Source organism: Saccostrea echinata, unplaced genomic scaffold, assembly GCF_033153115.1.
Source record: "Saccostrea echinata isolate AGI-Se365-2 ecotype Australia unplaced genomic scaffold, CSIRO_AGI_Sech_v1 ptg000016l, whole genome shotgun sequence".
Taxonomy (NCBI): domain Eukaryota; kingdom Metazoa; phylum Mollusca; class Bivalvia; order Ostreida; family Ostreidae; genus Saccostrea; species Saccostrea echinata.
The window spans coordinates 5,742,046-5,886,224 of record NW_026889765.1 but is presented as its reverse complement, the minus strand read 5'-3'; the positions used below and the strand labels follow the sequence as shown (position 1 = coordinate 5,886,224).

At 33.1% G+C, this 144,179-nt stretch overlaps 5 protein-coding genes and 1 pseudogene across 5 annotated transcripts; 3 read left to right on the top strand and 3 right to left on the bottom strand.

Moving 5' to 3' along the window:
• Nucleotides 1-16,037: 16,037 nt before the first annotated feature.
• LOC133188764 (uncharacterized) lies at nucleotides 16,038-17,289 on the bottom strand (annotated as a pseudogene).
• Nucleotides 17,290-29,297: 12,008 nt separating this feature from the next.
• Nucleotides 29,298-39,624, top strand: LOC133188378 (endonuclease 8-like 3). The gene is made up of 10 exons (XM_061323767.1): nucleotides 29,298-29,396; nucleotides 31,450-31,571; nucleotides 32,212-32,355; nucleotides 32,971-33,148; nucleotides 33,381-33,416; nucleotides 33,936-34,010; nucleotides 34,416-34,582; nucleotides 35,057-35,241; nucleotides 36,600-37,129; nucleotides 39,405-39,624. Exons 1-10 carry the CDS (start codon nucleotides 29,298-29,300, stop codon nucleotides 39,561-39,563), a joined length of 1,695 nt encoding a protein of 564 aa, XP_061179751.1. The 3' UTR covers nucleotides 39,564-39,624.
• A 7,990-nt stretch (nucleotides 39,625-47,614) lies between these two features.
• On the bottom strand, nucleotides 47,615-51,019 carry LOC133188763 (serine-rich adhesin for platelets-like). The gene is made up of 2 exons (XM_061324250.1): nucleotides 48,316-51,019; nucleotides 47,615-48,003 (listed from the first exon to the last, which is right to left on the bottom strand). The coding sequence occupies exons 1-2, from the start codon at nucleotides 51,017-51,019 to the stop codon at nucleotides 47,615-47,617; spliced, it is 3,093 nt and encodes a 1,030-aa protein (XP_061180234.1).
• A 42,175-nt stretch (nucleotides 51,020-93,194) lies between these two features.
• LOC133188761 (uncharacterized) lies at nucleotides 93,195-111,446 on the top strand. Its single transcript, XM_061324249.1, has 14 exons — nucleotides 93,195-93,456; nucleotides 96,904-97,004; nucleotides 98,854-98,999; nucleotides 99,285-99,497; nucleotides 100,549-100,658; nucleotides 101,544-101,686; nucleotides 101,960-102,130; nucleotides 103,338-103,465; nucleotides 103,679-103,821; nucleotides 106,894-106,964; nucleotides 109,804-109,945; nucleotides 110,201-110,485; nucleotides 110,572-110,781; nucleotides 111,202-111,446. Exons 1-14 carry the CDS (start codon nucleotides 93,195-93,197, stop codon nucleotides 111,444-111,446), a joined length of 2,370 nt encoding a protein of 789 aa, XP_061180233.1.
• A 10,906-nt stretch (nucleotides 111,447-122,352) lies between these two features.
• Nucleotides 122,353-136,110, bottom strand: LOC133188377 (uncharacterized). The gene is made up of 13 exons (XM_061323765.1): nucleotides 136,062-136,110; nucleotides 131,051-131,233; nucleotides 129,875-130,091; nucleotides 129,360-129,631; nucleotides 129,088-129,228; nucleotides 128,602-128,823; nucleotides 127,864-127,979; nucleotides 127,454-127,595; nucleotides 126,861-126,975; nucleotides 125,673-126,582; nucleotides 124,695-125,025; nucleotides 124,162-124,401; nucleotides 122,353-122,534 (listed from the first exon to the last, which is right to left on the bottom strand). Exons 2-13 carry the CDS (start codon nucleotides 131,231-131,233, stop codon nucleotides 122,370-122,372), a joined length of 3,054 nt encoding a protein of 1,017 aa, XP_061179749.1. The 5' UTR covers nucleotides 136,062-136,110; the 3' UTR covers nucleotides 122,353-122,369.
• A 371-nt stretch (nucleotides 136,111-136,481) lies between these two features.
• LOC133188852 (glutathione S-transferase P-like) lies at nucleotides 136,482-141,382 on the top strand. The gene is made up of 5 exons (XM_061324335.1): nucleotides 136,482-136,612; nucleotides 137,224-137,413; nucleotides 138,224-138,358; nucleotides 139,989-140,142; nucleotides 141,022-141,382. Exons 2-5 carry the CDS (start codon nucleotides 137,224-137,226, stop codon nucleotides 141,236-141,238), a joined length of 696 nt encoding a protein of 231 aa, XP_061180319.1. The 5' UTR covers nucleotides 136,482-136,612; the 3' UTR covers nucleotides 141,239-141,382.
• The last annotated feature ends 2,797 nt before the right edge of the window (nucleotides 141,383-144,179 follow it).

Sequence of the window (144,179 nt, the reverse complement as noted above, 5' to 3'; positions counted from 1 at the left end):
AGCATTAAGGAGTACCATTCTGGAGATATGAGGTCGTTAATTTGATGCATTTCTCTATTTTAAACAGAAAAGAAAAGGCCTCAAAATGACCAATCTCAAGTGGTGTTATTTTCCTTAAGAAAGTAGTGTCCACAGCCATCGCCCAATTTTATTTTCGGATATGTTGTGTAAAATTCTTTGAAAACTCACATATCTCAAAATCTTTGTAAGCGATGCCGGTGGACAATTTCATCTGAGAGAAAATCGGTGTCTTCTGCAACTTTTCAAGAAAATACAGGAAAATGCACAAGTTTATGAGGTCACAATTAACATTTAAAAAGTCATGTGAGAAAAATAAACATGATTTGTAGGATCTTTCTGCATGTAATTTCAATGATTCAGAAGGCATGAGTTTTATTTTTTTTACATCACTTTCAATTTTAAGAAAAACACAGGGCAAGATTTGTATTGAAACCGTACCTTGTTCTTTGTAGTATATATCAAAGTATATATATAAAAACCTCGTTATCTCGAACTCGATGGGACAGATAAAAAACTTCGAGATATCCGACGGTTCGAGATATCGAGAGTAAAATACTCAAGAAAAACGTGGTTAGGACTTCCAAATCACTTCGACATATCCATCGCATTCAAGATATTCGTGTTTGTGATACCGAAGTTCAACTATGTATATATATTTCTTTTTATCCAGATTCTCTCATCATGAAAATTTACCTTGAGTATGTTGTGTAAAGATACGCCTGGATCTATTCTCTCTCTCTCTCTCTCTCTCTCTCTCTCTCTCTCTCTCTCTCTCTCTCTCTCTCTCTCTCTCTCTCTGCCGGGTCTAGCACAGGTAAAATACGATTCTATTTAGACATGTTAAGATTTTTCACCTGGGGAAATTGAAGAATTTATTTATTTATTTCATTTCAGGCATTATGGATATAAGATACATGGTCCTGGTTTTGATTGTCTTCTATGCCTTCTATGACTATTCAAATTGTGAAACCTTAGGAGTTATCCATGGGATACCACCGGTTCTCCTTCCTCGATTTCTTTCTGTAGCCAGGTCCTTGAAGACACTGAACAGTAAAAACAAGTGGACATTATACAGATATTTGAAATGGCGATCAATGTATGGGAAATGAAAAGAAATAAAAAAAAAATATATTTTTACATTCATTTGTTTTATACTGCTGTTTTTATACTAATGTGATGTTTATCTTCAACATAGTGCAGGTCCATGCATTTAAGATAAAACAAAATAAAAAGTTTCCTGTAAAATGTTGATACTTAGTTGACAGTTGGAAGAAGTGAAAAGAACTTGTAAAACCTAGTAAAATTTCAAGAAAAGAAATCTACCGCAAGCCCCCACCCCCAGCCCACTAAGCATTGATTTTTCACACAAAACATTGTTTTAGTAGATTTATTTGAAGTGTTACGAAAACCATTGACCTCAATTTCGTAGGTAAAACTGTACAGGTAATGAGAAAAATAATTTTCGCGTATAGCTCAAAACTTAGGCGAATAAACGATAAACTTTCGATCGCGTTAAAACGCGAATATATATATATTTGATTTCCAATGAATTGAGGTTAGATATGTTTTTATCTCAGAGCCATGCTGAGGGGATAAAAACACACAACGAGTTGTTAAATGGATTAAAAAAAAAAAAAACTAACCATAAACCATTTTAGACTCTATTTCATGTTTTATACTGTTTTATAGGTTAAATCCACAATATTTGACTTGATCAAATCAACGCAAAACTATTGTGACGTCACAACCTTGAATATGAAAGTGATCTTTTTTAGCTATATCCACTGATAAAAGGATTAAACATAAGATAAATAGATTTTTTACCTACGAAAAATCCTTGACTTAATTATATAAGAAGCAAAGAAAGTGCACCTACATTGTAAGTCAAAGTAAAATAAAAACATGTTTTAACCCAAAAAGGTGTTACAATGTTAAAAAATGGATATTATTTCTTTTTTATTAATATATTATAAAATATATGTTTACAAATGTTCTCTGTGTGTTGTTTTTCTTATAGACTTTTTTCAATGGATACACTAAGAATAAGTTAAACTTGAGCTTGCACTTGGTTGTTTTGGTTGGGATGGGGTATTCCTGTCCACTCTCCATAAGTAACAGCACCTGTGACTGTCTTGACATGAGCTGCCCCTTAATTTTTATTGCACAATCCAAACCCCATTGCAAACAATTAACACTTCGCGATTTTGATACACGTTATCATCTTAAAAACATGCAACATCAGATCTTATCCGTCTTACCGATCTGTCAATCAAAGAGAGAGTAATTCTTATCCGACCGCCATGTTATTTTTCTATAGATGTTAAGAAATGGAGACATTAGAAAAAGTAATTATATATGAGATGTTACTTGTGATGTACATACATTTTTCTGTGTATAAAATAAAAACAATATTTATCAAAAGACAAAACTTCATTAAAAATAAATCAAAATATATGACGTATACCTATTGATTCTAGATTTGGGGTAAACTCAATAAAAGCACAACTTGCCCTAATTACTGAGATATTGCTTAAAAAAGTAATAGTCACATGTAGTAAACTTTAGTTTACTTTAAAATGAAACATCGCCTTTATTAAATTTACTTGTTATTGAAAATACGTGTAATTTAGAGTTTTCAATTAAATTGTATAAATGTTATTTTCAAACCTGCTAATATTCATTGCTTCGCACTACCCCTAGCATGCTTAGGGGAGTATCAGTGAATAAAGTGAATTGGACTTTTATGGAGTTCACCCCAAGTGACTGCTTCGGATTTCTTCGCATGACCATGTTGCATGTATAGTGGTAAACTGGGGTTTTATTGTGTGAAAACTACTATAGAGAAACTCTTTGATTTTATACCATATGTACCTTACATTGACTTCGGTATACATGCCAAGTTTAGGTAAAATCTACCGTCTGGTTATTTTTTAGGGACCATCTCAAAATACAGGTACATTTACTATAGGATTATATAGGAAAATACCATTTTTTCGCACTTCGGACCAAATTATACAAATGCTACTATAGACTTTTTGCTCAAATTATATTATTTGATGGGTAATACTATATTGTACATTTTGTGCAAGAAACATAAAATTCTACCTTCTGGTTTTCAGAGGGGGCATCTCAAAATGTCAAAATTCATGATATTTTCCTGTTTTTATGGAGTACAACAAAACATGACAGATACCACAGGTTTACATAAAAAATAATAAAAAAATATTGTTAGATTCTCAGTTTCCTATGTTTAAAATTTCAAGAGTATGTATTTTATACTTTTTATTTTATGGCATAATTAATGACCCCGCTTAAAGAACTTCGGTTATTCATGACGTCAAAAACACACTATTACGACGTCTATCCACACATCATTTGAAAAATCGTTTTAAAAAATCGGTTATTTAAAAAATAATTAGATTTTTTAACCTGAGATTTCATAAATTTGTTAATTTTATAAATTATGTAAAATAGTTGCTTTAAAAGAGTAAATACGCTTTATTTTACTATGCTGCGCGAAGTATTGCGCAATGAAAACCTCAGTCGGTCCCCTTAAATCGAGATCAACTTCTTTAGCTCAAGTCAGGTTCGAAAGTCAAGCAAATATTATTTGCAATTGCGGGAAATCTGAGTTACGAAACATCAATATTGAATCAAAACAAATCGTCGTGTACAGTGCAGAACCGTGTGAAATCTGATTGCATTCCGAATGGTTGAGGGCCCAGATTGTAAACGTAATGGAGAGAAAATAAAATCCAAACTAATAAACCAGGCAGTAAAATCGGTGTATGGAAATGTTGTGGACAGGATAAAACTTCTAAGTATAATAATATATTGTGAATTAAGAATATACAATGATTCTATCAATGTAACTTACATGTCAAAAGTCTCTAGCTACATGTAGTTAGCTTGAATTAAGTAGCTTGATAAAGGTATAAAAAATATATTTAAAAAATTTCAGTACTTTTTTTTAATTGTTTATAAGAAATAAACAAAAAGTTGCAAGTACTTGATTAAATCGTACTGTGGACTATTATACAGCAATCCAAATACATCTTAAAACTTTGCTGCATTTAAATTGTGGTTACCTGGTAACTGCATACCTTGGGTGTGGTGAGGCATGGTTAAGTATCATTACCTGTACTTCACATTGTGCTGAATTATTCTGTTGTCCAACTTTATAAATTCATTCAAGAAGTAACTGTATGGTCACATATATACTTCACATTGTGCTGAATTATTCTGTTGTCCACCTTTATAAATTCATTCAAGGAGTAACTGTATGGTCACATATATACTTCACATTGTGCTGAATTATTCTGTTGTCCACCTTTATAAATTCATTCAAGGAGTAACTGTATGGTCACATATAGCCCCAAATTTTAATAACTATGTGTGCAAAGTCTCCCTAGGAGACACAATATACATTTTATTTTTTAATTTCAAACAATAAGACTGACACATTACTATTTCTCATACCAATGATGCAGTATCATTCTCTTACTGCTTATAGTTATGTGCATGAAGAGTACATATACCTGTACATTTTATAGATGCATTTTTATGCATTATCGATCGAGCTACAGACAACGTCAAGTCTTTGCTGTAACAAGAATTAAAACTTCAGAACAATTTTCTTGTATTGATTTACCACACTGTGTCATCTGTAATTCGAATCTGTTTTTGTACTTGGAAATAAAGGGAGAAACAAGCTAGACCACATCGTTTCAAGCTACTGTCCGGAGTCCGCATATATCTCTCTTCTTCCCGTGGCTGCTTGATCACAGAAAGACTTGTAATCTAGAATATTTACGACTCTATATTGTGACGTCATGTTCAGCCAATGACAATTTTTGTTTCCATCGCAATTGAAATCAACAATTGGCATCAACAGTATACAAGAAATGTTTCGTATACTGTGATTGGGTATTGAAATGTCGCGTCAAAGTTCATTATCCGACTATGCTTTACTCGACATTGGTCAATATTTTAATGAGCTACAAAATATTCTTTTCTCATTCTACCACGGCCAGAATGGGAGAGGATCGTATACTTTGACTGTGGTTTGCGACGATGCATACTCAAAGAAAATCAGCATTGGTTTTATATATTATATCATACACTGCATTAATATAATGTCCAAAATATGTTTATGACAATTAACTCACACTGGTAATGGTAGATGGTTACAAGTTTTGTAGACTATAACTTTTGGCTTCTGTGTGTGCCCAACAATATCTTATTGATAGAACATAAATAGATCTACTGCAGTGTTTAACTTGTACAGTATTTTAAGTAAAGCTTCAGGGTCAGCAAAAAATGACTTTGGGAAAGTTCAATCTTATACAGTCAAGTTTTTTATTGGGGTGACACATGTATAAAGAAGTGATGCTGAATTCAATGAATTGCACATGATATAGATTACCTGCAAATTTACACTATGTTTCATGCAACACATAATGTAAAAATGATAAATATATACAAATAGATAATTTTTCAGTTGTATCTAATCTCGGCGGACAATCGGCTCGGGTAGATATTTCGCTTTGATGTCTTCATCAAAATATCATTCAATAAGCACTAGAAGATCTATTCAATCATTAGATCTACAATAACCTTTAAGTATCTGGTGAATGCAAACATTGACCCATTACATAAATCTTTATGAATATATTTAAATTAGATTCCTTTCAGATAGAACCAAAATCTAACAGGAGACTAAGAGAGAACCAACATCATAGTTTTGATTTAAAATGTTGTTTTATGCAAATAATCATTTATCAATATTAAGATAATTTAAACCATTACATATTTTCGGATAAAAGACCAGTTTACAAATTGTACTCTTTATATCTTGTAACCCGTCAAGTTTTCCAACTTTTCTACTCAAGATCATTTTCTCAATATTTTAAGTTATTTTTTGGGTTAATTCATTCCATATAAACTATCCACTTTCAGTTATTTATAATAAATCTCTTTAAATTATCTCCGTCTGGCATTTAAGTGCACACAGATTTATGTGATCTTATTATAAACAAAATGGGTTATACATATCTTTTCTACGCTGCTGAGAATTGCATCTTAGGCTTTTAAGATCGTCAATCTTCCATGATAACAATTGATTTGTCTGTTGTCTGTTTTTTTTTTGTTTTTTTTTTTTCATGTGATTCGATGTCATTCTTCTGTTCTGTTTCCAACATGGTGCAAGTTAAAAAAAATGAGATTTTAATTCTATGTGTATGACCATTTTTTAAAAAATAAAACATCATACGATTTTCATTGACAGTGTTGTTTTGAAAAATATGAGAATTGAACCTGACAGGTGCTGTTGTGACAAAAGTATATTAAAACGATGCAATTATGCTAATAATCTAAAGGTAAAATAGATGTCAAGATTTACAAATTGTTATTATAAGACACTTTTTATTACATAATCATTAGTGCAAAAATAGCTGCAGATCTGTAGCGCTGGTGTGAAAAAACGGGAATGGACGACCAGAGAGCTACAGTGCCACCCATTGAAAAAATGTGTATTTATTGCACACAAAACAGTCCGTTGTTTATTATTATTATTATTAATCCGTATATATCATAATATTACTAATCGCGTGATCCTAAATAACATATTCTTTTACTATACTTCCACAACAAATTTAAGTGTACGTACAAGTCATTTACATATACAAAGCGCTTTGCCACCCAAAAATGGTAGTATAAATAGGTGAAAATTTATTTATTTATTTATTTTTATTTATTTAATTACCAGTATTTATTTATTTTATAAGGAATATAGTGCTTGAAATTCAGTTGGCTGCTATCTTCGAGACTTTTACATTATTCTGCTGTGTGTCGATACTCTTTATGATCTTATTATTTTACCTTTAATCAAGTTAAACCAGAAGTGTTATTTATTTTTTATCCTTCCGAAAATTGCAAAATTTTGTACATTGTAGACAATCAATCCATGTATATAACAGTGTAAAAATCCCTGTTTTTGTCAACTGATTAAACATGTTAAAGGCAAAGGACTTTGAAGGATAATTAAACTCTCAATAAAGTACAAGTATACATAGGTCTGACATGCATGTACTACATGACAAATAAGCTTCTTATAATCTAAGTATAAGATGGCTAGCAACAAAGACTGTATATGATATAGACGGATGGAGTTGTGTATTAAGCAGCAATTGTGCAAGTCTTGCATACCTTCCAATGGATACGTGATATAACTCTGTCATAATAATGCTCTTTTTTGTGATCAGGGTCCTTAGAGACAATTCATCTCTTTCAGATGTCATGACTTTAATGTAATTTATGTATAAATGATCTAAGTTGTCCATGAAATGACCACTGTCTATGCAATGAAATGAAGTGCGTTTCAAACATTGAAACATATATGTACGAGAGTTGACCCAAATGGAACATCAAAAATGGTTTAAAATCGTTCATAATTTAACATTAATTATCCACAACACTCGACATATTAATATCCTATCTATTTTAATGTTTTTCTGAAAATTTCATTCGATTATATAAAATACTTTTTTAAAAATATTTAGATAAACATGATAAACACAATGTTATTTTTTTGTGTATCGCCGTATGGCAAGAATGTTATCGACGTCGTTATGACGTTACTTACCGGCACTCTTTTTACTAATAACTTCATACGTGCTTCTTTTCATTAATCTTTTCTGTCATTTTGCAAGAAACTCCCTGTTTAAGTTGTGGTATTAAAATCATTTGAACTTTGTCCAAATGTTATTAATTTCGTTCCTTTTAGCGTAAATCTTATAAATTTCGTGTCCAAGAGAAACGTTATTTATAATGTTGGTACATTCTTGCCATGCAGTTATGGTCGAGGCCCAACGTTGTTTATTTTAAAATTCTATAAAGTATTGCATATATCTGAATGAATGTTTAGGGCAAAAGTCAAGATAGGAATTAAGAGTTATCAGTGTAGAAAATTCTGTTGAAAATTTACGAATATTAAAGATTTTATAGCAGTTGTGACATTATTTTTGGTTCAATATATATATATATATATATATAAAGTATACATGTATATAATGCACAATAAGGATTCGAGTCCTATATACTAATTCAATTAGACAACACATGAAAGTGATTAGTACCACTTCATTTAAAAGGCATTCAATACTATTTTAGATACTCTAGCATCCTCCTTCTTAAGGGGGCCGACTGGGGTTTTCATTGCGCAATACTTCGCACAACATAGTAAAATAATTACTCTTTTAAAGCAACTATTTTTACATAATTTATTTAAAAAAAACAAATTTAGCAAATCTGAGGTTAAAAAAATCTAATTACATTTTTAAATTAGTATTTTTTTTAACGATTTTTCAAAGGATGGGTAGATAGACGTCGTAATAGTGTGTTTTTGACGTCATGAATAACCGAAGTTCTTTAAGCGGGGTCATTAATTATGCCATAAAATAAAAAAGTATAAAATATATGCTCTTGAAATTTTAAACATAGAAAATTGAGAATATAGCAATCATTGTAATTATTTTTTATGTAAATCTGTGGTATCTGTCATGTTTTGTTGTACTCCATAAAAACCGGAAAATATCATGAATTTTGACATTTTGAGATGCTCTCTTTGGAAACCAGAAGGTAGAATTTTGTTTTTCTTGCACAAAATGTACAATATTACGGGTAAATGTACAATTACCTACAAATAATAAAATTTGAGCAAAAAGTCTATTGTAGCATTTGTATAATTTGCTCCTAAGTGCGAAAAAATGGTATTTTCCTATATACGCAGCACAGTTAAGGCTGCAATAAGTAGGCGGGGCCTAATTTATGCGGGAAATGCTTACTATGACATCACACAAAAATATAAGTTCTTCAAATTACCACAAAATGAAATGGTTTGCTATTTTAAACTGTTGGATAGCTTTAAACTACATCAATAGTAACTAGTGCATAAATTTTTGTCGTTGGTTAAATTCCACACAGCAATATATAAACCATTCACTGATCGCAATGCACTTGTCAATGTGACGTCATATCGTAAAATTTGACGCAGTTTGTATACAGTGAGAGGCGGATCAAGTTATATTTTATGCAATGAAAATTGTATTTTGTAATTAATTTAAATATTATTTGCAGATATATAACAGGCCATTAACTTGGATGCGATGTCTATTTTATGATTTTATTCATATATTTCCCGTACATTCCCTAGACAAGCGATACTGCCGTATATTTGTATGCAGATTCAATAAAGGGCAATAGAATGGTCGTAATAAATCGATACATTGCAAGGGCATACCCTCAATGAATTATGACAAGCTTTTACACATAAACTCAAGAAGTATGAAGATATTTGAAAAGTGCTGCGAACCTCTTGAAATCTTGCAAATGAATTAAATATATCTATATTTAATGTGCTTGACCAGCAAAATATTCAACATACGGTCGAACAAATGTAAACTTAGCAATTAATAGCAGAATCTATATAGGTTCGCAGCACTTTTTACAAACTACAGAGAGTGTTGAAAATAATTATATATTAAACTTAGATTTTTAACTTGGTTATGCCCTTGCAATATTGGAATTTATAGATGACCTCAATACTTCAGGTATATTTGCTAAAATCACGTGACTGCATCATCACGTGACGGTCTAAATAAGAAATCTAATCGTCCTCAACATGTAGTTTTCAACCACATTGCATTTGTCCGATAAAAGTAAAGTCCTAAAAAGAATCGCCCATCCTTGTAAAGAGTGTATTTTCTGTGTAAAGAATTCGCCGATATTTCCATTTGGCACCTTAACTGTACTGCGTAATCCTACAGTAAATGTACCTGTATTTTGAGATGGTCCCTTAAAAAACCAGACGGTAGATTTTCACTAAACTTGGCATGTATACTGAGATCAATGTAAGGTATATATGGTATAAAATTAAAGAATTTCTCTATAGTAGTTTTCACACAATAAAACCCGAGTCGGCTCCCTTAAGTCTACAAATAGAACAAATTACTTATGGATTTGTATTAGCGTTGACATGTCTAAAAAGATCTCAATGTACTGACAGTTTTTAGAAATATTTGAAACTATGCATTTCATTCTCAAAGGAACACATTTGTGCATATAATTGATTGATTGTTTATTGTTACACTTGCCGTTCGAAAATTTTTCACCGTATCGGTGAAGGGCTATAATACTCGGCAGTCGGGGCTATTGAGCATGCAGTTGGGGCTCTTTATCGTGCCGACGCCTGCTGTGACACGGGATCTCGTGATTTTCACTTCTAGTGCCGGGCGCTTGGCGAAGGAACAGTCATTACCTATGTTTACGTCTTAGGTTTGACGCTACGCGACAAACGAGAACCGAATTTGGACCTCCCCTTCACAAAGCGAACGCCCTACCACTAGGCTACCGTGACCGATACACATTTATCTTGAAAATTAGAGCTTTTAGAAAATTCATAAAACAAATACTTGGAACGCTCCCCCTGATCAATTTACACAAACAACTTTCCCCAGATCTTATTTTAATTAACTTTTATTCCAAAAAAAATTATCATGAGGTAATTTTTAGGCCATGATAAGTTATCATATTAATTGAAAAATATAATTTTAATATGTTTGTAGTTTTTCATCCGAGTTACTTCCGAAATTCAATTTTGCAGCATATATTTGCTTTCATGATTTTACTTGCTGAGAGAACTTTCTTGTGCATGGTACAAAGAAGCTTAACACATGTATTTAGAAATTCTGCGAACAACTTATAAACCATGGAATTATGTATAAGGCCAAATAAAAAAAAAATATGTGTGGTTCCGGTTACCCGACCGTTCCTATTTTATACCCCCGACCCTAAACTTTTTTCCGGCAATTTTCATTTTTTCCGGAATTTACCCAGCTTTCCGTCATCGGCTCCGGTATTAGTTTTAGTTTCAGCAATGGCGGCCTCCATGCACAATATCGTTTCAACACTTAGTGCAAGTGTTCAATTGATAGTTTTAAATCTAAAGCAAGTTAGCATAGCGCAGAAGCATTCCTTTTTTCCAGCACCATGTTTTTTTTTGTTTTTTTTGTTTTTTTTGCTTGCCAAAATTAAATAAAATATACGTTCACAGACAGCTGGCCAGGTAATATGCCTTTGGGAGTTAGGGCATGAGAAAACATCATTTGATTGCATTGATTACGCAAGAAATAGCCCAATGTGTAAGATAGATTAACTTGTAAATTATGAAATAATTTAAGTCAGGCCAGGGTCGTTTCTTTTAAACCAAAAGTAGAACAAAAAACAGTTGATGAGGAAAAGTGAAAAACAAGACAGCTGATTTTACCTGAATAAAGTCAACTCACATAGTACCAAATGAATATATATTTGAGAAATGAGCTTGGAAGTATAAAGTCTTCAATGAGGCAAAAATTTTTCATTGTAAGAATTTAACATTTTCACAATATTAAATATATTTCCTCTGACAGCTCTCTAGCAGTACTCTATGCCCGTTTTCTAGTTTATCATTCAAAATTTATTATTAAAAAAATAAAAATTACTCTGGATAAAAGTCATTAATTTCATTTATAAACATGGATTTAAAAAAAGGATGTTCACCTCAAACTTTTGTTTTCAAAAAGAAATTAATAAGATTATTAGTGTGTTTATTATTTTTCATTTAAAAATATTTGTTTCATATTCATAACTAGGGTGTCCCTACCAATGTTGACTTGTATATTATCATGCCACATCTAAACGCCACTTGCGAAGTAGTGATAGGTATTATTTAGAAAAATCTAGAAAAATCAATTTGTTAAAAAAAAAAAAAAAATACCTACCTACCCTAATTTTTTTGGAGATGTAACCGGAACCACACATATTTTTTTGTTTGGCCTAATGTTCACACTGAAGAAAAGGGTAGCATAGTACGTGAGTGCAATTAAAACGCTGCATTAAATGCGACACTGATGTTTTGTGGATCATGCATTGTCATCTCTCTCAGGTGAGATGACACATGACGTTTGAAATCCGGATGTCAAGTCCCAGTGAAAGCTGTCATTGATCAATCAGCAATCCTTGGCTGACTCCGCTATCCTCCATACAAAGTGTGCGAGGTAGGCACAAGCCACCCGAGGAGCTCCGAGTGGCAAATGATAAGCTGGTGGTCTTTTTTTTTTTCGTTTTTTTTTTTTTTTTTGTTTTTTTGTTTTTTTTTTTTTTTTTATTAATACTAATTGTCACATACATGTTTACATGGATTACAACATTATATCATTAATGAATATAATAAACAAATACAAAAAAAATTATAATTGTGACAACTGAGAGAGGAGAGGGAGAGAGAGAAAAAAAGGAGAGAGAGGGGAGGGGTTAAGAAAGGTAAAAAAAAAAAAAAGAGCATGATCAAAGACAAATATCTGTTCATTAAAGTACTGGTAAGAGTATGTCCAAGCCTTGTGCAAAATGTCTTTAAGTGCCTATTCGCAGGGTCTTACATAAGTGAAAGCCAATTTTTCCATTTATTATTAAACTCTTTAATTTGATTACTTTTTGTTGCACTATATTTCATGGTAGATAGTAATGTTTTAACATCTCCACGTAATCCTTGTAATCTCAAAACCTCATTACGACATTTAGTTCTGTATATAAATGATTTAATACATAACAGTATTGTATTTAATTCTTTACTATTGGGTATTGGGTTTCCAAGTATGAATGTACAACTATCTATTGGAAATTCTATATTATGAGCTTCACAAAGAATGGTAAAACTATTTATAAGTTCTTGAACCTTCTGGCATTCCCACATAATATGCAAAATTGTTTCCTCACATGTCTGACAGAAGCTACACAATTTAGTATCTTTCAAACCCATTTTATATAAAATTTTATTTGTAACTAAGATATGTTGATTTATTCTGAATTGTAGCCATTGTAATTTAGAACTTTTTGTACACTGAAAAGGAATTTTGTATAGCATTTCCCATAGGGAATCTTGAATTTCAAAATGTTTACTCCATTTCACTTTTGAGAAAGGTACTACATGTTCTGTATTCAAAATATTATACATAGGTTTTGTTCCTTTTTTAGATAAACAGAATAATTTTAAATAAAAAGATAGAATGGGCTTTGGGTTTGATCTTTCTTTGTTTACTTTTTCTACAGCCATAGCTACTTTTATAACTTTCTGTAGACTCGCATAGGTTAAAAAATTAGTTTCTATATTAAATTTTGCTTGAAGTTTTTCTAACTTTAGAAAAGTTCCCTGTTCATCTAACAAATCTGAAATAAATATTACTTCAATACAGTTTCTTAGGGATTGTTCTGTTCCATCTAGTATAACTAGTGTGTCATCAGCATATTGAGACATTAAGTATTCCTCCTCATCAATTTTAATACCTTTAATTTTTTTGTTATTTTTTATTTTTAAAGCTAAAATTTCTGCACATAGTAAAAATAAATATGGTGAAATTGGATCACCCTGACGACAGCCACGGCCTAGTTTAAAAAAATTTGATAAATGACCTGCTTGATTGATAGCTGATACAATATTACATTGAAACACTGAAATCCATCTTCTTAGAGAAGGCCCAAAATTAAAAAATGTAAGAGCTTTATCAATAAAATTCCATGACACTGTGTCAAAAGCTTTTTCAAAATCAATCATTAACAACAATCCAGGGATATTTCTTTCTTCTGTATAATGCATTAAATCATAAATTAACCTAGTATTTTCACCTATGTATCTTCCGGGTACAAAACCTGTCTGGTCTGCACTTATGATTGTGTTCAAGATATTTTTCATTCGACTTGCTATACAGCCAGAACCTATTTTATAGACAACATTTAGTAAAGATATTGGGCGCCAATTTTTTATAAAAAAATTTACTTTTTCCTTCTTTAGGTATACAAGTGATAATTCCCTGTTTTTGTGTTACAGAAAGCTCTCCTTTTTTTTAACCATAATTTATTGATCTTACTATGAAATTACCTAGCTGTTTCCAAAAAACTTTGAAGAATTCTGTTGTAAAGCCATCGCTTCCAGGACTTTTATCATTTGACATATTTTTCAGAACTAGCAATGCTTCATTCAAAGATATTTCCCCTTCAAGGCTATTCTTTTGCGTATCACTAAGTTTTTCCGCAGAAATATCCCAAGTATGATCACTTAGATCATCATCTATAACCTCAGAATTAGCCTCATAGAGTATTTTATAATATTTTTCAATTTCCAGAAGAATGTCTTTCTGATTTGTTACTTCCGAATCCATTGATTCATCTTTAATCAATTTAGGGATTATTTTATTTGTATAGTGTCTGTTCTCAAGGTTGAGAAAGTAATTAGTAGGTTTTTCTCCTTCATTCATCCATTTTACTCTAGACCTTATAATATTTCCCATAAGTTTGTGGTCTCTTATATTTTCCAATTCCTTTTTCTTATCATTAATTGTTTGGATATTTTTATCATAGTCTTTTTCCAAATTTTCAATTTCAGACATTAGCTGTTTTTCTTTCTCATTGCTTTTTTTCTTTATATAACTAGAAAATGAAATGGTTTTGCCTCTAATTTCCATTAAGAGTGTTTCAAGAAAAAGCTGATCATCTATAGTAAACTGAATTTCTGCAGGTGATATATCTTTGATATATTCTTTAGAATATATAGGTAATGCATAATTTTCTTTTGTTTCCTGAATAACTTTGTTGACTGTTTCAATATACTTAATATCTTGAAGAAGTGAGTTATTAAATTTCCACAAACCTTTTCCATGTGTCAGCTCATTTAATTTAATCTTTAGATATATAGGTGAGTGGTCAGACTTATAACTATTCAAAATTTTACTTTCTTCTACACTATTTAAATAAGAACTTGATATAAGAAAAAAGTCTAATCTTGCTTGTTTACATGGGGAAGGTTTACGCCAAGTATATCTTGTTTCATCAGGATTCATTTCTCTATAAATATCACTGAAATTGTAATCAGAAATGATTTCTAAAACTTTACTTCTTGCCTTTGGATTGTTAATATGAAGATAATTGAAATAATCTTTTTCTGGGTCCAAGACTAAATTAAAATCTCCTACCAAAATAACATCTTGATTTGATAAATCCTTTATAATTTCTGATAGTCTTTCATAATATGAGGGCATATCCTCATTTGGTCCATATATTGTAATTAAGCTCAGACGCTTGTTTTCAATTGTCAAATCTAGAGCCAAAAAATTCCCTGCATCATCAGATATTTTATTATGAACCTTGTGCTCAAAATTATTATTCAAAAATATAGCTACACCTCTTGACTTTGATGAAAATGAATTAAAATATGCCTCATATCCCCATTCATTTCTTATATCATTCTCCATATCACTTGTAAAATGAGTATCTTGTAGACACAGAATATTGCACTGAAATTGCTTAAAATATTGGAGTACATCATTTCTCTTTTTATAATCATGCAGACCCTGACAGTTTGCTGAAACTACTGTAAAACCAGACATGATATATGAAACTGAACTGTTGCAAAACACTTGGACAAACATTCACTTACCATCATTAACTCATAAACATGCAGAATGAGAAACAGAAAAGAAGTTGCTCTAAAGGTAGAAGAGAAGATTGGAGAGGGGTTTAGTAATAAAGACACATGCATCATAGAGTGGTAGATATGGAGTTGTTAGAGATTTGGTCAGAAGGGCAGAGACAATTTATGAAAATAAATCATATCGGATATGCCGCCATGAAAATAAAATAATAAACCAAAAAGAGTGAACATTTAAATTCCGGAAAACTACAAATATATTTTCCAAGTCGGAGATTATTTTTGAATCCGGATTTTTGCATTTCTATTAACAAAGATAAAGATTTTTTAAACACAACTTTCAATATTTTAAAATTTGAAATGAAGACGGCATTAATATTCGTATTCTCTTATGAAAAGAAAAACATATTTACAAAATCATAAAGGCCACATTTCATAAGACGCCTATTATGTCCTTTACTCAGTTGTAAAACTTATGTATTGTCAGATTACCGTGCAAATGTCAAATTTCCATGGAATTAGCGACCTCGTTTATCAGTTGTTCCATGATTGCGAATCTTTGAGGTCCAATATGGGCTTCGCCCATCCATCTTGTAATGACGAAAGCTGCGTTGTGAATTTGATTTTCTCTCATGTATCGCAAAAGTCTGCGCCCTGCCCCATGTTCACAATCATCATGATAATTTTCGTGCACGGTACCATCTTCTGTAGAAAATCTGTAAACTAAGATACGATTATCTGCACTTGCTGCATATGGATCTATTTAAACTTTGCTGTACATATTCTTGACATCCTCCACAGTCTTAACTCGAGCACCGAAAGCCATAAATTCCGAGGCGTCCTTTTTGATTGGGTCCGAGTTTTTTGTTTCAACTGAGTCTAGATGTTCTGTCTCTTCAGGCGTTACCAATAAGGCGTCCGCATTTGATAGAAATGGTACGTCATCTTTATAACTGGAGCCATTGGGCAAGATAATCGGATTCTTTTGAATCTTAACAGTGATGTTTTGGTTGCGCAAAGACTCTGCTGTATCATATACCCTGTTTCGAGCGGATACAATGGGTGCAGGTTGTTGTGTAGTAATAAAGAAGGGTAATGGTTGTTTGGCAATTTTCTTTAGCTTTTGGGCATTAAGAATTGTGTTGATTTTACTACGGTCGGTCAACTTTGCAGTAATGGATACAGGTCGGTCAGAATTGTATTGTGGGCGTGCCCCATTCCTATGAATCCTTACAAAACTAACATCCACCCCTAGAAGTTCTTTAAAAGTTACTGACATTGATGTGGGTAGGTCCTCATTGGGTTCGTAACGATAATTGTGAATAAGGATATTGTCTCGCATAGACCTTGACCTAAGATCCGTAACATCGTGTTCCATAAGGGACATTTTTCTGTCCATTCGAATTACAACTGACCGTAGTAATTCCAGTTCTCTCCGCAGTTGAGTGTTTTCTTGACGTAGCAAAGATATGTCATCATAATTACTCTCGCTTTGGTCTGCAACGTATTTTAATTTTGAAATTACGCTCTGATCACCCTCCCATAGATCATTTCTTATAGCTTCCACAGATGTTTTAATGTCATCAATAGAGCGAGACTGAGAGCTGTCAACAATAGATCGATTCTATAGGTTAGCTCACACTGTTTTTACTGGGAGAACTAGGCGACTTTGTGTTACCTGGATTCTTCTGTGAACACTCCTCAGTCTGTTTTTTAGAACTTGCCCCGGTTTTCCTTCTGGTGTCTGACGGCATTGTAAATGCAGAAATATGCACAAATATCACAAATAACACTCTCCAGACACAAAAGGACACTATAAACCAAGGTACGAATATTAAATCCTTCTAGAAATGCCCTAAATTGACCAAAAACTCTGGAGCTCAGATTAAGCCGCCATACCCTAAGATGTCACGTGACCAGCTGGTGGTCTGATGATGACGCGATTTCTAAATATGGAGATAAAACTAAGAATGAGCTATCTGTCTTATTATCAAACAAGACAGGTCTTCGTAAAGACAAACTGCACAGGAATCATAAAGAGTCAGACAGACAGACAGGACCGCTTGAGTACTGGTGGGTCTTCAAAATACATGTAATCATCTAGGCTATTGCGTAAAATGATCGTCAGTATGAAATGCACTAAACATGGCATCGAATAGATCAGCCAAAGCGTGGATCCAAGAATTTAGAGAAAAACAACATCAACGTGAAAAGATTTACATAAATACTTGCATTAAATTCATAAATGCAACTGATTTGAATTCCTGGCGAAAACTTTACTTTTACGTGTATTTTTGTCATTCGATATCTTGTTACCATTTTTAGAATAAAACAAAATCTTATTCAGCGAATGTATTCTGAGGAACGAAATTTTAAAAATACCAAAAGAAAAAAATATTATAGTAAACTATAGTTAACTATGGTAAATCAAAGTTTCAAAGTTATCACTATAGTAAATCAAAGTTTTCAAAGTGATCACTATAGTGTCATAGTTATCACTATAGTAAATCAAAGTTACTATAGTAAATCAAAGTTTGACCATAGTAAATCAAACTTTTCATAGTGATCACTACAGTATTTCAAAGTTTTCAAAGTGATCACTATAGTATCATAGTGATCACTATGGTAAATCAAAGTTTTCATAGTGATCACTATGGTAAATCAAAGTTTTCAAGATTATCACTAGAGTAAATCAAAGTGTCAAAGTTATCACTATAGTTCACTATAGTTTTCTTAGTGTTAAAGTTATCACTATAGTTAACTATAGTAAGTTATAGTTAACAATAGTATTTTTTGTTAGAGTTAAAAGCACAAGTTAAGGGGAGACATAAATGTCTTTAATTTAAGAAACTTCGGGCATTGGAAGAAAGACCACAAAGAATCACTGTGAGAATTTTCACGCATGTCTGCACTATTTTTTCTTCTTCAAAAAATAAATGTCACAAATACAATATTGTTACCCCTGCGTAAAGGATGCAGTTACCTTTACCTGACTCACATTTTAAGGATTTATCATGATAGCACTTCCAAACATTTTCTTTATGTAATTTTAAATTGCACTGTTTGTTAGTGGCAAAAAAATTCATCAAATCGCCTCTCCTATTCTTGTAATAAAGCCAAAACTATATTATAAAATGATTGATTCCTAGAACAGCTTAAGAATCAGGCTTTGTAAATTGGGACTCTTTTTCAGATAATTTGTAAATTTTAGCTGATAACGTTTAAATTTTGTTACCTACATCTATTTAAATGCATGTGAACGTTATTTTATTGGATAAGCCATGTTTAAAAGAAGGCTTTATGTGCATTGCAGGTTACGCTGATGGCATTTTTTCACACTTCTAGTGCTATATATATATAACTTATCAACAGCGTGTGCATTAATGTATATTATATAAAGCGTTAAAAGTTGAATCTGGACAATAGAAGTTTTTTAATATATGAATTGTGCATTTTCCCATTTATATCCCCAGAGTCTCGATGACCAAGTCACTTAGGAGGATAAGATTAGGAAAAAAATCTTTTGAAATCGATTGAGGGCCGGACTAATTTAAGTTAGCGCTTTAAAACTTCTTGGCAGCTGCCAGAGTAAGCGGCTGTGAAATAAAGTCAAAACAAGGAACGGTAAGGTTTTACCCATGTTCTTGTACAGTTGTATAACGATTGTTCACAAATTTTACGAATACTTCTTAGTGATCAAATTTTTTAGATGTACATTCTACCAAAAATAATATTTCAAGTGAATAAAATATATTTTCAGATAGATTAGATATTGCAGGCCGTGTCATCAGGAGGGTCACCTCTCCCAATTTATTAAAAGATAACCTTTTATTGTTGCATATGTTCACTGAAAGCTTCTTTTGTAAAATGGGTCCAGGTTCCGTTTACCCCGCTAGAGGCATCACTCGAAGCAAAGATTGTGCAACATGTAAGATTGCTTAAAATGGACCTATAAAGGCATTAAAACACCAATAAGCTCCGTTAAATCATGCAAAAAAGGGTTGTTTGGTATTGCCGTAATTGTCTGGTTCTATCGGTTAATAACCTGTATACCTAGAAGAATTGGCATTATTTTTCACAAGGGTAGTTCTTGGATTGAACACATTTTACGCACGCCAGACAATATGTCAGCTTTGGAAATATTACGAAGTCATCCAGCAATTCATATTGGGCGAGACGAAGCCAAAGTAATCCGTATTTAGCAAAGCCGACATGGATTTCCATGACCCCGTATTATTATATGACATATGTTGCACGTGTTCGTTCCGAGTTTTAAACTTTTTTCTGCATACATGGCTTTTAATTCTATAGTATCCAGTCTGAGTCCTCTATTATATAAAGAATTTCTGACCCTTTCTTAACAAATCAAGCAATTGTTTGTCATAAGCGGAAGTAATAATAAAAGATTTTCAGAGATGCATTATTTCGCGAACTATTGAAAGAAATTTTTCCGTACTTCTTTTAAAGTGGAGAATTCACCACTTTTGAGTGACATAGACAAGCAAAATACTATAGTTTCTTTGAAAATTCCATACTTACAATATCTGAAACTCATATTTCCCTAAGGAAGTAGTATTAATAATCCCTTTTTTCAAGTGAAAAGGCATATTATTAATTAATCGAATTAGATTTTCAAGGTTTATATATTCTTATTAGAATTGGTCAGACATACCTCTCTCTCTCTCTCTCAACTGAAAAATGACCCATATATTCTTCATTTAATCATTGTTTTATTCATTTCATGTTGTATATATTCCAAAATAACATTCAAAGCTTTTAAAAGGATTAGTTTTGGATATATATATATATATATATATATATATATATATATATATATATATATATATATATATATATATATATATATATATATATATATATATATATATATTACTTCAATTAAATAGAGCTGTATGTTACAAGGTTGTATAAATCCAACCTATCTACATTTTAGATGCATAATTAATGCTAATTTATTTTAATGCTTATGCTAATATGTATGTACTAACATTTTCACCCGCGTGGCGCAGTGGTTAGAGGGTCTGCTCTAGAGTCGTGGAGTAAGGAGTTGATCCCTATGTCGCGGGTTCGAATCCCACTGTGGGACGTGGAGACCGGTCCTTCGGATGAGACAGAATAAACCGAGGTCCCGTGTTGCAGTAAGTGCTGGCACGAAAAAGATCCCTCACTGCTCAATGGCCGTAAGAGCCGAGTATAGGTCAGAATTTGTAGCTCTCCACCGGCAAGTGATGGCCTCTCCATATGAGTGTAAAATTCTCGAGAGGGATGTTAAACAACAAACAATCAATCAATCATGTCCTAACATTGATTTGACTCACCGGTCTTTGGGATGTTTTAATTTGACTTAAAAAAGGGGGGGGGTATAAAAAAAAAGTATTTTTATACCTCTATGACGAGAACTCAAATTTGATTGGCTTGTTAGAAGGCTTTTAAACTCATTTATGACTCCATAAAGTACCGTTTACAGCAATTATGACCTAGGAATCATTGCACGTGGGGTATAATGACCGGTTAATTATAAATAATGACCGCTAAAAATGACCTGTTAATCTAAATTTCATTCAAATTTTTAAAAAAATATATGCATACAGTGATGTTTGTTCATTTAAAAAATGCCGTTATAAAAATATGTATAGTCTTTTTATGATTCGGAATACGATTGCCCTTAGATGCGTCAAAAATTTTATTGTTTTCATTGAAAAGTTCGATCGTTACAATGTCAAATTCAACGAATGCAGACTCGGCTCTTTTGTACAGCAAAAGTCTGCACCAGATTGTCATTGTACTCGGGAAAGGGGTAATAAATTGTTGTATATTTTTATACACCCTCCCCCAAGTTTTGTCAGTCGATAAAGCAATCCAAAGGACTCAGATTTGATTTTGTTCATAAAAATGTTTAGGATGGAGCATATATACTTTTTTCATTCTTTAGGGCATTGGAATATGACGATTGTAATCAATTATTTTGCACCGGCCCCACCCTGTTGAAAAATATTACCTGGTCACTAATCGGGGCTAAACTGGTCTCAATACAAATGAGTCTTTCTGGCGGATTCATTTCCCATCGGTACATTCCCTTCTATATGTACTTTATTTAGTACAGTGCTAGAACTATCGTCCTTTTTCGTGACCCTGGAATTACCTAATCTTTAGCACAATTATCGATGATTATCTATTTCTATGCATGCAAGAGCTTAAAACTATTGTTGTTTCTTATCCTGTGTATAACATTACATGTAATTCTGCTAATTTTGTTGCAATTTGATTGTGAAATATTTGGCCATTTTCACATTTCTCTGGTGTATATAAATTTGCAGATAAACAGTCTTTGGTCATTTCTTGGAGAGAAGAGTCGTTTGAACCTTGCAGTAACCTGACTTTTATAGGAGTCAGAAGCAAAACCGTGCCACTACGTTCCACCGCAAAGAAAAACCTCTGGTAAGTATAAATGATACATTCTGTGTACTTCTTTTCTACTTTCAAGGTTTTGAATTAAACAAATTTTTCATATCGATTGCTGGAAATAAATAATTTTAAAATAAAATGATGAGAGCTATATACAAATAAATCACAAAAAATGTAAACTTATTCAATAAAATTGATTTTTTTTCTCCCAAATATTGATATAAAGATAAATCAATAAATATTGGAAGAAAAAATAGAAATTTAACAGGATATGTTATTGCACTTTTTAGTTCATTGTCATCTTATTAACACTTATATAATAATTAAAAAGTGCCACCCACGGGAAATTACATGGATCGATCAGTGACATTCATTAATGCAGCTAGTTTTAGCTAACCGAAGATACCTGAAAATGCTAAGTAACATATTTATCTACATGTATTTCTCTTTAAATGTTTGTCTATATTGCTCGTCTATAATAATCTTTTTTCAATTTTCTTCAAACAACTTCGCCGATTTCAACCGAATTTGATACAGAGCATGCATACAAACATGTATACATGTACATTGTATTTAGTATTAGGAAGAATTTTTTGCAGATTTTACAAAATGTCAAATAATAATAAGATATACGATGCATTTTGTCCTCCTCTTTATATCTACATGTATAGATCTTCGATCTCTTACTTTTTTCTTCTTTGTGTGTTTGTTGTTATACTATATGTCCCAAATATATCTTTTCCAATATTGTGTCACATAGCCATTTTTTTTTCTTTTCAGTTGATATCCATCACGCTATGGCGATCTTTTATTGTACCTCAAATACATGTACCACTAATTGGTGGTTTGTACATACTAAATGAACTAGGATTCCCCTCCTAAAGTCTAATGTAGAAGTTCAGATTTGTTTTTAAGGGGGGAAAAGGGCCGTTTATCTAATTATGGGACGATGCATGTTAATTTATAAGAGTTATGAATTAGGTTGGATGATTTAAACCCCCCTTCCCCCCCCCCCAAAAAAAAAAAAATAGGTGGAACTTAAATGAAAGCTTCTTTTGCTTTTTATGATCATGATATAAGGGGCAAATATTAAACATTAATTTAATTTTTAGGGGCTAAAAACTCTTAAAATCTTCTCAGCATCACTGGTACAACATATATGTACCACATATGATAGCAGTCCCGTCTGATATAGATTCAAATGTTCGAATCCAAGGGTGTGGTCACTAGGGGGATCAAAATTTACCTAGGAGTACTTAGGAATTGAATAAAAATCTCTTCTTCTTTTTTTCTTTTGAGCAGCTGTTCTACAGTTAATCCTATCAATTTAAAAGCATCCAAATGTACTGTATTAGAAATTATGGAACATTCCAATGTCATGTAGTATCTTCAAAACATGCCCTTCTGGGCTAGGTTGGGGCTACAGTGTGGGCAAGAAGCTTTTTAAACGATTGATATAATAGGAAAAAATCTTTAAAATCTTTTTCAGAACACAATTGATCATATCAATCTGTTATCATCCCGATACAGTTTAGGTTCAAATCAATCAATTTGTAATATACTCCCCAGATTCAACCAATACTCTGTATATAAATCCAAAGTGTTAAAAATTACAGTCACTTGAGTTGTCTTTTTTTTTTCTCATCAAATATATCTGTAATCCTAATAAATCATTTATCAGGTAGGGGGTTATATGTTTATGTTAAAAAAATAGATAACGTCAAGTGTCCGTGCTTCAGAAAAAAAAACATATTTTTAAATCTATAAACAATTATAAACTCATAAATCAGGAAGGGAACGTGTGAGCGTTTTAGCCCAGGGGACTTTATTTCAAAGATTTTGCAATAAATAAATCATTAACACCACAGTGACAGGATAAAAATCAATGTTAATTTACGGATATGTTGTTGTGTTTAATATTAAATATACTGTATATATCTGAATATCTGTAATAATATCTCTAACAAACTGTGAATCATTTACTTTACTATGATCCTTTTTTCAAGAATTAATTAATTTATAGATTTACCAGGTGTTTGTGTACAGGTGCCAATATTAACTGTAAGTGGGTGTATATCAATCTTTGTACTAACCCCACCTACATGTATTCCTCCTCTAAGGATTATTACGAAAAGATTACAGATAAATAAAACTTTTTGATCAGCTTTTTCGATCTCAGGCTAAGGTTTTCGGGAAAAAGTTATATTTATCTGCGGTGAGTATTTGTTTTTAATCAAATATCTAAAATTAAATGTACTTTAAAAGTCATTGCATTAGCATTTTATTAATTTTTTTTTTCTCAACCATTTTTTTTAATTATCATTATTCTTGTTCGCAACAAAATTTAAATAAAAATATAAATTAATACAATAGATACATGTAATCAAAATGGTATAAAAGAAAAAAATACGTATTGTAATGTAATTTTGATGAATTTAACGCTCTTCTAATTAAAAACTTTATTTTCATACCGTCCCTACAGGAAAGGTTACTTGTATAAGTATAATACATGTAATATAATTGTTTATATATCCCACTAAGTTTTCTTGATATACCTGTATTTTTAAAAACGACTACACTATTCAGAAATCACTCATTACAGTCACACAAATCGATGAAAAAAAATCGCCATCTTATTAATCTAATCAATTAAACTAATGGAAATATATATTTTTTAAATTTATTTATTTATTTTGAAAGTAGTAAAGTCACCAGAATATGGTTAAAAACTAGAATCAGGTGACTCGTATCCATTTCTCCTTGTAGTTTCAAAATAGGCAATTTTACATTTATGTTATATTTGTACATTAAACCCAGGTATACATGTACATTCATCATTTTCATTATTGTTTCATTTGTGCAATTGTATTTAATTGCTGTTATATATTTTAGTAAAAGGAATCAATATTTTAAGCTAAAATAAAAAAAAAAAATTATGCAATAATTAATATATATATATATATATATATATATATATATATATATATATATATATATATATATATATATATATATATATATATATATATATATATATACATATATATATATATATATATATATATATATATATATATATATATATATATATATATATATATATATATATATATATCTTCTTATCGAAATTCTTTCATCATCAATTTACCTTGTATAAATTATATGTTGTATTAAGAATACCCTCTCTCTGTCTCTGTCGGGCCTGGTATAATATACGAGTTCACTTTAGTAAGATAACTTTATCTTAACTTTTAACTTCACTTTAAGATATTCACCCGAGGAAATTGATTTCATTCATTCATTTCAGGAATTATGAATGTGCGATTCGTGATGCTGTTTCTGGTTGTCTTCAATGCCTTTTATGCCAATACAAATTGTGAGACCTCCGGAATTAAAGGAAAAATCAGCGGGATACCATCTTTCCTCCTGCCTCGCTTTCTATCTGTAGCCAGGTCATTAAAGACCCTGAACAATAAAAACAAGTGGACATTGTCCAGATATTTAAAATGGCGGTCAATGTATGGGAAATGAAAAGAAATAAAATTATTTTATGAAAATAAAAAGATTTGTATATTATTTTGTTTTAAACTGCTGGGTTTTTTTTAGACTCATGTGATGTCCATATATCGATCTTCATCACAGTGCACGCATGTATACATGCATTTGAAATTATAACAAAACTAAAACTATCATGTAAAATGTAGTTGATATAATAAAGTTGAGAGATGGAAGGCGTGAAAAGAACTTATAAAGCCTGGTAAAATTTCAAGTTAAGAAATTTGCTGGGTTTTGACACACAGGAAACCCCCGAGCTTGAACTCTTTTTTTTAACACATTACATTATTAGTAGACTTATTTGAATTGTATGCCATAAGAAAAGTCGTTATAAAAATCCAAAACAATCATTCGATACGAAAAATTATCTTAATTTAAAAATAAGAAGCTAAGAAAGTGTACTGAAGCCAAAGTAAAATAGGGGTTATTTCTTAATATGTTATAAAATATATGTTAAATTGTTCTTTGAAGGTTTATTTTTTTTCAGGCGGATTTTTTAATGGATTCACTATGAATAAGTCTAATAAATGTCATCTGTGAAAAAATCCAACAATTTCGCACTTGCTTGTTGGGGGGAGGGGTTGTTCCTGCCAACAAGTAACAGCACCCGTGACTGTCTGGGCATGCGCTGCCCTTTATTTTTAATCGCGCAATCCACACCCTGTTGCAAAGCTTTATATACACTTTCGGTTCAACCTATACGTCATTCTCATAAAAAAAACATGCAAATTTGAACAGATGTAAATCTGATACGGTACCAATTTTGATGCACCAGATGCGCATTTCGACAATTTATGTCTCTTCAGTGATGTTCATGTCGAAATGTTAGAAATCAGAAATATTCAAATAATAATAATAAAAAAAAAACTTTGAAGAGCTTGAAAAGGGGTGTCAAATACTGGAGCCAAATATGTCGAAGGATATGTCGAATTGATCTGACAATCAAAGCGAGAGTTATTCTTACCCGGCCGCCATGTTATGTTGATGATGTTAAGAAATTGAGACATTAAAAAATGTAATTATGTATGTGATATTACACCTGATGTATATACATTTCATTGTTTAAATTTAAAACAATGTTTACAAAAAGACAAATCTTCAATAATAAGAATGAATCAGAATACATGAGGTATTGTGACTAGATTTGGGGGTAAACTGAATAATTTACCCTAATCACTGATACTCTCTGTTTACTGTTGCAAAGAAAGTAATAGCAGTTCTGAGGGGTTGATCCTAATATTTAACAGGTTTTGAATTTTAAAAAAAATCAATAAATTATTCTATTTCACTGTCAATAATTATCAACTTTATGCAGACCTTATTCCATTATATACGGTATTCATTTTATGCAGTTTTATGGATACACCCTCTTCGTGTATTGGTACATGTACCATTCCCTTTTGGTGAGCGGGGGTTACACATTTTTTTTTTTTCAAATTAAATTGAACCCTTATAAGATTCATTTATATTTAGCCCCCCCCCCCCTTAAAAATGTGTTAAACTTAAAAAGGTTATATCCATTAAACTTAACTCAATGAAACACCGTCTTAATAAAGTTGAGTAACTATTGAATCTAATTGAGTTTTTCATTTATAATTTTTATTTCGAACCAGCTAATATTCATTGCTTCGAACTACCCTTAGCATGCTTAGGGGAATATCAGTGAATAATTTAATTTTGTTTGTATTCTAGCCTCTGATTGGTTAATATCCAAAAAGGAACACAAATTATTTCTGTATAACCTGGTTTGGTATGGGGACACACCCCCCTGAGGCCAAAAAAAATAATAGTCTTGATTCCTGCTACCAGCCCGAAAAAAATAGGGTAGGTAGGTAGGAAAATTATTTTATTTTATATTTTTATTTTATTTTTTTTCCGACCACATTTTTTGGATATGAACTAATACAAGATAAAATAAAACATGTCGCAGGTCAATATTGTCTTTTAAAATTAAATTTCATGTCTTTTTATGCAAAACTCAAGTGGTATTTTATGAAAGTTCACATTTAAAACAAGAATTTCATGAAATGCTTGTTTTGTGTTTACACGAAAACCAATTACAGTGATAGAAAGATGAAATTCTGGAAATTCCCGATTTTTTTTCTTCCTAAACTTAAAAAAAACCTTTAGGGTCGGGTGCAAAAAAATAGGGTAGGTCGGGTAGCAGGAAACAAGACTATTATATTTTTTTGGCCTGACAACCAGCTGAATCGTCTGTATCCATGCAATCCTCTCATTTCCAGTCCTCGGGATTCATGGAAAATTCCAGATTTAATAAATGTACCTTTAACTTCAAACAGTAACTTGGATCTTACCACATGTAAACAAAACAACATGGCTGCTAGGACTATGTATCAGTTTTTACCTCCCCTCGCTTCCCATCACTTCCGTTACTAGGGTTGTATTATTGAGCGGCAAATTTGAACTAATAAAAAGCAACGAAATTTTACACCCACAGTTGTTTAATGATTTTAGAATTAAATTATAAGGAATGACTCTAATTCTTGGCCAAATTATTCGAGTATAACCTGGTTTGGGTCAGTTTACGCTGTTTTATAATCCGCGAAGCGGATTATAAAGCGTAAACTGACCCAAACCAGGTTATACTCGAATAATTTGGCCAAGAATTAGTGTCATTCCTAAAATAGTGTGAATTGCGCTTTTATTGAGTTCACCCCAAGTGACTGCTTCGGGTTTCTTCGCATGCCCATGTTACATGTATACCACTATATTTTCATTGTTTTCAGAACTATTTTAAAAAAAATCAGCTATTGGGGTTATACAAAACTACTATAAATAGAACGCATATATCACATCCGTGTACATTACGTCCAATGAACCTATCTCCGTCACCAAGGCCCTCTACAATAGATATCTCAACGTATTATAATTAGAAATTTTTTCCAGTTAAGTTTTTCTCCCTTTATCTTTAACTTATAAACATAGAAAATTAGTTTTGAAGATTTAAAATAGTATTAAATTATCATTTAGGAAAAAGTATCAACAACAGAAAAAAATAACATTAATATAACGTATTTTATATGTAATAACGTCACGCTACGTTATCTCAAAGGTGTAGCGTATTAGGGCAAATTGAGACGAAAAATAAAATATTTTTAGCCGTATTCAATATGGTATGTCACATTAATCTTTTGGCAAAGACCTTCATAAATATGACTGACATGTGAAAATGAGCATATTGATGCACATGTCGGAGGTATCGATGAAATAGCGCATAAAGTGATTACTGATTTCACATAAAATATGATATATACAATAGATCACGTGTACTTGTTATTTATTTTTGACGCATTCTTGAACTTGACTGTAAAAATTTCTCGGCATTTGATTTTAGATTTTCAGCATGTAAAAATGACGTAATAATCGCATTCGTTTATAAACAGCGAGGAGTTTCCCGAAAGTGACGGAGTTAAGGTAGTGACTGAGTTAGGGGGTTTGGCGAAACATGTACACATGTATTTACAATTAAGGTCGAGATCTTCTCAACAGTTGTTGAACTTTTCCTGAAAAGACTTGTGCTTATCGAAATTTCAATTTATTTTTAAATCTTATTAATTGTAAGTAGTAATTGTAATTAGTAAAGTAAAGGGACTCGGTTGTCTATATATTTAAATCGAGATCAACTTCTTCAACTCAAGTCGGGTTCGAGAGTCAAGCAATTATTATTCGCGGGAAAACTGAGTTACGAAACATCAATATTGAATGAAAACAATTTTTTTGTGTACAGTGCATAGCCTTGTTAAATCTGATTGCATTCAGAATGGTTGAGGGCCCAGGCTGTAAACTTAAAGGAGAGAAAATAAAATCCAAACTAATGAACCAGGCAGTAAAATCGGTGTCTGGAAATGCTGTGGACAGGGTAAAACTTTCTATAAATAATGATACATGTATATTGTGAATTAAGAATGTACAATGATTCTATTTCTATCAGTGTAATCAGGTAACTTACATGTTAATGTCATAATCACTTGATTTAATCATAGCTATTTAGTTTGAATTAGTTTGATAATGCTGTAAAAAATATACATGTATTTAGTTCAAAGTTGATAATCTTCACTGCACCAAAGTGCAATTTTTCATGCTGAAAAAAAAATTGCTCATTTAAGAATTAAGTATGATAAAATAGTTAAATCAAACAATTTTGAATAGCTTAATCAAGCCATGTAGGGAAATCAAGAGATTACATACATGTGACAGAACTGAAAAATCACAACTGGAGATTTGAAATTTTTCAGCTGGAGTTTGGGTCTCAAAGCTGGAGATTTTTTATCGACATTTTTTCAAATCGCAAAAGATCATCCAACCCCCAAATTCAGGAAAAAATACCTTCTCCCAGTTTATTCTTTACAAATTTTATTTTATAAAGTTGTTGTTTAGTTTTAAGAAAAATATGATAAAGTTTTTATTCAAATGAAGTGAAATTGAGTATTCAAAATGAAATCAACTCATTTCCTAGTAAATTAATTAAGAGTTAACAGTATCATCAAAACATTGGATAAAATTTTATTTTTGATGTAGTATTGATATATCAAATAGTAAGTGAAGTAAAACATAGCTAGGTTTTATGTTACAAATTCTATGCATGTCAGTAATTTGTTTTTAAATAGAATATGTACAGATGAAAAAAAGTACCCTCTAAAAAAATAAACAAATTAGAGTCAGTTATATTTTAGCAACATCCTGTAGTGTGATCTATTTTTAACTAAAGTGTGACCTACATTATAACTGTATCTTTTAATGACCAAAGCAGCATTAGAAGATGGCAACTTTGTATTTTAGCAACTAATTACAATGTTTTGCATTCAGTAATAAACATCAATGGTCTTTTATCAAGTTGATATATCACCAATTTTTACAACATAATTATACGACCTCATGTTGATTCCTACGAAGCCTACCGCTGTGAAAATTTATTGCACTGGCGTTGTTATCTCAATTTCTTTTCATTCTGAGCAATTATATGAAACACGATCAAAAAAATATATTGCAAATAATATTTAATTTGAAGAGTTTTAAAACACGGAAGATTTAAAAATTAATCGGGAGGGGCAGAAGGGGGGTGAAATATCGGGAGATTTTGTCTCCCGCTGGAAGAATCACATGTATGAGATTATGCCAGACCAAGCTAATTAAAGCCCCAAGTTGGGCATGAAAGCCTGTCCACTTCTCTAAAGAGAATAGCTTAGGCCATGTATTTTACATGCATACTCCAATTTATGAGAAGAAAATCAGCATTGGTCTTGCAGTTTTATATGTTGTACATCATATTAATATAAAGTCCAAAAAATATGCTTATGCCAGCTTACATTGGTAAAATATAGAGAATAATTTATGAGTAGATAGGTACATGTAATAGACTTCTACACATACATGCATAGCATTTGGCTTCTGCATAAACAGCATTATTATATTAAATGAAAATAAACGGATCTACTGCAGTGTTTAATCTGTAGAGTCTTTCAAGAAAAGATCCAGCGTCAGCAAAAATGTAAGGGTAGAATGACTTCGGGAAATTGGAATCTCATACAGTCAAATTTTTTTATGGGGGTGAAACAAATATAAAGAAATGATGTTGAATTCGATAAATTGCACATGCTATAGATTACCTGCAAATTTACACTTTATGTTTCATATGATCATGATGATGTAAGAATATTACATTTATACTGTTACAAATAGATAATTTTTCCTTTGTACCTAATGGCACGTGTACTTGTAGATATTTTGACTAATGCCATCACTGAAATGTCACTCATTAAGCTTTTTAAGAGATGAATCCTGAAATTTTTGTAATCAATTTCATAATCAAGTAATTCTTAATTTTTCTCTGACAATATGTACTGATATAATGTCAAAATTGTCAGATAATTAAATCATTGTTGGTGTTTTTAATTCTGTTTGTTTCTTACCAGGAGAAAAAGCCAAAGAAAGGCATCACAGTCTCACAGTTTGATGTGCTCATAGGAAAAACACTGACTAAAGTTCAGACACTTGGGAAGGAGCTATTTATGTACTTCGGAGATATATGTTTAAGGTACGAAACTTGAAAGACATGAAAAAAAAAATTCTTTCTTTAATAACAAGATAAATGAGAAGGGCTTGGATTATACTTCCTAGTTTGTAAAATTGAGAGCTATAATGTCAAGTTGAATTGAAATTAATTTCAAGTTTTATGAATAGATATAGTTGGTACACTGAAACTTACTGTTTTATGAAGATATTATTGTATGATAGGTCATTGTAATTTGTTTTTCCATCAATATAAATTTTGTTACCCTTCAGAGATTTTCCTCAGTTAAATATGTTATGTTAGAAAGATGGCCCTCTCAACACTACAATGGTCATATTTATAACAACAGTAAAATAACTAGTAAAATTCCAGTCTGAAACATGGGTAATGTAATTTTTACTGCAAATGATCTATGAAATCCTTTAGTCCTTAATGCATTAAAAAAGTAGAATAAATTTGAAATACTGCTGCAATCTTATAACATTGGAGTGAGGAGAATTGAAATCGTACTATTGTCATCTGAACTCATTGTGATTAAAGTGGTTTACAATATTAGCAATATTAGCAGATTTGAAACAAACTCAAAGGAGGATAACTTCTATTTGTTCTGCAATGTACAGTTCTTCCATACTAAGTCATAAGTTATGTCCCTTTTCTTCAACAGGGTTCATTTTCTGATGGCAGGGTCATTCCGAGTAAATGGACAGGCCCTGGACAAAGACTATGGGAAATTGACAGAGACGCCTTCCTTACAGGTGGACTTTTCCACAGACGTACTGACTTTTTACAAGTCTGCAGTACAAATTAGGTGGGAATCAACAACTGATAATATTTAGAAAGAAAATTAATTATGTTATAGTGGCTAAATGGAAAAAATAATGCTGTTAAAAAATAATTACTAGAGTAACATGTAGTATGTGGAATGTTATGATTAATTATAGTTATATTAATTGCTAGTATTTTTTCTGTCATATTAAAATTGAAATACAGTGTGTATCATATTGGAAATGGAAACTTTTTTAAAACAGCAAAAAATGCACATTTGTTGTACAGCAAGTGCAAAGAACTTTTAAGTACAAAGATTATATCACCAAGATGTTATAATTAGAGAAAGTAATACAGTAAAACACGCTTATAGCGAACATGCTTATAACGAATTGACGCTTTCAGCCAAGTGATTTTCATTTCCCATGGATTTAAAATGTATTATGAACTCAACAGGTATAACGAATTTCCCATGAATTTAAAATATATTATGAACTCAACGGATATAACGAATTACATTTATAACTAAGCAAAATCGTCCATCCCTGGCACTTCATTACAAACATGTTTTACTGAACTGTGATCAGATTTAATAACAGCTAAATTATAAATTCATTTATTTCAAAAATATTTTTACGAACTCTAAATCTTTTGACAGAGAGTCAGAGTCCTGTAGCACCAGGTATGATGATCTTCATGACCTTGACATTTGCTCTCCAGTGTTTAACCACCAGAGGGCCGTTACCTTGGTGATGGAGCAATGTGATCGTCAGGTGTGTGATGTACTGCTGGATCAGACGATTCTCCCAGGGGTCGGAAATATCATTAAAAATGAGGTATATTTGATAAAAATGAGTATTTAGGCAGTAGTATTCTTTGAAGGCCCTTATAATTATCTTTGTATTTCCTTAATCTAAAAGGCTGTATTTGAATTCTATTATTTTACACTTTCCAGTTACTTTTAATTCTCTCTTTTAAAATAATAGAAACATCCCAATAATAATAAAAGTTTAAAAGGATCAACTTTCAACATAAAGTTTTATCATTGTTTTTCATTTTACCCCACAGGCTTTATTTGACAGTGGCATCAAACCAAGTTCAAAGGTAAGAAATGACTTCTAAATTTCTACATACAAGGATTTTGTATTTATGTAAGCATTCTTGATTTTATAGTATTCCATGTACTCCCTTGGGTCAGATGAGTTTGCAGGAACTGTATTAACATGCAAAGGAAAAATTCTTAATATTATATTATTAAGTTATTTGTTTTGCATTATTTAGTTTGACGGAGCATTTGATTGATGTACATCCATTGTTCTTAAACCATGAAGTTACTGTGAATATATTACTTTTGGTTGTGTATTCTTTAAGCACCTTAGCTGGAAAGCAGCTTCTGAATTAGTTAAATAAAGTACATCGCTAAATGTCTTGTTTTTAAGTATCTATACTTAGAGTACATCCAAAATATGCAAAATCAAATCTATGCTAACTTGTAGAAAAATCAATTTTGACCCTTTATCGTACACGCTAAATACATGTATAATACATTTATAGCATGTCAGACCTTATAAATTTTGTAACTGACTGTAAAAACTGAGTGTAAAATAGATGTTTTTATTACAGGTCCAGGAACTTTCAAAAGAGCTTATTTCACATCTTGTAAAAATGACAAGAGATTTTTCACTCATTTTTTACAAGGTATGATACATGTGTCTTAGATGTCCATTATCTAGAAAAGATCTTTAACTTTTAAAAAAATTGCATTTTGTAAAAAAAAAAATCATTTAATTAAAACATGAAATGAAAGATTTCAACTTTCGTCTTGCTTTTTTTGATGATATACAGCAAAATAAATGTACATTTAGAGTTAAATATGATAAAAGCAAGGACACAGAATATAAAGAAGCCTTAATGATTTACTATAAATGGTTGTTTTACTAACTGCATTGTGTAGGAGGCATTTTGATCTGTCTGCATGATATCCAGGAAGCAAATTGACACAGATTGTCAAAAATGTGTCAGTTAAAATCAAATTATCATAAATTTCTTGAAGTTTACATTACCTTTTTGATGCATGTATTTAATCAATTTTGTTCAATTTAGTGTAGAAAAACAGGAACCAATTTGAACCAATATATGAAGATATACAACAAACGAAAGTGTTGCCAGTGTGAGGGGAAAGTAACAATAACTCGTACCGGAGAAGACAGTGAAAGAATGACCCACTATTGTCCAAACTGTCAGACAAACACATTGAAGTCAACTGTCAAGTAAGTAATAAGAAGTGCTGAAAAGGTCAGTCATAGAAACCTTTTTATTGTGATCGGTACATTAGAATGAAATTACTTAATCAACTTAATTGGTTTTTGAAGTTATACTGTAGAATCCTCAAAATTTGTAGGGGCTAATTTTTGTGGATTGCTTAAATTTTACAGGTTCGTGAGGACATAATTTCATGTATTTATTCAAACCTACAAAAAGGAAAATGACTTTGAAATCCTAGTATGATTCGTGGAGGATGAAAACTCATATATGGGTCCTTGAACATGTGTCCATGTAAAAGATGTCTCTTTGGGTAGAATCTAGATAGCCATTTAGCAAAACTGAAGTTGAGAATAGCCAAGATTTTATCACTTTTTACATGTTTACAGATTGAAAGATAGCCCTGCATGTCCTAACCTCTTTTATGCCTTCCCATGTTTTTGCAAATGCCCTCTTCTCATGTTTTCATCTACATTTGACAGGATTCATCCATGTAAAAATAGTCTGCTGGGATGGGTTCAGGCAGCCAATCAGAAAGCAGAAGAAGGAAAATCAGCCAATCAGAAACCAGAGGAGGAGTGGACCTGCCAGGTTTGCACACTGATAAACAAAGGGACTCTTCTCAGCTGTGAGGTTTGTCAAGCAGAAAGGAGGTCTAATATTTCTGGTGAGATTTTGACCTGAATGAGTTTCAGTTACTGTTTTTCCGTTTTTTGTTTTTAAATGATATTCATCACACTTTTCAAATAAATTCAACGATGGTCTGTGAATCTTTTCTTCTTTGCAACTTTTGATTATGAAATCATTTTGTCAAAAGCAGGAAAGCTTAACACCTTGTGATTTAGCCTAAAAGGTTTCATGGACATTATTGTTGTATTGCTGTACTGTAGGAAATATGATAAATGTGTACATCTGTAATGATAACTTATATATCTATATTTTATATGTGTATGTATTATAGCCCTTAATTTTTCACTTTATATGACAAGATTTTTGATATTTTTGTACAGTTTTGTTCTCAATTCTTTTTGTTTATAAGTTCTCTTTATCATTCAGTGGATTTAGATTTTTCAATGGTAGAAGCAATAACAAAATATTTCTTCACCAGAATGAAGTATATTATTTCCCATGCAGCTTGTAATATGAGATTTGATTGTTTAGCAAGCGGGGTGAAAATTTCTATACACCCTGCTGGAGCCAGGGGTAAATAATACGACATCACAAGAAATAGCTTCTGTAGCACAAAAAGCAAATAATGTGACATCATGATCAATGCATTGTAGCAAGTAGTAAATCTATCATTAATTTGAAATACCACAGACTTGAAGTGGATAACAAATTTATATAGTAATACATTGGAAATAAATTTGTTATTCAGATCCAATCAAGGGTATACAGGGAATTACCCCATGTTGTATTCTATACACCCTGAAGCCTTTTGCCAAAAGTGTATGGAATACAAACTGGTATAAATCCCAATAGACCCTTGAGTGAACTTGGATAACTAATATTATTTCCTATGAAGGGTGTATGGAATACAATCCGGGTTGAATCCCCATAGACCCTTGATTGAACTTGGATAATTACTATTATTTCCTATGTAGCTTGTAACAAGAGATTTGGTTGGTTGTAAATTTCTGTACACCCAACTTGAGCCAGGGGTAAAAAAAAAACATGATGTCACAATGCATAGTTTCTATACGATAAAAAGCAAATAACATAATGTCATGATGCATTGTAGGACGTAGTAAATCTTATTGATAGCTTGAAACACAGTTGATTGGACTTGTTTACAAAGAATTTATTTGGGTATATAGGAAATAAATTTGTTATCCAGGTCCAATCAAGGGTGTATGGGGATTTACCCTGGGTTGTATTCAATACACCCTTCAGCCTTTGGCCTCGGGGTGTATGGAATAAAACCCCGAGTGAATCCCCGGACACCCTTAAATTGGACAAGGATAACAAATAATGTATAACAATGTTCACTTGAATGTAGGTTTAGATGTTTTTATATTTGAATAGATACTGTAGTGACAGATTTAAAAAGGAAATTATCAACAGATTCTGATGAACAGAGCAAGAAAAGAATAAAAAGAAGGGAGGAAACATGTAGAACAATGACTCTGACCAACAATAAAGTGTGGAATCCTAAGCAACATCAAGAGAGCAAGCACTCTCAAGCACAAAGAAAAGACTCGAACTCCTTTTCCCATCTTGATCCTGTAGCCTCAGAAAAATTAAAAGCAATAAATGGAAGTAAATTGGAGCATTTGCAAACTGTGAAAAATTCTGTATCTGGTAACAAACTTTTTAATGTAAATAGTAATGCAACAGACATTAAAGTTTCAGTTCAACAGAGACCATCATCACAGGCACTGGGATCGGTAACCAGTAAAATCCCAGCAGGTCAGAACACCAGTAAAATCCCTCTTTGTCTAGGTCACAATAAACCATGCTCCATGACACAAACTAGGAAGAAGGGGGATAACTTCCTTCGATGGTTCTTTACATGTGGAGTTTATCCAAGGTCGAAACAGTGCAAGTTCTTTAAGGTAAATTCAAAAATGTTTATCGTTGGAACTGCATGAATTCCTATTTTTATTTAAATTCCATTATTTTTGAGTGTTTATTATTGTCAAGCTTTATTTATTTACTTTTGATTAGTTGAAGGGAATTTAAGAAATTAATAGGCATTCCCAATAAGTAAGCATTTGAAAATAACGTTTTTCAGACAGGTTTATGTGACCCCATCTATTACTTAACTGTCAGTTGAGGTCTCAAAATGGAAGCCGTGCAAAGAATACATGTCAGATTAAATCTACACTAAATGAAAGAGTGAAGAAATTGTTTTGATTAAAATAAAAACTAGTTGGATTACAAAATATTCAACTTGATGAATGAGGCCAGATACAGGAAAGAGAAGAAGGATCAAGCGAAAGAGAGTGATATGAAGATTTTCTTACTCAAATTAAAGAAGCTTTTTGAAAATATTAAACATGAAAAACATAATACTGAACTACTGGAGCCACTGTAGTATGCAAACTACTCTGCTACGTAATACAAGACTGCCTATGTGTTTTCAATTGTTAACTTCCGGAAATATCATTTTAATTCTGAACCGGGTGAAATTGGGACAATTCAAAAAGGTTTCTTGAGTAATGATTACAGTGGCTGCAACGTTATTGTTGACAACTTACACGAACGATCACGTTACACGAACGATTCCGCACGATTAACGCACGATAAAATCTGTTACACGAACGATCCTTCACGCACACGATTCTACACGTTACACGATCTTACACGATTGCTAACGCAAACGCACGATTCTTCACGCAGAATAGTTCAAGTTCTTTAGGAATGGATGTTTTCAAAATGAAATAAGGCTTAATACTTATTGTAGATTTCAAATAATTATTGATATTATTTCATTGACTTTGAAAAATGAAAAAAAAAAATAGAAATGGATATTTCTGGAACTAAATACATATAAAACTTATTAATTATCTTCGATTACAAATAATTATGTACGTAATTCTCCGACTTAAGAAAACTGTTTTATTTTCTCGTTCTATCAGTAGATGTACATGTAGGTGGACCATGAGTTTTGATTGAATTGGATTTCATAATATGCAGAAAGGGATAAGTTTGAAAAAAATGGCATGAAAATGAATTGAATTATAAGTTATTTCCATGTTTCCATTTGTGAATCTCTCAAGTCAACAATTATTTTACAAATCATTTATTTGCAAAAATTATAAAAATAATTAAAAGTAAGCTCCAGAGATAAACACTGATAAACGAAACCCCGACAATCATGTCGCGTACATGTACATTCGCCGACTATATATTTATGTAAGCATTGAGAATTGTTTATTTATTTATTTGTAAAAATATCAATTTTTGATCTATTGATTTTAAAAATATCTTGACCATAATTAGCAGTAAACATAATCAACATCAGAGAAAAAATCTTTAAACATATAAGTACGGTTTATCACAAAAAATCACGCTATTTGACGAGAACACAGTATTGTACGACTTACTATATTGCTTACTTCCAAGCGATAATTAGTTGTTCTGCTTTCAATTATGTAACTCGCGCTTCATTTATTTTATTTGGATTAAAACAAAAACAGACAAGCGAAATGCTTGTATAACAAATAACATTCCGATAAAAACTTACAAAACGAAGTTTACACGTTTCTTAACGCACGATCACGCACGATTAAAACCGCAAACGATTGAGTCTGATACACGCACGATCTCGCACGTTACACGAACGATCACGCACGTTAAACGAACGATTCTACACGATTGGTTTGTCAACAATAACGTTGCAGCCACTGTACTAATTAATCACTTACAGTGTACTAGTAAATGAAAACAGGAAAAAAACATACATTTTTCACATTTTTAAAAAATTTTATGCTAATATTAAATTAATTTTTAAAAAAAAATTAAAAGTTGTTATCAAAGCCCTACAAAAATTTTTCAATGTGCAGTACATGTAATGGAATCTGTAAAATAATGAAGTTTATTATTTGACCCCGTCTTTTATTACTATATCAGTAATTTGATTATCCTTCATTGATTAAAGGGGCATACTGATTCTTACTTGTACATGTTGGTTGGTCTGTCAGTATTTCAGTTGTTAAATCTTTAGACCAGCTGTTGTCTGAGAGGTACATGTATCTTGAGAACACTTTGCCTCACCGATATTTCAAACTTGGTAACTGGCACCCCCCAAAAAAGAGAAAATGATATGTTTCTTGTTTATTCATTATAATGTATTCAAGTTCTCAATGAAGTCAGTTTGTCATTTAGTGGGCTGATGAGAGCTTTCCAATCTGTCCTACCCATGGTAAACCAGCCGCATTCAGAACTGTGTTGAAAGAGGGACCGAACAATGGGAAAAAATTCTTTGCTTGTCCACTTCCGAAACAGAAGCAGTGCGGATTCTTTGAGTGGGCAGAAGGTTTCTAATAACAGAATACTTTGTGTGATAATTGTGACAGCATAAGTATATCGCTTGCCACTTGGTGTATGGATGTGTGCAATAAAATTTTGACTCACATTAATATTGGAATTTGTTTGGGTAAAATTTTTAACTTTTCTGAGCCAAAGGCTCATGGAGCTAATGCTATGGCTATTTGTTCGATGTGTGTCAACTTTCTGGAATATGGGCCATATCTCAAGAACCCCTTTATTAGCTCTTCTGAGCCAAAGGCTCAAAGAGCTAATGCTATGGCCATTTGCGCGGTGTGTGTAAACATTTTAGAATATGGACCATAACTCAAAAACCCATTGGCAAATTATCATCAAAGGACAAGGTAAAGTAAAAGCTGAATATAGCCCCTTATTTGATGTAAAAATGAGAACACAGTTAAAAGTGTTATAGTTTGTAGTTAAGAACTTAAAATGATCCTTGTTTTAAAACCAGCACTAATTTTGATTCAAAGCTTAATTACATGGAGGCCACAAGAGGTTGCAGAGGTAGAACATTTTCCTGAATTTCCTCAATTCTGGTGAAATTTCATCAAATTTGAGAAACTTTTCATTTCCGGAAACATAGAGCACAAGCTTGCCTCTCTGAGATTTTGATACATAAGATGCATCTGATACTAGTGTATGAAATATGTAAATTTGGTAGATAGGCAAGCTTGTGCTCTATGTTTTCTGAAACAATGTGCTATAAAATCGATGAAAATTTGCATAAAAATGAGAAAATTTGGAAATTGACATATTTTCTGACCTTCCTGTGACCTGTGTAACCCATAACTTAGAACCAATACTCATTTTGTGGCAGGGGTAGCAACAGGTTTGATTGATAAACTGTTGCATCATTCTAAAAGACACCCCAAACCAGGGGCCAAAAAGGGGTCTTAGCCTATCTTGTCCTTTGTCACAGGGTATCCACGTCCTTAGGGCTCCTGTTTATACCAAAACTAGGGTTGTGACACTTAAATAAGGGAGATAATTAGGTAAGTAATACCAAAAGTACTGGTTGCTAAAAAATCTTCCTCTTAAGAACCACTTAGATTATCACCAAACTTACATATAAGAATGAGGAAGACTAAAAATTGTTCAAGGCATCACCCTGGGGCAAAGGGTGTGGTCTCAAGGTCACTTCAAAGTTGACCAAAAATTACATTTTATTGAAATGTTGATATTTTGCTTACTATAAGGACTAGGATCATCAAATCTTGTCATTTGATGCATCTAAGGACCTCATATCATATGTTGACTCAAAAGTAGGTCGCAGTGATGTCCTTTTTAAATTTTGCGGTCATTCTTTTTCAAAATGATTTATAGGCATATTTTAAACAATTTAAGGCCTTTGATCATCAAACTTTGTCAGTTGATGCATCTTTGGTCCTCGGAGTACGTCAACTAAAAAAGTAGGTCACTTTGACCTCCTTTTTGAATTTTATGGCTAATCTTTTTCAAAACATTTAAGGTCATTAATTCAAATACTGAGAGGTTTAGAATCATTAAATCTTTTTTTGGGTCATAAAACATATTTATTAAAAGGTATGTCACAGTGACCTACTTTTTGAACTTTGCAGGCAAAGTGTTCAAAGCGTTTTAGAGGTATATTTTGGACATTTTAAGGCCAATGTTCATACAAACTTGTAAGTTGGTGCATCTTGGGTCCTTAAAAAACATCAACTGAAAACTAGATCATTGTGACCTACTTTCGAAATTTTATGGCTATATTTAAGTATTTTGGGTACTATTTGGCTTAGAATCATCAAACTTTGTCAGTTGCTGTATCTTGGGTCCTCAAAGAAGGTCAACTTAAAAGAGTACAAGAACTGAAAAGTAGGTCACCGTGACCTACTTTTGAAATTTTAAGGCTATATTTAAATATTTTTAGGTACTCTTTGGCTTAGAATCCTCAAACTTTGTCAGTTGATGCATCTTGGTTCTTCAGAGTACGTGTACTGAAAAGTAGGTCACTGTGACCTATTTTTCAATTAATGTGGCTATAATTTAATATTCTGGTACTAATTTGCCTAGAATCATCAAACTTTGTCAGTTGTTGCATCGTGGTGTCCTTGCAATTGGAATACGTTGACTGAAAAGTAGGTCACCGTGACCTACTTTTCAATTTATATGGCTATAATTAAATATTTCGGGTACTAGTTGGCTTAGAATCCTCAAACTTTGTCAGTTTATGCATCTTGGGTCCTCAGAGTAAATTGACTGAAAAGTAGATCACCGTGACTTACTTTTGAAATTTTATGGCTATATTCAAATATTCCAGGCAATAATTGGCTTAGAATCATCAAACTTTGTCATTTGTTGCATCTTGGTGTCCTCGAAGTAAGTTGACTAAATGTAGGTCACTGTGACTTACTTTTGAAATTTTATGGTTATAATTAAATATTTTGGGTACTAATGGGCTTAGAATCCTCAAGCTTTGTCAGTTGTTGCATCTTGCGTCCTCGGATTATGTCAACCGAGAAGTAGTGCTAGGTCAACATGACCTACTTTTGAAATTTTATGGCTTTATATAAATATTTCAGGTACTTTTGGGCTTAGAATTATCAAACTTAGTTGATGCATCTTGGGTCCTCAGAGAATGACAAGTGATAAGTAGGTCACTATGACCTACTCTCAGGTACTAACTGGCTTAGAATCATCATGGGTTCTCAGAGTGTTTTATCTAAAATGTTGGTCATGATGACCTACTTTTCGAAATTCAAGGCTTTATAGATAAATTTTACTTGAAGGCTTCAAATAGGTGTGATACTGGTTGTACAATTTATCGGAAGAGCGATTCAATGCCCTTGGGCCTCTTGTCAGTTTTCGTCAAATTTGTCACAGAGTATCCTTAGCTAAGTGCTCTCATTTACATGTATACTAAAAAGAGGAATAAGGGGAGATAATAAGAGAAATAAAACCCAAAGTACTGGTTGCTAAAACATTTTCTTGAGAACCACTGGGTAGATTATCACCAAACTTATGCGTAAGTGACATGTTGACTCTAAACAGGTTGCAGTAACCTACTTTTTGCATTTGCAGGTATTCATTTCAAATTGATTTTGATGCATAAATTAGACATTTTTAGGTCTATGATCCTCAAAATCTTTCAGTTTATGCATCATGGGCCCTTGAAGTGTGTCAACCAAAAGGTAGGCAACTGACCTTCTCTCTGAATTAAATAGCTCACCATTTTCAAAGCAGTTAAAGTCATTTTTATACATAGACGTTAAGAATCATCAGACCTTGTTTAAAGTTGATGCATTTTGGGGCCTTGAAACATATTTATCAAAAAGTAAGTCACAGTGACCTACTTTTTAGCTCACCTGGGCCGAAGACTCAAGTGAACTTATCTGATCAAAATTTATCCGTTGTCGTCGTTGTTGTCAGAAACTTCTTACAATTTCATTTTCTTCTCACTAGACTAGACTCACTAGAACCATAACGCCAAACTTGGCACAGAGTATCCTTTGATAAAGGGGATTCAAATTTGTTCAATTGAAGGGCCACGTACGCATCCTCTTCCAAGCGGAGATAATTAAGGAAAAGTAAAAATAGGGTGGGGTTATTTAAAAATCCTTTCAAGAACTACTGGGCCAGAAAAGATGAAACTTATGTGAAAGCTTCCTAACATTGTGTAGATTCAAATTTGTACAAATCATGAAATTGTGGTACTTTATATATTGACAAGACACTTTAAAATATGATAATGTACCAATTATAACGCAATAAATGTTGAGAATTATACGTTTTCATAACAAACAATTACTCATTGCAGGCGTATTTAATCAGCATGTCAATATCAATAATTTTATTAAAAATATATGTTTTATATTTACTCGAACAACTTAATTATCGATAACAATAATTTTTAATTTTATTTTTACTCAACACAGGTTCTTCAAGCCACCACGTGTGTCGAAAGATAATTCTGACTAAACCTGTCGGTTCATTAAACTTCAATTTGCCTTCCAAACTTTTCAATAATAAACAAACCTTACAGTGTCAATAAAATAAAGTGCTCTTGCTCTTTTCTTATTTCAACAACAGTCCCGCTGGACATGTTATTACTGGTGATGTCAATCTATCTTAAAAGATCTTAAATACATAGAATCCCAATCTTTTAATTGGCGACAGAACTTCATTTCTATTAGATTATGCTAGAAGATCTGAATACTTTGTCATGAATTTAGTATTTTAGAAATATATTAAAGAATCGTGTAAGAAATTTTAAAGCCAATATGCGAACCATCTACCCTTCCGCTTTCCCTAAATTGGAGAAAAGAATTAGAAAGACCTCATGAACAATATGTTCTGGTTTCAGCCAACAAGGCTTGCAACATATTTGTAACAATATCGTCTTTGTTTGCAAGGCTCATCATTATAAATGATTTTAATTCTACGTCTGGAAAATTAAACCAACTTGTACTCACAGTTCACTTTCTAGAGATGAAAATCTTCAAAATCACATTTCAGTGATGACTACTCTATACCTATACTGGAACTTTATAAGAATCCTTACACACGGAGATACAATACCGGGTACAGCAAATACTCTGCCAAGCCTCTTTCTTTACGCCTTACAAAAAATAACTGCTGTAAATTAAAGGAGAAACTTCAGACGTACTGTGCTACAACATATCCTAGAAGAGGTGTAAAATTAAATGGGGCATCTCAGAATTTCCAAAGAACTTTAAGGAAATTTAAAATCGCCAAACTTCCAAAAGTCAGTAGCATCAAAACGTACGACCTTTCTACACTTTATCCAACCATTCCTCGCGATAAACCAAAATAGGCTTTTTGATATCATAGACAACTGCTTCTTTAATAAAATGAATGTCGGAAATTTTAGTATCTTGTGATTGGTCATCAACAGTATCTGTTTCATAATTGGATAATGTACTGACTATAGAAGATAAGGGCCAACTAACAACTTAACTGCATGAAAAACGAGATGACTTTTCTTAATTATGAGGTAATCACATGCATTTGATGTTTACATCTGAAAAGTTATCATTATTTAAACCGAGGAAGGCTACTGACAGATAAGGTGATATTACATGGATATCTACAATCCCGTTTAAAGTCAGCATTTCATAAATTCTACTGTCATTACAATGACCTTGTTAGCAACTGAAACCTATCATTAGGTCTTATTTTGGCTGACGTATTTCATAATAATTGTTAGGCCTTTGATTTTATATTAAATTCGACTTGGATTTTTTAAAATGACAATTTTACAACGCATTTATCAGAATCAGAAAATTTTATTTAAAGTCGGATTTTCAAACAAATAACATACATGTAAGCTCTGTAGAGCTTTTGACCGACATGATTAGTAAGACATGTACATAAAATATATAAATGACAAAGTTCACATTTTTAAACATAGTTAACATTTCAATGGCATTTATACAATGGAATTTCTTGGAAAAAGTTAATTTTTATGTTCTTTGGGTCTTCTCTAAATTTTTACAAATGTTTGCTCGATTCTTCTACATTGCAATACCACAAATTGTTTTGTTTTGAACATATTTTATTGATTAAATCAAAAGGATTGGAAACAAGTTCTGAAATAACTAGTTTCTCTCCTTATATAATACAATATTTCATGCAAAGAAAAATAAATTCAAATGATACAAATAAAATTTAACATTTTAACTAAAAAAGCGATATGTTTCATCAATTAATTTATGAACAGCAGCAAAAATACTGTTATTTATCTGTCAAGGCAAATTTTCATCACCACATAGTAATAGGTTTAAATCAATAGTGATCAATTCAAGCATGAACAAGCGATTGAAAAGAGTATTTCTAGCATTGGAATAATTTTTGCATGCAAAAAAGAAATGGTACACATCTTGGCGTTTTCCGCATGAACACGAAGGATTAATAATAATATTTCATTTATATAAGTCATAGTTTAGTATACATTTATAATGTCTTAATTAGCTTATTATGAATGATATTGGTATATCGCTTTCCATAAGAAAAGTATGATGGTGGATTTTTAAGTTTTCCTACCAAGTTTTTTTTCGGAATGAATTAATTGAGATGGCTTCCCTAACCTCTATTTTTAGTAAATTCCATTGTTTTATAGCATCGGGTACGAAGGAATTCCGAAATAATTCTAATCTGCATCAAGGAACAACATAGTCTTCTTTATTACGAGTATTGTATGTTAATACATGTTTGCGTTTATTGGAGACAATATTGTGCAAATATTCAGATACTCTTCCCGTGTGAATTTTGAACATAGTTATCATTTTTGCAATATATAGCCTGGCTTTTAATGTTTCCCATCCAGTTTCAGAATATAGTGCTTCTCTAGAAACAAAAACAGGAAGTCCTGTTACAATTCTAGCTGCAGTTAGTTGTACTTTTTCAAGCTTTTCAGAATCTTGTTTAGAGCAGCCATCCCAAACAATGGAAGCATATTCAAGCATAGGTCTAATAAATGTAATATACAATTTTGATAGGTTTTTCCTACCGATTTTGAACTTAAGCTTTTTTAAAAGGCCAAGTTTTTTTATAGGCACTGCTTACTACACCATCAATATATTCAGACCAACGAAGGTTTTGTGAGAATAATAAACCCAGATGACGATGAACTGGAACACACTCCAGTCTGTCACCTTTAAAAAATAACTTGGCATAATAGAAATGTCTTTCTTACTGAAAAATACAGCCTTTGTTTTGGATGGATTAAATCTAAGTAGCCAGTTATTTGACCATAGTTCCAAAATATGTAAATCATGATTCAATTTGTATTCAATATCTAATACATTGTATGATGATCGTTGAAGTGAATTGTCATCAGCAAACAATCTACACATTGAGAGCATATTTTCAGCAACATCACACAAATAACGTTTTAAAATTGTGGAGAGGTGACCCAGAGATACATTATTAAATGGTTTGAAAAACGTGTTTAAAAATGAAATATTTTGTGCTAAATGACCCATTTAGCAATATTGCATGACATTAGTTAATTAGCAAATCAAGACACAATATCGGGAAAGTATTTCCCTATCCCATTTTACCCGAAATAACCCGAAAGATCAATAGAATGATAAAATATTACGTGGCGGATCAATGAAATATTGATTTTTAAAGTGCGCCCATATTCCCTCCAAATGCCAATCGTTCTTTGTTGAATTTTCCAAACTGATCTATAAAATCCATGTTCATCATACAGCTTTCGAAATCACATAAATAATCTTAAGTTTTGCTATTAAAGAAAAAAAGTAATAGCTAAATTTAAAACTATTTTATTTATTAAATCGTATAATTATAATTGGCATCTAAAAAAGAAAAGATCCCACTCATAAAACATGTAATTTCAAAATTTGTACCAATACCAAAAAGGTATATCTATGGAATTTAGAGTCACAGTTGGAAACACTGTTAATCATTATTAACTTTAGTATCTTCTGCAAACAGTTTTTTTTTTTTTTTAAATTCATAATATACGGTAACAGTCGACATAATATATTTCCCGACTAAACGATTGCTACAATTATGATTCAAGTTTTTAGAATTTATATCCTACTTGGAGGAACATGATCATTTTGTGTGATATATCTAATTCCTCAAGAAAAAGGTATCATCCCTTCCAGTTCACTCTTGTTTAAATCAGTACGGGTTTCAGCATGAACGAAATATACCTAAACGTACATGTAGCTACCATTTTGCAGGAATCAGCAGGCCGATTAATACGCTCATCATTTGAGGAAATCTGCAATAATGTCGCAACACAAAACTGCTTGATCCGTGTATTGTTCTTTCTCATATTTCATTCACATTTCATCAGTCACATACTGTACTATTTATCAATTTAATTAGAATTTTGTTATCTAGAGTAGATATACCTGTTAAATGAAAGTCAATATGCCGAATACTACATGTATGGTTAAGTTAAATCTTAACCTTGATGTGAATTCTAGATTCATTTTTATAAATCTATCACTCAGATATTTCAAGGCTTCTCGGCAGATATCCAGATTCATCTGGGTTTTTTTCCAGTTAATGAGAATATAAATACATTTTTATGCTGGAGAATCAATCATATCATGTTGCTGAATTCCAGCATTGTGTTTAGGGGCATCTTTGGGCCCTCTATCAGAGCCCATACATCTTCTGTTCTTCTTTCCAGCTTTCTTATTTGGACCGTATTTAATATGACGAATCATAATTGGGATGTCGCTGATCACGAGGATTCCGATGAGAAATGTGATGATGAGTGGTCCAAATATCATTCCCACTGATACGGCGGAAGGGCTTTTATCATAAAAAGATATGCGTTGGCGAAGACGTTGATTTAATATACTTTTATTGACTTTCAACTCCTTTTTCATTTTTTCAATTTTATCTTTGAGCACTTTCTTGTTTGTAATGATGACTTGATTTTTCATGCGCTCGCATGGACAGAAACAACCTTGAAGTAAAGCATTGCAATTAAAAAACATATTGCAAATTGAAAAAAAAAAGATCGATAAACGTTTCATTTTTGTGCAAGTTTCAGAAGTTCTTACTATAATTCTTTTTTAATCTTTATTAAAGTTGCTGACATATCCTACTCATTTTTACATAAAAGTACGACGTTTTACCATAAAATAATTATGTTAAATGCATTTTTGAATAAAATGGTGCAAATAGTGTTACATACACTAGCTGTACGATTTTTAAAATTACTGATAGTAAAAGAGCATTGAACACTTAAAAAGCATTAACATTTAAGAAAGACTACCTTGCCTCACAGAGGAAGCTGTATTTGATACTGCAGATGTAGCTGTTGATACATGTACCATAGAGCTGTGGCTTGATTTATCTATAGTTGTTGGTGTAGATGTTGATAGGGACGATGACACCGATGTAGAGCTGTCGGTTGATGACGATTTATATGTAGTAATTGGCGTAGATGCAGACAAAGACGATGATACCGATGTGGAGCTGTCGGTTGATGATAATTTATGTGTAGTATGTGGTGAAGATGTTGACAACGACGATGATACCGATGTGGAGCTGTCGGTTAATGACCATATATCTGTAGTTGTCGCAGATATTGGCAAGGACGATGATATTGATTTGGATCTGCCGGAAAATGAAAATTCCTCTGTAGTTGTTGGCGTAGATGTAAACAAGGACGATGGCACTGATGTGGAGCTGTCGGTTGATGACAATTTATCTGTAGTTGTTGGTGTAGATGTTGGCATGGGCGATGATATCTTTGTAGAGCTGTCGGTTGATGACAATTTATCGGTAATTGTTGGATTATATCTTATCATGGACGATGATACCATAGTTGTTGGCGTAGATGTAGACAAGAACGATGACACAGATGTGCATCTCTCGGTTGATGACGATTTATCTGCAGTTGTTTGCGAAGATATTAGCAATGACGATGAAACCAATGTGTAGCTGTCGGAAGATGAAAATTTCTCTGTAGTTGTTGGCGTAGATGTAGAAGAGGACGATGATGCCGATGTAGAGCTGTCGGTTGATGACGATTTATCTGCAGTTGTTGGTATAGATGTTGACATGGACCATGATACTGATGTGGAGCTGTCGGTTAATGACGATTTATCTGTTGTTGTTGTCGCAAATATTGGCAAGGACGATGATATTGATATGGAGCTGTCGGTAGATGAATATTTATCTGTTGTTGTTGGTATAGATGTTGGTATGAACGATGATGATAAAGATTTGGAACTGTCGGTTGATGAAGACTTATCTGTAGTTGAAAGTGTTGATATTGGCAAGGAAGATGATACCGATGTGTAGATGTCGGTTGATGACGACTCATCTGTAGGTTGTGGTGTAAATATAGACAAGGACGATGGTACCGATGTGGAGCTTGTGGTTGTTGACAATTTATCTGTATTTGTTGGTGTAGATGTTTGCAAGGACAATGATACCGAGGGGGATCTGTCGGTTGATGACGATTTATTTGTAGTTGTTGGAGTAGATGTAGACAAGGACGATGTTACCGATGTGGAAATCTTGGTTGATGACAATTTATCTGTAGTTGTTGGATGATATCTTGGCATGGACGATGATACCGTAATTGTTGGCGTAGATGTAGACAAGAACAATGACACAGATGTGGAGCTCTCGGTTGATGACGATCTGTCTGTAGTTGTTAGCGTAGATGTAGACAAGGACGATGATACCGATGTGGAGCTTTTGGTTGATAAAAATTTATCTGTAGTTGTTGATGTAAATGTTGGCATAGACGATGATATCGATGTGGAGCTGTCGGTTGATGACAATTTATCTGTAATTGTTGGATTATATCTTAGCATGGACGATGATACCGTAGTTGTTGGCGTAGATTTAGACAAGAACGATGATACAGATGTGGAGCTCTCGGTTGATGACGATTTATCTGCAGCTGTTGGCGTAGATATTGGCAAGGACGATGAATCCAATATGTAGCTGTCGGTTGATGAAGATTTCTCTGTAGTTGTTGGCGTAGATGTTAGCAAGGAGGATGATACCGATGAGGATCTATCGGTTGATGACGTTTTAGCTGTGGTTGTTGGCGTAGATGTCGACAAGGATGACGATACCGATGTAAAGCTGTCGGATGATGACAATTTATCTGTTTCTGTTGTAGATGTTGGCAAAGACGATGATACCGATATGGAACTGTCGGTTGATGACGATTTATCTGTAGTTTTTGGTGTAGATATTGGCAAGGACGATGAAACCAATGTGTAGCTGTCGGTTAATGACAATTTATCTGTAGTTGTTGGTGTAGACGTTGGCTTGGACGATGATACCAATATGGAGCTGTCGGTTGATGGCGATTTATCTTTAGTTGATGATGTAGATGTTTGCATGAACGATGATAAAGATATGGAGCTGTCGGTTGATGAAGACTTATCTCTATTTGAAAGTGTTGACAAAGAAGATGATACCGATGTGTAGATGTCGGTTGATGATGACTCATCTGTAGGTTGTGGTGTAGATGTAGACAAGGACGACGATACCGATGTGGAGCTTGTGGTTGTTGACAATTTATCTGTATTTGTTGGTGTAGATGTTTGCAAAGACGATGATACCGAGGGGGATCTGTCGGTTGATGACGCTTTATCTGTAGTTGTTAGAGTAGAAGTAGACAAGGACGATGATACCGATGTGGAGCTTTTAGTTGATAAAAATGTATCTGTAGTTGTTGGTGTAAATGTTGGCATAGACGATGATATCGATGTGGAGCTGTCGGTTGATGACAATTTATCTGTAATTATTGGATTATATCTTGGCATGGACGATGATGCCGTAGTTGTTGGCGTTGATGTAGACAAGAACGATGACACAGATGTGGAGCTCTCGGTTGGTGACGATTTATCAGCAGTGGTTGGCGTAGATATTGACAAGGACGATGAAACCAATGTGTAGCTGTCGGTTAATGACAATTTATCTGTAGTTGTTGGTGTAGATGTTGGCATGAACGATGATAAAGATTTGGAGCTGTCAGTTGATGAAGACTTATCTGTAGTTGAAAGTGATGATATTGACAAGGAAGATGATACCGATGTGTAGATGTCCGCATGTGAGTTAAGGCTGGGTATAGGCGTTTCTATGCAAATGAGCTAATAAAAACGCATAAGAGGTATACTTATTATTCAGAGAAAATTTGATTTATTTTCTTATGCATACTTAGTACCCAAGATATGTTATAGCCAGTACACATTATGACGTCATATTATGACGTCATTGTTCTTACCTACTTGATGTTATAAAACATATCAAACAAAACAGCTTCGGCGCAAGGGATTACCTTATTTAATTTTACATGAAAATTGTATAATGCTAAGAAGAATATTCTATAGATTAATAAAGCTACTGCACAAATCCTAGGCATTTTCTCATTTGATCGGAATTTGAGGAAACATATACCGGACTGTACATTTTTATCCTGATTCAACTTAAAACTTTTCAAATAGAAATTATACAACTGAGCTGTTGATATCTGTGCAGCAATACTAGCAATCTTTGTGATATTTTGCTTCTAAATATACCTTGTTTCAGTTAAATAAAATAGAGCATGCCTTAGCGCCGAAGCATTTTTGTTGATGTCCATTATAATTTTGTGTAGTAAAGAACAATGACGTCATAATATGACGTCATAATGTGTACTGGCTATCTCATGTCGTGGGTACCAAGTATGTATTAGACAATAAGTTTTAACTTTCCACTTATAATAGATATAGACCTTAGACATTTTAATTAGTTTATTTGCATAGAAATGCCTATACCTAGCCTTAACTCACCTGCGTCGGTTGATGACGATTCATCTGAAGGTTGTGGTGTATATGAAGACAAGGACGATGATACCGATGTGGAGCTTGTGGTTGTTGACAATTTATCTGTATTTGTTGGTGTAGATGTTTGCAAGGACAATGATACCGAGGGGGATCTGTCGGTTGATGACGATTTATCTGTAGTTGTTGGATGATATCTTGGCATGGACGATGATACCGTAATTGTTGGCGTAGATGTAGACAAGAACAATGACACAGATGTGGAGCTCTCGGTTGATGACGATCTGTCTGTAGTTGTTAGCGTAGATGTAGACAAGGACGATGATACCGATGTGGAGCTTTTGGTTGATAAAAATTTATCTGTAGTTGTTGATGTAAATGTTGGCATAGACGATGATATCGATGTGGAGCTGTCGGTTGATGACAATTTATCTGTAATTGTTGGATTATATCTTAGCATGGACGATGATACCGTAGTTGTTGGCGTAGATTTAGACAAGAACGATGATACAGATGTGGAGCTCTCGGTTGATGACGATTTATCTGCAGCTGTTGGCGTAGATATTGGCAAGGACGATGAATCCAATATGTAGCTGTCGGTTGATGAAGATTTCTCTGTAGTTGTTGGCGTAGATGTTAGCAAGGAGGATGATACCGATGAGGATCTATCGGTTGATGACGTTTTAGCTGTGGTTGTTGGCGTAGATGTCGACAAGGATGACGATACCGATGTAAAGCTGTCGGATGATGACAATTTATCTGTTTCTGTTGTAGATGTTGGCAAAGACGATGATACCGATATGGAACTGTCGGTTGATGACGATTTATCTGTAGTTTTTGGTGTAGATATTGGCAAGGACGATGAAACCAATGTGTAGCTGTCGGTTAATGACAATTTATCTGTAGTTGTTGGTGTAGACGTTGGCTTGGACGATGATACCAATATGGAGCTGTCGGTTGATGGCGATTTATCTTTAGTTGATGATGTAGATGTTTGCATGAACGATGATAAAGATATGGAGCTGTCGGTTGATGAAGACTTATCTCTATTTGAAAGTGTTGACAAAGAAGATGATACCGATGTGTAGATGTCGGTTGATGATGACTCATCTGTAGGTTGTGGTGTAGATGTAGACAAGGACGACGATACCGATGTGGAGCTTGTGGTTGTTGACAATTTATCTGTATTTGTTGGTGTAGATGTTTGCAAAGACGATGATACCGAGGGGGATCTGTCGGTTGATGACGCTTTATCTGTAGTTGTTAGAGTAGAAGTAGACAAGGACGATGATACCGATGTGGAGCTTTTAGTTGATAAAAATGTATCTGTAGTTGTTGGTGTAAATGTTGACATAGACGATGATATCGATGTGGAGCTGTCGGTTGATGACAATTTATCTGTAATTGTTGGATTATATCTTGGCATGGACGATGATGCCGTAGTTGTTGGCTTTGATGTAGACAAGAACGATGACACAGATGTGGAGCTCTCGGTTGGTGACGATTTATCAGCAGTGGTTGGCGTAGATATTGACAAGGACGATGAAACCAATGTGTAGCTGTCGGTTAATGACAATTTATCTGTAGTTGTTGGTGTAGATGTTGGCATGAACGATGATAAAGATTTGGAGCTGTCAGTTGATGAAGACTTATCTGTAGTTAAGTGATGATATTGACAAGGAAGATGATACCGATGTGTAGATGTCCGCATGTGAGTTAAGGCTGGGTATAGGCGTTTCTATGCAAATGAGCTAATAAAAACGCATAAGAGGTATACTTATTATTCAGAGAAAATTTGATTTATTTTCTTATGCATACTTAGTACCCAAGACATGTTATAGCCAGTACACATTATGACGTCATATTATGACGTCATTGTTCTTACCTACTTGATGTTATAAAACATATCAAACAAAACAGCTTCGGCGCAAGGGATTACCTTATTTAATTTTACATGAAAATTGTATAATGCTAAGAAGAATATTCTATAGATTAATAAAGCTACTGCACAAATCCTAGGCATTTTCTCATTTGATCGGAATTTGAGGAAACATATACCGGACTGTACATTTTTATCCTGATTCAACTTAAAACTTTTTAAATAGAAATTATACAACTGAGCTGTTGATATCTGTGCAGCAATACTAGCAATCTTTGTGATATTTTGCTTCTAAATATACCTTGTTTCAGTTAAATAAAATAGAGCATGCCCTTGCGCCGAAGCATTTTTGTTGATGTCCATTATAATTTTGTGTAGTAAAGAACAATGACGTCATAATATGACGTCATAATGTGTACTGGCTATCTCATGTCGTGGGTACCAAGTATGTATTAGACAATAAGTTTTAACTTTCCACTTATACATGTAATAGATATAGTCCTTAGACATTTTAATTAGTTTATTTGCATAGAAATGCCTATACCTAGCCTTAACTCACCTGCGTCGGTTGATGACGATTCATCTGAAGGTTGTGGTGTATATGAAGACAAGGACGATGATACCGATGTGGAGCTTGTGGTTGATAAAAATTTATCTGTAGTTGTTGGTGTAAATGTTGACATAGACGATGATATCTTTGTAGAGCTGTCGGTTGATGACAATTTATCTGTAATTGTTGGATTATATCTTAGCATGGACGATGATACCGTAGTTGTTGGCGTAGATCTAGACAAGAACGATGATACAGATGTGGAGCTCTCGGTTGAGGACGATTTATCTGCAGCTGTTGGCGTAGATATTGGCAAGGATGATGAATCCAATATGTAGCTGTCGGTTGATGGCGATTTATCTGTAGTTGATGGTGTAGATGTTTGCATGAACGATGATAAAGATATGGAGCTGTCGGTTGATGAAGACTTATCTCTATTTGAAAGTGTTGACAAAGATGATACCGATGTGTAGATGTCGGTTGATGATGACTCATCTGTAGGTTGTGGTGTAGATGTAGACAAGGACGACGATACCGATGTGGAGCTTGTGGTTGTTGACAATTTATCTGTATTTGTTGGTGTAGATGTTTGCAAAGACGATGATACCGAGGGGGATCTGTCGGTTGATGACGCTTTATCTGTAGTTGTTAGAGTAGAAGTAGACAAGGACGATGATACCGATGTGGAGCTTTTAGTTGATAAAAATGTATCTGTAGTTGTTGGTGTAAATGTTGACATAGACGATGATATCGATGTGGAGCTGTCGGTTGATGACAATTTATCTGTAATTATTGGATTATATCTTGGCATGGACGATGATGCCGTAGTTGTTGGCGTTGATGTAGACAAGAACGATGACACAGATGTGGAGCTCTCGGTTGGTGACGATTTATCAGCAGTGGTTGGCGTAGATATTGACAAGGACGATGAAACCAATGTGTAGCTGTCGGTTAATGACAATTTATCTGTAGTTGTTGGTGTAGATGTTGGCATGAACGATGATAAAGATTTGGAGCTGTCAGTTGATGAAGACTTATCTGTAGTTGAAAGTGATGATATTGACAAGGACGATGATACCGATGTGGAGCTTGTGGTTGTTGACAATTTATCTGTATTTGTTGGTGTAGATGTTTGCAAGGACGATGATGCCGAGGGGGATCTGTCGGTTGATAACGATTTATCTGTAGTTGTTAGAGTAGATGCAGACAAGGTAGATGATGACAATTTATCTGTTTCTGTTGTAGATGTTGGCAAAGACGAAAATATCGATATGGAACTGTCGGTTGATAACGATTTATCTGTAGTTGTTGGTGTAGATGATGGCAAGGACGATGAAACCGATATGGAGCTGTCGGTTGATGACGATTTAGATGTCGATGATCTTTCAGGGTCAGTTGTTGATAGTGATAATGATGTGAAGCTGATGCCTTCAATCGATGTATTTGATGGTTCAGGTTTAATTGTTGGCAGGATTGGTCGTATACAATTTTTCGACGTCGTATCTGTAATGGATAAATGAATTTTGCAAATAAACTCCGAAATGCCTGCACCAGAGTTCATATTTACTCCTCTAAGAATACACTAGGTATGAGGTGATGTCCGTAAACTATATTTAGGTTTCACTTGCATAGTAATTATTGTAAATTTAATTAAAGGTCTACTTTCATTTTCGATAAACAGTCCTGAAATAGCAAAAGAGAGAGTACGGTGATGGTTTCGGTTGGCGGATCTAAGTTACTGGCGATTTTTTATGACACTGACAACAAGCAATCGTTTATTTATTTCATAAAATGTCATTAGTGAGTTATTCGATCAAAACTTGATTTAAGCAATATAAAAGAAATAAGTTGTGATAACTGATTAAAAAGCAAAATGTGCAAATCGTTTTAGTAATTCGCCGATCTTAATCTTGACGGGAATTTCTAGAGCATCATATGACATCGAGTCCGATGTTAAAAAAATAAAACAATGTGATCGTTACTACATAAATATTAAAAGAAAAAACTTTTGTGGGAATGTGCATGGAAATAATGGAAAAGCAATTGATAATACTGTGAGTTGTGAATGTATTTATATATCGAAAGATTATTGGTAGGATGCATTAATAGATTTATCAGTAAAATGTTCATTTTTCGCCACTGAGAGCATAATGGCAACGAACCCGAAGTACATGTTAACGTAGGTCACGAGTTTGCTGACGTCGTTAAAACTGAGTACGCAATTTATATGATTTGGGCGACTTTCTTGTGCACATTTGATTATGACGACACAATGAGTAAGACATTTTTTTTTAACTCTGAAGTTAGCACAGATAGAAAACTTTTTACGATTTTTTAAATGTTCAAAAATCGAAAGCGTTAGAAAGCGTTTATTTATCATCACATTGAGACCACAGCAGTATCACGAAAAGATACAGAGCAACTGAACAAGTGTCAACTGCATTATTATATTTTTTTTCTGTGACGTATTTTAATAAAAAGTTTGTTACACTGATAAACCGTCATTATATAAACAACCGCAGTTACAACTGTTATATCAAAAGTTTAAACTTTATTTTTAAAAAGGAAATTTTAATTATATATCACGTTCAGGTATGAAGCATAAGGCATAAAAATGAAAAAAAAAAAAGATAGAAAAAGATTTAAAAAAAAAAAAAACGATCTCTGAGTTAGAGGTACATGTGTGTTATTTCGCCTGATTAAAAAAGATCGCTGGCAGACTTATGAGGAATTCTTTGCTATAGAAAAAAGGGATATTAATTCGGTAGGAATCTGAGGAGAGGCGTGTGCCCCCATAATATTTTTTCAATGTATATAAATTACTTTAGAAAATCGAGCTAATTTACAGTTGTTACCCTCGATAATAAAGTGTACATGTATTGCCAATACATGAAAATATTATACATATTAGAAAACAGAGCTTATTTGCGGTTGTGCCCCCTCAAGAATGTCTGCTTCAGGTGGGGGGGGGGGGGTCCCACTTTTTTTCTGAGTATAGTAATTTGCTACAGTAATTTTTCCTATAGATGCATGCTGCCCCCCCTCCCCCCCCCCCCCCCCACACACACACACTTTTTGTTGCTGTTATGTCGAGCCTGACAAATCCAGGATTTGGATAGCTTATTAGGTTTTTTTAGGTTGCCTCCACTTACTGAAACCATTGCTACGGGCCTAAACTTGTCTGTATCTGTTAGCTTGTAACCCCCCCCCCCCCCCCGCCCCCCACTCGCACTAAAAGTTGCATCCTTTGTTCCTGTGTATCTTGGTATCTTTAAAAATAAAACGCTCATCAAAGACTAAATTCTTTAAACTATTATAACACCATGTTTTGCATATACTTTGACAATATCGAACGGTGTCGAGAATAAAAAATCGGACGCTCAAAAATGACAAAGTTGGTTGAAAATTTGTGAGTTTTCTTATAAAACATGAGTAGTTCTTGTTTCTTTTTTTATTTACCAACAGAATAGGATTTATTTAGAAAAATGCTGCATGACGACATGTTGTGATACCACAGCGACATCCTGTTAAAAGAGCAGTTGTATGCAGTATTACCAATGTGAAAATTCCGTATAGGGGTCATTTGAAAGCATGCACTTGATATACGTATCACAGGCATCGGAGGCAAATTACATCTAGAATACAAGTATGTTGGGGGTCCAAACTTCGTTGGTCAGTATTGAATTAAGAAAAAGTATATTTGTTAGCTCTTCAGCTGTTGCTCGTGAATATTATTTATTTAGGATTTATATCAAGCAAAATGAAACGGAAATTAGTCTTCTATTGAGGAGAATATGGAACATGTAACATGTATCATTTCAACTCGACAGAGAATAGCTATGTATTTGTTGAAAAAGATTATTTACTATACTCATCCCCTACCACATTTAATTTGCCCCTGAACAGTAGTTGTACCTAACCACTCATCATTTCTCTTCCCTAATGTTTTGGAGATTACCCATTTTCTTACTTGTCAGAAAATTTTGAACTTTTTTTCTAATCTTATTCTCTAATCAATAATCGCCCTCCCCATTCTTGTAAGAAAAAAGTCTCTGAATCCCGTAAGGAGTACTGCTCCTGGAAGTCCCTCCCAGCCTTCTCTCTCTCTCTTAGTTACAGCTTAAACAAGGTGTTTAAGACAAGATACATTGTTACATAACTCATACATCTGTGCTTACTTTAAATACAAATTTTACATTAAATACTAGTATACATTGTATATAAACATATTTTTTTTCTTCTTTTTGTTTTTCTGCACTCTATACCGAACCGTATTCACGACGTCAAGCGTGACGTCGTGGTAGTTTATAGCGTCATTCTCAAAAATGCTACAATTTGCAATGTAAAATCAATTACTTGCATTAAATTACGAGAAAACTAACTCGAAGACATATTAAGTTTTTTTTACATAGATTTATCTGAAATCATCTCTGTGTCAAATGACCAAAAGGGAAACAATTTCGTCTGCACCGTTTAAAAGTTACTGAGGTTTTTTGAAAAGAAATCTTTCTTGAAAACGAGTAAAAAATGACGTTTTCCTTATAGAATTCAATAGAATGACGTCGAAAAAGGTACGACAACGAAAACATGTTTGGGATTTAATAACACAAAAACGATGCAGACGAATTTTATAAATTTTTCAGAGAATGTACAACAAAAGTAGGAAATTCATATACGTAATTTTCATGGTATGTTTTCAAGCAATTTTCAAAGGTCACCAACCCCGCGATCTACGTTAAGAGAAAAAGTCAATTAATAAAAATGGTATTGTTGAAATATAACTAAAGCTGTTAAAAGTTTTTGCTCTCATCAATACATTTCAGGGTTTTTTTTTCTTTCAGAAAACAGTCTGTATCAAATACTACAAAACAAATACAAATAAACACATATTTTTCACAAAAAAAAAATGTGCTGACAAAGTCTATAAAATGTGCATATTCGCTTCCTTTATCATTGATGGAAATGGAATAAGAGCACCCAAAGTACAATATCTATAACATAGTATAACAGCCTATTAACAGGTGTCAAAATAAGTCTCAATTAATAAAATTGTTTTTTTTTCAAGTTTTTACAAACGGGATTGTGGGTGGGGGTGGGGGGGGGGATGGGGGGGGACGTATATCTACTTCTGCTCCGAAACTAACTACGTTATTTTGAACAAAGTGTTTCTTCCTGCTATAATTAAGTCAGTAGAAACTAATACATATATTACTGGAATTGTTCTGTCAGTAGTGGTAAGAATTCATTTCCCCGCGCTTGCGCGGGATTTCGTCTAGTATACATGTATATATAAAGTTGGTAAAATATTTTTATATAATTTTTTTTTTGAGTTTCTTTTTGAATTGATGGTAAGGAACAAATCCCAATTATGTCATTGAAAGATAATTCATAGAAAGTTGCAGAAGGTCCGGGGGGGAGGGGGGGGGGGCTGTCCTCAAGCCTAGACCCTAGGCCTATTCTACTATCAGGAGATTGGACCTTGAACATAATAAACATACGAGGGGTGATCAAAAAGTTTGCGAACTATCTCTATATTTAGAAATGATGTTTGTTCTGTTGCCCAGTTTAAGCAAGCTGGGGAAGAGATGTGTCCTTAGTTGAGAAATTTGTTATGAAAGATCACCAAGTTACAGTCAGAAAAATACATGTAGTTGAATATCTTAACAATAGTATAATTACGGAATCCCTAAAATATCGTTTACTTTAGACTTTCAACATATCAGATATGATAAAAAGAAGGCGCCCATGCTTTATCCACATTGGATTCACGACGCTCCCAAGACAGAGGACAAAGGGTTTTGATGGTCACAATGCTCTTTCTGAGAAAGGATATCCTTATCCACCCATCCTGTTTCCGAGATTTAGCCATTTCTGACATAATGATTGTTCTTGTTTTCAAAAAATAACTTTCGTGGTAAGAATTATAAGACTCAGAAAAATCTTTAAGCTACTGTGAACAGAACGCTACGGAGCATGTCACGTGACCGCCTGGATCACATGATCCGCGCATGGGCAGAACGGTGGCAGATGTGCACTATAATCGAGTGGGGTCTGTCAGCTAACATCCGCAACTGTACTCGGCAGTGCTGGTACCGGACATCCATGACTGTACCTGCTCACTAATATCAAAAACGGAATGTCAGAGCAAGATTTTCCGGATTGTTCAACATATTAAACTATATGTTTTTAATTAAGTATGGATGTTTTTTAATGAAAAATACGAAATGTGTTAATATGGAGGAAAGAAAATTTCTGATTTTAAATAAATCTACTTTATGGAAGGCTGTAATCGCCAAAACGGTAACGATAACTGGCTTAGTGAATATATCGCGGAAAATATATGTAAACTTGACTATGCCTAAATTTTGTATATCTATGACTGTATACCTGTGCCTGATATACACCATCTGCGACTGTACCTGTGCCGTACATACACACTACCACTGACTCAACCCGCGCTTGATTAATAACATCCACGACAAAAAATTCTGTGGATTTTCTCCGATTTAAATTTAGAATGAATTCAATCAAAGCGCAATTAACGCTAATCTTTATATTACCCATGACAGTGATACCGAGACAAACGATGACAGCAGTGATTAGGGAAAGATCCAAAACTTTTACAGCTTTATGTTCAGAGTACAATATGAGCCAGGTCTTTAATTTTTTTTTTTTTTTTTTTTTGGGGGGGGGGGGGGGGGGGGCTGGGGGCATGATTTCAATATCCTACGTGCTCAATAATAATGATGAATTTAAAATGAAACATCCTAGTATAATTATAGAAAATATACGAGTAAACAATAAACAAAGTAAAATAAAAAAGGAAATTAAAATACATATTGAAATTAATTTGTAATCCTTAATTTTATGTTAGAAAGTATAAGTACGTCACAATATTATTAATTTCACCCATTTTATTGATCACGCAAGTGGTGTCAATGAAAAGCACAGGTTTTTTTCCCCATATATATACATTTGTATGTCTTACGATATATACGGGTGGAATGGGCTGATCCACCCGTTTTCAATGAGTTATATATAAACATCTCAAGTGCACCCCAGGAAATAGCCTCCAATGCCCTGAAAAAGAATAGTTCCTGACAAAAAAATTATTTATTTACAAAGTACATAAAATTTACTAGGCACAGGTATCAAAGTTGTAAAAATAAGCTGGAAGACCCCCCCCCCCCCCCCAAAAAAAAATTCTCAAAAGAAATAAAAATTAATTTTATATGCATGGAACAATTAACATCATGACTGGTCGATAACCGTGGCGTGATACCTGAAATATGTAGGGTATGGTATTAAAATAATTGCTCATATTAAAGAAAATTAATGCTATAATTATCGATAACATCCGAAGAAAATATTTGTATAAGTAAATATTCTTATTAGATCCGCCTCTCTAAGATTCTGCAATCAGTTGTCTGGAATCAATCTATAGGGAATATCGGTGAAAAGCGTTAATAGCACCTTTATAAAAACGTAAGGAATTTCTTGGGATGCAACATCAACAACTGTACCTGTCCTGACAACTGTACCGGTGTCTGATTGACAACATCCACGACTGTACCTGTCCAGTACACACACTTTATTCTACATCCATGACTGTGCCTGTGCTTATAAACAACATCCATGACTGTACCTGTCCAGTACACACACTTTATTCTAGATCCATGACTGTGCCTGTGCTTATAAACAACATCCATGACTGTACCTGTCCAGTACACACACTTTATTCTAGATCCATGACTGTACATGTGCCTTATAAACAACATCCACGACTGTACCTGTCCAGTACACACACTTTATTCTACATCCATAACTGTACCTGTGCCTTATAAACAACATCCACGACTGTACCTGTGCATATATACACACTTTATTCTACATCCATAACTGTACCTGTGCCTTATAAACAACATCCACGACTGTACCTGTGCATATATACACACTTTATTCTACATCCATGACTGTACCTGTGCCTTATAAACAACATCCACGACTGTATCTGTCCAGTACACACATCTTACTCTACATCCCTGACTGTACCTGTGCCTTATAAACAACATCAACGACTGTACCTGTCCAGTACACACACTTTATTCTACATCCATGACTGTACCTGTGCCTTATAAACAACATCCACGACTGTACCTGTGCATATATACATACTTTATTCTACATCCATGACTGTACCTGTGCCTTATAAACAACATCCACGACTGTACCTGTCCAGTACACACACTTTATTCTACATCCCTGACTGTACCTGTGCCTTATAAACAACATCCACGACTGTACCTGTCCAGTACACACATCTTACTATACATCCATGACTGTACCTGTGCCTTATAAACAACATCCACGACTGTACCTGTGCATATATACACACTTTATTCTACATCCATAACTGTACCTGTGCCTTATAAACAACATCCACGACTGTACCTGTGCTTATATACACACTTTATTCTACATCCATGACTGTACCTGTGCCTTATAAACAACATCCACGACTGTATCTGTCCAGTACACACATCTTACTCTACATCCATGACTGTACCTGTGCCTTATAAACAACATCAACGACTGTACCTGTCCAGTACACACACTTTATTCTACATCCATGACTGTACCTGTGCCTTATAAACAACATCCACGACTGTACCTGTGCATATATACATACTTTATTCTACATCCATGACTGTACCTGTGCCTTATAAACAACATCCACGACTGTACCTGTCCAGTACACACACTTTATTCTACATCCCTGACTGTACCTGTGCCTTATAAACAACATCCACGACTGTACCTGTCCAGTACACACATCTTACTATACATCCATGACTGTACCTGTGCCTTATAAACAACATCCACGACTGTACCTGTGCAGTATACACATCTTACTCTACATCCATGACTGTACCTGTACCTTATAAACAACATCCCTGACTGTACCTGTGCCTTATAAACAACATCCACGACTGTACCTGTCCAGTACACACACTTTATTCTACATCCATAACTGTACCTGTGCCTTATAAACAACATCCACGACCGTACCTGTGCATATATACACACTTTATTCTACATCCATAACTGTACCTGTGCCTTATAAACAACATCCATGACTGTACCTGTGCATATATACACACTTTATTCTACATCCATGACTGTACCTGTGCCTTATAAACAACATCCACGACTGTACCTGTCCAGTACACACACTTTATTCTACATCCCTGACTGTACCTGTGCCTTATAAACAACATCCACGACTGTACCTGTCCAGTACACACATCTTACTATACATCCATGACTGTACCTGTGCCTTATAAACAACATCCTCGACTGTACCTGTGCAGTACACACACTTTATTCTACATCCATGACTGTACTTTTGCCTTATAAACAACATCCACGACTGTACCTGTCCAGTACACACACTTTATTCTACATCCATGACTGTACCTGTGCCTTATAAACAACATCCACAACTGTACCTGCGTATGACACACACTACATCTATGACTACCTATGCCTTATAATCAAGATTTACACACAATAAACTTCTCAGGGTTTAAGAGGTACGTATTGTATACTGTATTTGGACCATCCTACCATAAAAAACAACAATATTTAAACAATTTTCTTTCACTCACAAATTTTGATCTTTAAGTGTGTACTTGACTCTTGAAATTTGACCATGAAAATCAATTAGAATCAAGTTCGAGACACAATTAATCATCAGTGTACAGGTGGAAAACTCAAATCTATAAGTCAACATATAGCCAATTACTATTATTAATTTTAATTAATTTTAATAAACATTTGTCGTATACGTTTGACGTATAATCAGTTGTAAACTATGATAATAATACCCCTCAACTTTGGGGTTGGCACAGAAGAAGGTATAAAAATGTTTTCATAGTTGAAAACATTTTAGGATGGAATAGTGCATTTTATCGTGTTAACAAAGAAAGACCTATCGAAAATAGTTATTGCAGTACATGTAATACTACATGTATCTACACTTCACAATTCAATGTTTAAATGGCATTCAAAAGAATTAAAAAAAAAAGAAGTCTGTGAGCCAATGCTCACTAGTAATACCCCCGCTTTGACGTGAATGTACACAAGTTCAGTTATGGACAGAGACAAGAATGAACAAGAAGTTGACGTCAGATTCGTACAAAAATGAATCCCACAATATGGCATGCCTAAACAAAGAGTGTGCTAAAATTTCAAGCATCTGCGAAGAGTAGTTGCTGAGAAAACTGTGACGAAAATTTTGTTACGGACAGGCAGACAGACTGACACACAGACAGACGGACAGACAGACAGACACACAAGGGTAAAACAGTATACCCCCCTTTCCTTCGGAGCGGGGGTATAATAATGATGACAATAATAACAATGATGAAACATGACATAAACAGGAGGGGAAAATGAGGAAAAAGTTGGACTTTTTTTCATGTGCTTAAGAGCCCTCTATACACTGCACACTAAAGAGTTCTAATTTTGTGGTACATTTATGCAAATAGAGTAATCTGCCCTTTCAATAAGAACAAGCATTCTGAGAGTATTGCATTAGCAATACTAGTCCCCTACCGGCAAGTGTAATCTGGTTCCCGTTAAAAATTGAAAATGCCATGATTCCGTCAAAAATCAATGAAGCGGAACGAAATGCAAACTTCATCTATAACTCATCAAGGTAAAGTCACATACCAAAAATCAGCTCAATATCTGCAAACGTTTAGAAAAAAATGCGGAAAACCCCGAAAAAATGAAAAGGTCGTAATTCCGTCAAAAAGCACTGAAGCGGAACGAAATGCAAACTTGATCTGTAACTCATCAAGATACACTCACATGCCAAAAATCAGCTCATCAATATCTGCAAGCGTTTAGAAAAAAAGTGCGGAAAACCAAGTTGGACAGACAGACAGACCGACAGACGGACGGACAGACTCAGAGGAAACCTATAGTCCCCTCCGGCTTCACCGGTAGGGGACTAATAAAATAAATTGAAACCGGAGGGGACGATAGGTTTCCTCTGAGTCTGTCCGTCCGTCTGTCTGTCAAACTGTCCGCCTAGCTGTCCCTCTGTCCCACTTGGTTTTCCGCACTTTTTTCTAAACGCTTGCAAATATTAAGCTGATTTTGGTATGTTAGTGTGTTTTGATGAGTTACGGATCAAGTTTTTTTATTTCGTTCTGCTTCATTGATTTTTGAGGGAATTACAATCTTTTTAATTTTTAAGGGTTTTCCACACTTTTTTCCCAAACGTTTGCAGATATTGAGTTGATTTTTGGTATACGAGTGTATCTTGATGAGTCACAGATCAAGTTTGCATTATGTTCCGCTTCAATGATTTTTTGACAGAATTACAGCATTTTCCATTTTTAATGGGAACCAGATTACACTTGCCGGTAGTGGACTAGTATTGTTAATGCAGAAAGCTTGTCTCAATAGCTTTAATACGCATGCTTGAATAAACCATATGATAGCAAGAATGATAGTAAAATTCTGCCACCTATCGCAGAGTTAATTTAGAAAGGTGACATATTGGAATGATTTTTTCATATTCATATACCGAATATTTATGTGAATTTTATCAAAAAACATAACTTACTTGGGAAAACAAAGAGAGATAAGTCTATAATTTTGGTAAAACTTCATCTCTATAGAAATCAACGGAAAATATTTTTACTCCCCCCCCCCCCTTCACTGAAACAACAATTCCTTTTAAAGTATTATGAATTGTTATTTCAGAAATTCAAATTTATACCAATTGTTTCTTGTTTCAGGGGAGTGGGTTGTTGGGGAGGAGGGGGGGGGGGTATGAGGGTATAGAACATATATTTACATACTAAAAGCAGCAAAAATAGTCATTTTATTGCCAATGAATCTAATATGTCAGTTGACTTTTACATAAGTTAAACATACGGAGAGATTTGATGGTTATTTATCCATTTCCATGAGTATTTGAAAATCTGGATCACTTGTTATGTTTAAAACCCGATTTCAATTTATAAAATTGTCTAACCCTTCCCCCTCTTTATGAGAAGAGTTTTAAATGAACAGTTAACTTTTTGACACTGGTTTTAAAATAATTAATCCATTACCTATAAACTCTTCTACAATAATAATAAAACTTGGCAGAAGTTGTGAAGGCGAGGATGGAGTATATCGAAAGAAGGAGTATTTCCTCTTAAAAAAAAAGACTAAATCCCAAGCTTTCTTGCAGGATTATATGATTCAATTTTTTTGACGGAGTGGGGGTTGCATTGGGGGTGGGGGTTCGGGTCACAAACGACAAAAGAACAAACTTTTAGTAGAGCCTTGAGTAACTTTTCTTGGATGTTGTTAATAACGCAAAGATGCAGACATGGAAGTAGAATAAAGTGTGTACTGGACAGGTACAGTCGTGAATGTTGTTTTTAAGGCACAGGTACAGTCAGGGATGTAGAATAAAGTATGTATATATGCACAGGTACAGTCGTGGATGTTGTTTATAAGACACAGGTACAGTCAGGGATGTAGAATAAAGTGTGTGTACTGGACAGGTACAGTCGTGGATGTTGTTTTTAAGGCACAGGTACAGTCATGGATGTAGAATAAAGTATGTATATATGCACAGGTACAGTCGTGGATGTTGTTTATAAGGCACATGTACAGTCATGGATGTAGAATAAAGTGTGTGTACTGGACAGGTACAGTCGTGGATGTTGTTTATAAGGCACAGGTACAGTCAGGGATGTAGAGTAAGATGTGTATACTGCACAGGTACTTTCGTGGATGTTGTTTATAAGGCACAGGTACAGTAATCGATGTAGAATAAAGTGTGTGTACTGGATAGGTACAGTCGTGGATGCTGTTTATAAAGCACAGGTACAGTCATGGATGTAGGATAAAGTGTGTGTACTGGACAGGTACAGTCATGGACGTTGTTTATAAGGCACAGGTACAGTCATGGATGTTGTTTATAAGGTACAGGTACAGTCGTTGATGTTGTTTATAAGGCACAGATACAGTCAGGGATGTTGTTTATAAGGCACAGGTACAGTCATGGATGTAAAATAAAGTGTGTGTACTGGACAGGTACAGTCATGGATGTTGTTTATAAGGCACAGGTACAGTCAGGGATGTTGTTTATAAGGCACAGGTACAGTCAGGGATGTTGTTTATAAGGTACAGGTACAGTCGTGGATGTTGTTTATAAGGCACAGATACAGTCAGGGATGTTGTTTATAAGGCACAGGTACAGTCATGGATGTAAAATAAAGTGTGTGTACTGGACAGGTACAGTCATGGACGTTGTTTATAAGGCACAGGTACAGTCATGGATGTTGTTTATAAGGTACAGGTACAGTCGTGGATGTTGTTTATAAGGCACAGATACAGTCAGGGATGTTGTTTATAAGGCACAGGTACAGTCATGGATGTAAAATAAAGTGTGTGTACTGGACAGGTACAGTCATGGATGTTGTTTATAAGGCACAGGTACAGTCAGGGATGTTGTTTATAAGGCACAGGTACAGTCAGGGATGTTGTTTATAAGGCACAGGTACAGTCAGGGATGTTGTTTATAAGGCATGGGTACAGTCATGGATGTTGTTTATAAGCACTGGTACAGTCATGGATGTAGAATAAAGTGTGTGTACTGGACAGGTACAGTCGTGGATGTTGTCAATCAGGCACCGGTACAGTCATGGTGTAAAATTTCTAGAGTTGTCTGGACAGCACAGCAGAATCTTAGAGAGGTGGATCTAATAAAAATATTTACTTATACAAATATTTTCTTCGGATGTTATCGATAATTATAGGATTAATTTCCTTTAATATGAGCAATTATTTTAATACCATACCCTACATATTCCAGGTATCACACCATGGTTATCGACCAGTCAAGATGTTAATTGTTTCATGCATATGAAATTAATTTTTATTTCTTTTGAGAGTTTTTTTTTGGGGGTGGGGGGGGGGTGGGGGGGGGGGTCTTCCAGCCTATTTTTACAACTTTGTTACCTGTGCCTAGTAAATTTTATGTACTTTGTAAATAAATATTTTTTTTTTTGTCAGGAACTATTCTTTTTCGGGGCATAGGAGGCTACTTCCTGGGGTGCACTTGAGATGTTTATATATAACACATTGAAAACGGGTGGATAAGCCCATTCCACCCGTATATATCGTAAGACATATATTTATGGGAAAAAACCTGTGCTTTTCATTGACACCTCTTGCGTGATCAATGAAATGGGTGAAATTAATAATATTGTGACGTACTTATACTTTCTAACATAAAATTAAGGATTACAATTTAATTCCAATATTTATTTTAATTTCCTTTTTCATTTTACTTTGTTTATTGTTTACTCGTATATTTTCTATAATTATACTAGCATGTTTCATTTTAAATTCATCATTGTTATTGAGCATGTAGGATATTGAAATCATGCCCCCAGCCCCCCCCCCCCCCCCAAAAAAAAAAAAAATTAAAGACCTGGCTCACATTGTACTCTGATCATAAAGCTTTAAATTTAAATCTGTAAAAGTTTTGGATCCTTCCCTAATCACTGCTGACATCGTTTGTCTCGGTATCACTGTCATGGGTAATATAAAGATTAGCGTTAACTGCGCTTTGATTGAATTCAGTCTAAATCTAAATCGGAGAAAATCCACAGAATTTTTTGTTGTGGATGTTATTAATCAAGCGCGGGTTAAGTTAATCAAGCGCGGGTTGAGTCAGTGGTAGTGTGTATGTACGGCACAGGTACAGTCGCAGATGTTGTATTATACAGTCATAGATATACAAAATGTACGCTGTAGTAAATGTTACTTTTTAGAGATAATAGCGATCTATGCAATGGATTTAGGCATAGTCAAGCTTACAAATATATTTTCCGCGATATATTCACTAAGCTAGTTATCGTTACCGTTTTGGCGATTACAGCCTTCCATAAAGTAGATTAATTATTAACACATTTCGTATGTTTCATTAAAAAAACAATCCATACTTAATTAACAACATACAGTTTAATACGTTGAACAATCCGGAAAGTCTTGCTCTGACATTCCGTTTTTGATATTAGTGAGCAGGTACAGTCATGGATGTCCGGTACCAGCATTGCCGAGTACAGTTGCGGATGATAGCTGACAGCCACTGTTGCTATAATCGGAGAGGACTACATTAAGAAAATATAAACTCTGAAACCTAATTTTATTTCTTTTATGGAAGCAATTCTATAAGTTTGCGGACTTTATGATCACCCCTCGTAGAGTTCGTTTTGGGAAGTTAAGGTAAGTAGATTTTTGAACGTAAAACGGTAAAAAAAACTTTGAATGGCCATATTTTTAATAGATGAACTCCCCGTTGAAACATATTTATACGAATATGCCTACGACTAATGTTACTGGTGTAAATGTGTAATTAAAATTACCCTCAAAGCTGGAAGAACATAAAACGGGCAGTTGAGTGTCGCACGATATCATCTCAAAACTTGGTATTCCACTATTATACGATAGGCAGTTAGAAGTTCTGGAATTATCAATTAGGTTTTTCCATTTTTCTCGTCCGAAGCACTGGGTCTCATTTCTGATATTCATGAAGAATCCTTCCAAAACTAAATCATGTACACCGATCCATATCTGTGAACCATTATCGATCCTAAATTAATGAAAAAGAAATCTGAGGTAAGAAAACAAAAATGTAATAGAAAGTCTAATATAAATATAAAAGAAAAAAAAGAAATTCAATAGCCCTTGCAGCAAGTCACACTGCTCTGAAGTCATTGTTAATTTTAACGCAAGATAGATGCTCAGAATGTAATTCCATCTCTGATTCAGTTTAAAAACTAACCTAAATGATTTCTTCAATATATTTTGATAATTGATTATTATATATAAAACCAAAAATAAATACACTAAATGTAAGATTTTATCCACTTGGATCTCAGTTTTATATGAATCGATTTGACAGAGCAATTTGTTCATACTTACGTTTTTTGCACATGTTAATTTGTTTACGAACAGCTTATTACGGCTCATATACATGTATCTGGTCTTTTTTATTTTTTGTATTTGTCAACAAATGTTAACCCCACGGTGTAACGGCTTATTTGATTAAAAATCCTTAAAGTGCATGTAATTCATGTATTGAGTACATATGTAGATACATGTATTAAACTATTAATAAAAATACTGTTTTAACAAATTATCTGAAAAAAGAAAAAAATAGGGTATTCTTGGCGATTTTAAGTATTGTTGCCTTTGGAAAAATTTAAAATATAGATAAAAAAAAAATCCAAGTCATTCAAACTACTTGGATTCTGCAAAAATCCATCCATTATGTGCTATATAAATGTAAGATACCTTCCATTTTATTCCGCACATAAAAACACAAACAATAAGGAGGAAATAACTTAGTACATTTGTGCAGTAGTTTTGATGTCATGAGCACTTGAGCCAAGATGGGGCATACATAAATTCAAGTCTAGATTTAGAGAAAAAATGGTTCAAGAATCTACTATTAGTTAAAAAGTTTAACAAGTTTTGTGAATTTTCTTCTGAGCAGCTACAGCTAGTGCGAATAATAAAATTAATAACCCACGAAAATAAATAATAGCTGCAATTTATAGTATGGCCCTTTAAAGGAACTAAAAAAAAGGGAAAATCATTTTTAATACATTTAGATTTTAAGGTGGAGAACAGCCTTCACTTTGTAATAAATAAATAAACAAACAAACAGACAGACAACAAAACAATAGCATTCATGATTATCTGTAAGAAACACATACATGTACTTACAATTCATACATCAAATGTAATGTCGAATTATCCGTTATATCTGCGAACGTTCCATTATATGATTGACAAAGGTCATCAGCTTTATAAAAGTTCGAACGGTTCACAGTTATCCAAAAGCATATATCACTGGTAGATTTTACTTTCCATTCAGTTGAGCAATTAACTGTGGAAGCAAAGAATAAAAAGAAACTCACAATCGGTTTAGAAATCATAAAAAAGGGAAAGTTTAATTTATTTGATTTCTTTAAATAATAAAATACATACACGAGGTCTCTTTAGAACATATGCATCGATGATCAAACCGTCCAAGTTCATGGTTTGTTATGCAGTCTGGATCGTCTATATCGTTCATATCATTTGCTGACCCTTCCTCCCCGTTTGTATTGTAAAAATTTGTATTCATTAGACCAGAATACCGGCTTTTATCATATCCAAAATACCTGTAATACAAAATATATAAGTATTTTGATAACAATTGTTCATTACATGCTGATATTATTATTATTATTATTATTATTATTATTACCGGTATCCATTCATGTTATGAAGAAGGGAAAAGGCTACACCTTTAAATAATGAAGTTTTAATAAAGTTTTACATATAAATTGATTCCTGGATAATGCCGCATATTAGACATCACCCTGACATTTTTTCCGCAAAAAGAGCAAGTTTGGCGCCGTTTCTGACCTCCTAGACTTTCCGTGCAATTCCGGGACGCTTCTACACTTTTCATAGTGTTACAACCCGCTAGATGAGTGTGCTTGTTTGAAAGACACTGGGATGGACTATTGGTAACGAGATAAAACCTTAAATTTGCAGACCTCTCGCTGTATTTAATGACAAAATGGATAATTGATAACAGTGAGCAACATATGTAATTAGTTTTATAAGTAGAGCTAAAGATAGTATATTTTTTAAAACAATAATTAAGTCACTCGAAGCATGCACACTACGTCGGGTGATAGCACTCATGGCTAATTAGCATAATTAAATATTTTGTTATTGTAAGATATGGTAGATTGAAATGATTAGTAAACTCTTTGATAAACTACCAGTAAGTAAAAATTGAAAGTGAAAATGTTTAAAATAATAATAAAATATCCATTAATAAATGTTCATCTTTGTCAATTGTTAGAAATCATCACTTCCGTTGCTTTCCATTTCAGTCCTAGGAATCGAAGACGTTTTGACTCTTTGCGTTGTTTTATACAGTATGTGCTGACCGACCTACGATAGATAGAGGATATTCAATGTTTTGTAGATGAATATGGAATTTATTTCACGAGTGGGTTAGGATTTTTTGATATTTTCACGAGTGTGAAGAGAAAACATTGAATTTTCTGTTTATTACATTTTCTTTGGTTTTCCCTTTGCCCCTGTCTTTTTAGTGTCATAGGCTGTGACGTCATAGTTGAGCTGTTGAGACGTCATAGCTACGCAATTGAGAGATTAAAAAACGTTGTAAACATGGATTTTAACAACATATTTGGAAAAACGTTGGCAGTTTTAGTCTCTGTCAGGATGGTTCATTTACTCTCTCTATCTAACAACATGCCAGGGAATATACTCTTCACGCAGGGAAGGAAAATCGAGAGTTTTGCCCCACTTCTGATATTCTCTCACACTACCATTTTGATATCCTTTTACACTGTGTCAGAATATCACTTTTTTCAATAAATAAATTACGGTATTTCATTGCTGAGAATGTAATAAGAAGGAGTTATTCAATCATTTCTTAAGGATACATAACTAAAACAAAAATTTGATGCCTGGATTGATATATATTTTTGACGCATTTTAAATAGAAATCACATAAATAATAAATCCCTAAAATATAAAGAAATCTTAAGTTTTCTTTGGTGCTTATGTATGCGACTTTGTTTTGTTTTCTATATAATTCTTTACAAAATTTTGCACATATTTTTAACATTGCGACAAAATCTTACAAAGTTCTCCCACTTTACCTGGTAAACATCATTCAGGTTACTTATTTGAATACAAATGTATGAGAAATATTGCTGATTTCTGAAAAAAAAAAGTTTGTTTTATTTATCCTTAAGCTAGATCATACCCGACACCGGTAGGAAAAGTGTAGATATTGATTGAATGAAATATGGAGACAGCGAACAGTATTCAAGCTCAAAGTAAATTTTAACAATAAAAATCGGGAGCAGAACAAACACGAACCTCCAAAACATCAGAGGTGGGATCAGGTGAGTGAGCATCCCAATCAATTGTGAACTGAGGCACCCCCTGGAATCCAAGATAGAGAGTGTCAACCCTTGTACTTTTGAATGTACATTGAAAAATGAACATTGAAATATGATTTTAAAAATAAATGCAAATTCCGGCCATTTTCGTTTTTTATAATAATCAGTGAATTTAAAAACACAATATGCAAAATATACTATCCTGAAACTATGCTTTGAACTTGAGGCAGTTGAAAAGTAATAACCATAGCATGGTTTGTGTAGCTTAAAATAATTTGGGTTTACTCACAATTATAACCCTTCTTTCCCAGAGTTAAATGATCCTTCCCTCATGGTAACTTACGTATTTCATTTTTTATGGCAATGTCAAAGATTCAAAGTTATCGAAAAAGAATCAGAAATGACAAAAGATCCAGGCAAAAGTCATATCCTCTGGTGTTTAGAAATTACCTAAATTCATTTTTATTTTCACATTCCGATTAAGTTAGTAATGATTGAATATTGTTAGGGATTACAAAATTCTGTTTCTTACCTCGAAAGTATTTCAGCATTGTCATTATCCAGGAAATTGACGAGGCTACCACCATGCATTTGACAGTTCTGGTGAGCACCAAGGTTCCAAAAACATCGATCATTGAAGAAAACTTGTGTCACCTCCGGACAAATATCTGTTAAAATAACATAAACAAAATGAGCTGTTTCATCAGTCTGTTGCGTAGAATTACTCAAGGATTTTTTTTAGTTTTGGGAGTTTTACTGCACGGTCTGTAAATTAATCTGCCTTCACAATGAGGTGTAATTTATGAAGCGCTCAGCATATTACATGCTGAAAAATCCACAGAAATACTTTCACAATGTGAATTTATTGCTGCCCTAGTTTTTATTCCGTAGCCTCATTGTGCTATCACTTTGGGGAGAGTATCTCCCATGACATACTAATACGCATAACTATACACAAAAATGGCATTCAAATTAATTTAAAAACTGTTCAAGTAAAAAAAAAAGAACAGCAAATATAAATATTTATGCATGAATTTCCTGTAAGCTGCCGCCCCCCCCCCCCATTAAGTTATTAAGTTATGCCTATAAAGTTTAACAAAGTGCCCAGACAGATCGAGCGTCGTATATGCCATGTTTCTTCAACTTTCCAGGGCCAATATTAAAGCTTTCAAAAGAGCTTGTTCTTATCTGAGGAAATATTTAACAGTTAGTCTAACTATATACAGTACAATTGCTATCTCCTCTCAAACGTTTGGAAGAAGGACAATTCATTGTTATTTGTCTAACCACATAGAATATTTTCCGTTTTATTTTCCTGGCTTTTTATCGAAAGTAATTCTGATCGTTCATATCCCTTGGCTTTCAATATCCCGTTAATTATTAGGTTTTCAGAATATCCCTATTTTATAAGGTAGGACCTGAGTTCTTTCAGCGAGTATCTCTTGTGTTTTTCGCTAATGATAGCACGTAAACATCTAGTTATTTGTAAGAAATTGCTGTTTTATAGGTGAGGATGACTGAACCAAAAGCTAGGTTCTGGTTTTTGTCCTTTTATATTGTAATAGATATACGTTGAAAGTATATTATCTTCTCTGATGACCAGGAAGTGAAGAAAAGGTAACTTAGTATCGCTGCTTTCCATTGTTAATTTAATATTAGAATTCAAGTCGTTTATTAACTGGTGGAAAACTGATGATCTGTCAACTTTGTCATTCCATGAAATAAAGCAATCATCTAGAAATCTTTTCCACATTGTTATCATAGTTTTAGCATCCTCCTCTCCCCATAGAGTGACTAGTTTGGTGATGGAATTTTTGTTCGAGATATCATAAAGTTAAAGTGGCATATTTGAGCGCCACTTTTGTCCCCAGTGTTGTTCCTTTGGTTTGTATAAAATGATCTTTTCCAAAGGCGAAGGTGAAGTACAACTTAATTTTGACCTACTCAAGGCGCTTACTGCAGTAGCAGTGACGGATCTTTATCATGCAAATGTCTTTCGTGACAAGGGACCTCAGTTTTTAGGGTCTTATTCGAAAGATCTGTGACTTTAACTTCTAGTGCCGGGCGCTTGGCGAAGGAACAGTCACTACTTATATTAATAGTCTTAGGCTTGATTCGGCGTCGGGAAAGAGAATCGAACTCGGGACATCCAAAACACGAAGCGAAGAGGCTACCGCTTGGTGCTGCAATCGGTTCTACTTGAGAAGAAAAATTCTTGCTGTGATCTTTAACTCCACATTTATATATATCGACGATATTCAATCGATAACAATAGTAATTTTCATTTAGATATCGATTCAATATATTCCAGTTAGCTTCAAATATAAGACACTACAGAGTCATTTTTATATTTTGATGTACAACTGACTTCAGACGTCAATATCCAAATAATAAGTAGGACAAACGTAATAATTGCATCTTTTCCACAGTTCATTTCCCATTTTTATGGAGTAATATACCACTATTATATCTTTATAATGTTTATATCTCCAATCCGATTTGATACACAATGTTCTAAGTACACGTATTATCAATTTTAAACTCGAGACAGGCTCCTAACAAAAATTGTGATGTTACAAAGCTTTCAAACTCTCGGTTTAATTAAGTATTCCACAAATCCTGTTTTCATTAAAAGAATGAACTTGTTTAGAAATACGCACAGCCTACCATTGCATAGTGTTTTGTCCGACATATTTTCAACCAATTTTAAAGCCATTGCTTTACTACTATTTTGAATGAGGATTACTCCGTACCTGATCAATACGAATGGCTCAATCTGTGAATGGTCGACAGGAGGTGTTCTTTCCTTCTAGGTACCTGATCCTACCTCTGATATTTCCAATAGCCTTTTCATGATCACGATTAGTATTATTTACGGGATTTAGGAGATAGCTCACTGTTTGTTATCTTCAAAAGCATGTTGTAGGTCGAATATATAGCATATTTAAAAAGTTTATTCATTATAGATTTAACATATTCACGCAGTCACTTTTAACATCTACAACTTATTGTAATAAGACACATCATAAAATTAAATTGTCTGTCAATGTGAAGGTTTTTTTTTTTTTTTTCAAATGGGGGTCTTAAATATAGAGGGGAATATATTGCAAAGCTAAAAACAATCATTCTTAGGTAATAACTTAAGTCTAAAAACTGTGGTATCAGTGTTTAGATGTTGCAAACATGTTAATACTTTTAAGATGTAAATTCCATTGAGCAGTGTCTACGGTTTGACCTTTCACAAATAATGTTTCGTTTTTATCATATACATTTATTCACTGTTTTCAACCAAATCATGGATTTCTGTTAACTTTCCCACAATGAAGCTTGTAATAATAATGTAAAATTTCAAAACGTATGCAATAGTCTCATGAAAATTAACAGACTCTAAGAAAAATTGAAACATTTGAATTTAACATGACCTTCTTTACTGATGCTTAATTGAGGAGGGATAAATTAATCAATGGATAGATCCGTTGAAAAACGGTATTCAACATACGATGTACCTATAATAAATATTTTATTAAATACGATAGCTATCACTGGGTGTTCATAGAAAATACCATTTAAATTGATTGAATGTCGTTTGTCTTTATCTCGAGAATTATATTTTACATTTCATACGCGAGAATAAAAATTTCCCCTTTTATTGTTAAGCGATTAAAGAATAAAAGGGCTTACAGGTACATGACAATAAATTTGAGGCTTTGACATAATGCAATGTTTGGACTTATAATAGTTACGTGTTTGGTCATTTATAAATTTATTAGAATTAAGATACAGGTAGTTTCCAATACAAAAATATCGGAGGCTCTACGAATACTTTATATACCCAGAATCATTAGGTATCCGTTAACTTTAATGATATGCAACTGTCAAATGATTTTTTTAATTTTTTTTTTTTTTATTATCATCATTATAATTTTTTTTGCATAAAACTATCTTAAATATTTGCTTAACCTAAATGACGAACATTTTGTTTTAAAAATTGAGATTTTCTAGTATATTTCATCATATGTGTAAGTGTATATTGATTTTAGTTCACAAAAATGCTTTACATGCACATGATGGAATTCCGTATTGTCATTGTCAGGTTTTTTTTTTTTTTTTTCCTGTTTTTGTTCATCTTGTGTCAAAAAAAGCTTTCGGAAATGGAACAATTTATTTATTTTCATGAGCTATTTTCTATACCAAGATATTTATTTTCATAAATGCCTTTAAAATTTCTCACGATTGTAAAGAAATATCATTCATTCTAAAACTTGCGCTTAATGATCTATGAGTAAAAAATTGATTTTTCAATCGTTTTCTATTCATAATGATTAATACATCTTTCAACAACAGCATTTATTGATATTCGTAATTTTCCTAATTAATTTTTCATTTAAAAAAATTGCTTATCCCCATAGACCTCAATGCAATCGTTATATTTTAGAAAATATCTCTTGCTAGGTCCTTTCCTACGTTAAAAAGCTTTGAATTAATATCAGAGTATTTTATATATGAGGGATATTTAAATTTAGAAAATTAGGTCCTAATATGAGTCGGATACTTTAAAAATCCTACTCTCTATGACATTGCCTATTTCTAATGGGATGTCCCCTTTTGAAACCAGACGGTAGAATTCTGTGTTTCTTGCATATATTGTAAAATATAATTTTTCTCATCACATATTGTAATTTGAGCAAAAAGCCTGGTACGGTAGTATTTTTATAATTTGCCTTGAAATGTGAAAAAAGCATTTTCCAATACAATACTATAGTAAATGTGACTGTGTTTTAAGATGGTCTCTAGAAATATTTATAGGATAGATTTTCTTTAAACTTTGCAAGTGCGCTGAAGTCAGTATAGGCTACACCTGGTAAAAAATAAAAAGTTTTATATATCTTATTTCTTACACAATAAAAAAACCAGTCGGCTCCCTTAAGTACATGTAGTATACGTTGACTAGATCCCTAATTCCTGAATTTTAAAAGAAAAAAGCATATGTATGAGAACTTTTCAAAAGTTCGTGGACTGGCGTTATGAAATCAAGACTGCTTAAGATACTTTATCATATGTTTATTTTCTTGGTTGATATCGGAGATACTTTTCTACATTCTTGGAGCCGATCGCAGTAGCCTAGTGGTAGCACGTTCCATCGTGACTGGGAGTCCCAGGTTCGATTTTTGCTCTCTTCCAAACCTTTTTTTTTTTTTTTATTGTTTAACGTCCCTCTCGAGAATTTTTCACTCATATGGAGACGCAACCACTTGCCAGTGAAGAGCTGCAAATTTTGACCTATACTCGGCACTTAGGGCCATTGAGCAGTGGGAGATCTTTTTCGTGCCAGCACCTACTGCGACACGGTCTCATCCGAAGGACCGGTCTCCACGTCCCACAGTGGGATTCGAACCTGCGACGTAAGGATCAACTCCTTACTCCACGACTCTAGAGCGAACGCTCTAACCACTGCGCCACGCGGGCGACTCTTCCAAACCTTATCACGTTTTAAGATATGTAGTGACTGTACCTTCACCGATCGCCCGGCACTGGAATTGAAAATCACGAATCTTTTTGATGAGACCTAAAAATAAAACCGAGGTCCCGTATCCCGATCACAGTAGGTCTTGGTAGATTTTGATCTCTCTACTAAGGCAGTAAGCGCCATGCATTGATAAAAAAATTTGTCACTTCACCTAAAGCAGATGACGTCTCTATATGAGTGAAAAATTATGAATGGGACGATGAACATCAATCAATCAGACTACATACTTGGTTAAAACAAAATACTAGATTTTCTAATTGTACGAATTCTTCAAGAAGATTTTTTTTTATTTTAGAGTTTTCCCCAAGGAAGAAGAATATATTGGTTTGAAATTGAAATGGGTGTCTGCCTCTCTGTCGTCGTCTGTCTAACTGTCTGTACGTCACAAAATCGTACCTAAATCATTAATTTCTAGCTTGGAGGTATATTAATTCAAACCTTAGAATGTTAATAGTAAAGCATTTATCAAATATATAAAGGCGTGTTATTAGTGAGTCACAAGGTAATGATATAGTAAAGTTATGCCTCAGCTCTAATCCTAGAATGTTGGAAAGAGATATGAATTGAGGCACGCGCAAGTCACGATCTTGATTCAACAGATGAAGTCAAAATCATAACACACCTTAAGGACACGGTCAGTAATTAAAAGTTTGAAGCAATACCAATCAATGATTCGAGAATTATGACCAAGCAGGGAACTAATTTTTGACGGAAAAAGAAACCTTGCCCAGATCAATATATCCTCTACTAGTGTTTCTTGGATGAGACATGATGACAACCTTAAAGTTTCTTGAAACAGAACTATTACTAATGACTCTTATTCAGACAGTCTGTCTTCCGCAGATTCTTTATTTTTCCTATCCAGGGAAACCACAGCAAAATGCAAGATAGGACACAATCTTACAGCACAGCTGATACGGAAAATTCTATGTTTAATCACATTTAGCAATTGCATTTGAGAGTTTTCCGTGGTCTATATTCGTGATTTCTTTCGTCATGTTCATCCATATTACTTTCTATCTATACACTAGACACGTATAAGTTGATCGTGTATTTTGATACTTTCTTTGCGAGTTTGCATTCCACTGCGGGACGCGCGGGTACGTTAAGGCAGTACACAGATCATATTTCGGCGAATTTAGCCTTTTTTCGTAAAATGTAACATTAATAAATCGTTAAAGCCATAGATAAAACATTTACTACTATTATCCATTGTATAGACGTCATTGAGTCTGAGGCTAAAAGAAGCACTCCACTACGACGTCATCACGTGACGTCTATAAATAGAAAAATTACCTTAATGAAAAAGTGAAAAGTTCAACACTACCCCGGGGATAATTCATTTCTTTTTGTGAAAATAATTATGTAAAAACATCACTGGACCATGAAAAATGCTGCTAGAATCCTACTCTCCAAACACAGAAAAAATTATTCCAAAGTTTCGCATGAAACCTTACCAAAATTTTTACATTTTATACATACGACCAAGGAATTGTCACCAATTTATGTTAACCACACGATTCTAGCAGCACTTTCCAAGTACTATAGAATACAAGCTTTCGATACAAACAAAAATTATGTTTCACAGTATGCGGCGTAGTGTTGAACTTTTGCATCTTTGTTGTGATAGAGCGACAGAGGAAAGGCTGATCGGGATTTCAAAGCACTGCCTCTGTTCATTATAAGAAAGCATGATAAGAATATATCAGCTTTCTGATTCTTAATCTTTAATTCCTTAGAATCACACATAATATTCAATGCATATGCTTTAAAACTCCCATTTCATATATTTGTTTACATGAATTCTCGTCACGTTTCATTTTCACTCGGCAAATATTTGATCAATAGTTATGACGTCATAGGTTTGGTATTTAACCCCCGTGATAAATACTTAGCTATTCATACCACCCAAAAACGACAAGATTTAGTTTATATTATGTTTTTGAATGATTCCACTCATTTCTTGGATCTGAAATTAAACTTTAAATATAGATTTCAAGAAATCATTATTTCTAAAGATCACGTCATACAGCTTACTATGACGTAATATTGTAAAGGCAAGTAGGATATCTCTGGGTGTAGCCTTAACATACCCGCGCGTTAAGAATGAATTTTCGGACGAGAGTTTTTATACAAATTATCAGGTCATTATTTTCACTCTGAATTGTCTACCGCACGGATTTTTCTGTTTACCTGATCATATCAAGGAGCAACGATGGTTTGAAAGGTCGGCAGGGGATACTAATTTCTCCATGACACCCGATCCACCCTCTGTTTTCAGAGGCCCTTCTACTGTTTAAATGGACTTTTGAGTTTGATCACTGTTCGTTATCTTCACATTTCATTAGAAATTCATTAGAATTTTGATAAACATACAATACAAAGCTAAGTCATTAAATATTTTACAGCATATAAATCTGCATAAACCCACATACAGAACATAAAATAGCTTTCAAGTTTAATCACTTTAATGATAAAAATATGCTTACCTGGAATTACTGAATATGTTGAAACAAAACTATGATAGATTTCTTTCATCAACAGTAAAGCCATCAAACGGTATAAATAATCACATATATGATTCAACGATGAACACATTCTATTACAATTTCCATTACACATGTTACAGTCACAGAAAGAATGGTGTAAGCCCACTTTCTTTCAGGAGAAACACCAAAATTGGCTGTTTATCATCAGAGAAGCAATATTCTATACATTTAAAGACCACACTTGAAATTCATTTAGTAATCAAATTTAATTTTTATTAACTTTCCCTTTTTTTGAATTTAAATGACAAACCATCAACAGGGGAATAGTTAATATATATATGACAGAATTGATCGTTCTGTCTCTGCAAGATCAAGCTATGGCAGTATAGATTATGCTTAAATGACATTGATCTTTTAAATTTTAATCTATATCGAAATTATATGCATAAACTAGAGTGTTCTACCAGACACATATTAAATGTTCTATAGCGTCATTGAAGATGTAAATAAATCAAGAATGATCATGTATTTAGTAAATATTTGCTCCTAGCTTTGATACTGAAACGCAAAAAAGAAACGCAACAAGCAGTAGTCCACATATATTGGAAATTTTTTTTACAATGATTTTCAAAAATGAATACAGTAAGGTAAAACTCGATTTAAAAACATCAAAAATTTGATAAAGATGTTAATTGATTGTCTTTTAACTTCAGAAAGTAACACATAATTGTTAACACCCCCCCCCCCTTCTCCCCGGCCATTCAATTACAGCGTGCAAGACCGTCATGCACAATAAATGCTCGATTTCTACGACGCAATAGATTTATCAAGTTTAGCGAAATAAATATTCTTTGGCATTTTTAAGTGCCCGATTTTCAGATGATGAGGTCGAATTTTCTCGAACCTAGCGCGGTGTAGTAACCTTTGGACTTCCTGTCCACGGACTGTTATTTATGCTAATGATACGTATGAGCCTGTTGGTGAGTGATGTATTGCATATTAGCATCTTCAACTCTCCATCATCTTTGTTTTGAGAATTTCAAGCTAGATCAATAGAAATGAGTACTTAGGTCATTTTCAGGAAACCTTGGCATCGCTTCGTTAAAATAAAGGAGGAATTATTTTTTCCGAATATTGAGGCATTACTTATGATGAATAAATACAAAACCTTAAAACATCATCTTATTGCCAAATGTTTTGTTAAACATGCAATTTTTGATTTCTGTTAAGCGGACTCAAACTTAACTTCTGGTAATGTTAGGAAAATCAATCAACCGTTAAATTACTGTATGGTAACTATTTATCATACAGTTTCGTTTCGTGAGCTCATAAACATGCATAAATACTAATTATCAAAACCATATCTCTTAAAATTAAAAAAAGACATAAATTGAATTAAATTATCATGAGTATTTAAGGGGGGGGGGGGGGCAAGTAGATCAAAGGTCATGGTCAAGTGGCCTGTAACAGTGCATGTTATTTCTTAAGATATTTTATGACAAACAGTACGTAGACTAAATTACATAAACGTACCTTGTAAATGTCAAAAATATGCTATATATCGACACTATGCACTATTTTAAAATGTAAGTCAAGATAAGGTTCCAAGGTCAAAAGGTCAGTAACCATGGTATTTTACAAAAGCCAAAGTGCCAAGCAATTTATGCCCAAAATATCACATCCATATTTCTTACAGTTCTCGAGATATAAAGTTATAAAGTATGACAGACGGCCAGACAGACATTCAATAAGTGTACGTGTATAGTCAAATATAAGTCTTTTCATGTCCAAGATCCGAGATCTGGCCTGGAGTATTTTTTAATGATAATTCATGTAGCTTTAATGCGTATGTGTTAACGCCAATGCATGTTCTAAGAAAGAGAAGATGAATATTAATTCTGCATTATTATCAAATTAGTTAATATACAATGTTTTATAAAGTGAGATGCAATATCTAAACTGAGGTGACAATAAGAGCAATTATAATGCCTTCTGAATTATATATGCATGTATGTAATGCAATTCATTTCCAATATTTCGCAAACAAATGTTGTTTTCAACGATTGTCATCATAAGAATTGTGAATGATAATATGCACTAGGTCCATTCTCTCTCTTTCTCTCTCTCTCTCTCTCTCTCTTGTCCGTCATTCCTATGATCATTTACATAAATGTTTTCTCCTTAAGGACCCTGTATACACTAGAGGAAAATATTTTTTGGACATTGAGAAATTATAGTGTGTAAAGGTGTAAGCATTGAGCTTATCTATCACATTTTCAGCATAGGGTGCCTTGCATTTACCCCCAGGAAAAATGTTCAAAGACAATGAAGTACTGATGAGCATAAATCACTGTTGTTTACTAAAGTGGGCAAAATACCTGCACATGAAGTGTTCTATCTATTCATCTTGGCCTATTAAAGTGTTATGAATGCTTGATTTGATCACAAATTAAGTAATAAACTGTACATTTCAATTTATTTTATTCTTGATCAAAGGGCAGATCACTCTCTCTGCATAAAAATACCACAAAATCAGAACTCTTTAGTGTGCAGTGTATAGAGGGTTCTTAAACGATTTTCCAAAAGAAAGCTAATTTATAATTAAAAGCATAGTGGTGCAAAATTTTACAGAAATGTCTAATATATTAACTTAATAGGTTTATGTTAGAATAATAGTCATTTAAAAGCTTTTTTCTCATTTGTAACTCGAACTCGATGAATCGAACCGGAAGAAAAATAAATACGCAATGGTTTCCTGTTTTCTTCCGGGCCGGAGAATTATAAATTACTCATGAACCAAAAAAATAATAATATTCCCTTGTTGTCAACGACCTTATTCAAAGGCCTACTTATAGATATTTAAAAAATAAAAATCGACATATTACCGATATCACAGAACGTTTTGCTGTAAATTTTTGAGTGACTATAATATTTCCTATAGTTGTTTAATTACATGACCGTCACGGTAGCTCAGTCGGTAGAACTCTCGCTACGTCATCCTAGAATCGTTGGCGCGACTAAGTCGATAAAAATAGGTAGCGACTTTTCCTTCGTGACGCCCTAGGCACTTTGAAGTGGAAGTTTTGAGTCTTTCGGATGAGACCTTAAAAACCGTGTCACAGCAGGCGCTGGCACTATAAAAATCTTTCACTGCTCAATGGCCCAGAGTGTCGAATGCAGGTCTAATGTTAAAACCCTTCACTGGTACATGTATAATTATGGTGACGTTTCTATATGAGTGCAAATTCTCCAAGGGGACAAAAAACAATCTTAATTACATGTACAGCTCCCTGATATGGAAAGTCAGAATCGATAAAGAACTTTATCATACACGTAATAAATAGTCTATAATAAAAACAAAAAAACTGCTAAAGGTCTAGAGAATTTTAGCGTCAAATAATTTTCCGTTTCATTGAAAGCGAGTTTTAGTGCGTTAACGAGTATGCCCAAAAACGTTCCGAATACAAGCATTCAATATCGTTAAAAACAGGAAAAAAGTCTTCTGTTCAACCCCTCAACGGCAATATTCATAATAGTTAGTGGCAACTAGGTATAATGTGTCTAATTTGAAACAAATTGAAATTATCTATTAATAATTTTGTACCTATAAGCCTCAATTGAAACTACAAAAAGCAAATCATAACGCTTGGTAGGGTCATTGGAATGACGTAATACTGAGCGCATTTCAAGACAGACGCAGATGTTGCAGAGTTTGAAATTAAATACCAATACTAAAGAATTCTCATTAATTTATGGTAATTTAATTAAAATCATTAATATAAATCAATGGAAAAATGTTTTATCTTTATAATAAAGGAGGTATTGAACTTATCTTGGTGAGTATTAGCACTCTTAGGCTGTACAAATGCACTTGCAAGCTCGTGCGTTTGTATACAGCCAACTCGTACCAATATTCATCAATATAAGTTCAATAACCCTATAATATCTGATTCATGATCGACCGCTTCCAGTAATTTTTGTGATCGGCTTCGGCCAAACACAGTTGATTCCATATGAAGCATCCGACAGATTTAACTATCTGCGCACACATTACGCCCTATACTACTTTGTTTACTTTACACTGATAGCTATATATAAATATGAATAAACTTAATTTTTTTTAACTGCGTAAGAATTTCATCAGGCAGTACACTTCCCTTAAGGACGAAGTTTACTCGTTCATTGGTGTTTCGGAAAGCAACAAAAATATTCATTGACAAGTCAAATCAAATTATAAAAGCGTGACTACATGTATTCCATTCTATTTATAGGATTGTGGACTTTCAGCATATTATCGTTTATAAAGGAATTTCTAATTTCACCGATTACAGTCTAGAAGTATTTTGAATTTTATCGTTATGACGAATTTCAAAAAGGGCTTGACACATCACTTAACCATAACATTACATTAAATTACATTTCATCCATCTACCTACGGTGACGTTATCTCTAAATGCGTGGACCCTGAGGTCCACACATAAAAAATATAAGCGGTGTGAAACCGGATGCGATGGGCTTACGTCATGTTACGCATGCGCCAGAATGCTAGACAGTTCGAACCTAAGATAGCCTGGTTCCCTGACTCATCCTTGCCAAGGCAGAGATGTTTTCATGGAGAACAACACTGGACAATATTTGAAAATCTGAGCTCAAGCAAAACAGTTCAAATGTGGGGGGATTGTGATAAATGGATTGATTGATTGATTGTATGTATGTTGTTTTACGTCCCGTTCGAGAATTTTTCACTCATATAGAGACGTCACCATATACCGGTGAAGGGCTTCAAATTTAGACCTATACTCGGCACTTAGGGCCATTGGGCAGTGAGGGTTCTTTATCGTGCCAACGCCTACCGTGACACGGAACCTCGGTTTTTAAGGTCTCATCCGAAAGACCCGTGACTTTCACCTCTAGTGCCGGGCGCTTGGTGAAGGAACAGTCACTACATGTACTTAATTTTACGTCTTCGGTTTGACGAGGCGCGGCGAACGAAAATCGAACCCCGGCCTCCCGATCACGAAGCGAACGCCGGTTTGTGACAAATGGATGACTCCTTTTAAAGACAATAGAGTAAACAATAGATGCCTTGATTAGGTATTGATATCCAGGACGTGTTTCTATCATTCATTATTTCGGTTTTAGTAATTAGACTATAACGTTAAATTATAATAAAAAATTTCATGTTTCAAGGTAAAAGAAATCTTTTTTATAACACATATTTCATTACAACCCAGAACTTCTTTTAGATTCCTGTTAGAAACACAGACCTATGGTCCACGTCTTGCAGTACTTTTTGATCGACAGTAATTTGTTATAGAAGGTATCGATCGATTTTCACACGGCTCACATAGCGGGAAACTTTACGCACAAGGTCATTCACACTATTTTCTAAGCACTAACTTTAGTACGGATATTCCTGTACACAATTACTAATCCTGTTAATAAGAAAAAAAATCGTTTACAAAATTTGCTAGGTAACAGGCATGAAACTTAAGTTTTATTTGAAACATTTATTAAGAACTCTGTAAAAAAAATTATAGTTAATTTATCTGAAGAGTTATTTTTCTTTTCAAACTTTACCCCATTTCATTTCATTACATTTTCATGCCAAATTTTTCATGGCATGTACATGTAATGTGGTCATATTTTTTATATAACAACAATGCCCTGTTAAAATAAAGTTGGTATGTTACATGTAACAAAAGTATGGTTATATGGCTAGCCTTTACAAATCATACTCAACTGAGAAATCATTTGAAATCAAATATATGTATATACATACTCATGACAAATATTATTTTAGTTAATTAAAATCAAAATAAAAGTCTGGGCAATTTTTAAAAATTGTTTGGTTGCCGACCGACTGGCTAAAAATGGTCCGACTCAAACCTTTCTTTTAACCTCTAGGGAACAATTAGAATTTTTTAAATGCATTCCGAAAAATAAACTTTGAAAATTCAGCAATGAAGTGGAAAATTTTCTGATAAAAAAAAAATCACACCTACCTACCGACCTTTTTTTCGCCCTGAGTCGGGAGAGGGCAAACATTATTCTGAAGTTTGCTTTACAAAACTTATTTTAAGGCATTTATAATGCTGATTTTATGATCCCATGCTGACCATTCCTTTAAAAAGAATACTTTTTTTTTTACTGAGTTTGAGATATTTAATAAATAAAATGAAATTATCCGCGTTTGTCTGTTTAAAAGTGAAGGTGCCGATTGTCTATTTCCTCCCACCTCAAAGAATTTGTACAAGTAACTTTTTGTATTCCATAAACAGAATCCACAATACAAAATCAATACAAAATTTAAATGTGCACTTGTTTCTAAAATAAAAATATACGTGACAACAGCCACATCCACGTCCATCGGGACATTTTAAACAAAATTTTAATTGATTATTAGTTAAAAATTATCCGCTCATACTTTTTCGATCACTACTTGCACGCTTGCTTCACAGGATGCACGGGAATGTGTGTGAGACAACAAACTTTAAACGTAACAGAAAGCACTGACGTGGTATCCTTAACAGTGTACCTGTATAAAGTGTCTTATTTTCTGGGTAAAAATTATTTTTTGTTTTTTTCCTTCGTCTTGTTTATTCATTAACGAACACGTTATAAAAATAGAACGAAAAATAGTGATTGGATGCCAGCATATTGGCTTCATTTTCCAGCTATTAAAATTTCATGAATCATTGTCTTGTACATGTACGTACTGTAAACATACTATACACTTATTGACTGGGTTCACTAACAAAAAAAATAGTATAGTTAACTTTATTTTACTAAATTAATTTTAGTTTACCAAAGTAAAAGTTTTATTTACTATAGTAAATCAAAGTATTTTTTACTATTGATTTCTTATAGTTATATTTTCTTCAATCTATACACGCACATTTTTTATATTATATGGAATTACTATTTGTATATTCACATATTATTTCCAAATTATATATCACTGTTACCGAATTAAAAAAGATTTTGATCTTTGAAATTTCAAAAAAAAAGTTCCAGAGTAAAGTTTCAAAGTAAATCAAAGCATCAAATTTTTACTATTGTTAATTATAGTACATTTTTGTAACGTTTCGAGGGCAACATGCGTTTTGTCGGATCAAAGAAACGAACTGTTTGACTGAGGTCGCTAATGACAAACAGTTTGGTTCGAGGGGTCGACAAAACGCACTTTGCCCGAGAACACAGCCAATGAATGTTTTGCTATACCTTTTATTTTTTGATAATCATATATCTTGTGCTGGCTTCCATGATGTAAATTTCCTTTACCTGCACAGAAAATCGGTCAATTCTATCACTGTAGAACACCAACGAATGCAAATAAGATTTAGCTGATCCCGTCAACAGCGATCCAGTATCTTATCGACAGGTCCAATATTTCACTTTGCGGTCAAACATCATTTTTATGGCCGCTCAGAAAAACGTTTGAAATGTTAGGCTTTTTAGTATAGATTAAAATAGGAACCAACTTTCAAAAGTAAAACAAATGTATTTATTTTTTCGCCTTAATTCATGTCGACGCTTAAAATGATTTAAACCAATGTAAGCTGTTCCGAAGACTCCCAGTGTTTTTTTTTTTTTCTTAATCTAATTAGTTTTTTTTTTTTGGGGGGGGGGGTTGTTTGTTTGTTTTCATTTTTTTTTCAACAAATTTTATTTAAAAAAGCAACCGTAAAATATGTGCAGCTATCAAAGGAATCACATTCTAGTTTTTTTCTTCTATCCAGGTCACTAATGACAGCTGGAAACGTGGGACAATTGTATATAAAGGCATTTTGTGTATAGATTGTATTCCACGTTTGTTTCTAACTGTGAAGTATTTCATGCAAATTTGAAATAAATATAAATTTTCTTTTCTATTTTATTTTTCATCGACTTTCCCTGAACATTCCTATCAGGTTTTTTGTTTTGTTGAAATATCCATGAAATATCCCAACAGATAAATAGTACGTGATTTCTGTATTTTTTTTTTTATGTAACTAGAAATAAAATTAAACCTTTTTTCAATGTAATTAACGGATCAATGGGTGATTGTCAAACAACTTTTCTTGACAGAATGAACAGAAGTTGATGTTGAAAGTTTACATGTAGTTGTAATGGTGATGCCTTTGCTGAACCTGAGTGGTTATAGCAAAGTAAAAGTAGTTGATGGTAGAGAATCAGTTGTTGACAGGGATGGTGAAACTGATGTTTGTTGACGTTTAGCTCTAGTTACATATAATGGTTTATTTGATTCTTTGACATAAGAATTTGAAAAAAAAAGTTCACCTTACAATCCTAAATTTTAGGACATTTTATTTTTATTTATGCCTGGTTTGTCTTTATTACAATGAATTTGACCCTGCTATTGAAAAAAAAAAATATTTACAATTTTATTTTAAATATTGGAAATAAAGTCAAATCTCGTCATCTCATTGCGGAAGAAAAACTGGTTTCGAGAGAACTTTAAAGTGGCTTGGACACACTTGCAATGCCGTTTTCTTTATAATTTTGACAATTCTAATTTATACCATTCCAACTTAATAGCAACTTGATGAATTGAACGTACAGTGTACATGAAATTTTTTAGTATGGCAATTTTTCACAACCTTACATCAAACACTTGTATTTGTAAACAAGAGCACGAGCTGTTAATATATTTTATTTTATCATACTCCTCTAAATTTGTTTCTTTATAGAAGTATGACTAACAAGCCTCCTAATTTTTTTTAAACAGCCCTAGGTACCGTGAAATTTGTGCTATTTGCCCATCGTGAAATAGTCGCTGAACTAATCACCGGCAGCATTCAATTTCCATAGCCTTTCATATTTTATTTTCCAGGTATTGCACTGCGAGACGTGGATACCGATCCTTCAGATGAGACCGAGGTACCGTGTTGCAGTAGGTGTTGGCACGTGACGAAAAAGATCCCTCACTGATCAATGGTCCTGAGTGCCGAGTATAGGTATAAATTTGCAGCCCTCCCCCGGCAAGTGGTGGCGTCTCCATATGAGTGAAAAATTCTCGAGAGGGACGTTAAACAACAAACAAACAAACAAAAACATTTTCCAGGTGTGCTCGATTTGCTGAAAATGCCAGCATCAAGGATCAAAAACTGGCAGCACTGGTGTGATAGTTTTGCTTTCTTATATTTCTTTTTTGGCTTTTCTTGATTATAATTTATATGTCTTTATTATACACCTCAGATTTCCCTCTACACGTGAGCACTGAATTGAAAACAATCAAACACTCCCAAAATTCATAGTTTTCATATCTTACAGACGAAAGAAGTATTTTAAACATTTTTTTATAACATATTGAACCGGTCACGGTAGCCTTAAAAAGACGTAAACATAGGTAGTGACTGTTCCTTCGCGAAGCACCTGGCACTAGAAGTGAAAGTTGCGGGTCTTTCGGATGAGACCTTGAAAACCGTGGTCCCGTGTCACGGTAGGCGTTGGCACGATAAAGAACCCTCACTGCTCAATGGCCCTAAGTGCTGAGTATAGGTCTAAATTTGACGCCCTTCACCGGTGTATGGTGACGTTTCTATACGAGTGAAAAATTCTCGAATGGGACGTTAAACAAGATACAATCAATCAATCAATATAACATATTGGTCTGAAATGCTCTAGAAATATGTATGCCGTCCCATATCTACCCACAATATTTAAAGTTATAAATATTAAATGAAAGATACAGGTGTATTTACATCCATTGAATAGCATCTTTATTCTTATGAAAACCACGGCCATTTATCAATGCTTTAACGCAGTTAAACTAAACAAAGCAGTGGCTCTTCCTTCAATGAAACATACAATGATGTACATATCAATAAAGAAAATTAACGTACTTAATCCTACTTTATATGACTATATATATAGACAAAGATATAAACAATAAAATGTATTTCTTTGTTCATTAGTATAAGAATTAACTTTGCAGCTATTGCAGGGAAAAATACGTAGATGTTTATCTATTTTTTCTGCAACACTTGCAACATTAATTTCCCGTTGACCATGTGGTAATGTAATTATGTTGGCAACATCCAGGCCGAGTAGCACAAAAGTACAAAAGTCAATATTGATTTAACTGCACAAGTTTTTTTTTTTAATTTTTTTTTTTTTTGGGGGGGGGGGGGGGGGCTGGGGTGGTTCAGTCTGTATAACAAGAAAATCAACAGTCAACAAAACTTACAAAATTACGACTTTAACGACTGATGATATTCTTGTTTCATTAACTTGTTTGTCAATAACTTACCTCGTTTTAGAAATTGTTCATACGTAGAACATGCTCTTGCGTATCGAATCAACTGAGAGATATAAACCCCGTATGCAGGTGATGAAGGTATATTGCTGCATAAGGGAAGTTGACGATTGAAAAGTTAAAGTCATCACGTTTATCATAAAGGTTGGTTGTTAGATTACCATTAACGTCTTTTTCTAGTAAAATACACAAATATGAAACAGATGTGTCAGACTCTGTGGTATCTTTTATTTCAAGCTCACCGGGATATACCGTATCGACATAAGAATGGAAATAACCATTCGTAAAAATATTTTTCTATCTTATAAAAATTTACCAGCATCTTTACTATTTAAACAAACGATTTGCAGTAAAAGGAAATAGAACCAGACTAATGCAAATTTTGCTCTAAAGTAATATATTTTTCAACTCAAATGAACTAAAATATTTAAAAATTCATTTTTACCTTTCATCTGTATGCATACTAAAAGGCCTAACACTACTCTGAAGACAATAACGGTAGTGATTGAGGCTTTACTTGACAAACAATTGGCCACAGCACCCCTCCAATTTACTTATTTATTGATTCAATAACCTCAGACAGCTATTGTCTAATCGTGTTATTTCTTAATAATTTAATTGTGTTTGTATTCTAGTCTCTGATTGGTTAATATCCAAAAAGGAACACAAATTATTTCTGTATAACCTGGTTTGGTATGGGGACACACCCCCCCTGACAACCAGCTGAATCATCTGTATCCATACAATCCTCTCATTTCCAGTCCTCGGGATTCATGGAAAATTCCAAATTTTATAAATGTACCAAACAATAATTCGATCTTACCACATGTAAACAAACAACAAGGCTGCTAGGCCTATGTATCAGTTTTTACCTCCCCTCGCTTCCCATCACTTCCGGTATTTCCGTTACTACGGTTGTATTATTGAGCGGCAAATTTGAACTAATAAAAAGCAACGAAATTTTACACCCATAGTTATTTAATGATTTTAAAATTAAATTATAAGGAATGACTCTAATTCTTGGCCAAATTATTCGAGTATAACCTGGTTTGGGTCAGTTTACGCTGTTTTATAATCCGCTTCGCGGATTATAAAGCGTAAACTGACCCAAACCAGGTTATACTCGAATAATTTGGCCAAGAATTAGAGTCATTCCTTAATTAAATTCAGCACCTTTGAATTTAGCATGTATATCATCACAATTTATGAAAAATACTAGAATTCTTTGGTTGTGGTTTCTTTTTTTTTTTTTTTTTTTTTTTTTTTTTTTAGCAATGATGTGAAATTGCAAAATTTAGAACAGTAAAAATTAATACATACCATTTTGACCCAAGTTCGCAAAAATAAATCGGTTCAAACATATATAGATTTACAGTATGTACCACGTGGGAAAAAAGACAATGTCAATAGTACTTCGGTAGTCTTGTGACTACCTTCTTTAGCTAATCAGAATAAAAGACTCTTGCTGGTACATGTAGAAGAAATATCACAAGTACATGTACAGCGAGTCTCTGAACGTTTTGTAAATGGATGTAATCAACTAATTGAAAAACGGTTTAACTTCACTGTTATCAAACTAAACTTAGATCTGGGGGTCGGTAAAGTTGCATTAAGGTCCATTTACAAAGACAATGGAATTCGGCATTGCTTATGTGCTACAATGTTTTCTCCTTTGTTGCTGTTTTGTTACTGTACTATGTGGATTTAAGCATCGAGTGATCCCTGCCTGTAGTAAAACTGAAGATGTATGTAAATTTGAATTTGACGTTCAATACAAATTCTCCATGGTTCATTATTTCAACGGGTACGCCAGTCCCATTGTGCTGAGGAACGGAACATTACTTAGAAGATTGGTATATAATAGTGAGAAGTTTGTACCTCTTACTCCTCAAGGTATGTACCCTCTCTCCCTCCCATCTCCAATCTCTCTCTCTCTCTCTCTCTCTCTCTCTCTCTCTCTCTCTCTCTCTCTCTCTTAATATTTGCATGTTCAAGTAGATAATGTTTTTATTCATAACACATATTTGATAACATGAAGAAAAAACGTTTTCTTTTAGAAATCAAGAAGATACGAACTAAATCTGTGTATAATAATATACGTAAAATCAATAAATTTAGACACCAAAATTTTCCTTTTATTTTTCAAAGTTCCTCAAAAATGTCCTATAAATATAGATTAAGGATAATGACAATTTTGGACATCATAGAATTTCTTACTTTTTAAAAATTCAACTTTGCATTATTTATTACCGAAAAAGGTCCACAAATATAAACAAATTCATGATCAGTTTTTTTAAAAATATTTTTTAACGTGTTCCAAAACTAAGGTATATTCAGATATTAAATGAGACTTCGGAATTAAATATCTATATTTACTACCCACCTACATTGTGCTATTTAAATTTCTTTACTTCTTTAATTAAAATAAAAATCTTAATTTGTACTTAAGACTGTACAAAAGATATGTGGCACTAAGGACAATTTCAAAGTAAATCACGATTAGAAATAACAAAAACGATTAATTCCTACCTTGACCTTTGGTCAGAGTAGTAAAAACGTCAATCCACGCAAAATTTGGTTTGTAAAAAAAATCTTGTAATGTATAAATCAACTTCACATGTCATGCTTGGATCGAAGATGCATGTGTTTCAATCTTCCCATTTGTCATGGAGCACGTTATGTCTGATGTGAATTATTCATGCTAAGATCAATGACACAAGAATTCGGCCCTGGCTAGTTTACTATAAATATAAGATTGTCCATTGTCCCCCAAAATATGCAGGACATTTAATGTTTGGTATAAGGATATATATCAATTAAATAATATATTATATTAATTTATAAATAAATACATAAATATTAATTATATTAATTTATAAATTACTTAACGCGTGAGACGGGAGTTTTCTTTAAATATATTTTTTTTCACAAGTGCAAAGCAGAAGCTGGTTGTATATATGATTAAAGAACAGATAGCCCCGTCATCTATGCTAGCAGCTAAAGTATTGCATGTACACTTTTTGTCCAAAGACCTAAACTGTATTTAAATAAAACATGAACGTAAAATTGGTCCAATATCATTTTTAGTTTTATTTTCCTTTCTATGTATTCTTTCCTTTAGACTTAAAAATTTCATATTAATCGTTCATTTCGAATTCCCCAAAAGAATTTCAAGGCTTGAAGTGGACCTATTTTTAAACGGTTTCAAAATTAAAAGGAACATTTGTGATTATTCTCCTCAGTGATTCGTTGTTGTTTTATTGTAGATAATGTATGAATTTTAAGTATTCGTGAAAAATGCATTACATTTATTTGCTGCAGTTATCCATAAATTAAGAGGCATTGTGTGAACATACATGTATATTTACTTTTTAATTGATATAACTTAAGGAATCACAAAACAAACAAAAATCTGATTGATAATATTTTGAATGCCAATAATGTCAATAATAAATCCTAAAATATTAAGAAATTGGCGATTTTCATGGGCGTTGAAATATGCGACTTTGTGCCATTTTCTACATGAATCTATACACATTCCTCCAGACATTTATGACATTTATGGAAATGTAAAATCTTATAACAACATTCACACTTACGTAAAGACACACATTATTCATGTCATTTATATAAATATAATCTATTACAAATATTGCTGATTTATTTTTTAAAAAGAAAAAAATGTTTATGCTATTTATCCTTAAATTTTTCAATATTAACAATTTTAAAAAGCTTTCCTGCTTTTGAAAACTTCATTCCCAGTATAATTTATTTTATTTTCCGTTGAAAAATATTATAATCTATGTAATTAGAATAGAAACGTCATGTATAAGAAAATAATGTTACGAACAAACATAAAAAGAATAGTTTTACTCATGGATCTGTACATGTATGAAGTAACTGATATAGGTAACGGTGGCAAAAATAATCGTCGATTCGAAGTCGGTTTACCCTTTATTTATAGGTGTCTAAATTCTTTCCAACTGGAATAAGTTGATGTATTTAAAATGCGTTTAAGATTTTTTGGAATAATGAAAAGTATGGCTGCAAAAAATTATAGCTGTTAAAACTGTTGAAAAATGACCATTCGTTTGATTTAGAACGCTTTTATTTCAATTAAGATGGTGACAGTAAAAAAAGTTATTTTGCAACTTCATTTTTTTTTCTCCTTTGATTTTTTTTTCTTTACGATTCTTGATGAATGTATGTATTAAATTAAGAAATTATTAACAAACAATGTTATGCATTTTCAGGAAGATTGAGACAAAGTCTTCCAACAATTCAATTGGACCTAATTGTACCCTTTATTTTTAGACCCTTCTATATATATATATATATATATATATATATATATATATATATATATATATATATATATATATATATATATATATATATATATATATATATGAAGCAGAATTTATATTAAAAATCTGCATAAAAAGAAGACTCTAGCTTTTGCCTTCATTGAGATATTTAGCCATATCAATGGCGTTTTCAATTAACAATTTTCATTTCCATTCCTGAGTTTTTTTTATATATCACACAAAATGTACTCGAAATAAAGAATACAACAGAGTCTGATACATCTGTTTCATATTTGGATATTTTATTTGAGAAAGACATAGATGACAAATAAATTTTCCTATCCCAAACTGCCTTATTTACGTGACAACATACTATATTACCAGCGTATACAATTTCCAGTGGAGACAGGCTATTGATAAATAAATTGATGTTGCACGGAGATCAACAATCTCACTTAAAGTCATCACTTCGCACAATCTATGTTTGGTACTATGACTTAATTTGTAATACTAATCTGTCATTAAGTCGAATGTTGATTGACGTCCTGCAGACAAAATGTTAGGCCATTATTTTCACACTGAATCCCTACGGGTGTTTCCGTTCACCCGATCGTGACAAGGGACACGCGGCAAATGTGACTGGTCGGCAGGGAATGCTTACTCTATTATGGCACATGATTCCACCTGTTTTCAGTGGTCCGTGTTGGCTCTGCGCTCAGTTTGTATTGTTCAAACGGACTTTAGACTATGATCAATCAATTCCTTAACGTGTATTCTTGACACGTTTAATGAAATATTGATACCATGACAGCAAATGTCAAGCTCTAAAAACTCTTACTTGGAAGCAAAATTAAAAAAAAATATTTTCGCTAAAAAAAATACATCAATCATGTTACAAATAGATAAAACAATCCTTATGAAAAAGATCCATACAATCAAACAGCACTAACAAAGTCATTTAAGGTGGCAATAATCAATCATCAATATCAATGCGTATTTAAAACTAATAGTTTTTTTCTTCTTCTTCTTTAAGAACTGGATGAAGTTTTGACCGTCGATGGTGCTCATAAACTTCTGTTTAGCATAAATGGGGAGATGCCGGGTCCACCTATAGTTGTATATGAAGGGCAAATGGTAAGTTAAATACATCAATATTTAAGTAGCATTTGTCAAGAAGATTTGAACTTGGAACACTTGTATTAAATGTAGATAAACATTAAAAGGACAACTAACTCATATACAACTGCTGTTCGCTTAAAAACTATTTGAATCGTACATGTAATCTATTAGACATATACGTATAATAACTTGACAAAGAATAGTCAATACACTCTACAATTAACTTTTGATGAGGTACACCTCAGGAGAGAGCGACTGGGCCAATCAGAGAGCATCAAAATTTCTGATCATTTAAAAAAAAGAGTTTTTTTCTAGTCTGAGGTGGTAAGGCGTTCGCTTTGTGATCGGGACGCTCGGGTGAATTCACGTTCGCCGCACCGCGTAAAATCCAACACGTAATTAAGTATTGACCTCTCTTTTGCCAAGCGCCCAGCAGTAGAAGTGAAAGTCTCGGTCTTTCGGATGAGACCTCAAAATTAAGGTCACGGTAGGTTTGGCTCGATAAAGATTCCTCACAACTCAATGGCCCTGAGTACCTAGTATAGGTATATGGTGATGGTGACGCCTCTATATAAGTAAACATGAGGCGTAAAACATTATACAATCAATCTAAAGCAGAAAGTTTTCTGCTTATACATACATACATACATACATACATACATATATATATATATATATATATATATATATATATATATATATATATATATATATATATATATATATATATATATATATATATATATATATATATATATATATGTATACAAAGCACTAAAATAACCATCGACACGAACAATAATAATTGTCAAATTTTCGGGACGACCTGCCCCTTCCTCAGGACAAAGAAAAAGTTAAGAAGTCATAAAAACAAAGGAAACAGAGAAACAAAAACAACTATATATATATATATATATATATATATATATATATATATATATATATATATATATATATATATATATATATATATATATATATATATATATATATATATATATATAGCAACGTAGGAACGTTTCTCAAAAGGCAGGGGGGCAACATAAAAAAAATCCTACAAGCAACAGAAGGGGCTTGGAAGATGTTTACTGCCTCCGCTCAAAAATCCTGTTATTTGATTGGGGGGGGGGGGCATTTTTTAAATTTTTTTTTAAATTGGGAATATGCCAGGGGGGCAACTCCACCCTCCCTTTTGGCCTACCCAGTTTGGGATTAACACATCACAGGAACTAACACGCGTGGCTAAAAGCTCGGTGTTATCACTATTGGTAGACTTTCATTGATCAATAGCAAGAACTTTTGAACAATACAGGGCTTAAAAATACTGAATTTTTCCTATAAAATTAAAATTCATCGAAATACGATAGGCAAATATTTTGAGCCCCTTTTGATAATAAATTCTTCAAATAATTACCCGTTTTACGTTACTAGTCTTCTTTCGCAAAAAAATCATTTTACACAAAATTTCTGCGAACGTCAAAAGTTCATTTACTTTAAAAAAAAAAAACACTTTCAATTCTAAAGGTGCATAAACCATGGCAGTTATATGTTAAGAAACGAGTATAATAATATATACTGTAGTCTCATAATTGATCTTCAATTATCCTTGACCAATAGAAGTATTATTTTTATGAAAGTGGATGATGAAATATTTTCAAAGAATTATTTGTTTTGTGAATGGAATGAATTGTGCCATATCGAATTAAAGTAACATTAATTTGTATATCCCTCATCTTTTTTTTTATATTTTAGGATCAAGTGTTTCTAGAAATTAAACTTGAACAAGAAAATAATATTGTTTACCTTTTCTTTTGTTAATTTTCAAATCATTATAAATCATTATTAAATCTTTACCTGGTCACAGATTGAAGTCTTAGTGAAGAACAGTTTGTCTAATGAAGCTTTCACTATTCACTGGCACGGAATGACTCAGAAAAACACACCATGGATGGATGGGGTTCCCATGGTTACCCAGTGTCCAATCAGCCCTGGCAACTCATTTTTGTACAGGTGCTAAACATATCATATCTTAAATTTGAAATCTAACAAGCCGTTTGCTTAATTAAGGTTTTGGTATTTCGCCTTGTGTTTTTTTTCTATGAAAATTGATGACCTAATATAATTCTTACAGTTAAGCAATTACATATATATCCCAGTGATACTCACAAAAACAAACTTAATGAATGAACACTATTTTTTCTCAAAAAGGGTGTAAAAGATTTAATAGTGTCTTAATTTTCAATTTTTCCTTTATATACCATATAAAGGATAAACATTGCATTTCGTAAATTTTAGGTTTAAGGCTGAACCTCGTGGTACCCATTGGTACCACGCCCATCAGGGAACAATGAGAACAGACGGCTTGGCTGGACCTTTGATCGTCCTCCCACGTGAGGAGAGATTAGACATACCGGAAGTAGAGGACGACTTTATCCTGATGATCCAGGATTGGAACAGGAACATATCCTCCTTGGAAAGTGTCCAAATCCAACTTTCTAATATGCATTTGTGAGTAGAATCAGGCAATGGGGGCAAAAAAGGCTTGCAAAATGCCTAAAATACATGTAGATTTAAATGTATAAAAGCCATTTCGAGCTTGTGAATTTAGTTTCTAAAGTTCTTATTATTGAAAGGTATGAAATTAGTGACTTAAAAAACTTCATTCTATAATAATGAAGAAGAAGTGGTATTCTTAGGGTTCGAATCCAAGCAATAAAAGTCACCTGAGTATCATTTTATTTCTTCGTAACTATCACACTATCCACTACGCTATATACTACTGATGACAAATACATTTAGCGGCATAAATCATGTTTCTGATATGTCCCTTGACTAAATGGACTTATATTGTTCTGAAAGATAGAAATGTTTTGTCAAAAAAGTGCATTTGTAAGGTACATGGGTCCTGGGTCTTCGCTCCATGCTTTTGTTACCCAAAAATTATAATTTTTACGCATATTTTAAGTATAATCTTCCAAAAAAGTAGAGCAAAGACCTACTGATATGGAAAAATTGTGAAGAAGTATGAAGAAATGATCTTTTTCTACCTTTTTGTTGTATGTATGCTATTTTATAGACACATTATTTCAATCTTTGTGACACTGATGCAAATGTTGGAGATTTTTCACAAAGTATACGTTAATGTGAATTGAAATATCAAAGAAAATTATGTTGAAATTGAGATTTTTTTAATTTTTTTATTTGTCGAATAATAGGCATTTTTCTCGTCTTGTTCGCATTTTTTCCTTTTAAAGGATCAGATTCTTCATTACTTCAAATTTCGTTATATACAAAAACACATAACTTTGGAAATTTAGAAAACAGAGCAATTATGTTTGAGTGATATTAACGAAAGAAAAACAAAATAAATAATTTTATAAATCAAAAATGTACATGTATATAGAAAATTTTTCCTTCTACATTGTAGGTGTTTGAAATTATTTAATTTATCTGTGTATTTTTTACATCATGATGGTTTACTTAATTTTTTTTTCTCCACAAACTGCAATGATTTTCTGAATTTGTGACATATTTATATCGGTATTTTCCTATGTACCAGGTACATAAATAATTTTGATTGCACAAATGACTGCTTTCATCCCACCCACACCGCGGACGGAACACTAATTGGAGTAGTGCCGTTCCACTCAGGTCTCATAAACGGAAAAGGTAATGTTTTTGTTTTGTTCGTACATTGTGATCAGTCATAGTTTGTTTCATCCTACGAATCGGGTAAATGTGAACATTGCGGGCGCATAACCTTTCTACTGTCGGAAGTGTTTGTGTTAAAAATGACGGTAACTCATGTAAATGGATCAATGTGTTTAAATAAAATGATGTCTTTTCCGAGTTAGTTTTGTTCTATCAGATTTAAACATATGAATCAATGTTAATTTGATTGAGAAATGCTACACTGGAATGATCAGTTGTTAACAACTTTACTTAATTATTTATAAATGCATTTCTTATATATCTATATATTATAAATGGCTTTTGTTTCAGTGAATTTATTTTTCATGCGATTTTTTGATGAATTGTGTGTATGAGCATTACTTTCAGAAATGATACATGTACCTCAGCAAACTTAAGAGTTATATGTAATAGAATTATCCCTCCCTCTAACGGGAGTCAATGGAACGAGTCTGAGGCTCAAGTTTGAGTGAAATATGAAGAAAACGAACAGTAGTCATGCTCAAAAGTCCAAATAAACAATAAAAATAATTCAAAAGTAAACCAGTCATGGATATCTAAAAACTTCAGAGGTGGGATCAGGTGCCATGGAGGATTAGGCATACCCCTGTCACACTAACTATTAACCATGTGTCTTTGGTAGATAAATCCGTCAGTTCAGTATAAAAATTATGGCGTAACAATTTGTATCAAAAACGCTAGTCAACATTCGACCTAAATCCAATGCTTTTACAAATTACAAAATTGGGTTATAGAGTCTGAGACCTAATGTATATTTATTGAACGTTAGTAAATTGTGCAGAAAAAAAAACATCGCAGTATGATTTGTTTTGTGTGCAACTGTATGTCAAATTCCTTCAACAGGTCACTTTTACCCCCATGATTCGTATGAACCATTATCTCCAGAACTTCCCATAGAGACATTCAAGGTAAAACCTGATAAGTACTACCGCTTCCGGATCATCAACGTTGCCATGATGTTTACATTCCGGTTCTCAGTTGATGAGGTATGTTTTTTAAACGGAATAATATGATTACATGTATGTTCTCTTTTGGTTAACGTTCTTTGAAGTAATTAATTGATAACCTTACCAGGAAAGATCCCATCTACTTCATGTACCTGAAATAATAGAAAAACGGTAGAAAAAAAGGGACCTTCCGAGAAAAAAATTATTGCATATATGAAAAAAGTAAATTAATAATTACTCTTGAAAATACTTCATAAGTTAAATAATCAAATAATTTATATTTCCTTCATAAAATACGAGTTTAACTTGCAGCACCTGATCCATGTCATATCTACCGACGGAAATGACGTAGAGTTGGAGACTGCGCAGTCATTGATCATTTCCAGCGGTGAAAGCTTTGACATCTTGGTTAAAACAGACGGGAACCCCAAAAGGAACTACTATGTTCGGGCAGAAACAACTGAAGTTAAAAGCAAATTAAACGTAAATAACGATAGAATTCACCACCGTAATATTACATGTAGTTCAATCTGCCATGACTCCGATTTATTTTTGAATACAGCAATTTACAATATTTAGAAAATAAGGTTGAAAATACCAATCAAAAGTCATTTTCCAGCAATTGGTTATGAAAGCAAGGGATGGACTTTCTGGGATATAAGCATGCTATAGAATTAACTAGCATCCAACGCCAGACTGGATGGTTTTAGCCCATTTCTTATCTACTATCGTGCAAATGTTATGTTTTCTATTAAACTCCAAGATTGGTCAAACATATTTTTAGAAATTTTGAAGGATACGAAGAATTGCTTTTATTTAATACACAGTTTAAGAATGAACTTTCTCAAGTTAAAAAACTTAATTGGTTTTTTTTCATTCGAAAGGATTAAATTATTACCAAATTTAATAATATTATAAACATGTAAGACTGGGGAAATATAAAGGCAGTACATGATATTTTTTCAAGAGTTATCTTCATTCATGACACAGGGCCCAGTCCGACCTTAGCCCAGATTAATGATTGCAAATTAAGTATTAGATTTTGTCTTTTCATCACATACGTGTTATAGTTGTCGTTGTAGCCTGTCCAAAATTGTCTGAAAGCCAATTTTTGCCATTAGTTGATAATTGAACAAAGAGTTTTCATACTATTCCCAGTTGATTCAATTATTTTTGGCAATAAAAAAAGTTTTCAGCTGATCAACTATTTATTTAATGATGCACTCATGTAGTCCGTTTCCATGGCCGAAGTTGCTTTTTCTTACCTTTTCAAAAATATGTTTAAAGATATATTTAATTTAATTTCCTACAACTTTTACATGAAATTTTCTCAATAATCGATGGGAACATTTTCAGAAAATTAAGTCAGTAGTTTTTATTACGTCATATTTAAGTTTCATTTAGTTTTGATTTGCTTTATGAAATATATCATCATAAATTTTTATACATTGCTAATCCAGAACCATTACTTCAAAGATTATAATATTTGAACCTGTGCATTACGTTTTTTCTGTGGCTTTGTGATTTTTAAACAGTCAAAACCAAACTTTACATACTGACATGGATTATTGTAATTATAAATTCACAAAAAAAAAATCAAAATGCCAAAGACAATTGTCCAAGAACCTTTTGAATTGGTATTTTGTATGAAACTTTTCAACTGAAAATTCATTATATGAAATATAAATAGGACCAAATTTATCCTGGAAGGGCTTTGGCAGTGCTAAGATATGAAGACGCACCAGAGAAACTGCCAAAGACGACACGCCATAAATGTAGCAAAGAAAAAGTGTGCAAAGTCCTTAATTGTCCTTTCCAGTAAGTTGTAAACAAGTTCATTTTAAATGTTACGCTTAAAATATGAACTGCAGGGTACATCTTAAGAATATATGCTGATATTAAATAATATTCAATGAATTATTATAGGGAAAAAAAACTTATTTCTTTTTTCAAAAATAGAAGCTGTTTCCCATGTCAGTTTCATTGCTTTAATCTATTTTACCTCATTTTGTATTTCGTTATCTCTTGCAGACTGTACCCTGCTGAAGCTAATATCCTTTGCAAGTCAACAGCTGACTTCCGGTCTACACAAGAAATGGTCAGTAGACAAGCGGTTCCACTGCTGCCATTTGGCGAGAAAATTCGGGAGGACTTTCTCAACTTTCACTTTACTAGTATGTTATAATTATGTAAATACTTTTATTATTTAGCTTAAATGTACGAAAATCAAATTACAACAGGCGTTAAAAGGGAAAGGACAAGGTAAATTTCAATGGAATCTGGTCCTGTATTTTTCTTAAAAAAATGAAAGTGAAGTAATAAATTAAAACCCATGGTCTCTGAGTTGTTGAAATCCCATGCAGTAAGAACTTACAAATTGTTTTTCTCATATGACCATTTAAAGTCTAATTGTAACGTCATGAACTTGTGCATTTTCCCGTATTTTCTTTAAAAGTTACAGAACACATCTTTTTTCAGTTGAATTTTCTCTAGGACAATATAGAGCACATGCATTGCCCACAAAGATTTTCAGAAATGTAATTTTTCAAAGGATTTTACACAACATATCCGAAAATTGCAGTGGGTGACGGCTGTGGATTCTATTTGCTTAAGGAAAATAACACTTGAAATGAGTTATTTTAAGACTTTTTTGTTAAAAACTTAAAAATGTACCAACTTAATGACGTCATATTTCCAGAATGATCCCTTTTCATGTCGTATTCTTACATGATTTATCACATTCATATACTCAACTCATATTCAAACCATTTCAATAACTTTTTGAAAACATTAAATTTTTAAGGAACAACCTTATCCGTATCTTCTTCTTTTTTACTTTGCACTCCACAATATTGTTTTATTTCGGATATTATTATATATCTCTCTTTGACATTTTGCTTTTTCTTTGTCCTGGTTTTATACTTTGTTACCAAATGAGAACATTTTCATTACATTGAATATAATTATTGTGGCATTCCTTAATGTACAGTGCTTTCCGCAAATCACAATTGTTAATCCATTCCACAAACCACAAATGGGGATGTCAATATACATTAATAATCATTGATGTCGGCTTTTATTGATCTGTACTTGAGATAATCAACCATGTCATGACTTCAGAGAGTACAATATGAAGTTTAACTGGAAGCATTTAGATGAAATACAAGTCCAAACTCTTTTGAGGATTTTTTTCTCTCGAAAAAAAAAATAATCTATCTTCTTTCTTCAGAATATCATTGCATGTAGAGTTGTTTCAAAAACAGGTGCTTGTTTATTAAAAGTGATAATAAAAGATACATATGTAATACAAGGCTCCATCCACTCAAAATTAGTTTGGAATGAATGATTCTGTAGGTGTGTATATGTCCAAAATTTGTGATATAAATCATACATATAGCTTGTCTATGACAGAATGAGAAATGTCGTGTTATGCTGTTGATTCATTAAAATTCGTGGTGGACAATTTTCCTGGATTGCCTAAATTTTATAAGTCCGAGGAAACGTAATTTCGAGCATACACTAATATCTACAAAAGGAAAAATGACTCTTAGAACCCCAATTATTAATTAGTTGAAGATGTAAATTAGTGGATGCAGATAACCCACGAATTCCCAGAATATTGAGCCACCAGAACATCTAATGATTCCACAGTACCCGGTAATCAAGGAGAACTAAAGGACAATAACAAGCCAATGCATTCGTGTCTCTTAAATTTACTTAGAATACTTATTTATTTGCTCTATATCGGAAATCATTGATTGAAAAAAATCTTTAAAATGTGTTAATGCAAGATTATGTTATGCTATCAAGTCCAGAAAAACTTATATGTTTTGGTTAGTGACTGGCTTGCTCCACAACAGCCACGCTGGAAAGCGCTCTCGTCCGGTATATGGCAGAACCTGTCCACTTTTTGTTAATAAATTGTTATCACCTTTTATTTGGAGTTCAGCCTCAAACTTCAGCACTCTTTGGGTGCACAGTTTTGACTGTTACATGTATATATTGGGAGAATCCTGTTTTTCCCTCTCACAACCAGCGAGACCTACCCAATGACGCGAAATCATAACAATCAGTGTGATAGACCAAGCCAGAATACGGTTTTAGCAAGTCCCACCATGATAAGGAATGGAACCTTTGCCCTCTAATGTTCTAGCTGTAGGAACGATATCTACAGAAATATCTACTGCATTTTCTTACATATATTAACTACGTCAAGGAATTTCAAGGTGCATTGTACTGCGCGGTTACATATTTAAAGACACATTTTAATTATTTAGAGACTGCTTTTTGAATAAACTTTGCTATGAAATTATTGAAGCAGGGTTGAAAATGAAAATTAGTCTAAATTATTATAAATGTGACCTTTTTGGTAAAAAATGGTAAAAAACGTATATACATGGCTGTACATCTAGGACACGGTGAGAATCCGGAAGAACTAAAGGACAAAAACAAAAGACCTAAGGACCTAAGGAGCGATTGTGAAAATTCACTTAATTTTACCTAGAATACTTATTTACAAGATTTACTCTATACCGAGAATAATTGATTAAAAGATTAATATAAGATTAATATGTAATGTGAAATGTGAAGATACAAACATTGGTCAATGTTATAAATTCAGTACATAAAACGAATCATGAACAGTGCAAAAACAAGGAGCACTGGAAACACCAGAGGTGGGATCAAGTGCCTAGGAGGAGTAAACATCCCCAATTACTAGGTCACACTAAATAATTCTGAAAAAAAAATCTGTGTTTTGTAGACAGCAGCTGGCTTGCGCCAAGGCAGCCATGCTGGACATTGCTCTCGTCCTGTATATGGCAGAGCCTGTCCATTTTGTTAGTAACTTGTTACCACTTTTTTGAAGTTCAGGCACATAATTCAACATCTTTTGTCTACAATTTAGACAATTTATAAACATGAATGTACATTATGATTTAAAAAGTCATTAACGCAATAAACGTTACTCGTTCACATAGGAAATTGCTGTTTTGAAAAAGAAAAAAAAATGTATATTTTTAAAAATAATATCTATTCTAGTTTGGTTTTACTTTAAATAACTAAAAACCGCATTTTCTGTAAATACACAATATTTTGGAGAATATCTGGGATACCAACCGGGGATCTCTTCTTTTAGAGACAGATTGACTTTTAAAATATTATCAACAAATTAATCCTAAATGTAGAATTAATTTCAGAAAACCCGATCATTTATTGCTGACGATGAAATGTATCAAAACTTTCAGATAAAAGAGGGAGACCTGCCATGGCAGCCATTAATGGGCACACGTTCAAGTCACCCACCTGTCCCCCACAGGTAAGCCCATAAGTATTGTTTTAAATATCTGTAAAATGTTTTTAATACATTTATATTATTTTGCATAATCAGTGTGTTTATATAAAGGGAACATTTGAATTAAATGCTAGAGTTCGATTAGTTTATTTTGCACCACCGATTTGTGTGGTGCGAGGTTACAATAATACTGATAGGTCGTCATAATGAATTGTGTTCAGATATAAAAACTTAACAAAGACAAGAAACGCAGGCATACAAATAATGGATAAAAACTATTCTTCATTTTCAAAACAGCGTCGCTTTGCTTATGACAACGAAAGGCTTAAACGAAGATTCGTATACTAAAATTGAACTCACTATAAACGAATGTTTGGTCAGATTTCCCTTCATGTGGATTATTTCTTCAATCTGGACGGAAATGGATGAGTATAAAGACTACTGATATATTTTCCTAAACTTCTCTAATTGATACAAAAAGCTGGTTGCAATAGTTACAGATACAACTTTGAACTCTCTGATTGTATTTAACGAGATTTTTCAATTACGTTTTAATCCGGAGGCTGAGCTGGCCAAATTCTACAGAATAAATTACAAGATATATGGATTATTTCTGAATGAAAGTTGAAGAAAAAGATTAAATTATCAGTGTTTTTATAAGCACTGCATGGTATGACTTTTTGGCGCAACCTCAAAATATGACGTATATCCACACTGAGCATGAAATATGAAAAGGAACACTAACCAAGATCAAAATTTCATCGAAAGAGTATGCAATGAGAGCAGAGCAAACACGTACCTCTAAAACATCAGATGTGGAATCAGGTGCAATTGAATAGTAAGCATCCCCTGTCGACCGGTCACACCCGCCTTGTGCTCCATGTCATGATCGGGCAAATGTAAAAATCCATTGTCAATTCAGTGTGAAAATAATGGCCTAAAAATTTGATTGAAAATCGTCATTTTATATTCCAAATAAGGAACGATTGTATTTGCTGAAAAGGTTATTATGTCGACTTTAAACTATAATTTTGATACCTTTGTCTCCTCTAATTATTTGTTAATAATTGGTCTCTTTTTAGAAATTGTTCGTACGTAGAGCATGCTTTTGTGTATCGAATCAGCTGGGAGACATAAACTCCATATGCAGGTGATAAACTCCATCTGCAGATGATAAGGGTATATTGCTAAATATAGATAAGGGAAGTGAAAGTTTTGTTGCTAGGTTAGAATCAACGTCTTTTTCTAGTAAAATATCCAAATATGAAAAAGATGTGTAAGACTCTGTGGTATTTTTTATTTCAAGTTCACTGGGATATACCGAATCGTCGTATGAATGGTAACTATTTTTAATTCATAATACGTCGTCGATATATCTAAATGTCGAATTGAAAGCCACAGCAAGTATTTTCTTATTCTCATGTATAACTTTCTGCATAAATTCTGCTTCATATGAAAATGAAAATAGGTCTGCTAATAAAGGTGTGCAACTGGTGCCCATGGTAATTCCGACAGGTTGTTGGAAGACTTGATCTCCAAAAATACATAGATGTTGTCACTCAGTAAATCAAGCATCTTTAATACCAATTTCGGGATACTTGTGTGTACAATAAGGATGTTTTTAACAAAATAATTTTGCAAATGACCGATGACAAGAAAGTAAATTACGTAGTTGCATACATTTATCAAACAAGAAGACATGAATATTTGATTAGAGATTTACTTGATTTTGTGTGTGTTGTACTTTAATTAAAGAGGTTTTTTTTTAACTTTTGAGCAAATTTTTGTCTTAGTCTCTGTTTAAAAACATTCTACATAATATTTTTTGTTCGTACTATAAATTTGGGTTCTACAATCCTAGTTAAACTATATTTAATTAAAACCCCATGAATAAATTCAATACCGAAAGAAGTAAGCGAGGAACTATATTTTGTGGCGGAAGGTCTTTTAGAAGAAAGCGATCTTTTTTTTCTCGAAGTATTCACAGTATTGTTAAGTTTGGATTCCTATTTTTACATGCAGCCTGCACACAGAGTTATTTTGTGCAGCGAAATCTTTTATGCTGGTCCTAAATTATATATTAAATCAACTGTCATGAATTCTATCATCATATTTGACAAATAAAGGAAATATATTGTGAAAGTCCTGTGGAAAAATAGCCCAATTTAAGCTTACAATTTACACTATTTTAGTAATATCTTAGAATTAGCATCACAGACCCCCAACTTTTAATTTTCTTAATTGAATATATAAAATTATTTTATCTATTCTGCTTAAATTCAGAAAAATGTCATTACTTTGAAATGATTTTATTGCTTGGTAAATTTTTAGCGCCAGATAAATGAAATTTTTTGAGTGCAAGAAGGTCAAATAATTGACTATGCGAAGTAATTTGAAACTTTTTTCGTTGTCACGAATTTTAATGTGACTATTTGAGATGAAAAAAGACTGTATTCTACCCATAATTTATTTGGATAAAAAATAATTGAGGGAAATCTTTGAAAAATTGATTTATGAGTTAGACGTAATTAAATTGCAAAAAAGGTCATATTGAATGCTCCGTAGCGCTAAAAAAAAGCCCCATTAACCCTTATTTTTTGTTCTAATTGTTAATTAAGCAGTGTGTATAGATTCTAAAAATATGCTTAAAAAATTATCCATAATTTTGATAATAGGATCCAGCCTCCTTAAATTGAACATTTGATACCTCATATAGCATATTCTTGACATCACAGCTAACCTCTGGCCCTTAAATTGAACGGGAAACAATTATATGTAACAAGTGGCTTAGCAATATAAAAGGCCACATAATTATAATAGCAAAATTAAATTCATCATTTGGGGTGTATTTTTTATGTCACAGATAACATATGACCCTCCAGCGCGCACCTGTTTCAATGACTGCCAGGACCACGACTGTGCGGTTTATTGTGAGTGTACTCATACCCTCAAGTACGATCAGCTGCCACTGAACACGGCAGTACAGATGGTTCTTGTTAATACAGGTAAGCTGGTTATCGTTATATTTATTCGTAAAAATGAGAATCATATTCAGAACAAATACATATCTTGTTAGATAAAATCGCAAGACAGAATATATAAACATTGTAAATTTATATACAAGTCAAAGTGTGTATAAGATTATTAAAACAGCGAGAGCTTGTTTCTTGAAGAAGAAATTGAAAGAATGTAGAACCAGTTGAAGAAAAGTGTAGAAGTGGTATATTTGTTCAAATTAATTCCTCCAATATCGTCTGTAGACATAACAAATGGTGGAACAAATCACCCTATCCACATACATGGTCACCACTTTCATGTCCTTAAGATTGGATACCCGGAAGTGGACAAAGAAACTGGATTAATTGTGCATGACACAACCGACATTAAATGTGCAGGGAAAAATTGCAAAAGTCCGAGCTGGACACGTGACGAATGGGCAGGCGGGGACGCTCCAGGTCTTAATCTTAAGAATCCTCCTTTAAAAGACACTGTTGTGGTGCCACGCAAAGGTTATGTTGTACTAAGGTTTCGTCTAGATAATCCGGGTAAGTGTATATATTTAAATGTTTATTATCTAAAAGCATAAATGTGTATTGTCGCTGTCTGCATTCATCATGGAAATATTATACAGGTTACTGGTTCATGCATTGTCACATGAAAAGTCACCAAATGGAAGGAATGACCTTGATTATCAAGGAGGGACGTCATGCTGACCAGGAGAAACCTCCCGAAAACTTCCCAACCTGTGGGGATTTTACTTGGCCATACAATCAGTACAAAGAAATTGACAATGGCCCTACAGTTCGATTAGGTGCATTATCCAATGATAGCACACAGAATGGTAGGGGAATACTTTATATGACCAGATAAATTGTACATAATGGACGCAAGTATGCAACAGCTGAATTTTTTTCTTTGTAATAATAATCCACTATTTCTGCAACCACTTTTACCCAATCATTTGCTTGTGAGAGTAATGATAAAACTAAAATCTATGTTTCAAGGAGAATATTAGGCTGCTGATTCTTGATCGACACATTCGTTTCAAAAGTGTTGAGAATATACTATTGCCTAATTTTATTAAATGCTAATACTAAAGCACAATTATTACAAGGCTGGTTATTCAAATCAAAGATTCAAAATTTCTTTTGGATCTTAGATAGAGGGATTGACGCTGTTTTTGCATCAAATCGTGAAATATGCTTCATCCCTAGTCACACTACAAGAATCAAATCAGAGATATTATCATTAAACTTTTCAGAAAACAATAAAGAGAACCATTCTACGGGCCCCATGGGATATTTATCACAGACTACTGTTACAATCCTGATCGTTATTATTTGTATGGCTGGTGTGATACTCATGGTAGTCTTCATCAAAAATTCTACGCAATTTGTTCAGCATGAAGGATCATCAATCAAAAATTGCTCCAACGGGTGTGGAACGGACACGGAACCCCTTTTGTCTTCTAGACCTAAAGTCAGAGTAAATGGAAGCATGAAATAAACACTTTCAAGCATTTTATCTATTCATTTTGATTTTTACAAATTTACAGAATAACAGACATATCTTCATTAGCTCCTGCAATGCTTCTTCATGTCGATAGATGGAAAATTGCATTGAATTCAATTAAATGGAATTATTTCGAATGTTATTTCAATTGACGCAGGAAAATTTGGCAATAAACAAAGAAATAAGAGAACCCTACATTTTTGGCCCAATTAAGTCATTGTTTTATATTCCCACCTCCTAAATTGGAGGGCATATAGTAAGGTGCTTGTGAATGTGTAGGTAAGTGAATGAAAGCCTAAATAACGGAAACGATAATTAAAATCGGGATAGATGTGCTCCTTTTGGAGGGAATGCTCCACTTTGAAGCGCCCTTGTTTACGTTTGTTTTCATACATTTTTCTCTTTGGATGGTTTATATAGAGACTTCAAGTATTTTACGCCTCATTGCTTTTCTCAAAATGAAATTTTCAGAAGGTAAAAAAGTATTTGTTTGTATCCCCCGTTCTGATAACATTTTTTGGAACACAGAAATCTTTTGTTCTAGTTTATGAATCATCTGCTTGTTCATTATTGTTTCATACAGTGTATATATGGTCAAAGTTTTCCTTCCTATAAATCAATCGGCTAGATGTTTGCTCCTTTATGATTTATGAATTTGCGATTCGTTGTTATTTAATTCAGCGGCACCCAATATCCCACAATTATCTTTTTTCTTCTTTCTGGTAACAAGCTTGAAAAGGTGAAAAGATCTTTACTTATTATACCCGCACTTTCTAAAGAAAGTTCGGGTATATTGTTGTTACTCATGTCTGTCCGTCCGTCCGTCCGTCTGTCACACTCTTCTTTCTCAAACTCCTCTTACATTTTACACAGTAGCTTAATCATCTTTTGGGAGATGGTTGGTGGTGTCATGTAGATGTGCAGTAAGGTTTTGGAATTTTAATTTTCACCCTGGGGGTCAAATGGGGGTCGAAAAATGACGTTTTTTATGCAAAAAGCCCCTGGTTCCCTGAACTCCTCTTACATTTTACACAGTAGCCAAATTGTCTTTTGGGAGATGGTTGAAGGTGTCATGTAGATGTGCAGTAAGGTTTCGGAATTTTCATTTTCACCCTGGGGGTCAAATGGGGGTCGAAAAATGACGTTTTTTTATGCAAAAAGCCCCTGGTTCCCTGAACTCCTCTTACATTTTACACAGTAGCCAAATTTTCTTTTGGGAGATGGTTGGTGGTGTCATGTAGATGTGCAGTAAGGTTTGGAATTTTCATTTTCACCCTGGGGGTCAAATGGGAGTCAAAAAATGACGTTTTTTATGCAAAAATTCCCTGGTTCCCTGAACTCCTCTTACATTTTACACAGTAGCCTAATCATCTTTTGGGAGATGGTTGGTGGTGTCATGTAGATGTGCAGTAAGGTTTCGGAATTTTCATTTTCACCCTGGGGGTCAAATGAGAGTCGAAAAATGACGTTTTTTATGCAAAAATTCCCTGGTTCCCTGAACTCCTCTTACATTTTACACAGTAGCCTAATCATCTTTTGGGAGATAGTGGTGGTGGTGTCATGTAGATGAGCAGTAAGGTTTCGGAAATTTCATTTTCACCCTGGGATCAAACAGGGGTCGAAAAATGACGTTTTTAATGCAAAAAGCCCCTGGTTCCCAGATCTCCTCTTACATTTTACACAGTAGCCTAATCATCTTTTGGGAGATGGTTGGTGGTGTCATGTAGATGTGCAGTAAGGTTTCGGAATTTTCATTTTCACCCTGGGGGTCAAATGGGGGTCGAAAAATTACTTTTTTTATGCAAAAAGCCCCTGGTTCCCAGAAATCCTCTTACATTTTACACAGTAGCCAAATTGTCTTTTGTGAGATGGTTGGTGGTGTCATGTAGATGTGCAGTAAGGTTTCGGAATTTTCATTTTCACCCTGGGGGTCAAATGGGGGTCGAAAAATTACTTTTTTTATGCAAAAAGCCCCTGGTTCCCAGAAATCCTCTTACATTTTACACAGTAGCCAAATTGTCTTTTGTGAGATGGTTGGTGGTGTCATGTAGATGTGCAGTAAGGTTTCGGAATTTTCATTTTCACTCTGGGGGTCAAATGGGGGTCGAAAAATGACGTTTTTTATGCAAAAAGCCCCTGGTTCCCTGAACTCCTCTTACATTTTACACAGTAGCCTAATCATCTTTTGGGAGATGGTTGATGGTGTCCTATAGATGTGCAGTAAGGTTTCGTAATTTTTATTTTCCCCCTGGGGGTTCAAATGGGGGTCAAATTGTTTAAAAAAAATATTTAACATGTTTAAACACCCTAGTTCCCAGAACTTCCCTTATATTTTATGCACTAGCCTTAAATCATGATCATTTGGAAGATGATTGATTTTGTCCTGTGGATGTGTAAAATGGTTTTAAAATTTGCATTTCCATGTGGATAGCAAATAGGGGCAGGAAAAAAATGGCCCCTCCCTAACCCACGGGGTCATGATTTGTACAAACTTGAATCTACACTTCTTGGGAATGTTTCCATATTAATCATGCTTTTGTTGTTCTTAAAAAGAAGAATTTTGAAAAAAAAAAATTCCTTTTATTCCTATATAAAACTTTGATCCCTTATTGTGTCCTGACCTTATCCTCGGAGGTTATGATTTGAAAACTAGAAATATGTCCATAGGACTTAAATGCCCCGCCGAATGTATATTACTAATGCAACATGAAAATTTGTACGAGTGTATGAAGTTTGATGAGAATATCTTGAACAGTTTCTTTAAAATTGAAACTAAAATCATAAAAAAAATGGATATAGATGATAAATTCTCACAAAATTATGTATAAGTGCATGCTTACATAAAAATATCTTAGATTGTTTCTTTAAAACTAAGCAAAATACAAATTAAAGAGAAGGGAGGTCAAGGTCACAGGAAAGTGCAAGGTGAAAAGTTTTTGATGCAGTTGAATAGCTCTCACCAATACATATCAGCATATTAGGTTTGATAAAAATATCTTGAATGATTTATTTAAAACTGAGCTTAACACTCATTTGAGAAAAGAGAGGTCAAGGTCAAAGGAAAGGTTGAGGTCAAAATGCTGACGCAGTTGAAAAGCTTATATCATTATGTATTTACTATTAGCATATGAAGTTCGATTAAAATATCATAAATGGTTTATTAAAAACGTAGATAAACACTAATTTAAAAAAGTGAGGTCAAGTTCAAAGGAAAAGTCAAGGTCAAAAAAGTTGATGCAATTGATAGCTCTCAGCAGTATATATCAGCATATGAAGTTTGATAAATATATCTTGAATTGTTTATTCAAAACTGATCTAGACACTAATTTAAGAAAAGTAAGGTCAAGGTCAAAGGAAAGGTCAAGATAAAAAAAGGTTGATGCAGTTGAAAAGCTTACATCAGTATGTATCAGCAAATGACGTTTGATTGAAGTCGGACATGACAAACGCTATATGCCTCAGCCATATTCATGGCAGGGCATAAAAAACTTGAATCTACACTACATGAGGATGTTTCCATATCAAAATGACTAACAAGCAAATTCAAAGAATTGTGGTCCCCTGCTTTCCGTGTCCTAGTGGATGGGATGCCATTATTTATGACATATTGTTTCAAATATGCACGCCCTATCATATGTCATTTAAAAGTAATCACCGAATAAAAGTTAAAATTTTTGAAAATTAGGTAAAACATCAAGGTCAAGGGGTAAAAAAATCATAGTATTCACGGAAACATCTTGTTACAGGTAATGTACATGTCAAATATGAAAGTCATATCTCTTCTCAATCAAAAGTTATAAGGAAATATAACATTTTTGAAAAGTAGGTTAAACTTTAAGGTCAATGTCACAGATTCAAAAGTCATGATATATTTAGAAAGGTCTTGTCACAGGTAATATACATATATAATATGAATGCCCTATCTTTTCTCTTTCAAAATGATCAATTTCAAATAATGTTAATTTTTTTGAAAAGTAGGTCAAACGTCAAGGTCAAGGTCATGGGTTCAAAAATCATAGTATGTTTAGAAAGTTCTTGTAGGTAATGTACATGTACATGTGAAATATGAAAGCCCTATCTCTTATTATTCAGAAGTTATGACCAAGGTTAAATTTATTGTGACAGACGGACAGACTGACAGACAAATGAGATTTAATGTCCCCTAGGTCCCTTTTGCGAAAACGGATGACAATAATGCCCTTGCTGTTCATGAGAAGAAGATTTATGATGGAAAAAATCCCCTGCATTTTTCTATGTAAATCATTGGATCCCTATATGTGGCCCCACCCTACCCCAGTGGGTCATATTTTAACAAATTTTGAAGCCACACTAAGTCTATGTAAAGAAAGTTTCAACTTTTTGGGTCCAGTCATTGGTTCTTGATAAGACTTTTTTAAAATGATACCACCAAATTTTCACTAATTCTTGATTATCCCCCCTTGAAAGAGGGTGTGACCCTTCACTTGAACAAACTTGAATCCCCTTTACCCGAAGATGCTTTGTGGCATGGTTGGTTGAAATTGGCCCAGCGGTTCTAGTGAAGAAGACAAAAATGTGAAAAGTTTACAGGCGGAGAGATGGATGACAAACAAAATGTGATCAGAAAACCAGAAACACTCAAGTGAGCTAAAAACTGATGATCACAAGTACTTGGAAAGAGTTACAGTATTTGAAAAGCAGGGTTTTTTTTCATGCATTGTTTTCAGAAGCTGAAAAGGTGTGACTTGTATCCATGTTGAAAAAACTTCACATTTCAGAAAACAGTATGATTAAAAATTGTTAATCAAGGTGCTTTGAGTAGCAAAATAAGTTAAACTGGTATAGCTAATTCAACCACAGAGCTTAGTGAATTTTACAATGCACAACCTTTTCAACTCTTTATCATTCTTAGAGTATTTATATCATCATTTCTGATTCAAGGGAGAACTAGAGATATGACCAGAAGTATATCCGTTGACTAATAAACATGTACATGTATGTTGTGTTTTTTAAGTCATTATTGTTTGTTTGTTGTTAAATGTCCCTCTCGGGAATTTTTCACTCATATGGAGACACCACCACTTAAAAATAATGAAGACGTACAAGTCGGATTTGAGGTTAACATTCATTTTAGGAGTTTTCAACAATGAAGACGTAAAGAGATAACTCCTTCCCCTTGCCCCTTCCCCTTCCCAGAACCCTGTTTGTTCATGTATGCAAACTAGTCTAATACTTTGGTTTGACATAAAAAAAAAATGTGAATATATACAAATAGTTTAATGTCCATCTCTTTGAATGATTTTCATTCCTAATTCTAGGAGGGTACATGGGTTGACCCAAACTCATGAATGAAATGTCAAGTAATCTTATCACTGATGCACTTTTATTTAATTTGATGTATTCATATTATGAACATTTCCAGTTCATTAAGAGAGTGGGGATGACCTCCAGGGGTTCATATCCTTAAACCATTAGATGTACATAACATAATAACACAAGAAACAAAATTATGTATAGTCAAATGGAAAAGTTTTCTACTATTTTGGAGTCACATGATCATTTGTCATTTCAGGGACAAGGAGCAGCTAGGGATATTGGACCCCCCCCCCCTTGAATTGGCAGTTATTTAAATAGGACTATATACTGATTTACAGAAGCAAATAAAAAATGACTTTGAATGCCCTACCCCTTTAAAAATATGGACCCCACCATCATTGTTTTTATTTTGTTTGTTTGTTTGTTTGTTTTTTGCTCCTCAGGAAATTCTGGGCTGGAATCTTTTTTGACTGAGGTGTGGAACCTCAGCATGTAAATAATGACCTAACAATTAGAATGTAAAACGTGATTCAGCATTTGACTGAATGATAGATTGTATTTTTTTTTGTCAACTCTTTTCATCTGAATGATTCTGTCCCGTTTGATTTTTAACGTATTAAACTCAGACATATCGAAAATGGTCATTTATTAGCAAAATGACTATCAACTTTTTCATACACAACATATGTACAATATGGAAAAATAGTAATGAAACATATGCCAAATACTTATAATTCAAATTGTGTCCCTAAAAATCAAAGGTGAGGGATCAGCTTCTGTCGATCAACGCAATTTAAACATCGACTAGAAATTAAAACTAGAAACACAACTCAAAATAGGTAGCAAAACACGTCATTAAAATCAGACGTGCTAAAAATTTGGCAAGGAACATTGGCACGACTAATCAAAACATATCACAACAAGAGTCAATACAATCAGACATACTTTAGCAAATGGCATGTAAAAATGGCTAAACTAATCAAAACATACCATAATAAAAGTCATTAAAATCCTAGTAGTTAAAAATGACAAACAAAAACTGATTAGACTACTCAAAGTATTAAAATAAAACATGAGCATGATTCTCTAAATAAACATTGTTGATTAGAGAGGGAGGTGGGATTTTAAGATCAAACATCTTTCTCAATTTCATTTATGATGCACTTATTTGATTAAAGCTGCCACTTAGCGGTGAAATGAGTAGTAAAGCAAATGCTGCCACCTAATGTAAATTTCTAACAAGGTCAATGTTTCGACTATACAACTAATGAAATGATGACTTTAAACGACTGTTGATATCCTTGTTTCATCAACCTGTTTATCTACAACTTAATTCATTTAGAAATTGTTCATACTTAGAGAATGCTCTTGCTTATCGAATCAGCTGAGAGATATAAACCCGTATGCAGTTGATAAGGGTATATTACTGCACAAGTAAGAGAAGTTGGCGATTGAAAATGTTAAAGTCATCATGTTAATCATAAAGCTTTGTTATTAGATTACCATTAAAGTCTTTTTCTAGTAAAATATCCAAATATGAAACAGATCTGACACACTCTGTGGTATCTTTTAGTAGATAATACACGTTTCCCCATGTTTAGGGACGACTGCGGTGTTATAGCCGCTACTGAGTTTCAAACATCACCATCAATTGTCACAAAAGCGAGGTTTAAGTCAAGTTCCATATCCCCCTTTTTAAAATCAATGAAACCTATTCAAAAATGTTCCGAATCACAATTATAATAGTATTAAAAAAAAACAGACTATAACAATTTCCTGTGAACTGGCATATTTTTTTAAGAAACTGTTTATACCCTACACCATGATGGATCAACCAAGACCACGTGTCTTGAATTTAAATTACCATAACATTTATAGAGCGTGCATAATTAGTTATAGTTTTTTAAAGTTAACTATGGTATGTCAATGTATATTATATTTTATATAGTCTATTAATAGTTCATAGATATTCTATAAAAACGCAATCTGTTCATAACACTGCATTATTCTCTAGTTTTGAAGCCGTATTCACTGGAGGGTCAGTGCGAGTTCAGAGGCGATTACGACAGTTAATACTTGTAATCAGGACGTATTTTTCATTTTTTCGGGACAGAAGTTTGTCATGCAGACTTTAATGTATTATCTATGTAAATCCAGACTATATATAAAAAAAAATTATTATGGACTCTTCCGGTGTTAGGTTTAGTTTGATATTCACCAGAAAAATATCAAAAATGACCTCGGCTTTACCTTTTCCTCTGTCAATAAAAGCTATCAATTCAGTAAATTAAAGTTTCGTGGTATTTACTCATGAATTACTACTTAAATCAAAGTTTTAATATTACATAATACATCAAAGTTTTTACTATAGTTAATCAAGGTATAACTATAATAGTAAATTAAAGTATGTACTTCGATATGAAGTCCATTCACCGTTGAAAATCGCATTCCTCTACTTTCCATATTTCTTGGCCGTCACGGTAGCTTAGTCGGAAGAGCGCTCGCTCCGTGATCGGAAGATCGTGTGTTCGAATCACAGCCCTCACTGCTTAACGGCCTTGAATGCCGAGTAAAGGTCTAAATTTGAATCCCTTTACTGGTATGTGGTGACGTCTCTATAAATTCGAAAAATTCTCAAACGGGACGTAAAAACAACATTCAATCAATCAATCAATCCAAATCTCTTCTTAATGACTTCTGGCGTGGTAAATATTAATTGGTAGGGAAATTGGTGAAAGATGGACGACTGAACATACAAAGTTATCTGAAGTTGATATTAAAAATATGCTATATGGTTTCTGATTGACAATATCTACGTAGTTTTTGGAGATCAGGACTTCGAACAATCTGTCGGAATTCCCATCGGCAACAAGTGCGCTCAACTATACTGCGGAAAATAAATTTAGCGATTGTTTTACAAAGGTATAATTTTAAAATATTTAAATATTTTTCATGAATGTTTTATTATGTTCTGTTATGTTTCTCCTTAAAATCAATACAAAAACTCAACAAAATGCAAATATGTTTTTCAAACTTGACGCACAGAAAACGTTATGTCCAGCGTTGTGACAATTCAACAATACGATAGGTTATGCTCGAATGCTCAGGGTCTGGGAAGAATTTTTATAATCAAAACACTTTTCGAGCACTCTTGTTAAAGACCAGGACTTTTTGAAAATAAACGTTAAATGGCTATAGGGATGCTAACCACTGGCTGCTCAGGAGTAATGTCGCCCAATACTTTAATGTGCATACATCCACCATATGCCGACTTTTGAACCGGTTTCGGACCACTGGACACTTGATAGGCAGCGTTCAGACCGTTCACGCAAAACGACTGTTAGGCAAGATCGTTTTATTGTTACAACGTCGAGACGTTACCGTTTCATGACTGCTTCGAAAGTTGCAAAAGAGTTACGCCGTGCTACTGGAGTGAGGTTATGTGGACAAAAAGTAAGAAACAGGCTACGTTCAGCAAATCTGCGAGTTCGAAGAACTCTAACTGCAGTACCACTAAACGTCATCAATAATCCCGCAATATATGGACTCATCGACGCTGGATTCAAGGACAATGGAATGAGGTATTGTTTACTGATGAGTCACATTTTTTAATGTTAATTTGTGGATTGAAGAGTTCGTGTTTGGAGACACAAAAATGAGCGGTATGACCCAGAAATTATATCATACAACGAGACCGCAACGGTAGCGGAACGGTTATGGTGGAAAGTCAATAGGGTTAAGCTGGCCTTGTGTCAATAAATGGAACATTAAGCTCTCAGAGATATTTTAACGAGATCGTTGTTCTTCTTGTTTTTCCTTCTTGCGTCGAGGAAATTCGAGCATTTCCAGCAAGACAATATCCGTCAGCACACTGCACGGCAATTGAACACGTTTGGCACATTCTTGGTCGTCCTTTAAGACAGCGACATAACGTCAATAACGTAGTGAAACTGACCTCTGTCCTGCAGCAGGAGTGGAACCAGATCACCATGCTTGGGATAAGAAACCTGATAAGGAGCATGAAACGCAATTGTATGGCTGTTATTGCTGTAAATGGAGGCCATTCAAATGTTGAAATGTGGAATTGGAATTGACTTTACAACCCATACCCTTATCAATTTAATTAACGTTGTTTTCTTGCGTATCGGAACATGATTATTGATAAAATTGGAACTTTTTTTCTTTTGTGATGACAACCTCATTTTTCAATTTCATTATAAATATTGTATTTTATTTTCATTACAGTGTGTTTAATTATATATTTTTAATTGCTAAACTTATTTTGCTCAGTATATTAGCAGACCCATTTTTGTATTCATACATGTATCTAAAGCAGAATTTATTCAAAAAACTTGTACATGAGATCTCGACATTTAAATATATCGACTTATATATCGATATTATCAATCAACAATAGTTACTTCCATTCATATTTCGACTAGATATATCCCAGTGAACTTGAAATAAAAGACACCACAGAATCTGACACATCTTTCATATTTGGATATTTTAGACATTAATGGTAACCTTACAGCAAAATTTTATGATAAATGTGATGACTTTTCAACTTCCCTTATTTAAGTAGCAATATACCCTTATCAACTGCATATGGGGTTTCAGTTTCCAAGTTGATTCAATGTCCAAGAGCATGCTCTACCTACGAACAATTCTAAAACGAGACAAGCTATTGACAAACAAGTTAATGAAACAAGAGCATCAACAGTCTCGTTTAAAGTCAACATTTTGCAAGTTCTATAATCGATACAATGACCTTGTCAGCAAAAACGATCTATCATTAAGTAGAATGCTGACTGACGTTTTTTGTACTAATTGTTAGACCATTACCTACACACTGAATTGTCTACGGATATATTCGTTTTCCCGATCATGACAAGGAGCACAGGCCTAGGGCGGGTGTGACCGTTCAGCAGAGGATGCTTACTCCTCTATGGCCCCTGATCCCACCTCTGATGTTTTTAGATGTCCGTGTTTGCTCTGCTCCGGATTTGTATTTTCTCTATGGATTTTTGAGCTTGATTACTGTTCGTTATCTCAATATTTGATATGACGATAAAGTCAAAATGATATTAATGATCATCGAAAAGCTTTGAAACAATAATAGTTTATTGATGTTTGTGGCCTAATCACATAAACATGCTTTAAAAAGCAGCATTTGTACAAATTGTTAAAAAATCATTTTTTCAATTACATTAGTATTGCTGTTTGAATACAACTTGGCAGTGTGATCTATATTTTACTATTGTACAATCTATGTAAAATAGCAGATTTTTTTTAAATTGTACCCTAGACTCGTCTTTTATTTTCTGTAATAGATTACCGGCACTTTTGCTATTAGCATGTACACGTTTTGCTTACCCTAGACTAGTATTATATTGTATTAATACGTTATACTTAATTATGATTTAGATATGATTGGTTGAAAAATAAAAATTTCAATTTTTTAACATTCGTTCAAAATTTAAGGTAAAATCATGACCCCCATCCTTTTTTCTCTCCACACTTCACAATATTCAGTAGAATTTTTAATAACTCCTACATACATTGTGTAATTTATATACCCCCCCCCCCCCCCCACACACACAAATGTACTGTTCTACAAAATTAACATATACTGTCCCCAATGTTTCCTAGTCTGGACAAAAGATTTCGTGCTGTCGGTCTCTTGTCTGCCTCTGCAACCCAGCAATCACGTATAAATGTCTGTATTCTCAAAGGTGGTGCGTACTTTTGGTCGAGCTTAGGCCGTTCACCTCCTATAACGTGTTCCTGGATTGAAAGATAAATACTTTGATAGTGAACTCTGTAGAAATGTGATAATCAATATCTGTAAGGTATTTCAAATAACTGAGCAAATCATTGAAATTTTTCAGAACAAAATATGTAAATGTTTGCATTGTGTATGTTAAAACCCAAAAATTCATATAGACATGAAATCTGCTTTTATTCAGCAGTTCATACTTGTGAGTTATAAATTTCATTTTAATTATTCCACACAATAAATAACATGTACAGCAATAATTTTAAAATATTTGAATGAAAAATTAATTCTGCATTTTTTATCTTTCATTTCTGTCATCTAGATTTGCTTTAATGCAGTCTGTTAGACCTTGAAAGACTAGATGAAGTAACCAATGTGCTTTGGTTAAAGCCCTGTCATTAGTATAGAGTCAAAACAGAAAATGCATTTCATATTTTGTTTGATACTACAAATAAGAAATTTTTCTTCAAGTAAAATAATATATTCAGGGATACACCCTTTACATGACTTTCAGTTCACCAAACATTTGATTACTTCGATCCTTTAATACTTTATTCTTTTCAAACAATCAGCTACTGATCTGATTTTGGGACATATGTCGTTCTGAATATAACAACAACAACAAAAAAGACTCCAAATCATTAGACATTGCATAAATGCCTTTTTGTTGTAACAGTAGATCAGCCTTGATCATTTTCAAACACTTAAGAAACAAGATGTGTTTGTGAAACACTGATGCCCCGATATGGCAACCCATGACAAGGGTTAAAGTTTCTCATATGCAAACCCAAAAAACTCCAAGGTCAAGAGATCAAAGAAAGGAGTTGTCACAAGGAATACACCTGTGAAAGATGAAAGCCCTAGCACCAACCATTCAAGAGTTATGGCCAAGGTTAAAGTTTTTCAAAATAGGTCAAACTCAAAGGTCAAGGTCAAAGGTCAAAATTGTTGGTACCCAAAGGTAGGTCTTGCCATAGGGAATAAACTTGTGAAATATGAAAGGCGTTGCAACAATTGTTCAAAAGTTATGGCCAAGTATATAGTTTTACAAAATTAGGTCAAACTCCAAGGAAAAGGAGTCAAAATTGTTGGTACTGAAAGGAAGGTCTTGTCAAAAGAAACACACATGTGAAATAGGAAAGCGAAGCCCAAGCACCAGCAATTCAAAAGTTATGGCCAAGGTTACAGTTTTTCAAGAGTAGGTCAAACTCCAAGGTCAAGGTCAAAAGTTCAAAAATTGTTGTACCCAAGGAAAGGTCTTATCATAAGGAATACACATGTGCAGTATAAAAGCCCTAGCACCAACCGTTCAAAAGTTATGACCAAGGTAAAATTTTGCAAAAGTGGGTCAAACTCTAAGGTCAAGGTCAAAATGTCAAATATGTTGGTACCCAAGGTACCCAATGAAAGGTCTTGCCATAATGAATACACATGTGAAAAATGAAAGCCATAGACCCATCCAATCAAAATTTATGGGCAAGGCTAAAGTTTTTCCAGACAAACATACAGGTAGACCGACAGATGGACGGACAGGGCAAAAATTATATGCCCCCGAATCTTCGATTAAGGGTGCAAAAAAAGGTGTATTTCTCACTTTTTTATCTTATTGTTGAGAACCTGTAGGGTTTCACTTACCTTTACAGACTGATAATTCTTTATGACGTCACGATAAAAATCCTCACTAAAAACCTTTCTACCATACCACATTTCCCAAACCATAATACCGACGCCAAAAATATCTGCAGATGTATTATATATCTGTCCTTCAAACACTTCTGGTGCCATGGTAACAGGAGTTCCTATGATTGTTCCAGTCAGAAGATTTTCTGGTTTAGACAAACCTACGTCTGCAATTTTAGCTGTATTGTCCTTGACCTTTAAGATACAGAAGAAATAACCGATAATTAAACCGTACATGCGATAATTATAATCAGTGCTCCAGCAATACACATGTAAAAAGTAAGTAATAGAAAGCTAGAAAGTGATACCACATTTGAAGAACTTGCCTTAACACATTTGCATTAACTTTAATCTTATAATCTTTGATCTGATAGACTTGGTTAAATGATTTGTACACGTTTACCAGTTGCTAAGCATCTTTTCATATCATTTCAAGTTTCGAATCTTATTCTTCTATAGAGAAAACAGCATTGAATGAGCAAACTTACCAATACGTTTGACAATTTTAAATCTCTGTGAACAAAATCCTTGTCATGTAGATAAACCAGCCCATTTAATATGCCTATCAACATTCTCAGAAAAAATGCCCACTCATCAAGAAATTCCTGGCTGCTTCTCTCAGTTTCTTTAAATAAGTGACACGTTTTCTTTCGCTGTTTGTTACAATCACACAGTATCATTGCATGGCTGTAGCACAAAACAAGTTCTTCTAATGAGCATTCACACAGTTCCATGAATACATGTAGGTATTTTCTCTCTTGGCGATCTGTTTCAATGGTGATCCCAAAGCAATGAACAATATTCTCATGTTCAAATTCCCTGTTGTAAGTCAAAATATTTTTTTTTAAAATTACACCATATATATTCAAGAATTTTCAAATGATAAAGATATTTTGAAATGAAATGTGAACGTACAGTAATCAAGTTCAAAAGTCCAATTCAACAATACGAAGTTTGAGCAGGCGGGGTCAATTGCCCTGAAGGAGTACTAGTGAGCATCCCCTATCAACCGCCTTGTATTCCCTCTTACGATAGGGTAACAGAAAAATCTATAGTCATTTCAGTGTGAAAATAAATGTTTAAACTTTGTATTAAAGACGTGGTCAACATTCGATTTAATGATAGATTGTATTTTGCAAAAAAAAAAGTTTTTTGTATCTACTGCAGATTTACGAAATGTTCACTTTTTAAAGGACATTGTTGATATCCTTGCGTCATCAAGTTATCTTTCAGTAGCTTGTCTCGTTTTAAAGATGGAGAACATGCTCTTGTGTATCAAATCAAAAGTGAGACATAACCCCATATGCAGGTGATAATTGTAAATTTCAATTTTCGACATCTTTTTCTACCAATTAACATGAGTGGAAAATTGTATATGTATGATTTGTACCTCTGATTAGAATAAATTATAGTGCATATCATAGCTATTTAATTATTAATATTATTGTCCATATTTTTAAATATACCTAAGATTTGCTGCCTCTGTAAGATGAAGATAAATGTTCTCTGAATTTAATGGTGATGTCATTTTCTTCACTGCGCAACGTTCCTGTTTTTGTCTGATCTCTACTTCACAGGACACAACCGTCGAGTATGCTCCTCTTCCAACCTGTTCTAGTTCTTTTAAAATGCGTGGTTGGCACTCTGAAAGATGTTGCAATTTAAAACAAAGAAGTTCTCCAACTATTTCTTTGCATTTTTGTTCAATCGGTGTGTATTCTTGTCTAATAGTCTGTGAATCCCTGTTTTCTTTCACTATATTTTCTATTAGTTCTTCATCAGCCTCAATTTGTTTGGGTATTATGTTTTCACAGACAAGTTTTATGCTGGACATAAACTCTCTTAAATACGTCTGCTGTAGACCACTGAAAACTAATTCAGTACTGTAACATTTCAGTTCTTCCTCTGCCCATTTTAAAATGTGTGATACTTTGTTTTCTCTGTAATGCTTTATTTTCTGTCTTTCTTCCACAACGTCTTTGATAAGCATCCCAATAGCAACCGGAAGTGCCAAAACACTTGCACCAATTACCAATGGAAGCCATAGAGGGGCAAAAGCAACAAGAGCAATGCGTTCTTGTAAAGGAAATATGGACCTGGTCTTGGATACATCAAAATCAGAGGAAGTCTCCACTGCCTGGGGAACATTCCCATCAGCAATTGGTGGTTTGATTCCTTGAATGATTTGGTCTATCTCTGTGTAGTTCCCTTTTATCATTTTACATTCTTTGATAAACAAATCAAAAAGATGTGAGGATGTTCCCTCGATGTCATTTTCCTGACACCACTGGACGATTTCATTGTTGATTTTATCTTGTATAATTTGTTTCGATTTATATTTTATAAGATCTAAATCACTGTCATCAGGCAGGTCATCTACAGATAAAGGAAACAAGGAGATAAAAAAATTCAAATGTTGAATTCTGAAATGAGTCAGTTTTACTGTAAAATGGTAAATAAATTAACAATAATTATTAAAACATATCATATGCATAATCAGCATAAAGAAAAACTAATGGAAATAAACCTAAACTACATGTACATTACATCTGTACATAATATCAAAGTGACCAAAGGGTGTATATTTATGGTTTTCATACTAATATTCTTATTTAAAGTATTCCATTCTAGTATAATTTAGCAAATCTACACACCTGTATGCCATTTAAACATCCGGTTCTGGGTTTCCGGATTATTAAGGTGTCCAGTTAATTGTTCTGCAATGTGTTTGCATTTCACCTCTGCTGCTAATTCCATTCTTACTTTAACCTAAAGTGAAAAATGTTCTTTTTTGTGAAAGAGGGAGGAATGATACTCTACATTAATTATGATGTTTCTTGAACTTTTAATTGCTGTAATGTATTTTAATGTAATGGTAAAGTCTTTTATGAATGATGAAGATCTAACAGTGATAAATCTCATGAAATTTCACTTTGTTTTTCAACAAATAAACGTATAAACGTCATTGTAATGGAAAACCTCATACATGAATGGGGTTGCACAAGATTATGTTAATAAAGGTATAATACAATCCAGTGACACCTGTGTAAACTGACAAAGGGCACAAGTTTAGTGTCATAATAAACAGAGTGTCTGATTGCATATATTTAAGAAAACCAGAAAAAGTAGTGAAATTAGAATTCGATTAAAGGTCAGAATTTCCCTTGAAAAGAATTAAACACTTATCAGAGTAAGCATTTTTTTTTACTGTATCAATACTCCTAGTAGTTTTACTACTTGAACCTACATCCTCTGTCTCATCTTTTAATGTCTTCAGTCTCTTTTCCACTTCTCTTTTCATCAGTTCTCTCTCTTCTTGATTCTTCCTTGTGGCATTTATCCTGGCTACAACTTTCACAAGAAGCCTGTCCAGAAAAGCCTGCAGCCAGCTGAAAGAAGAAAATGCTACTTTGATTTGTCTTTTTGTATGTCAAAGTTAATTAAAATTGGTCTAATCCAGGTATCACTTCTTCAATGAAAATTTTTCAGACTAGACAACATTTCAAACAACTGAATTAGCTGAAAGAAACTAGAAGTTTTCATCGTAATTAGCAAGATTTGGAATGCACAATATCTGGATTAAACAAGTTTCACTATAGATTGACATCTGGATATCACGTTGAAGAAGTCAAAATGTGGAAGGTCCTAAAATCTTACTCTACATGTCTCCTCACTCTTCGCTCCAAACTGGCACCAACTAGACGATCAATACCAGAAAGAAGACACTTAAATTTATCTGTGTAACCAAGACCAGCATCAGCTCTTCTGAGATCCTTACAAAGTCAAGAATATTTTTCTTTTATAAATCAATAGTGAGAAGAATTAAAATATGCATATGTCTATTAAATATACTGACCGAAAATACAAGTACTTACTGACAAAGCTTAGAACCCATGTAAAAATAAAAATGAGGTTTTCATTTTAACATACGATTAATAATATTTTTTCTTTGCCCTCCATGTAAACTTCCGTTAACGTTCGCTTTTTTAATAATAACAATATCTGATTTTTTTTTCTTTGAATAAAGATAATTTCGTTTGATAAAAATTACCTGAAATTAAACTGATCATTATCAATAGGTTATCATATATATCTAAAACTTGGCATTTTCTTTCCTGATTGCAGTATCAAATTAAGCTAATCAGTTTTTTTTCTTTTGACATTAAAAGCATTTCAAACATTCAATTCTTATATTCATTATCAAGGGGTTTTCCCCTAATACACAAGCAGTACTTATAATAGTTTTCATGCATTTTGCTCATAAATGGGGGTTAAAAAGCATTTTAACTATTATTGAAAATATTGCAATGCATATCGCAATACAGATAAAAATATCGCAATATATTGCAATACGAAATTTCCAGCCAATACCCAGCCTTACTGTCTTCAGCTCACCTCTGTTGTGGACATTTTAAACATCTGCTTTGTAATGTCCATGTCACGCCTGGTTGGCCAATGGTTCTTCAGCTTTCTTGCAATGTCTTCCCATACCCTGTCCCCTTCCTCGTTTGGAACTTGGTCCCATTTGTTACAGACAAAGATTGCACAGTCAGGATCAAATTGCAGTAAGCGTCCTTTCTTTTCGAATTCTTTTTGTTGTTGAAATATTCTTACGAGCTGTGTTGCAGGGAAACAAAGAGAGGTGGTATTTTCAATGATCAAGACTTTCTCTTTGTTATTTTGTATACTAGTATAAACATTTTTTTTTATTTTCTTCAATTTATTCAAGCATTAATGATTTTTAATCGTCTTTATATGACGAAAAATATAATGGTGATCAGCACTATGGTTAGTAGTTTTGCATCATTATACAGAAATATACAATTAGATGTGATTAAAGTTTCTGCTTTATTAATTTAACAGCCTTGTTAACATTCTTACTCTATCGTCTTGAACCCCTCCAGCGTTGGTCGTATTGATGACGTAGATAAAAGCAACAGCTTCCGTCAAAAAGTTCAGAAGAACTTCCGTCATTTCCTCACTTTCTCCTATTCCAGGAGTGTCAACAATTGTTGCGTGCTCCTAAAAACAATTACTATAATTATGACAAATTATTACTTTTAAGCTGAAACGTCATATATCGTGTAACCTGGTTCCAACATCAAAACGAAAAGGTATGAAAACTAAAAAAGCTAGGAGATCGAACAACTGACCTGCAGCATAGGTAGGGGCCAGTAAATATCTACTCGTTTGTATTTCTCCATTGATTCTCCTGACCGGTCAACACTGACATATTTGGAAAGTTTAGCTTCTGTGACATCTTTAAGAACAATTTTCTCGTCATTTGTTTTTATCACTTCCGCTCGCTTGGTGTCGCTGTTGAATATTTGACAAATGGTTGAGGTTGAACTTAGGACCTGGCGTGGAAGGACATGTTCTCCCATTATGAGATTTAACAGGGACGATTTTCCAGCCCCTGTTTCTCCTAAAATTAAATTCATATATATTTATGTAAATTACTTTAAAACTATTGGGTTTTTTCGCTAAAAATAATATAGAAAATATATTATTCACATAACCTACCTCAGAAAGGGAGTAATTTTTAATGTCGATGCAAATAAACGTAAAATAGACATGATAGATCATAACATTTTTATATATGATTTATTCACTTACATTACAGAAAGTAGCTTATTTTGTTGCTTCTGATTTCATCCCTCATTCTTACCGGCTACAACTATAGGACAATGGCGTCTCTCCAGCTGTTGTCTGTAGATCTCTATTGTGCTGATATAACCATTATATTCCTTTGTCATCTCTGTACCCAGATTCTTCTCAAAATTTTGCATTTTTAGCATGTCCAACAAAGAGCTGTATAGATCTGCAACTATCTTTCTCATTTTAGCATCTCGCTCCAAAATTTCTCCCATAACCTCACTCGACACCTGTTTATTTTGTAAATAAATGCAAATTTACTTATAAAGAACTACATACGGTAAGGGCGTATTCCTGCCCCCATAATAGTCAAATTTTGAAAATCTGTTGAAATGAGAAAAAGTGCATATATTGTATAAAATAATCCAAATTAAGACAATATATTATGAAATTGGAAAAATTAGTTGGCTTTTCTTGTCTCTGTGACGTCACAAACTATTCGCATTTTCGTTATTTTTAAAATAGAGGCCCAAATGGACAGAGTTTGTTCAAATTTGACTATAGTATTTATAGAGCGCAAGCTTGCTCAGGTACCATATTCACATATTTCATTGATATTATCATTCTACACATTATATCAAAAGTTCTAGTCTGAGCAGACCTGCGCTCGATAATTTCCAATCAAAATACCGACGTAAAATACACTATTTTCTCTCAAAATCATTGCAATTTGGAATTTACGTCATTTTATTGACATCATATCTAACTAATGATGTCATAGTTGATAAAAATATTTAATGCTTTGAAGTCTGCAAATATCCACCTGGTTTAGAACATAATTAAAGATTTCTCCATCAAAGTTTTATCTTGGGGGCAGATACTGGCCACTACAGAATATAGTCCTTTAAAATGTACGTAAATATACTGAATATAAAACATGAGAACACATTCTGTGAACGAAATACCTACAAATGTACAGTACATACAGTGTAGATACATGTGTTTGAAATTGCAGCCCATCTTCTGTTTTATTATAATTTTAATAAATTGTAGTTCATTTTCTGAAAACATTTTATTAGATAAATAAAAACCGTATATGTATGAAATTTATTATAATTATCTTTCTTTGATAGAACAACTTTTCATTAATTAGATATACACATAAAAATAATACATGCACAATAAATTTCTCCCATATTGACCACAAAGTGAGCAAGTACTGTTGCTGACATCAGTGCACTGAATGTACCTGTGAGTTCCTCCTTTCAGGGTTTGGCAAACTTCTTTCATTAATGGATTTAAGAACAAGATCCCGAATTTCCTCAATATCTTCCAGTGAGGAATAGTCCACACCCATCTCTTCCAGCTTATCACAGAGTTCACCCAAACCCATCCTCCGCACATCTTCCTCGTGGCATGTACAATCAGCCATCTAAAAAAAAATAAAATTAAAAATAAGTAACTAATTTACATGCATGATCGTTTTTATTATATTTCTCACTTTCAAACTGTTATAAAATTATTATTTATCACATTTATAAAAATGTCTCAAATGATTATCACGTAAATACATGTGTCTTATATATAATTATGTAGCAGTAAAGAAAATATAAAATAACTCCATGGCAAGACAAGACGTGGAGAACAAAGAATTTGGACCCTGGTTGAAAACATGACTCAGGGATCATGTTTCCGGGTTGAACATTTAGATCAACGGTGTGAAATTCAGACCTCCTGCCTTTTGAAAATTGAGCCGCATCGTTGAATTTTGATCATTAAACCGGGCCGGAATTCAACAGCATAAAAACAAATATAAAAATGAAATGAATGTAAAAATGAGGTTTACAATCATGATTTTTTTTCATTTAAAAATTACACATATTCAATAATTTGGATAACAATTCGCCAGGTCCGTATATTCCATCACGATCATATACTACTGAATTACAATAGGAAGCAAAGCTAATTTACGGCTGTGTCCTTTTATAAAGAATGTCTGTTAGCCTTTTTTGTCTTTTTTGTAAGTGAATATCTGTTCGGTTGCACCCCCTCCCCAAAAAGCCCTGATTTTTCACTATTTTTTTTTTCATTCTTTGAATTAACATGCCTTCTGAAATATGTTCAATTTGAAATAGACAATTAGCACCAGACATGTAGACTCTAAATAGGAAGGTTTCGAATTTTCAAAGGAACGATCGAAAAATCATTATTGTTCATAAATTATTATCATTAAACATTATTTTATTTCTTTTTCTAGACTGTGCAAACACTCTTTGATTTGCCATCAATTTGGCACTAGTTTCACTTTGTGTAAAGCAAACTTCTCGCATATTTTCGCCACAGACAATGCTATTTTTATGTACCGGTGAAGGGGGTAATCTACATGTACAAAACTACAAAAAAAGGGGAAAAAATATAAGAATAAAATAGATTACACGATCAATATATACTGGTCCCATTTTGCATAGATGTTTGTATGAGGTAATTAAGGTTCATTATTTTAATTGTATTTCAGAGGAACTTGGATCTAATTCTGAAAGTGTTAATCCAGCTTATACTCATTGTTCCCTTTCTAAGGAGGAAATTCTTCAAAATCATATGTCAATTTTAAATACGTTTAATATTCCAACAACCATGCAAATTGAATTGAATCACCATACCTATACTGCATTCCTAAATTAAATAAAAATCCTTAAAAGAATATGCATATTGGGTTCCATTATATGTTCTACAAAGCCTCTTTCTTTATTCCTCACTAAACATGTAAAATATTAACAGCAGTGAAAAAGAAACTTCAGGAGTACTGTTTAACAAAATATATATTCGAAAAGTGGTGTAAATCAGATGTGGATACTTAAAAACTCCAAGGAACTTTTAGAAAATTTAAAATCAAAAACTTTTACCAAAATCTCTAACATCAAAGGTACAACTTTTCAACACTTATTACAAGCATTCCCCACGAAGAATTACGGTGCAGGCTATCTTAAATCATAGACAAATGTTTTTTGTTGTTTTTTTTTTTCAATACAAATTGAACTCGTAAATTACCTTGTCATTGATCATTCGTAAAATCATTTCGTTAAAACATTCAGATTGTACACACAAGTACTCCGAAGTTGATATTTAAAAAATACTTGAGTTTCTGATTGACAATATCTGTGAAGTTTTTGGATATCAAGTATTCCTGTCGAAATTCCTAATTGATTCGATATATCCCGTGATGACTTCAACTTCCCTTAATTTTGTAGCAATATACCATTATCACCTGCATGTGGATTTTATGTGTCCCAGTAGATGTATGTCCACATACATGTAATCCCAACTCTGGTGTTTTAAAGGTCCGTGTTTGCTCTGCTTCCAATTCGTATTGTTTTTATGGGCTTTAAAGCTTGATTTCTGTTCGTTCTTTTCATATATCATGCTCAGTGTCTTAGTGATAACAATATCCACCTTGAAAATTGAGAGTTACTTTAATTTCAGACAACAGCTTTATCTCTGGTATATTCTTAAGACTTTTCTTGCCCAATTTACCCGGAAATCGGATATGACAATGGCATTTTGGTCTAATTTAAATATCTATTGATCTAATTTGTTTGTTTTTTTTTCTAAAAAGTAAAATGACTGACAATAAAATAACTAGTTGTCTTTTCCATTACAGTTTATAATTACAGTTTCGATCAACCAACTGAACTTTTCTTTAAAAATATATGTCGATATTCGAAATTTTCAACCTAATGAAAAAGTGTAGATAACAGTTATCAATCTGAAAATTCTTAAAACAAAACAAATTTTTGAACATGGCATATAATACGGTCCCCTAGAGACTCCAAAGATTGGATCCGTACCAAGGAGGAGTAAATACTCCCTTTAGGCCGGCAACAATCCCCTTTGTCCCTATATATTGATCAGATTTTCGATGTAATTTAGTTTAAAACAACGGCTTGGGTATGAAAAATGTCAGCCAAAATATGAACTAAGGATAGGTTGTATTTGGAAACAATGCTATTATTTAAATTTATTTAATTTTTTTTTTTTTTTTTTGATTTATGTAATTTTTATACATCAGTGACATGTTTTTGATTATTTCCGCGTAATGTGTTTAAAAATACAGAGAATTATATATATATATATATATATATATATATATATATATATATATATATATATATATATATATATATATATATATATATATATATATATATATATATATATATAATTTGTATATAGAAATGTTTCTGCCAAAATGTATTGTAATATATACGTGCATCCCAAAAAAAAAAAACTATAGACGGGGATGTGAAATATACTCGAATAGGGAATTATTACTATAATAGACATATAAATCATTACAATGAAAAGTATAGAAAAATATATTTTATAAAATGGATAAGATTTTCGTAAGACTAAAACCAATTCCGGTCCTATAGGTCTGCCTCATTTAAAATGAGGTGATACTTCTGAAACTGATATTTACAATAATAGTAGAATAAGATACTTGTACATATAAATCGTATACAATAAGTTCCAGGTCAAACACAGGGTAAAACGATGTAGTTATATAGGTTCAATATTCAACGGGGTCAATTTTCAATGCGTTGAAGTCATAATTGTCAAAAAAAAAAAAAAAATACCAAGCTGTTGAAAATTTTCACAACTTTTGCTCTCAATTTTCAACGTTGAAAAGCAACCTTCGGTTCAATAATGGACGTTGAAAATTAGCCCCGGGTCAATTTTAAATCAGGGTCAAAATTCTTCGTTCTAATGGTAATTTTGAAAAAAGTACATGCAAAGTTTAATATATTCAATAGAAAAGGAAATGTAAGGTTTAACATGAAATAGTGATATAAATACTTAATTCATAATTCAATGTGGTATGTATACGGTACCAATTTTTTAAGATTTCAATCTTTCTGTTAGTTTTTGATTTTGCTATGAACGTCAGTTTTAGGTACCTTTGTTTCATGACTGAAGCTGGGTAGATAAATAAAGTATATAGAGGATATTCAAATTGATGTAGTTGGATATGAATTTCTTTCTAAGAGTGGGACAGCATTTTTTTTTTATATTTTCACGAGTGCGAAGCACGAATGAAAATATATGAAGAAAAATTGTCTCACGAGTGAAATACATTCATATTCAACTACAAAAATATTTAATTTTCTGTTTATTACATTTTCTTTAATTTTCCCTTTTTGTACCACAGCGTAATTTAATATGATGCACGATGTCACAGTTGAGCGGTTGAGACACCAAAGCTTAGCGACTGTGAGATTGAAAACATTTTACAAATTAATGGATTTCTAAAACAAATATGGAGAAACTTTGGCAGTTTAGTCTCTGTCAGCACTCACCATCGAAGTATAGCAGGTATCTTCTGTAACACTCTTCGTGAATTGTATGAAAATTGAGAGTTTTGCAGCACTTCTGATATTCTTTCACACGGTGACAAAATATCACTTTGATATTCTTTCACACTGTGACAGAATAACATTTTTATTCATTATATAAATAGAGGATATTCAATGTTTTGTAGATGAATATGGAATTTATTTCACGAGTGGGACAGGATTTTTTTTTTATATTTTCACGAGTGCGAAGCACGAGTGAAAATATAAAAAAATCCTGTCTCACGAGTGAAATAAATTCCATATTCATCTACAAAACATTGAATTTTCTGTTTATTACATTTTCTTTGATTTTCCCTTTGCCTCTGTCTTTTCTTAACACAGTGTCATAGGCCTGACGTCATAGTTGAGCGGTTGAATCATCATAGCTTAGCAGTTGTGTGATTGAAAACATTACAATGCATGGATTTTAGCAACATATTTGGGAAGAAATTTAGCTCTATCAAGATGCTTAGTTACTTTCTTTATCTTATGACAGGCCAGAAATTATTTTTTACTTACTTTGATATCCTTTCACACTGTGAGAGAATTATCATTTTGGTATCCTTTCACACTGTGAGAGAATATCACTTTTATTCAATAAATAAATCACAGTATTTCACTGTTGAAAATGTAATAAATTACAGTATTTCTCAGAATCTATTGAAAATGTAATAAACATGCATTATTTTATCGGCTATATTTTTTACTTTTAAAATAATTACTAGTATTCGAGAACAGTGTATTTCATCTAGAAAATAGCTGCCATACATATTGAGTGTTACGTTCGATCAAAGTATATATGGGCGTGTACACAAAATCTTTAAACTGATAAAGTTGCAATCGAGGAAGAAAAAGCGGCTTTAATAATACCTTTAAAGTCTGTGCAAATTTTCTTATAATTTCATCTGTTCTGTAATTTCATAACATTTCCCTGTCACCTGACGTACTACATCGCTGCTGGATTTACCGACTCATCTTAACAAACCTACTTTCACTTTCATCTATATTTATCTACACATTTTGTCACATGTCCAAATATGTAGTTTATTTATACAATCGTTATATTTCCGGCAGAAAATTTGAAAGAATAGTTCATCCTCTATTTCTAACAGATTGGTATATCTATTAAAAGGATGGAAACTCTTGATTTGAGAAAATACTATTTATTAATTTATATACGACCTTATAGTTAGTTGTAACTATCCTTAAACTTTACATTTTGTACATAATTGGTGGCCATACTCCTTTTAATGTAAACAAGTTTAAAGGCAAGTAACGTGGGTATTTAAAACGCAGCGGTCTATTTATAGCTTAGGATATCCACCATAAGATATTCATTTTGTATCAACATTCTGATAAATATCGGTCTTTTTATTTGATTCTCGTCCGAAAAGCGGCATTAAAAAGTACAGCTAGCCAAGGTAAGTATTTGTACCTGAGCTGCATGTAGATTTGCACGAGTTTAATGATTTTTTTTTTAATAAATGAGAATCCGTTCTATTATAGACTATTATATAATAGTATACTTTTCATTTGGCGTTGCTTGTTCATGTTGCTCGTGAGGTAAGATGCATGTATATACACAGCCTGTTAACGTTGGAAATGATTTTGCAGGGTTATGGCATCAAGTTTGCGTCTTTTTTCTTTTCTTTTTTAATGTTCTGTGATCATTAACAAAAGAAACATTTTAAGCTAATAGAAACTTCACGATTTTAATCAAAGTATCTTTTTTTTCATTTTTTTTTAAATTTGATAACCATGATAACTGTATCTTTTTAAGGCTGATTTAAAGAAGCATTATCTGTCCTTGAGAATGCTCTTTTATTCCAAGTTTTTTAAAGCTGGAAATGTGTCAGTTCAAAAATCAGAACATGAATTAGAACATCAGAGTTCTTGTTTCCATGAAAGAATTCAAGCACTTTGAGACATAAAATTATTTACATGAACATATATTTAAAGGATAAAACAATGACTACATGTATGGATTTTTTTTTTAATTGTAATTATAAAACTGAATTCGTATTTATTTAAGATGGGCGACTGGGAGATTTTGTACTACAATGTCCCGTTTGCCGGGAGAGCGGAATTTATTCGTCTTGTTTTTGAGGAAGCAGGGGTACCATACACAGAACCAATGAAAACATACGAGGAGGTCCTAGAAACCATCATGCGCAATGGCATCGGGGGGTTCCCTGTGTTACACCCCCCTGTTCTTAGACGGGGTCTGTATTGTTAGAGTATCAATCATTTACATCTACATTACTATACAAAATTTACATCTTTTTTATCAGTTACTGTGCGGTAATCATTGAATTATATATTCACAAAAAAAACCACTATGATCGATATAATCCATCGGTAAGATATGATGACTTTTTTATAGATCTAGATACGTTTCTAAAATGTTAATTTATCATAATCTGACCCGTGGTACAAAATTTCATCTTTTTTTGCATTACACCTCAATTGCACGAATCTTAAATATCTTGGCTTTCAATTAGTTTCAAACTAGGTTAGATCAATGATATTTATTTTTTCCACTAAACTTTCTACTTTGAAATGAACCCTCCAGTTCAATTAGTAAGTTGACAAGACAGCAAATTCAAATCTACGGGGATTGAACATTACAAAAATGGCTGCAACCTTTGAAAGGGACCATCAATATTCGTGATTTTCCGGTGTTTGCCGTCAATAAAACGTAATGATATTTTCCACGTTCAAAATCGACTATAAGTCACACTCGGATATGTAATCTCCGTTGACTTTGAAAGGTCTTGCAATACTTGTTTGTTCCATGTTGTATGTATACAATTTGACTAAAATGGTTTGAAATTATAAAATTTGAATTTTTAATGATATTTTTTCAAAACAATTCAAAATTTATTTTTGAAAGCTAGTGTGCTGTAGACTACGATGCATTTCACTTGCATGTTGTTGCCAAAGTTTTAATTAAATATCAGTAACTATTTTATATTTAACATGTTTTAATTTATCAATACCTGATTGTCAAGTCAATACTGCTTTTTATGTAGGTAATTTCCACCTTGGACAGACGCCCGTTATTTGTAAATATCTTGGAGAACAATTTGGACTTGTTCCTAAACTGGAAGAGGAAAAGGTGCAAGCGGAACAAGTGAACATCACCATACATGACTTTGTGGCCGAAGGTTAATGTAAATTGTATTAGCTCATTAGAGTTATAGGCTCAAATGAGCATTTCTGATCGAAGTTTGTCCGTCTATGTCCCCTTTCAAGAAGAGAGAATGAAGAAAAGTTTGTTTGTTTGTTTGTTTTTAAAGTAGGATGGGATCATTTAAAAATCTCTTAAAAACCACTGGCCCAGAAAAGAGGAAATTTACTTGAAAACTTTCTCATGAAGTGAACAAATCAATTACAGTCCCAGATGGGCCACAACAGAATATCAGTATTTAACTTAGGTATACAGTGGACCTTCAGGTATTCGGATGCTTCAGGTTTAGGACGAACTTTCTTGGGAACTGATATTTTTAACGTTACGTCATTCTCCATCTTCACACTGCAACTTGTATAGTAAATATATTGTAGCTGCTTCGTTTTATACTGTAAGGTCAGATGACACTTTCCTCAATAATATATACCGAGGATTATATTTCCTTATAACCCTAGTTTGTTTATTTGTTGTTTAACGTCCCTCTCGAGGATTCTTCACTCATATGGAGACGCTACCACTTGTGGGTGCAGGGCTGCAAATTTCGGCACTTAGGGCCATTGGGCAGTGAGGGATCTTTTTCGTGCCAGTATCTACTGCGACACGGGACCTCGGTTTATACGGTCTCATCCGAAGGACCGATATAACCCCAGAGGATATAACCCCAGTTGATTTCACTTGATACGCTGATATCACAGTCTTTGATTTCTCTATTTTGAAGAAATTTTGAAGCCAGTTTTGAAATGACAAGATAATGATAATTGAGAAGATTTTTTGTATGTTACAGAGAGAAACAAAGAGAAACAAAATCATATTTTCGAGGAACGTGTCATTAGACCTGAATTTGAAAATTGTGCTTAAAAACATGTATGCTAAATATAACATTTTAAAATTTCTCTTAACAAACACAAGGACAACATTTTCTCAAATTTATTATGCAAGCATTTCTAATGTATTGTAGATTAACATAAATTGTGTTCAAATTATTACCGCTGGGGCTAAGGTGGGGCTAAATAGGTATTAGGTAATAAGGAAATTTTCAAAAACATTTTGAGAATTCTGAGCTACACTAAATCCTGTTGATATGCAAATCAAGTTGCTTTAAATCATGGACACTGTTGATAAGATGAGGATTGCGCGTATTACATTTTACATTATGTCGAACTATCTTCTTAAAAATATCTTTTTCCAAGCGAGGTGTCTTTAGTCATATTGATATTTAGAATTCCAATGAAGTGTGGATTTAAGTTTGATTAAAACATGATCCCTTTTGAATTGAATGGGGCCACAATATAGGAAAAAAAAACAATGAAATATAATAGAAAGAAAACATCTTAAAAACACAACCTTTTGTAGAACAGCAGATGTGAATCAGGTGAGCTTTGTGGCTCATGGGCCTCTTATTTAGAATATCTATGAAATTGAAGTTTGAAAATGTGTATTGTACGTCCTAGTGATTTTATTCTTTCAAAAAATAAATGAATAAATAGATAAATAATTTAAATAAAATACACTAAATGACCCTACTTTATTTCTGAATTTTTAGTTTTGAGTTACATAAGCCAAACGTAAATAGAATAAAGAATGTACATTTCCCCTTTTTTCCACAGGACGACTGGCTTTTCACGGCAAGCATTGGATTGGTTCTTATCACGATCAAAAGGAAGAAACACAGCCGTATATTGATTGGTTCGTCAAAGAGAGGCTACCAAAATGGCTGAAACATTTTGAAGCTGTTCTGAAGTATAATAACGGTGGTCAAGGGTTGGTTTCTACTGATGCTATTTTGATTTCTTTTTCAATTAATTCACCTGATTTACCATTTATATACTGTTTTTAAAAAATCAAAAATGACACAATTCTTTTGATAGAATATATTACCAGTAAACGTTTTTCATACACCCTCCATAGAATTTGTTGGGTATAAAAGAAACATATTCTTGTAAGATTTTAATCGTTTCTTTCAAAATTTCTAGGGATTGACATACATAAAGGAAACTTTGCATTACATCAGATGTATTGGTATGAGAATTCACATTGATATTTAGTGTTACATACCAGTTTGAGTGGTCAATTTACCTTGCCATTTTGATTAGCTGTACAATTTATTTCTTAAGATAGTTAGATAAGATAACTTTATTTCTTCATCATGATTATCTTGGTGTCCGAGTTAGTACATGTTTATTGCAAAATTCACCTTGTTTACTACATGTAACATGTCCTTATATGCCATCTTTAATCAAGGCCATTTTTCACATACAAAACAGAATACAAATAGTCTTTCATTTATGTTGTATTGTCTTCACTGTGATCAACTTAGTACACATTGAGTTGCATGTGTATTGAAATGGTATTACTGGTATTGCATCACATTAGAAAACAACTGATACCTAACAATATTTTTCAAGAATTGTTTTAGATACTAGTACCACATAGGATTTATCAGATGATACTACCAAATTGAAATAAATAATTTAACAAGCATAAATTTTGGCTAAAAGTTTTTCCCTATATAAAACATAATTTTCTTTTCAATATGCATATAATACCTAAGATAGCTATATACATCACTTTGTTGACATTGTATGCTACAGATATTTTCTTTTCAAATGATATTTTTATTGAGAGAAAATTGGTTTTCAGATTTTGTTTTGGAGCGGACGTGACATACGTAGACCTGGCTCTACTTCAGTGCCTCCGCGGGTGTGAATCTTCCTATTCCAAGGCGTATGAATCTGCCGATTACTGCCCCCTTCTTAAGGCTTTCAAGGCGCGCATGGAGGCTCGACCCAAACTAGCAGCCTACTATAAATCGGAGAGATATGCAAAACACCCTCAAGACACCAACAGTATGATGTAGGAGCTCGGTCGAACATTTTCGTACATGTATCCACGATTCACAACTGTATATTAATTATGTTGGATTGCATTCATTCGTCTAATTTGGTTGTATTTCATTAGATACATAAAGAGAGTATTATTAAAGATAAGAACACGTGTTAAATTAAGCTTGTACATGAACAGGTGTTAAAACAAACCAATGTATTTGCGATGTATGATTAATATCCATTGGTTTGGTTTGCATTTAGTGAAATTAGGACATACGAACACATGTACCGGTATTTTACGATGTTTGCTATCACATCTGAATTAAATGACCTTAAAATCCAAAGATATTTCGCCAATGGCCAGATACTTGCACTGATGCTAAACAAGTGTTTTAAATGGACACTTAATACCTTTCCCTTTTTTAAAATCTAAACTTCTTATGATTATTTGAACGTCAAAACTTACTGAGGATTTCTTGTGCCCCCGTAATCAAAGATTCGGGGGCATAGAGTTTTTTTTTTCTCTATCCGCCCGTTATTCTGTCTGTTTGTCCTCAGAAACTTTAACCTTGCCATTAACTTTTGATTGGTTAGAGCTATGGCTTTCATATTTGACATGTGTATTTCTATTTAGAATACCTTTGTAAGGGTACCAACATATTTGACCTCTTGATTCTGACTTTGGACTTTGGCCCACTTTGCAAAATTTTACCAAATATTAACCTTGGCCATAATTTTTAACAGTTGGTGCCAGGGCTTTCATATTTGACCTGTGTATTCCATGTGATAAAAACTTCCCTTGGGTATAAACAGTTTTGACCCTTTGACCTTGACTTTGGAGCTTAACAATGTCATCGTATTTGAGGTAGATCTATACCTGGCACAAAATGGTCTAATTTTTTAGAAACTTAATTCAAAAGATATACATATAAATCCTAGTCATGGAAAGACGTAAAAAAATTCAAGTCTCAACGTGCTAATGTTTATATAATTATACAGTTGAACTTCGGTATTTCGGATACCATGGATATGTCTTGGTTTTTTGATTTGGAAGTCGCAAGCGCTTATTTTTTAATTATTTTACCCTTGATATCTCGAATCCTTGAATATCTCGAAGTTTTTTCTCGGCCACATTGAATTTGTGATAGCAAGATTTAACTGTATTTATCCACATTGTAAGTCTTGGTGCATGCAGGATGAAACTCTGCTATTCAGTTGACGGAAAGGTGACTAAAATCTTAATATTACTGAAAGGTGGGTGAAAGGCAGAGCACTGCCATTCAGTGACCTATCCAGACCTTTCAGTTTCCATTCAGTTACGTTACAGGTGCAGTTTTATCCAGTGGTTGGCAAGTTGAAAATTATAACTAAAAGGCAAATAATACCTGCCTTCAAATATACTGGGTTTTAGATTAAAAAAAAAAGAACAAGGGCACTGCAAAGCGGCACCTCCTCTCGCTAAGGAAAACTTTTCTAATATATGAGGGCTGTTTCGCACAAAACACTCACTATATTCGCACTAAACAAAAGCAAACGGCTTTTTGTAAAAGGCAGTATCATCATACAAAATTCTTGTTGACTCCCTTGATTCCTAATTATTATTAATAAAGTCATAACAATGAACAAATAACCGATTTTCATTATCATTATAATATAAAAAATTAAATCATTGGAAAGAATATAAAAAAAAAAATGAAAGAGAAAAACTATATTCAGTAGGTCATTTTATTCTCACAGTCCGATCAATTTGGTCATAACTGTTTAACTTATTAGTCCAAGGAATGAACGAGCAGCTGGACCGTTTCAGGCGATGTACTGAGAATAATCCTCGAAACGTAAAAGCACATGGGGTTTCTTATCGTCCAAACAAATATCATGTTTCATAGTTTATTCAATTCCTTTATATCTAAGAAATCATGTCACACCTTTAAAATTTATTTTATATATATATATATATATATATATATATATATATATATATATATATATATATATATATATATATATATATATATATATATACTGCTGATACTTCCATAACTAAACAGTTAAGTGTCGAGTCGAGGAAAAAATAATTGTAACGACATTGACATAACTTATTATTCATTTATGTTAAAATATTGATAAAAATAGGTCTCCTAATAACGGGGCGCCATTGGTACGTACATGTATACCATTAAAAATCCCAACAGATTGTAATGAAACCTGATATCCAAAAACTATATATATATATATATATATATATATATATATATATATATATATATATATATATATATATATATATATATATATATATATATATACTATATTTTATATATATTGTCAATAAGAAAAACAATCATCTTTTTAAAATCTTCGGAGTACTTGAGTATACAATCAGAATGTTGTTTTAACAAATAATTTTGCAAATTACCAATGACAAGGTAAGTACAATTACGAGTTCCATTTGTATTGAGAAAGCAGCTGTCTATGATGTAAAAAAAAAAAAGCCTGGACTTTAATTTTTCACGGGGAATGGTTGTATAAACTGTTGAAAATTCGTACATTTGGATGTTATTGATTTGGTAAAATTTTGTGATTTCAGATTTTCTTAAAGTTTCTTGGAGTTCTTAAGTATCCACATCTGATTTACACTACTCTGGAATATACTGTTGTACAGTACTCCTGAAGTTTCTCCTTCACTGCTGTAAATATTTTAATGAGGAGTAAAGAAAGAGGCTTGGTAGAACATTTACTGGAACCTGCTATGTATCTTTATTTGTAAGGATTTTTCTGGAGTTTTTGAATTCAGTATAGGCGTGGCTATTCAAATTCATTTTGATTGTTAGGAATATTAAAAATATTTAAAACTGATAAACATGTATGGTTTTGAAGAATATTCTTATAAAGGGAGCTATGGGTATCACTTGGATTATCACTTGCAAATTCTTACTTGTAAATTACATAAGCCCTTCACCGGTATCTGGTGAC

Coding starts and splice junctions, on each gene's coding strand:
- LOC133188378 (XM_061323767.1), top strand. CDS start 29,298: ATGGTTGAGGGCCCAGGCTGTAAACTTAAAGGAGAGAAAATAAAATCC. Junction 33,149..33,380: donor GAAATATCATTAAAAATGAG/GTATATTTGATA, acceptor TTTACCCCACAG/GCTTTATTTGACAGTGGCAT. Junction 35,242..36,599: donor AAGGAGGTCTAATATTTCTG/GTGAGATTTTGA, acceptor ATATTTGAATAG/ATACTGTAGTGACAGATTTA.
- LOC133188763 (XM_061324250.1), bottom strand. CDS start 51,019: ATGCCAACATCTACACCAACAACTACAGATAAATTGTCATTAACCGAC. Junction 48,004..48,315: donor AGCTTCCTCTGTGAGGCAAG/GTAGTCTTTCTT, acceptor CTTTACTTCAAG/GTTGTTTCTGTCCATGCGAG.
- LOC133188761 (XM_061324249.1), top strand. CDS start 93,195: ATGGAATTCGGCATTGCTTATGTGCTACAATGTTTTCTCCTTTGTTGC. Junction 100,659..101,543: donor AGGTCTCATAAACGGAAAAG/GTAATGTTTTTG, acceptor TTCCTTCAACAG/GTCACTTTTACCCCCATGAT. Junction 110,782..111,201: donor CAATGATAGCACACAGAATG/GTAGGGGAATAC, acceptor TAAACTTTTCAG/AAAACAATAAAGAGAACCAT.
- LOC133188377 (XM_061323765.1), bottom strand. CDS start 131,233: ATGGCTGATTGTACATGCCACGAGGAAGATGTGCGGAGGATGGGTTTG. Junction 129,632..129,874: donor TTGTCCTATAGTTGTAGCCG/GTAAGAATGAGG, acceptor ATTTAATTTTAG/GAGAAACAGGGGCTGGAAAA. Junction 124,402..124,694: donor TAAAATTGTCAAACGTATTG/GTAAGTTTGCTC, acceptor TGTATCTTAAAG/GTCAAGGACAATACAGCTAA.
- LOC133188852 (XM_061324335.1), top strand. CDS start 137,224: ATGGGCGACTGGGAGATTTTGTACTACAATGTCCCGTTTGCCGGGAGA. Junction 137,414..138,223: donor CCCCCCTGTTCTTAGACGGG/GTCTGTATTGTT, acceptor CTTTTTATGTAG/GTAATTTCCACCTTGGACAG. Junction 138,359..139,988: donor ACATGACTTTGTGGCCGAAG/GTTAATGTAAAT, acceptor TTTTTTCCACAG/GACGACTGGCTTTTCACGGC.